Source organism: Eschscholzia californica, unplaced genomic scaffold (genome assembly GCF_041429995.1).
Source record: "Eschscholzia californica isolate CP2 unplaced genomic scaffold, dmEscCali1.0.p SCAF_6, whole genome shotgun sequence".
In the NCBI taxonomy this organism is placed as follows: domain Eukaryota; kingdom Viridiplantae; phylum Streptophyta; class Magnoliopsida; order Ranunculales; family Papaveraceae; genus Eschscholzia; species Eschscholzia californica.
Window position 1 is genome coordinate 14,032,723 of NW_028238483.1, and position 144,179 is coordinate 14,176,901.

General features: G+C 37.4%; 8 protein-coding genes across 21 annotated transcripts; 5 read left to right on the forward strand and 3 right to left on the reverse strand.

Annotated features, from left to right (window-relative positions):
• Positions 1–16,000: 16,000 nt before the first annotated feature.
• On the forward strand, positions 16,001–17,254 carry LOC147531871 (uncharacterized). Its single transcript, XM_086649850.1, has 3 exons — positions 16,001–16,055; positions 16,161–16,283; positions 16,488–17,254. Exons 1-3 carry the CDS (start codon positions 16,001–16,003, stop codon positions 17,252–17,254), a joined length of 945 nt encoding a protein of 314 aa, XP_086505976.1.
• Positions 17,255–24,107: 6,853 nt separating this feature from the next.
• Positions 24,108–104,384, reverse strand: LOC147531872 (uncharacterized). The gene is made up of 4 exons (XM_086645521.1): positions 102,394–104,384; positions 98,306–98,526; positions 24,698–25,066; positions 24,108–24,653 (listed from the first exon to the last, which is right to left on the reverse strand). Exons 1-2 carry the CDS (start codon positions 103,864–103,866, stop codon positions 98,458–98,460), a joined length of 1,542 nt encoding a protein of 513 aa, XP_086501647.1. The 5' UTR covers positions 103,867–104,384; the 3' UTR covers positions 24,108–24,653; positions 24,698–25,066; positions 98,306–98,457.
• LOC147531873 (phosphoinositide phosphatase SAC2-like) lies at positions 35,492–44,602 on the forward strand. Of its 2 annotated transcripts, none has more exons than XM_086645108.1 (16): positions 35,492–36,018; positions 36,635–36,839; positions 36,930–37,089; positions 37,623–37,845; positions 38,283–38,359; positions 39,027–39,214; positions 39,289–39,386; positions 39,526–39,659; positions 39,763–39,885; positions 40,078–40,438; positions 41,474–41,595; positions 41,991–42,083; positions 42,851–43,006; positions 43,246–43,398; positions 43,581–43,656; positions 44,023–44,602. In XM_086645108.1, exons 1-16 carry the CDS (start codon positions 35,923–35,925, stop codon positions 44,152–44,154), a joined length of 2,397 nt encoding a protein of 798 aa, XP_086501234.1. In that variant the 5' UTR covers positions 35,492–35,922; the 3' UTR covers positions 44,155–44,602. The 2 variants fall into 2 exon arrangements, with proteins under 2 accessions (XP_086501234.1, XP_086501235.1); XM_086645109.1 differs by having other exon boundaries at positions 35,493–36,018; positions 39,529–39,659.
• Positions 46,474–50,330, reverse strand: EIF3K (eukaryotic translation initiation factor 3K). Its single transcript, XM_086645111.1, has 8 exons — positions 49,246–50,330; positions 48,183–48,239; positions 47,977–48,027; positions 47,816–47,878; positions 47,492–47,542; positions 47,316–47,382; positions 47,084–47,166; positions 46,474–46,908 (listed from the first exon to the last, which is right to left on the reverse strand). The coding sequence occupies exons 1-8, from the start codon at positions 49,354–49,356 to the stop codon at positions 46,705–46,707; spliced, it is 687 nt and encodes a 228-aa protein (XP_086501237.1). The 5' UTR covers positions 49,357–50,330; the 3' UTR covers positions 46,474–46,704.
• On the reverse strand, positions 50,972–57,421 carry LOC147531875 (kinesin-like protein NACK2). Of its 2 annotated transcripts, none has more exons than XM_086645107.1 (15): positions 57,086–57,421; positions 56,284–56,532; positions 55,757–55,846; positions 55,558–55,658; positions 54,912–55,025; positions 54,733–54,814; positions 54,584–54,651; positions 54,403–54,462; positions 54,200–54,324; positions 53,848–54,046; positions 53,524–53,661; positions 53,283–53,372; positions 52,304–53,200; positions 51,916–52,220; positions 50,972–51,375 (listed from the first exon to the last, which is right to left on the reverse strand). In XM_086645107.1, exons 2-15 carry the CDS (start codon positions 56,513–56,515, stop codon positions 51,045–51,047), a joined length of 2,832 nt encoding a protein of 943 aa, XP_086501233.1. In that variant the 5' UTR covers positions 56,516–56,532; positions 57,086–57,421; the 3' UTR covers positions 50,972–51,044. The 2 variants fall into 2 exon arrangements, with proteins under 2 accessions (XP_086501233.1, XP_086501232.1); XM_086645106.1 differs by having other exon boundaries at positions 52,304–53,206; positions 57,086–57,410.
• LOC147531876 (sucrose synthase-like) lies at positions 65,119–70,869 on the forward strand. 12 transcript variants are annotated; one of them, XM_086645515.1, is made up of 14 exons: positions 65,119–65,596; positions 66,457–66,598; positions 66,780–66,906; positions 66,998–67,149; positions 67,232–67,424; positions 67,652–67,987; positions 68,079–68,174; positions 68,264–68,437; positions 68,815–68,931; positions 69,024–69,190; positions 69,307–69,531; positions 69,617–70,180; positions 70,287–70,425; positions 70,595–70,869. In XM_086645515.1, exons 2-14 carry the CDS (start codon positions 66,501–66,503, stop codon positions 70,625–70,627), a joined length of 2,421 nt encoding a protein of 806 aa, XP_086501641.1. In that variant the 5' UTR covers positions 65,119–65,596; positions 66,457–66,500; the 3' UTR covers positions 70,628–70,869. The 12 variants fall into 12 exon arrangements, with proteins under 12 accessions (XP_086501641.1, XP_086501635.1, XP_086501642.1 ...); XM_086645509.1 differs by having other exon boundaries at positions 65,229–65,596; positions 67,229–67,424; XM_086645516.1 differs by having other exon boundaries at positions 65,243–66,332.
• A 35,338-nt stretch (positions 104,385–139,722) lies between the features above and the next one.
• LOC147531877 (uncharacterized) lies at positions 139,723–140,457 on the forward strand. The gene has a single exon (XM_086649851.1). The coding sequence runs from the start codon at positions 139,723–139,725 to the stop codon at positions 140,455–140,457; it is 735 nt and encodes a 244-aa protein (XP_086505977.1).
• Positions 140,458–141,889: 1,432 nt separating this feature from the next.
• Positions 141,890–142,950, forward strand: LOC147531878 (uncharacterized). Its single transcript, XM_086649852.1, has 2 exons — positions 141,890–142,349; positions 142,469–142,950. Exons 1-2 carry the CDS (start codon positions 141,890–141,892, stop codon positions 142,948–142,950), a joined length of 942 nt encoding a protein of 313 aa, XP_086505978.1.
• The last annotated feature ends 1,229 nt before the right edge of the window (positions 142,951–144,179 follow it).

Sequence of the window (144,179 nt, forward strand, 5' to 3'; positions counted from 1 at the left end):
CAAATGTGCGTAGATGGAGTAGTATTTTTGTGCTTATTTTTCAAAGGATTTGTAGGTTAGATTTCGGATTTTTCTGTTCAGTGTACAATTTATCACCCAAAAACAAACAATAAGGTTGTGTTTGATTGTCATATTTCGGAGAAAAAAGTTCAAAAAATTAAACTCCAATGTGTTCGGTTGGTAATTTAGAGAAAATAACTATTTCCTTGATTTTTTCCAATTTTCACTAAAAACATAGAAAATTGTGATCCCCCTTCCACTTGAGATTCTACTTTTCTAAATCAAATCTGTGCATTTTGTGATTATTGTATTTGTCGTCGTAAATATGTACTAAAACTAAACTAAAGTATGGGTATAAGGAAATGAGATTTGTATTGATATCAAGGTAGAGTATATTTCAAAATACACTTTTCTCGTACATAAGGAATGAATGGTGGAGGGGTATTTATAACCCTTTCCATGCATTCACACTGCCAACAAAGGGACTAATGTGGAGGGAAAATGGGATGCTAATAGGCACCTCATGCTTGCATGAATGAGGTGGATGATAGAGTTTCTATGCTGCAGGCACCTCACATTTGAAATAAGCTTTCCATGGACGACTAATGCCCCATAACAAGTTTTCTGTGGGCAGCCACTTAATGCTCCATAACACTCCCCCTTGGATGACCATCATTCTCTTTGTAATAATTGTCTCTTCAAAAGCTTGTCAGCAAAAATCCAGTGGGACAAAAATATGACAAAGAAAAGAGCACAATGCTGAAAACTATGAGAAGTATGAGTTACGCTATAGCTGCCTCGTTAAAACCTTGCCAAAAAATCCAATGGGACAAAAACTGGACGAAGGAAAAAGAGTAGAAAGCGTAGAGTACTAGTGATTTGGAAATCTTCACGTGATAATATTTTCCCCTTGATGAATATCATATCGTGGATCGATGTAGTCTTACATCATCAAGTTATTCAAACTTCGCATTCCGATGCCTTGTACTAGTTTTCTAAACGTTGTAGTTGGTAAAGACTTGGTAAACAAGTCACCATAATTCTCACATGATTGTATCTTCTATACATCAATTACATCATTCTGTTGTAAATGGTGCGAGAAAAATAACTTTGGTGAAATGTGTTTCGTTCGGTCACCTTTAATATATCCTTCCTTGATTTGAGCAATGCAAGCCGCATTATCTTCATAAATAATGGTAGGTGACTTTGTAATTCCAGGAAGACCACATGAAAGTCTAATATGACTGATGATAGACCTTAGCCATACACATTCTCTGGTAGCCTCATGAAGAGAAATAATCTCTGAGTGATTAGAAGATGTAGCGGACATACTTTGCTTACTTGATCGCCATGAAAAAGTTGTGCCGCCACTAGTAAAAACATAACCTGTTTGTGAAACTCCTTTATGTGGGTCAGAGAGATATCCTGCGTCAGTGTATCCTATTACTTGTGAACCATCGGATGAATTCTTTGAATAAAATAACCCCATGTCAGTAGTTCCTCGAAGATATCAAAACATATGATTTACTCCCATCCAATGTCGCTTTATTGGTGCCGAACTGACCTGGCTAATAAGATTACTGTAAAAGAAATATCAGGTCTAGTACATTGAGCCAAATATAATAAAGCACCTATAATATGGTACTTCAGGACCAAGTAGTGCTTCATTGTCTTCTTTAGGACGATAAGGATCTTTTTCAGTATCCAAAGATCTGACAACCATTGGAGTATTAAGATGGTATGCAGTGTCCATGCGAAATCTTTTCAAAACTTTTTCAGTATATAAATTTTGATGGACAAGTATGTCATTTGTACTTCTCTCAATTTGTAAGTCAATGCAGAATTTTGTTTTTCCAAGATCTTTCATCTCAAATTCTTTCTTCAAATATTCTGCAGCTTTTGAGACATCTTCAATTGTTCCTATAAGATTTATATCATCCATGTATATTGCAATAATAGCGAATCCAGTATATGATTTCTTAACACACATGGACAAATAGGATCATTTAAATATCTTTCCTTAGTCAAGTATTCACTGAGGCGATTGTACCACATTCGCCCTGATTTCTTTACACCATATAAAGCTCTATTAAGTTTTAGTGAATACATGACATGTGGTTTTCCCTCTGCTAGTTTGAATCCTTTAGGGACTTTCATATAAATATCAGTATCCAGATTGTCATATAGATATGCAGTAACGACATCTAGTAAATGCATATCAAGCTCTTTTTGAGCTGTCAGACTGATTAAATATCTAAATGTAATTGCATCCATAACAGGAGAATATGTTTCTTCATAATCTATCCCTGGTTTTTGTAGGAATCCATGTGTCACAAGTCGCGCTTTATAGCGAACGATTTCATTGTTTTCATTACGTTTCCTCACAAACACCCATTTGAACCCAACAGGGTTTACATCCTTAGGTGTGAGGACCACTGGTCCAAAAACACTACGCTTATTGAGTGAGCCTAGTTATGCCTGAATTGCATCTTTCCATTCCAACCAATCAGGCCTTTGTCGACGTTCCTTAATAGAGTGTGGTTCATAATCATCATTCTCGTTCAGAATTGAGGTTGCTACGACAAAAGAGAATATCTCGTCGACAATTATTTCATTTCGGTCCCACACTTCTTTCGAACATTCATAATTTATAGAGATTTCCTCATTGTTTGGTATCTCTGCCTCATCAAGGGTTTTACCCTCTTCAAGGGGTATTTGTTCAGAAAGTGTGGGTGTATCACTAATAGTCTCTTCTAAAGAACTATTATTTTGTGATTGATTTTTCCTCTTTCTAGGGTCAGTATCTTTTGAACCAATTGGTCGTCCACGTTTCTGACGTATTTTAGATGACTCATTTGCTACAACAGTTTCTCCTGGTCCTTCTGGAATATTAATTCGTGTACGAGCATTAGCAGCAGGGATATATGATTCTGTTACCCTTGCTGCATCATTAAATGCATCTGATAGTTTATTTGCAATGCCTTGCAAATGTATTATTCTTTCTACTTCTAATTCAGATTGATTTGTATAAGGATCAAGATGAGATAAACTTTGTGTACTCCAACACAATTCAATTTGTTTGTTATTCATTGTAGACGAATTTTCTCCCTCTAATGGCGGGAAAATTGTCTCGTCAAAATGACAATCTGCAAATCTTGCAGTGAAAGTATTATCTGTCGTAGGTTTCTAGATACCTGATAATAGATGGTGAATCAAAACCAACATATATCCCCAGACGCCGCTGAGGTCCGAATTTTGTCCGTTTAGGAGGTGTAATTGGCACGTGCACTGCACATCCAAAAATACGCAAATGCGCTATGTTTGGTTGATGGCCCACAACAAGTTGCAAAGGAGAATATTGACCATCCGCAGTAGGTCGTAGGCGGATCAAAGCAGCAGCATGTAATACTGCAGATCCCCATGCAGAAACCGGCAACTTGGTTTTCATCAACATTGGACGTGCAATTAGTTGTATATGTTTTATGAATGATTCTGCTAGACCATTCTGTGTATGAACATAAGCTATAGGATGTTCAACATCAATACCAACTGATATACAGTACGCATCAAAAGCCTTTGATGTAAATTCGCATGCTCCATCAAGGCGTATGGACTTAATCGAGAAATCGAGAAAATGAGCTCGTAATCTAATAATTTGGGCAAGCAACCTTGCAAATGCATTATTACGAGGAGACAGGAGATTAACATGAGACCATCTCGCAGAAGCATCTATCAGTATCATAAAATATCGAAACGGTCCACATGGTGGGTGAATAGGACCACATATATCTCCTTAGATCCTTTCCAGAAATTTAGGAGATTCGATATGAACTTTTGTGTGAGACGGTGTTACAATTAATTTCCCCAATGAGCTAGGTGTACAAGCAAAATCCTTGCTTATTATAATCTTTTAATTCTGTAGTGGGTGTCCCTTAGAATTTTGAATTATTCTACTCATCATGGTAGATCCTGGGTGTCCCAAATGGTCATGTCAAAGTGTCGTCACACTTGGATCATAAAACTTCTGGTTTATGACAACATAAGATCCAACCGTTTTTATTCTTGTAATATATAATCCTGAAGAGAGAGTTGCCAATTTCTCGAGATCATGCTTCTGGCCCGAAGCAGTTGAAGTAATATACAAATATTTTTCATTATTTTCATCTCTAGTCTCAAGGTGATAACCATTTCGACGTATGTCAAACTTAAAAAATTCTTCAAAGATCTGTTCGAATACAATGCATCGTCAATGGTTAACTTCGTACCACTTGGTAATATTATAATTGCTCTGCTAGAGCCGCCAATGAGACTAGATGGACCAGCAATAGTTATCGAATTAGCCTTTAATATTTTCAAAGTCAAGAAATATTTTTTACTTAGAAAAATGAAATTCGTAGTTCTACTGTCTGCCAGACAAATATCTTCATCATCTCTCAAAAATGTAATTCTAAAATTCATACCTTAATTAACATGAATAAAATAAACATAAGATATCGATAGAAAACATATAAATTTTATATATTACATTGCAATAGTAAAACATTAATATAATACAAAATTTACAACAACTGGAAATATTATAAAAACATTACTAAGGAGGGTTACGAATTCGATCAATCATTTCGTCAAACTCATCATCGAGTAATTGATCAAACTCATTACTAGTAAGATTTTCATATCCACTACCATTATCCTTTTCTTCGATGGGGTATTGCAACAATGATGTGGCTCTATTCAGATTAATCCCATAATCTGTGACTTTTGACTCGGTCCTGACTTCCGTAAGATATATTTCAACATCGTCAGTTAAATAGTTAGATACATCCAATCTTGTGTTATATGAAAAAATCATTGATTTTCATATGATTTGTTTCTACGGTAGTACGTTTCTTCAAGGATGCTTGATAAAGATCTATTAGATATTTAGCAGTCCTACATGTTCTTTCCCAATGCCCTGTCATACTACATTTAAAACAGGGTTGATTCTTCATTTCAAAAGGTTAATTTACCACCTTTTTCCTTTTATTTTGCCGATTATACGGCTTGTAACTGTTACCCGAGTTATTTGCCCATCGGCCTCGGCCGTTGCCACGACTGCGCCCCCCAGAATGGTAACCACCACTTCTGGTATCTTTATTTTGATCTTCACCACGACCATGTTCCTCCAAATTTTTATTGTGGTAGTTGTCACGACCACGACCCTTATGGTTTTGTTCCCGTCTTTCAGTAGAGACGGATGTAGAATAAGTTTCTGAAAAGTTAGTATATCCTGTTGGACGGGTTTCTTGATTTTTCATAATTACTTCCTATTTTGCTCTGCTACAAGAAGACATGAAATTAACTCCTAATGACATTTAAAATTCATATTTCTATACTGCTCTTGCAGATTCATATTGGATATATGAAACGTGGAAAACGTTTTTTTTAGCATTTGTTCTTCAGAAACTGGATAACCACAGTGACCCAATTTTGTAGTTATTTTAACTAAGACGGATATATGAGTCGACATATTGAACTTGTAAATTTACGAATTACTTGTAAAGTTTTGATAGTCCCTTTGGGTTGACTGAAATCTTTTCTACGACTAGAGCGTCGTGATGATAAAGTTTTGTGATTATTATTTTCGTCGTCGTAAATATGTACTAAAACTAGACCAAAGTATAGGTATAAGGAAATGAGATTTGTAACCAAAGTATAGGTATCCCTTTAACAAAAAAAAAAAAAACCAAAGTATAGGTATAAGGAAATGAGATTTGTATTGATATCAAGGTAGAGTATATTTCAAAATACACTTTTCTCATACACAAGGAATGAACGGTGGAGGGGTATTTATAACCCTTTCCATGCATTCACAATGCCAACACGTAAGGGACTAATGTGGAGGGAAAATGGGATGCTAATAGGCACCTCATGCTTGCATGAATGAGGTGGATGATAGAGTTTCTATGCTTCAGGCACCTCACATTCGAGATAAGCTTTCCATGGGCAGCCAACTAATGCCCCATAACAAGTTTTCTATGGGCAGCCACTTAATGCTCCATAACAGTGCATAATTATGTCTTTTTTCTTAAAATAAAATACATTGTTTCTTCAGTCTTTTTTTCTCGTTATCTATTAATTTGGTCATTTAGCTATTCCTTTAGGCCAGTTCATCTTGTCGTCTTCATATGTCTCTCTCCACCACATCTAATAGAAAAAAATTCGTAGGTTTATGTGATAAGTTGAATATGACATGTTTTATTTTATTTTTTATATTTGGACTTCGTTAGATTAAGGATTTCAACGAACAGGTCGTCTAAAAAATTGAAGTTTCATTTGCAAAAGCATACAAAAAAGAGACGAACATACTTTAAATACTGCAGTTATGATGTAATATTATCTAGAAAATGATTAACAATGAAACCTGAAAAATGGAAATTTTGATAAAACTAACAATTTTTTCATCGCAAACCAAACAACAGAAATATGAAAAATATTTCTAGAGAGTCATTTTCTCTAAAGAAGTATTTCAGTAAGAAACTTTTAGCCCATTATTTTTCTTTTTCCCCCACCCCCCATGTAATAACACACTCTAATCTTCATCTCACGTGAGAAAATTTTGGTGAAAACTTGTAAATCATAAGATTCTCGAATGAAAATAATCAATTATGTTGTTATGTTAAGAAAAATTCTCCAATTCCTAGAAAAGATTTAAAAAGAAACTCCAATCAAACTTGTTGCTTGACGCATGAAATTTAGTGTCAAAACACGTAGAGAGAAAGATTTGGAATTTAAGTTCAACAAATAATTAAGTCACATTCGAGTAAGACAAAGAAAAAGACAATACGACTTTTCTTTACAGTTAGGGGATTTTAAACTAACTCTTCCAAAATTATAAGGTTTGAATTCAACTAATATGAAAGGTCCTTAAAATAATAAAATATAAGCAACATCTTTCCTTCGTGAAAGTATATGTTTGTCCAATCACAAGACTTTTCTAACAGAATAATCAGGAATGCTACAGTGACAAAGACTTTGACAAAATGCTTGACTAAATAACTCACTCTCACTAAATGATATAGTTTGTCAAATTTTGAATACAATCTGGACTATTCTTTCACTCGAGTGACTCATCAAGTCAAAGATTTTGTCAAAATCCTTTATACACTTAGCATTTACAGTTCTCCCATACCAACGACCAAAACATTTTGGCCCCTTGTTATAGGTTGACCAATGCGGGTGTGCCAACTAGCACTAGCGTACATCCCGCACCCTCACTACACGAGTTTGGGTTTCAGAAACATGAGACAATTAAAGATCTAAGCCAGATCATATATTTGCACTAAGCTGCAAAGACTCTAGTTTTTTTTGTTGAAAAGAGAAAACTATTAACGTAAAAGTGTCTTATTACAATAAAATGAGAAACATAACATGGAATATTAGATCAACTCCGGGTGCTTTGATTTCTCCTTGCCCAATTTGCTAGTTTGTTTGCTAGAGCCTTTCGAGATCTGCTGATGTGGGGGAAGGTGATGCCGATAAGTTGGGGAATTTTTTTTCTAGTCTTCTCAATATGTGTGATAGAATGCTAATGAATTTCCTTTCTGCTATCATTTAAGTGTTATATAAACTTTTAATTGTCGCTCTCGATGCTAATGTAATTGTAACTATTGTCTGCTGCCCAGCGAACCCTAATATGGATCGCTTTGGCTTTGTTTTCTTCACTTGGTCGTGCTCTAGACGCTGAGGCCCGGGGCTTTAGCTGAGCTGCAAACTTTCTAAGTTCCATAAAATCATATCTTCTTTTGAATTTAAATTTGAGATCTTTTGAAGAGAAATATTTATCTGCTCAACCATTTAGTATTAAAAAACTTATATGATCTTCAAGAACCAAATGCTTTGCATGTAAAAATTTCTCATCTTCAAGACCCACAAATAGGTTAGTTCACCATCTCCACAAGCAAATATGTTTGTGAAGACCCACAAACAAGTCTGTTCGTCTTCTGGACAAGCAGATATGTTTGTGAAGACATTGTTCGAAGGATTGTTCATCGTAAAACGTTGTTCTCCACGAAAACATAATGTGTTGTTCATTATCGCCCTCGTCCTAACTTGGCCTTTTGGACAAAGGCAGGGGCGTGTTTGAGGGGGTGCGACCGGTGCGGTCGCACCGGGCCCCCTCAAACTACAATGTTTTTTCTTTATCCGAGGGGCCCCTAAATTTCGAACCAAGTCCAATAGTTAGACAATGTAAAATGTTTCAAAGAAAGTTGTGTAGCTTAGTTGGTAAATAGCTTAGAAAATGAACATGAGGTCACAAGTTCAAAACTCCACTTTGTCTTATTTTTTCTCAATTCTTTGTTATCTGGAAGTATGAAACTATTAGGAGTAACAACACATATTAATAGTAGATAATCAATTAGATTTAGGTTTGTTTTGTTTTCTTCAAGTAGATTTAGGTTAGTTTGTATAGTTAGGTGTAATACTTGTTGTTTCATTCATGGAATAAGTTTACTTCGACGCGTGTGGTTTTTGTTTAAATAAAAATAAATTTTTCGGAACAGAAGATACACAACTTAGATTCATGTGAGGAAAGAAAAAAAATTTATAACTTAGTCCGTTTTGGTTTTACATTTGAAATAGAAATGTACGCTTTAACGTTATCGGAGAAAGGGCCCCCAAATTTTTTTCGCACCGGGCCCCCGATTTCTCAGCCACGCCACTGGACAAAGGTAATTGTTTGGGAGAGAGAAAGTGAGGAAGTAGATGAATATGAAGATCATGAAAGTGGAGGGTAATGGAGGTAGGGGAGAAGATTAGAAAAAGAAAAAAAAAGTATGGAGAAAATTTCGAGAGATTTTTTTGAAGATAATGATAAAGGTGATGAAGATGGGACAACATGCTGAGATACGTGATACATGAGACGGATCGAGAAGGTGAAGATTCGACGATCAAGACTAATCCAGGATATTAGAAGATATAGAAGATATATTTTCTTTATTAATAATCACCACATACAATTGTGGGGTTGATCGATTACATTGGTCAGATATAACCGCCAGTTATCTCATAAACCCTTCACCAAGTTGGCTATATAGGGTGTTAATGGCAGGAAATTGGGGCGTCTATACAAATCCCCAAGAGAAAAAGAATCCCCTCTTCATTCTTTGTTTGCTTTTTCTTTAAAATTGTGACTTTCACCAAGGATGTAGGTCGTGAATATCCGACTGAACCTCGTCAAATATGGTGTCCTTACTTTATGTTCATCTAACCGATTATGATATAATCGTGAATTTAACATAACAAAAGAAAAGATTAAAAAAATTAGATGAAAATATATTCAGATAGCCAAATCCGACTTAACAGACTTCTAGACTTCTACCTGGAAAATTGATCAAAAGAATGTCATCTCAGCATTTCGTAACTATTATGGAGCTAGATAAAACTAGTTGTGAACTAGAGAACCATAAAAGAAATAACCCAAATAGAAAAGGACTAGTTTTGAAATGAAAGGTTTAATAGAAACCTCGACAGAAATGGAAGATGGAGAAAAGTCTGGCTAGTCGTTTTCTCGCTTTCTGGTAAGAGGTTCCACGTTGTCAATGATTGATCTCAAACTCTATCCCTTCTTTATATTATAAAGTTAGACTTACTAATTTATTTGTTTTGGAGCTGGATAAATTATATTATAAAGTTTGACTTACTATCTTATTCCAAAGTCACATCGAAAAAAACTTATTCCGAAGTAATAAAATGTTAGTAGTAGATCCAAAAATAAAGTGAGAGGAAATCAAGAATTAATATTGGCAGTGTAATTTTGCGTTAAGTTACGAACATATTGCAAATTGGATATTACATTATAGGTAAAACATACTTCATGGCTTCGCCCTATTTGGTGAGGTGTAATTTATTTCTATAGATTTCTTAAAGTATTTGTCAATTATTTTACATATCATTAATCTGATTATTAATATGACGACATTCTTGAAACAACTCATAATTTTAAATAATGTTAGGAGGTGTTGATTGGTTTTACACTTTTGTCGTTGTTGTGTTTGATGACATGTTATAAATGAAATATGTCTAATTTGAGAAAATATTTAGTTGTCAATAATAAATGAGATCTCCTTTGTCAGCTGGATTTTTCAAAAAGCCAAACAAACAAAATGAGAAAGGAGTATTACAATTTCATATAAATTACCATCGGTATGCATATTACCATTTCTTTATAAGAAAATGCAATTTATATACTAAATTTTGCAATCTATAGTGTACATTGTACCTTGTACATCTAACGCTATGCATTTGACGCGAACACAAAAATCAGGTTTGATGGCCAGATATTTTATGTGTTCTTTTGGACTTATGATACACCATTTGTTCTTCTTATGATTTCTTTGGAAAAGTTGTTAATTTCTTTCTGGACCTCAAATGTGATTTTTTTTTTTTTTGTTGACCTCTTATAATATCTAGCCAGCTATTTTTGGCCACTAGTAAAAAATTCAACTTCTATTCTCCAAACTTTCTCAAAACACTTTTTATTTTCTATCACTTTTGTTCATTTATCTCGTCTTTTCTTCCCTTGTTCTTCTTAGAAATTCGGGCGACTCTGTTTTGACGACGAAGAAGTCACCTTCACAAGAATCTAGGTGCAAAACCAGAATGCGGAGTCAAATTGCGCTAGCTTAAAGTTAATACAATATTTTCGTTCACTTAAAACATATAATTACTTGCAAATTATAATTTAGAAACATTTTTTTAGTGAATAAGTAACTCTAAATGTATTTATTGCGTGTGTAGAAGTAAAAGTTGTTGATAATTTAGGAACATAGAAGCCACGCTAAGGATCAAAAGAAAGAGAGTAATTTTAATTTTCACAAACATGAGAGGGCCAACAAAAAAGTGTCAAATTAGAACATAACATGATTGAGGTTTTTTGAGGAGAGAGAAGCTCTCGGGTGACGTCAGCCCTTTCTCTCCTTTTCACCTTCTTCCAGCCGCAACCTCATTCACTCCTAACCCTCATTCCAAGTGAATCAGCTCATAAAGTCCTTAATTCAACTATAGTTCCTCCCGATTACACCAAAATCTCCTCAACTTCCTTCGGTAATCATCGCAGCCCACCTTCGAACATTGCTCCTAACACAACTCGAATACTCCATACTGGTATTAACTCAGCCACCAATCCAGATCAGCACCACTCCCAGAGAGATCATCCCGCATGCACGCGAAAGATCCAACCATCAGAAGGGCAGCTCATTTATTGGTGGACGCATCAGATCGAGGCTTATTCAAGGGTGAAGAGCAGTTCTCCCGAGGTTAGACTAACCAATAGTAGAGAACCATCAACTATAAGTCCCCTCTCTAAAGATTACTTATCGTATTAACTCTTTTTTTCTCTCTCTCGCCTCTGTTTTTTCTCTTCTTTTAGTTTCCGGTTTTGCTTCTTCTCTCTCTCTGGTTTTCGGTCTTATTTTCTCTCTCTAGCATGTCAATCGTCTGGTCCGACGAGTAGACAAGTCGGGTGGTCGGCTGCACCCAATCCCTGGGCTTGCATGTCGATTATGGCTTGGTGGTTCATCTTCTGGACTCTTCTCATCTACTACTATATATTTTATGGGTCTTCTCTGTTCCTCTTCAACCACTCGAGTCCTCTTACTTCGCCTCCTTTTCCCTCCACTTACCTCTCATCCTTGCAACATCTCCTCCCCTTTCGTATGGCAACTCATTTCGTTGTTTCTCCTAGAGGTCACCTATCCCTTCGTTACCAGAAACCTTCCACTAACCTTGAACTCCAATCCATCTCTCAAGGTTTCGTAGCTCGGTGGTGTTGTCCTGAGGAAGCTTCACTGGCTCAAATCAAACGCATGTTGTACCCTCTTACTGTTTTCTTTCGTGATTGTTACTACTCGCCAGTGGATGGTCCTGTGAACACTTTCCTGATCAGACCTAAAAGTTTGTTTATCCTCAACGCCCTGAACTTCGGCCGACTCTGGATCATGAGGGGGATGTTACTGGTTTTGAAGCAAGTCGATTTCCCTCTCACAGAAGAGGTCAATGATCTTTTTTATGAACCTATGTGGTGCACTCTCTACAAACTTCCTTTCGCGATCCAAAATAAAGAGGTCCTGGATACAATTTTTGAGAGAATGGGAAAAATCATTGAAGTTATACCTAGGAGTTTGGGTTTCGTGAATAACAAAGTAATTCGAGTTCATTTCCTATATGATGTGAGAACTCCATTATTGGTTGTGGTGAACCTCTCCTTTGTGGACAGAGACTGCACCATCAAAATCAGCTACCAGAAGTTTTCGGGAGCAATCTGTCACACTTGCAGGATTGTAGAGCACCCTCGGGGCCTTTGTCCTTCTCAGAACCCCATTGAGTCGTCCGAGAATGAAGATAACTCCAGTTATGAACCAATGGAAGACATTGATGAGATCCCACCCACTCAGATGCTTGAAGAACCGCATCTCATTGCTCCTCCACCATCTCTTGTCCATCACCCAAACCCTCCTTCCCTCCGATTCAACTACTCCGGTAAGCGAGTTCGATCCAGTCCCTTTCATCAATCTATTAGCTCCTCTGACGACTCTAGGGACTCTCAGGCCTACCGTTCTATGTTGGTTGATAACCATGCTGCTCAGAGACTTTTGGAAGAGTCCAACATCTTGTCTAGAAGCTTGGACGTTCTTGTTTCTCAGGGGGAGAGTGGAGCCAAGATACCACCTGCTTAGTCTACTTCTGGTTGTATTTGGTTTGCAGTTTTTTTTCTGTTTTGCTTAGTCTCTTGCTGGTCGGTGTTTAGTTTCTTTCTGGTTTTGCTTTGGTTGTTGCAGGTTGTTAGTGGTGTCTTTGTCCTCTGGTACAGTCGCAAGAGGCCATCCACTTGGGTGTGGAGTTGTGATTCCCAGTCTGACTCATTCCTTGAGTCAGACTGAGTTTCCATCTTTTGTGTCCTCTTGCCAAGTGTACCAGAGGTGCCTCGAGTGGTTTTTGTTGGTTTTGTTTTGGTTGGCCTGGCTTTGGCCTCTGGGTTGCACTCGAGGTGCCCTTAGTCTGTTTATATCTTGTTGTTATTTCGTTTGGATTGTAATGGTTAGCTATTTTTAGTTATTTTCTAGTATTCTGTCTTCCTGGTGTGCCCTTCTTGTTTCTGGTGGGCTTTGTGTTTGCAGACTCGATAGTCTTTACAGGCACCCCCACTTTGGGTCTGTGTGGATAGACTGGACCTTTCTGCTCTGACTATTGACACCCCTCGGGGTGCGCTTAACTCTCTCTTGATGGACCGTCCTGCCGTGACTATAAGCACCCCCTTTGGACAATTTAGCTGTTCTGGCTTGGAATGTTAGGGGTTGTGGTAATTACCTCAACCGGAAGCACCTCTGGTCTCTGATCAAAGCCCACCAACCTGACATCATTTTTCTATCAGAGACCAAGTGCATGAACACCAACATTGATAGACTCCTGAATCTCCATACTAGTTTTAAAATTTTTACGATCGAACCTATAAATAAAGGGGGTTGTCTGGCCCTTTTTTGGACTCATTCGGTTGATATTGAGATAAAGTATTCTGACCAGAACATGATACACGCTAAGCTCACTCTGGCCAACTCAACTGAAGCTGTGTTTCTCACCTGTTTTTACGGTTGTCCCTACAATAAAAATAGAACCAAACCTTGGGAGACTCTTGGTCATTTACTCCCCGAGGCTCATCTGCCTTGGCTTCTCATAGGCGACCTAAACACTATTATGCACCCGTTGGAGAAGAGTGGTGATCCCAAACCCCTTCCTAGCTATGCCAAAAGCATCCTTTCCATCACCCACAATTTTGGTCTTCAGGATTTAGGATTTAGTGGTCCTTCATTCACCTGGTCCAATCGTCAATTCCGAGGCAAGTTGGTTCAAGAACGTCTCGATAGAGCCTTAGCTAATCTCTCTTGGCTGTCTTCTTACCCGGATTCCAAGGTTAAACACCTTCAAGGTGTGGGCTCGGACCACCTTCCTATTCTCCTTACCACTGAACCTACTTTGTCCAAGGACAGAAAACCTTTCAAATTTCTTCGGACGTGGATGTCCCATCCTGATTGCCGCAACTTCATTCAGGCTAACTGGCCTTCCCCGACTTATCTTATTCAAAACAAGCTCAACTCCCTAGCTATAAAACTATCCCAATGGAATAAACACACTTTTGGTCACATTGAGCAAAAAATCAAAACACTCACCTCATCCATCCAAATCACCCAAAACCCGGATACTTTACTCAACCTCAATAACCAGTTGGCCGAAGCTTATCATCTTCAAGAAAGCATTTGGAAAGAGAAATCCCGTGTGTTTAATATCCAACTTGGTGACTGTAATACTAAATTTTTCCACGCCAAGGCAGTGACTCGCAACCGTAAAAACTAAATCAATTCTATCAAGCGAGACGATAATTCCTGGTGCTCTGAACCGACTGAGATTGCTCAAATCTTCTCCAACAATCTTCGTAATATCTCCACTTCCTCTTTGCCTCCCAGCCAGGGATTCATCCAGGACCTTTTCCATGCTCAGATCAATAACACCCAAAACCTTCTTCTCACTACTATTCCTTCGGAAGAAGAAATCAAGCGCGCTACCTTCTCCTTAAAAGCTGATGCAGCACCCGACCCTGATGGCTTTCCCCCTTTTTTCTATCAAACCAATTGGGATACTGTGAAAAATGACATTAACCATTTGGTGGTTCACTTTTTCCAAACCTCTCACCTTCCTCCAGCCACTAACCACACCCACATCTGCTTCATTCCGAAAACCAAATCCCCTCAAACCACAGCGGATTTTAGGCCGATTAGCCTGCTAAACACCACCTACAAAATTATTACCAAAATCATGGTCAATCGTCTGAAAACCACTCTCTCGGACGTCATATCTCCGTTCCAAGCTGCGTACGTCCCTGGTCGTCAAATTACATATAATATCATCATCAGTCAAGAACTATCCCACTCTTTCAAAATGAAACATGGTTCAAAAAGCTTCTTTGGCCTGAAACTGGACTTGTCTAAAGCTTTCGATCGCGTGGAATGGTCTTATCTTGAGAAGATTATGCTTAATTTGGGTTACGATAACCACTGGATTCGTCTTATTTACACCTGCATATCCACCTCTTCGATGGCGGTCTTAATCAATGGTCGTCCAGGTCCTTCTTTTAACGTTTCCAAAGGCATTAGACAAGGTGACCCGCTCTCCCCTTTTCTTTTCGCTCTGGCGATGGAAGGTCTGAGCAGGTTGTTGGAAGCACCGATCAGCCCCCACAAGTTCATTGGTTTTTCCATTCCTCGATCGAATATTACCATTAATCATCTTCTTTTCGCGGATGACTGTATTATTTTTGGGCGAAACTCCCTTGATAATATTACCCATTTGTTGAATATTCTCAAAATCTTCGGCGATGAATCCGGCCATATCATTATTATAACAAGTCCACCATCTTCTTCTCTAAAAACACCCATCCTAAGTTCAAACGCATGATCATTAAATCTCTCAAAGTTCAACAATCTTCGTCCATTGAGAAGTACCTAGGCACCAAACTGTTCATTGGTCCCAATAAGAAACAAGCTTTCTCCACTCTGGTTGATCAGATTCAGCATAAACTCTCCAAATGGCAAACTCATCTTCTTTCCCAAGCTGGACACTCAGCGGTCATTTCGACTATTGCAGCTGTCGTTCCCCGATACCAGATGCAATGCTTTGCCATTCCCAAAGGCATTAGTCAGCGCATTGAGACCATTCAACGGTCTTTTTGGTGGGAAAACATAACTCTATCCACACCATTAACTGGGCGGCGATTTGTCGGCCACGTAATTATGGAGGCCTAGGCATTCGTGATCCGTTTAATGATAATATTGCTTTCTTCAGCAAACTCATCTGGCACCTTCTCAAATTTCCGCAGTCCCCTTGGGCTCAACTCCTTAAAGCGAAATACTTCCCTAAAACCTCCAAACCTACTCAACCTAAACAGTCCCATTCCTGGGTGTGGAAGTCGATGGCTGCTCATCTTGGCACAGTCAATAGTCTCCTGTTCTGGGGAGTAAACAAAGGTACTAATATTAACATTTGGGAGGACTTTTGGATTCCAAATCACCCACCTCCGATACAAAATAAATATAATTGCCCCTTTAATCAAGTGGCTCAAATGATCACAGGAAACAACTGGAATATTAGCCTGATGCGTTCTTACTTTGACAATGATATCGGTAATGCTATTCTTAGCATCAATATTCAACCAGATGTGGATGACTCCTTGATATGGACTCTAACTAAGTCCGGTAAACTCACGATTAAATCCATGTATCTTCGTCTGATCTCTGAGCGGTCCAACCACGAAGTTCCGGACTGGAACTTCATTTGGAAAATCCCAACCATCCCTCTTATCAAACTATTTCTTTGGAAGTGTTGTACTAATAGTCTCCCGGTCAGGGACAAAATTGGTAAATATATAGGGAACTATTACAACTGTGGGTTCTGTACAGCCAGGGAAACCCTGACGCATGTTCTTCTTCATTGCCACTTTGCTAGAGCTATTTGGTTTGCTTTTGATACTCGGACAGAGAACTTCTCAACTATTCAGGAATGGATTAAATACTGGCAGACATGGGACGAAGATCAAATGGTGCTTATGGCCAAGGTGATGTGGTTTATTTGGAAAGCTAGATGCAGTAAATGTTTTGGTAAGCAAGATCAATCCCCTTTGCAAGTTATACAATTGATCCAGGGATATTCGACGAACATCAGCGAGATTAAGTCTTCCCAACCTAAACCAGCTACATCAACATGGAAACCCCCGGAGACAACTTTTCTGAAAATTAACGTTGATGCTTCATTCTTGGAGTTATCCGAACCGGCGAGGATTGGATGTATCATACATGATGAGAATGGAGATTTCATTATTGCTCTGGCTGATTCCATCAGAGGTCAAACAGCGGAAGAATGTGAATGCATTGCAATCCTTCGGGCGGTTCAGTGGGCCATCGATCTTAAGATTCCACATCTCCAGATAGAAAGCGACAACCTTAACCTGATTAATCACGTGAACGGCAGACGGCACGAGCTTAACTGGCAATCTTTGCAGCATATGGAAAGTATATTATCTCTCCAAGGGAAGTTTGGTAAGATTCAATTCACCTACGGTCCGCGAGCTACCAATACTACGGCAGATAAATTAGCCAAATGGGGACAAACTAAAGAGATCAAGCAGATATGGCACTCGAAGGAAGCAATGAACATGGATATAAGATAGTTTCCTGTTGTTTTTTCCTTTTCGTTGTTTTTACTTTTGCGTTCTGTCAACAAAAAAAAAACAAAAAAGTGTCAAAGATAATTAGGGGTCACACATGAAATTTTATAGAAATAGAGGCAAAAAGGATGATTTCAAAACACGTGGTAGGTAGGGATTGACCCATAACTAGATTGGTGTTTGTGGGTTAGATCGTTGGACTTTGTTGGATTAATTCTAGTTTTGATCAACACAAAAATTTTGATTCATATTTTTCTAACATTTCAACCCTCACATTTGTCCAACGTTTTATTTGTGTCACAAGTTCATATTTTTAGTAGTCAAAGTTAACAATAAAAAAATACCTTTCTTTTTTTACTCATTTTTCAAGAGTCTTTCCCTCTCCATCGTTTTCTCTTTCTTATTTGTCGGAAGAGCCGACCGAAAAAACCAACAAACAGACCAAACTATGCGTATCTTGCAGTCCAAATTGTAATAATTGTAAGAGAGAAGAAGATAAAGAAGATAAGAAAGACGAAGAAAAGAAGCTTAACTGAATTAGTTCACACCCTGTTTACACTCTGTCGCATGTGCCAATAGTCTGTGTGTGTATAATTAGTTGGTTAGGTTAGTTAACTGTTAGTTAATGGTAGTTAAGATGTAATTTGTCTTAACAAACTTATAACCGACTCTCTCCCTCTAGATTGATGAACTATATAACTCAATCTTTGTAATTGTTTTGGTTTAATGAAAGTGAATGATAATCTTGCTTTCTTTCATGGTATCAGAGCCCTAAGAGTTAAAGATCAAAATTGATTCAAGAAACCCTAAAATTGGGACGAGACCAAAATCGATCAAAAGGAGCTGAAACTTCCGTCATCAAAGAATCGGAGTATTCTGTCTTTCTAATTCGCAACTAAGAGATCATCTTCTGTATCATAGAATCAGAGAATTGATCTCATTTCATGGAACAACCAGAAATCATCAACAATCCTCAAATTATGAATCCTAATCCAGGTCAAATTTCTTACAATGCTAACATAACCAGTCTGATTTCAACAAAGTTAGATGGTTCTAACTTCTTAATTTGGAAAGATCAAATCGAAAATGCATTAATTGGTAATGATCTTATGTGCTATATCGATGGATCTTATGAAGAACCTCCACAATTGACTGTGGTTGAAGGAAGAGATATTGTGAATCCTACTTATCTTCAATGGAGGAAGAATGACAGTTTCGTAAAAATTTTCATCAAAGCCACAATCAATCAATCTATAGCATCAGATATTCTGGGTTTGAAAACAGCAAGAGACATTTGGAGATATCTAGAACAGATTTATCTTCAAGAATTTGAAGCCAAGAAGTCATCATTGAGGCATAAACTACAAACCATCAAGAAAGGTACATCTTCCATCTCTGAATACTTGAGTATGATTAAAACCCTAGCTGATTCCCTTGTAGCAGTAAATGATAGGGTTAGTGATGTTGAATTAACAAGAATAGCCTTACAAGGATTAGGTAAAGAATATTCACAGTTTGTCATTACAATTCAAAATAGAGAAGGAGTATTGAGTTTTGGAGAACTCAGAAGTAGATTAACTCAATATGAAGTCTGGTTAAAAGAACAAGACATGAATGATGAAAATGAGTCCTATTTTGTGAAAAAGTACCAACCAAGAAACCCAACAAAACCCTCTTACAGATACCCAAATCAAACCCAAAATTCAGATGGGTTTCAACAGAGAAATCAATTCAGACAGAGTCAAAAACAAATATCACCTTCATCTCAACCAAGAAATGTGTTTTTTGATTATACTACTATACCTTGTGGCATTTGCTACAAATGGGGTTACACAACAAGGCAATGTAGAATGAGGTTTAAGGATTTCTCTGAGCCATCATCCTCAAACAAGTTACCTCAAAGAAATTTTGTAAATCTTCATTTGCAAGAAATAGAAGAGGAGGATGAGGATGAAGATGGGTTTTTAACACAACAATATGAAGAAGAAGAAGAGCAAGCTCATCTTGTCTATTGTGATGAAAATCAAGAGGTAGCCTATGCAGCAAACACATCTTGTCAAAATAAGAATGATAGCAAATGGATTGCTGACACAGGAGCTAGTAGTCATATGACTTATAGCAAAGGGAACCTCAATGTCAGTGAGCCTTACAAGGGTACAAATGGGGTCATGATAGGAGATGGGAAATCATTATCTATATCCAGCACAGGAGAGGCAAATGTGAGTTCTGGTTCAGCCTTTTTTAATCTCAAAAAGGTACTCCATGTACCAACCATTCAAAGAAATTTGCTTTCCATTTCAAAATTCACAAAAGGGAATTTCTGCAGTGTTGAGTTCTTTCCATGGGGTTTTCTAGTTAGAGACTTATGGTCTAAAGAGGTCCTTGCTGATGGACCTATGGTAAACAACCTTTATAGTATTGATCTCACACTAAACCCTTATGAAAAACCTCAAGATACCATTGAGGAAGCCTATTCTGTGACAGCATCTGCTCAAACCTGGCACAATAGGCTAGGACATCCTTCAAAGGATATCATCTTGAGCTTGGAAAAAGAAAAAAGAATAAAACTGAGTTCAAGAGACTTCATGTCCTTATGTAACTCTTGCCAACTAAGTAAGAGTCATAAGCTACCATTTTATACCTCACACAGTACCTCCTCTGGTCCACTACAACTAATCTATTGTGATATTTGGGGGCCATCACCTGTAACAACAAAGTCTGGGATAAGGTATTATATCTTATTCATGGATGACTTTAGCAAGTTCTTTTGGATATATCCTCTTAAGCTCAGGTCTGAGAGTTTGAGTTGCTTTCAATCCTTTCAAAGACACTATGAAAGGCTATTCTCCACATCCATCAAGATATTCCAAAGTGATGGTGCTCCTGAACTATCAAAAGGAGATTTCAAAGCTCACTTGACCAAGTGTGGTATGCTCCTCAGAAGTTCCTGTCCCTACACACCTGAGCAGAATGGAGCTGCTGAGAAGAAGAACAGACAGATTACATCAGTTGGGAATTCCTTGCTTTTTCAAGCTTCAATGCCCAAAAGTTTCTGGTTTCATGCATATGACACAGCAAGCTATATTATAAACAGAACCCCAACTAAGGTACTTTCCTATTCCACACCTTATGAAGTTTTGTTCAATAAAAGTCCAGATTACTCAATGCTTAAGGTATTTGGCTCCTTGTGTTATCCATATTTGGGAAATGTGAAGCATGATAAACTATCTCCTAGGTCTGTTAAATGTGTGTTTATAGGTTATAGTACAACTCATAAGGGGTACAAATGCTTGGATATGTCATCTCATAAGGAATATGTATCTAGACATGTTATATTTGATGAGTCTTCCTTCCCCTTTGCTGACATTACTGCACATACTCCTTCACAAACCCAAGATAACACTACTTCCTATCAAATTTTTCAGCTACATATGCTTAATCAAAGTTCAAATACCTCTATACCTTCTTATCACAGTAGCTTCCCATGATCCACAAGAACCCAAGATAACATTATATCCTCTGTTATATCTTCATCACCTAGTTCATCTCATGATCCACAAGAACCTTCCCATGATTCATTAGAACCTTCTCTTTCAGAGGTTGCTCCTCCTACTCTCACTAATCAGCATCCTATGCAAACTAGACTAAAAAGTGGGATAGTTAAGCCTAAGGGAATTCCTGATCATGTCTCACATTTTACCACTCCTCATGCATTCCATGCTTCTTATATTGCTGCCATCTCTTCTATTCCTGAACCCAAGACCTATAAGGTTGCTTCTCAGGATAAGAATTGGGTTCAGGCTATGCAATCTGAATATGAGGCTCTAGTTCAAAATAAAATATGGTCCTTGACACCTAGGCTACCCTCTATGAATGTCCTAGGATGTAAATGGGTTTTTAAGGTCAAGTACAATTCAGATGGGTCTCTTGAAAGATATAAAGCAAGGTTGGTTGCTCAGGGATATAACCAACAAGAAGGTATAGACTATCAAGAAACTTTTAGCCCTGTAGTGAAAATTCAAACTGTGAGAGTTACCCTTACATTAGCTATGACTCATAAGTGGTATATACAACAACTTGATGTGTCAAATGCTTTCCTCCATGGTGATTTGAGTGAAGTGGTTTATATGAAACAACCTGCTGGTTTTGAGGATCCCCAATTTCCTACTCATGTCTGTCAGCTCCACAAGTCCCTCTATGGCCTTAAGCAAGCTCCTAGAGCTTGGTTTACAAGAATAGCATCCTATCTGCACCAATGGGGTTTCAAGAGAAGTTCATCAGACACATCTATGTTTGTGTTTTATCTCAATGGACAGATTCTCATATTTCTCCTCTATGTTGATGACATTATTCTCACTGGCTCAAGTGGGTTCTTAATGAAAAAGCTAGTGACTGATTTGGGACATGAGTTTTCTATGAAACAGTTGGGTGCACTTCATTACTTTTTGGGTATAGAAGTTCAGTCTCATGGTTCCTTTCTTGAATTGACTCAGACTAAATATATCTCTGAGCTCCTTCATAAGTCTGAGTTGCAAGATAGTAAGCCAAGTTTAATCCCAGTGTCTCATGGGAAGAGAGCTTCTAAGTTTGATGGGGAATCAATTGAAAATCCACTCTTCTATAGGAGTATGGTTGGAGGGCTTCAGTATGCAACCATGACAAGGCCAGATATTGCTTTTGCTGTGAACTATCTTGCTCAATTTATGCAGGAACCTAGAACCACTCATCTCATCTTGCTCAAGAAGGTCTTAAGATATTTAAAGGGAACAATTGGTGCTGGTATAAGAGTTGTTCTTGGCAATATTTCTTCCTTATCTGGATATTCTGATTCAGATTGGGGCAGTTGTCCAGATTCTAGGAGATCAGCAAGTGGTTATTGTGTTTTTCTGGGTTCTACTCTCATTTGCTGGTCCTCTAAGAAGCAGCTGGTGGTTTCAAGGTCTTCTACAGAAGCAGAGTATAGAGCCCTTTCCTTGGCTATCTCTGAGATGTTATGGGTTTCTTACTTGCTAAATGAACTTCATGTAGAAGTACAAATGCCAATGACAATCTTTTGTGATAATATGGGTGCAAAATACCTAGCATCTAATCCTGTTCTTCATGCCAGAACCAAACATGTGGATATAGATTTCCACTTTATTAGAGATTTGGTGTTTCAAAAGAAGCTTGAGGTTAAGTTTGTGGCATCTGGAGATAATTTTGCTGATATTCTTACAAATGGAGTTCTTTTCTCCACTCTCAAGTCAATCAGAGACAAACTCATGTTTGTTCCTCTTTCGAAACATGAGTTTGAGGGGGGGGGGTGTAAGAGAGAAGAAGATAAAGAAGATAAGAAAGAAGAAGAGAAGAAGCTTAACTGAATTAGTTCACACCCTGTTTACAATCTGTCGCATGTGCCAATAGTCTGTGTGTGTATAATTAGTTGGTTAGGTTAGTTAACTGTTAGTTAATGGTAGTTAAGATGTAATTAGTCTTAACAAACTTATAACCGACTCTCTCTCTCTAGATTGATGAACTATATAACTCAATCTTTGTAATTGTTTTGGTTTAATGAAAGTGAATGATAATCTTGCTTTCTTTCAATAATTAATATCGAGATCAAATTGAAATGTTAGACAAATATAGAGACATGTTTTTGTTGTTACAAATTAGAGGTCGGATTCTAATTAACCTTTTCTTGATTGACTTTGCGTCCTGACTATGTCTTTAAAAATTTTGTTGTTACGAGTATTTTTTTTTTTGTTGAAAATTGTCGCTATGAATGCTGACAGGCAACAACAAATATTTGCTGCTATTATTTTAAAATGCATGACATAGTAGCTAGTAAAGTAGTAAATTATTGTATAAAGTCCACCAAGTCTTCTTTTATTTTATTTTTTTGTTGAAAATGTCCACCAAATCCCAGCCAAAAACTATGAACTGTAAATACGTTTGTTATTAAAACATTGTTATATCTAAAATAGTTGGAACATAAAGAGATCAATGAAGATATTTTTTCTAAAATAACATGAATACATTTCATTTGTGGCTTTGATACAACAAATGGTGGAATATGCTTATAATTGACATAACGATTCTAATGAGACTCGTAAGGGCCATATCACTATTCGGTATTATTCATACCTCTATAACTCAAGTTCAATGAACCATGATCTAGTTCCGCTGAGAATCGAATGTGAGACCTCCAGAATTTTGGAGTACATGCAACTGTAATGCCCATGAGAACTGTTGGGTTGCCTTTAGCAAACCCAACATGAAGGGAATCACTCCCACCGTGAGTAGCTACTGCCTTCTTATAATTTTGATTTTTTCCCATTTTCCAAAATTACCGCAACTCTGTATAAACTTTTTCACGCTAAACTTTTTCACTTTGCGAGGCAACCCGACTACTCGGTTATCTTGACGTTTAAGGTAGATTTCTATCTTCTTATGGTCTGAATATCCTCATAGAGAATGCAACAATTAGAAGATACTATAAAATCCTAGATTTAATATAATTTTACTAGAAATTAGGGTTCATGAAATCAATACATGTTAGATTGTAAATTGATCACTTTTATGAAACTAAAATTTTCTGTCACTTTGTATAACATCTATATACTAATTATTGAAGCAAGTTTGCCTTAATGATGTATATAATGACACTTATAATTTTTAATTCATTCTCAAACTATATTCATGTATAGGAATTTAATTTAGTACCATGATAAGAAAATTCAGCAAGTACATTAATTATGACTTAATACCCTATCATTATCATGATTAACTTGTATACTTTTGAAAATTAGATATTTCTGTTGTGAAAAATAAAAGAGGGAAGAAGAAAGATAATTGAAATATATTAACCAAGAGATTAAAGACAAGAAGAACTAGATTTACACATTAGGTACATTGATACATTTGGTACATTGATTTTGTGCATTGGTATATTGAGTACTATGATACATTGGTTTGATCCATCTTCTTCATCAAGTAACCTCTTTATATAGGAATTTAGCTAGATGAGTTACACATCCAATAGGCACACAATAATGGAGCTTGAATACAAAGTAATGGTGGAAAACCTATGGTGGTGGGAGTCACAATTGGTGGTGGTCATCCACCATAAATCTAATATTTATAACACTCCCCCTGGATGTCCACCACATCAGAAATTGTCTCATTAAAACCTTACTAGGAAAACCCAATGGGACAAAACCATAGTGAAGGAAAAAGAGTACAAATTCTTTGTTCATGTACATCTTTTATGTACACATAATCTGCCTCATTAAAACCTTGTTAAGAAAAACCCCGTGGGAAAAAAATCTTAACGAAGGAAAAAGAGTACAGTGTGAAAATATAGTATGCAGTGTTTTCATAAACTTGTTCCCCCTCATGAAGGTTGAGGGTGTTGTTCAACCTTCTATTGCCAGCTTCTCCTCATGAAGTTTGAGGACATTGTTCAACTTGTTATGGTCAACTTCCTTTTTGTATATAAACACATAATTATAATAAGTAGCATTTGACATTTCAAGTTGCATTCATATAATGCTTTAAAGTTTATGCATACTTTAGATTGAAGCTTGTTAAATCCTTTTAGGACTTCAGTTGAACTCACTTTCTAGTGATTCATATTTGTCATATAAATCGATAAGATAATTATAATATTTTGTGAAATCAATGTACTAATCACATTTCAATGTGCATTATAAATTTCATGCACAATCCACCTCACACACATAATAGGTGTTAAACTCATCATTCAATAACTAGTTGTCTCGCCAAAACCTTGTCAGGAAAAATCCAACGGGACAAAACCTGAACGAAGGAAAAAGACTACAACTTTTAAACAAGTTATAACAATTTTCAATATGCATAGTTGCCTCATTAAAACCTTGACAAGGAAAACCCAATGGGACAAAACCTTGACGAAGGAAAAAAGAGTACAACGCAATTGACATTTTATATATGAATGATGGTTTTTTTCTACAACCACATTACAACACACATAATGTATTGTCTATACTATATTAGGTACTTCAGACCTAAATTTCCATGACATATGATAAGTTAAGACAATATGAGTTGCTATGAACCTTATAGCCTTTTAGTATTTCAGAATATGTTCATTTTCAAGATTTTCTTTACTCGAATAATCTTTTTCAATACTCTACTGTCAAACTTTGATAAACTCTTCAGGAGTCACAATAGGATTTATGAAATTCATAATATAATTCGGGGATTGGTAATTCATATTGAAATTTTATAAGTGGACGTCAAATCCTTTATAGACTAAAGGACATTTCTTACACATGTCTACTTTATTACCTTCGGGGTAATTCTTAATTGGTGTTTCGATTTCATGTCTGAAGACTTAATTATTTTGTAAGAAAATCCACAAGTAATGAAGTATTTCGTCTAAAGTTGACCAATATTACTTAGAGTAATTCCGAGTCAATATGCTCCCAGTAGCTACTATATTCAGAAATACATCGTCTGAAATAATTTATTTGATTTTTCAAATTTTCACAGCATACATAGTTCAATGATCTCATATATGTGCCTTTGTAAAAGGTCCGTGTCTCTTTTTACACATATCCTCTTCAGGGGATTTTATTAGGAATATGAATCACATTCATTTCTAATTTGATAGCCTCTTTAGGAGGAAAAATTATTCCTTCAGTGTCAAGGAGTATATGTCACTTTGATAAACTCTGGTAATTTTTCCATTACCTTTATCTGGATATAAGCATATTAAGCTCTGAAAAATATTAATATCTCGAGGTAGCAAGTTTTCTGTATAATGATTCCAAATGAGAAAAACTCGATCATTTTCAAGTATTTTACGACATTGAATATAGGACTTCCTCCCCCTAATGTCGATAGATTTTCGTCTTATTTATGAGCACATACTTCAAGGATGTGACAAAGACGAAGAAAAAATCAATTGCTTTAGGCAAATTTGATTTTTTTTTTTCATATCATATTTTTCGTTGGACAAACGTTTCTATCTGATCATAGCTTCAGGTGTGAGCAATTTGTTATAATATCACAACTTCAGGTGTGATTAATTACATGTGAGATATATCATCTTCATGTGATTTTATTTATTAAATCCATCATCACTTTCTTTTAGGGTATACAACTTCAGGTGTAATTTGAAAGCAAATATCATCACCGTCCAAAGATGCGAAAAAATATCATCACCACTTGCAATGCAAGTGCAACCAAAACTTTGATATCACATTCTCCTTAAAACAATTTCGTAAAATTTGGTTGTCTTCCACCATGAAGAACTTTGTCAAATTTAATCAAACTATATGTTCGCATAGTAAAATGAGATTTTCAATTTTGTCACTCTATTTTCAATATGAACTCGGTGTAGGATTTACTTATCACCGTTTAATTATAATCCTTTAATAACCAACGAAAAATAATTTCAGTACTGAAAAATTAGCATTTGTCATTCTTCAGGAATGCGCAAATAAATTTCTTTTCTCAAGGGTTTACCCTTTTGGGTGACAATTTACCAACTCATAAGGGATAGCTCTTCAATTAGTCTTTGTTCCCTCTCAATTTCAACTTGCAGATATCTTCACAAAGGGCCTTGCTTCTCCGGCATTTCTCTCTCTGAAAGGCAAACTAATGTCTTAATCTCGACATTCGTTTGAGGGGGGTATATTGAAGACAAGCACTTAGAGGCAACTAAATCTTAGAAAATGAGGAAGAAGATGAATTGCATCCTTAAACATTTACTGCTAAGTGTAACATGAGTGTCAATACTTTAAGTGTTTTAAGTCTAAATGTGTAAATTCATAACAGAAAGATAACTTCACTTTTACAGCTGTTATCTTTCTGTTATCCCTTTCTCTTTTTACCTTTTAGCTGCTCCATTGTAGAAATACATATAAAAGGCATATAACCTTGATCCAATGTGTATTGGAAAAACCCTAACATATGTTTTCATCCTTTGAGATTTTTTTTACTCTAGTAATTATTTTAGAATTTTCTAGATTTGAAGAAGTATATACGCCAAACTTCAGGTTTGGCAATTTTATATACAAATAGACGTTCCAATTTGATCTTAGCCAAAATTTAATGGTTAAATTTCTTCTTTGGAAAAATCTTCATTCACAGATCAAAATATACTCTATGATACATTCATACAAAATCAAATATTAGCTATGAGAGTAATACCAATTTATTTTGGATGCATAATTTACCTTGACCTTACCATTGAATAGATTGCATTGATATTCATATTAGTTTGCAATACCAACATTTTCACCATTATCATCTACTTAATTCTAATATTCTTTTGATATGATTCACTATGCCTCAACAATCACAACATCAATGGTTAGAGATAAATAAGAATAATAAGAAAGTTCGAATAACAACAAAGAAAAATCCAAATACCTTGTAACTTACCAATTACAATTGAACAAACTTATCAATCTTTTGTTTGATTATATTTTGATCAAAGAGATGGATAACTTCTTCTTCCCTTCAATCATAAAGCAATTCCTGCTGATAACGTGTTGTGAAAAATAAAGGAGGGAAGAAGAAAAACAATAGAAATATAGACAAAAGATATAGAGACAAGTATAACTAAAGTTGTATTCATATGTTTGTAGAGAATTCTCTACTTTGGTATATTGATATTTGGATACATTGGTTTGATCCATCTTCTTCATCAAGTAACCTCTTTATATAGGCATTTAGCTAGATGAGTTACACATCCAATAGGCACACAATAATGGAGCTTGAATACAAAGTAATGGTGGAAAACCTATGGTGGTGGGAGTCACAATTGGTGGTGGTCATCCACCATAAATCTAATATTTATAACAATTTCCTAATAATAGACAAAACCCTTTATGTAGATCAGTAGATGCACGAGTATGTATTAGAATTCAACATGATATGAGAATTATAAGTAGTTATTTCTTTTCTTTGTTCTTGTCCGCCCTACTTCAAGTTCGATGATATTTGTTTCTTTTGATAAGTACATCGATTATGTTTATTATTATGAGGAAAAATACTTTAGATTTAGATTTTCATGGCGGCCGACGTGAAAATCTGAATTTGGGGCGTCACAACTACCGATTAGAGACGAAACTACGACTAGGCCAACAGGGGCCATGGCTCCCCTCGACCTAGCCGCACTGACTACCATTGTAACCCTAATTCACAAGGATTACAATATTACTTCAAAGAAGACCGTGAATGTAACAACGAAGACCCGCAGAGTTCTTGATAGGACCCTGTACTAACGACTTGAGGGACCTGGGTTCGATCTCCTATGACTACATAACTTTTTCAATGTAGAGTTTTTAAGACTTTTCTAGGGGTGTTTGGAAATGCTATATAAACCATCTAATTTCTTTTGTAAATTTAGAGTGCTTGGATGCTATATAAACCCATCTGATTTCTCTTATATTGTCGACAAATTTAAAAAACATACAACTTATTTTTGTTGAAAAGCTCATACACATTGTCGATAATTTTTTTAGAGTTTGAGAAAGAGACGCACCATTCACATAGATTGGACAATAAAAACAAATTGTGAGGCAATTAGCAAAAGTTTAATCTCAAAAATCTCTATTTAGAAGACGGTTTCAAGTGATGAAAGTGAAATGAGTTTAAACAAAGTTATAATTTTAACCGATGATACTATTCTTATTTCGAATTATATATATATAACTGATGATACTACTCTTGGTGTTTAATCCTGGTTCGTCCCTGCTACCGATTGAATTATTAATTTTTTGTTGCAAGATTTTTTTTTTTTTTGTACTCTATATAACTGCCAAAGTAGCAATAACTAGCACAAAGAAAAGAACTTTTTAGTGTAGATTGTTTTCAAACTGAATTATTATGACTTATAAGCATAGTCTAACACTATCAATTTGTAGCAATCTGTGGCCCTATTAGGTTTAGGGGGAGAGTATTGTACCATTTTAAAATCTTAGTCAATTGCCCAAGTGGAGAGAAGATCGGTGTACCAACTTAACATTTTCTTTCAAATAGGATATGAGTTGTCCATAATATAAGTTCTCATAATGTTAGGTGATAGGTGGATCTAGTTATGCAGTCCGAGTTCTAATTTAAATTATGTTTCACACTTGAAGAATGTGGCAGAACGTGAGTTCCATTCTTCAAATATAATATCAACAAGTATTGATGCAATATATTATCTAGTTTCATTGATGGTATATTTAGAACGAAAAGTAGGAGATAAAGTTTCAACAAAAAAAAAAAAAAAAAAAAGTAGGAGATAAAATACAATCTATGTTTGGACAAAAATAAAGATACTCCTTTATTCAATATATTTTTTTTGAAACGGTACGTTGAGAGAGGAGTGAGACCCAAAAAATGGAGAAAAAATAGACAAATAAAAATTTAACTTCTTAGTATTAATGTATGTTCATTAGCTGTGACGGAAACTCCGATAAAGAAATCTCTAACAAAGATAGATATGTCTGCGAACTAGCTAGATAATCGGTTGTCCTATTTGTCTCTCTATAAGTATGCTCGATATTAAAGTATTCATAAGACTCCTTGAATTGAGAAATGCTTCTCCATATTCTCCAACTCAGTGCCATGAACGGTGAGCATTAGTAGAGTTGAAGTAACAAACTATCGTCTTTGAGTCCGATATCACCTGAATTCGTCGTTCATTCATCGAGCATGCTAGTCTCAACCCTGCTCCAATGCCTTGCAGCTCATGCAACGTGATCGTTGCTGGAGTTATCACCCTTGCAATTGCACCTCCAACACTACCCTGATAGTCTCTGATCAAAGCTCCAAAACCTGCCTTATCCATTCATAAGGAGTCATCTGTGTTAATTATCATAAATTCCGGTATTGGCGGCTCCCATTTGCATATAGTGCTAGTAGACTGAGTATACGAGGTCGAGATGCCGACGTTGTAAAAAACCTCTTATTTTCTATGGTGTCTTCTACAACCAAATTCATGCAACCTGTTTTCATTCTCACTTCATTTTCTATATTACATATAAGTACTTCAATTAGTTCAACAAAAAAAAAAAAAAGTACTTCAACAATTTAAGTTTTACCTCGGAATATTCTTGATAGAATTCATCTTAGATTGAACTCAATTTGAGATGTTCCAAAACTGGCACCTATGTTAATTGGACTCAGTTACTACTTAATTACTTCTAACTTTATCTCTCCATTTGTCTTGTGTTTCAAAATAATTATTTATTCTCACCTCTTATTAAATTTTACTGATTTATTCTTATGTTTTAGATAGGTAGTTAAAGATGATTGAGACAGAAGGAGAACGCCGAACAAACCGCATGAGGAGTTGTCTCTCCAAACCCTAACAAACCAACATGTGCAAATTTCCATCCTAAAGTTTCAATCTAACCCAGACGTCAACCATAGGATTAGGAAATGGAAAGGATGGATCACTTAGGACCCACTGGCGTACTTATCCGTTCTAGGGACCAAACAATGGATAAGACAATATGTGAAGCCAAATTGGATAAAAGAAAAAGTGGGAGCCCTTGGAAAATTAATCCATGAATTATAACTTTACTATTGCCGTAATGAATAAGAAATTGAAGTAATAAATTTTTGATAAGGGGAAATTTAGCATGAGCTACTCACAACTAATGTATTTTTTTTTATTTGGAAACTAGTGATACCCTCTTTTTGTTAAGAATACAAAAAATTTTATTTTATTTTATTTTTTTATTTTTCTTATATTCTTATCGCCAACATAACACTCTAACTTCGATCTCTTCGTGAATTTCTATTTAATTTATAAGTTCAATTAATAATTTCTCTTCTAACATTTTGATTGTTTGTTCAGTTCATCGTTTCAATTTTTATTTGTATTATTTGAATGTACACAATTTATAATTAATAAAAAGAACAACAAATATCAAAAGATATTCTTCGAAATTTTTTACACTTGAAAACATCAATTTTAATTAAAAACGAAGAACGACTGAGAAGTTAAATTTTTTGTTCAGAATTTTATAATTCTTATTTGTCAAATTGTTGTAGTTTATTAATTTTAAATGTTAAATGTTGCTGGTAAAGTAGAAAAAATTGAATACGAGATAAAAAAGACAAATATGAGAGAGAAAAAAATTGATATAAGAAATGAAGATTCGTTGATAAAACATCGACGATGGTAGCATTAGAACGAAGAGATATATAAAAAGAAAACAATAAAGGTGAGGTTATTTTTGTACTTTTACATGCGAAAAAGAAGTATCACTAATTTTCAAATAAAAAAAGAAGTATCCGTAATTAGACATCAGTGGTGAGGGGTAATGTTAAATTCCCCTTTTGATAACTAGACCTCCTCACTCAATTTTCTTCATTTTAGTTTACTTATGTATTTTAGTTTCTCAATTAAATTGGAGACATTGGTTTACCAATTCAGAGTAGAAAAAAAAAAAAGGTGCGTGGACAACAGGCCAAAATGTATACGTATATAAATAGGTTAGAGATCCAAACTCAATCAAAAAAATTGTTCTAAACTCCTTATAAATTTTTTGTTTTGGTGATAAAGGATGTCTCAAATCTTTTTTGTCTTCAATTCCCTAGGTCCTTGCATAATTTGCAACATCTTAGAAGAGATTAACAAAAGGTTACAACAACTTGCAAGAGTGTTGCTACATCTTGCATAACATACAGAGCTTTTATCCAAACAAAATACAAATGTTGGGGTTTTAACAAAGGTGGACAATATATGGACAACCAAAAATATTATGTGGACAACTATTTTTGGGTTGGACTTAATTGATTTTGACTTACTACGGGAACAACTCTCTTTCTCTCATCATCTTTTTTTTCTTAACCCCAACGAATCTAGAAAAAATCCTACCATGATTTGAGTCAATTGAAAATGATTTACCCTAATCATAACGAGCAATACTCAGTAAATCCACAAGAAATAAGGTTTCTCTAATTCAAATTTTTGAATGATGTAAGTTGTGGAAGAAGATGATAATCTATTAGCCACAATTCGACCACCACCCCTAGAAGATCATAATCTATTAGCCACAATTTTTGAACATGGAAACTGTAAGATTTAGAAAATGATAATCTATTACGCCCAATTCTTAAATGATGAAAGCTGTATTGAGGAGGGATCTGATAAAGTAGTTGATTCAAATATTCATGAAAGTTCTTGCAATGGAGATGAAAGATATTGTGTTGATGGACTGCAAGGTTTGAAGATTCATGGGAATGAAGATGATGAAGAGAGACAAAGTGGTAACTTTATCTTAGTTGAAGCTTTGACCTAAATTATCCTATGTCCTTTGTATCAATTAGTGTAATTCAACATTTTAGGTTTCAAAATTTGGATTTTCAATCTTAGGGTTTTTATTAATCTCAATGTATGTAACTTTCTGTGAGAAAATTGATCTTAACAACACTCAAATCTTTTGGAAAATCGAGTTGATGATTCGTTATTGGAAAACCAAGCCCTTGACGATTCTAAAACTTCATTGGATCTTCAAGCTGATGAGAAGGTAAAGAATTTGTGGTTAAAAAGAGATAGATGATGAGAGAGATAGTTGTCCCCCTATTAAATTAAGTCCAACACAATTGACTTGTATTGGGCTCGGAAAATAATTGTCCACATAATATATTTGGTTGTCCGTATATTTGCTACCTTAACAAAACATAACTTGTCTTTTTAACATAAAAGGAATTCAAAATTGGCTCTTAGGCTCAATTTTGTTATAAAAAATAGGTACTTCATGTTCTTGAATACCTGATTTTTTTCTCACATAAATACACAAATGCATTACTAATGTTTAGTGAAGGTGTAAATATGGGTAAGAACAGATTTATTTTTTACGCAACACAACTAAGTTGCAAGAAATTAAACAGTAAAAACACGTAAGATTACTTAGTTGTTTATTGCAGTAAGATAAAAAAATTCATGCAAAAACAGATTGTTTTGTAAATCTTCAAAACATGGTATCATTCAAAAAGATTGATTTGTGAATTTCAAAATTGGTTGAATTTTGAAGATTTTGTGTTAAGCTTGAACTTATGATGCTATTAAGTTCCATATTTTGGACCTTATGTCAAAAATTTTTAGGAAAAATGGTGGTTTGGGCCAAAATCATTTGGTTTAATGGAAAAAGAAGCCACATGGACATCAATGTGGCAAAAAAAAAAAAAAAAATATAATCTAATGACAATTTAGACCACTAAATGTCAGTTCCCGCCATGACTTCTGTTCACCTGCGATGCTGACATTCAAAATTTTCTAATAATGACAAACTACTCTTTTGTACATACAGTTGTTTGCTTTCTACAAACTGTTGTGTTTTCTGGAAAATCACATTTAATTTGTTATGAGTTATGATAAAGTTTTTATATATGTTTTAAATTTTGATGAAGCTTTAGCATTTTATGCTTGTTTTGATTTATGAATTTATCAGATTTATTTTTGAAACACTTGTTTGCACCACAAACGGTTGTTTGCTTGATACAAATGATTGTTTGCTCGATACAAATAGTTGTTGTTTAATAGAAACAAAGTTCTGCTCCATACAAACCGTTGTTTGTTTGATACACAGTTGTATGGTTGATACAAAATATTGGGCCAATTTGTAGTGGTGGCCAATGGGTCGTGCCGTGGCGGCACGGCCCGTTTGACAGTCGTGGCGTGTTAGACACGCCACAACCACGCCAGACGCGGCTTTGAGCCGTGTCGTGCCTAGACTACAAGGTATTGGCACAGAAACGCCCCATGACAACGATCTAGTTGTTGACGTGTCGTTTCTGTGGTGGTCCCAGCCGTTTTCGTGTTGGGTCGTGGCTAATGGCCAGCTCTTGCCAAACGTAACAAAAAAAACACTAAATAATTTTTAAGTCAAAAGTTGTGATCTTTGTTTAAACTTTAGAATCTATGTTTATTTTATAACTTAATAATTTTATTAACTATTAATTTTTTCCATCAACAATTTCAACAAAATAACAGTAATGTTTTGTAAATTAAGTACCCGATCTAACGGGTTAGCGTGCCATCGCGGGTTAGGAACGCCATGAACCGTGGCGTGTCGTGTTTCCATTCCTAACGTGTCGTGGTTGACGAGTCTGGGAGCTTAAAGTCTCTGACCCGCCATGGCTCGCTTGACCCGTGACAGGTCGGCACGACACGGCACGCGACGTTCCGCGCCGTGTCGTGTTGTCTTATAAACGGGTTGTGCCGGTCCGTTTCTGTGCCGATACGACCCGTTGGTCACCAGTTATCACATAATCGTAAATATACTCAAATAGTCTTTTCTTTTTTTCGTTTTTTATTTTTTAATTTGAATGTGTGTGTTGTTTATGTATAATTTATTTCTATTGTTTGAGTTCTTTTATACATTGCCTTCCTAATGAACCAAAACTTAAAACAGATATTTTTCTCACATTGAGGCTTAATTTTTTAGCTTATACCGAATGCACTCGATGTAAGTAAAACTTGAAAAAGAAGCATAAACTTGATAGTTTTCGTAAGTATTTTTAATTAGTTATCATAGGGTGATAGGGGTCAAATTGGTTAATTGGTCCAAATATGTTAGCTGAATGGGGTAAGTGGTCAATCATTGGGGTCAAAATGGAGAGATTTTTTTTTTTTGTTGAGATAATCAAAATGGAGAGATTAGCACATTAAATTTATATGTTGAATCTGTCGGTAATGACGAACATAAATGGGTCCAATCTGAAGCCAGTGACGCATGGTGATGAAAACTTCCAAAGATTTTTGTACGGGAAGTAAACTATGTTTTATTTATTTTTTCTTACTCGTGATATTTAAAGAGCTTTCAGAAGCTATTTATAGAGCTCCCTACTTAGAGATGTACATGGCTTAATTATATTTTATCAAATGATGATCAACTGTGTTTTTTTCTTTTTTATATTTACTTTTGATTTTTTGGTTAAACATCTTCATTTGTAAGTAATTTTGTTTGTGGTAATAAAAATAAATTTCTGAATTTAAGTAAATTTTATTGGAAAGTCCGGACCGAAACCGTCCGGTGTCCTACTGGCTGGTAAAATAAACGGTCATAGACGGTCAATGGACAAAAAATTCTTGAGAGTGACCGCCCAAGTCCGCCCGAGTAAATAGGTGGTCACCAACAGTTTATGTCCGAGTCGACCGGTTCGATGAAGTTAGAGTCCGGTACCGACCGGTTCGGACCGATTCCCACCCCTACTCGGTTGATCTCCAAGTAATAAATTGTTATTTAAAGAGATACTTCAAAAAGTACATTTTTTCGACGTCAAGTAGCTCTGTAAATACCAGCTGCCATTTCTATCTCACTTCATCAATTTCCCGGGTTAACCTCTCCCCCCTTTGAAAAACTAGAGAGAGAAACTCATTTCCCTCTCTAGTTTCTTACTGGATTTGATAAGAGAAATTTAGGTTCTTGACTAGATTTTAGAAGAGATAACAGAATCTATTAGGTTTTCAATTCTCTCTCTCTCTCGTCTGCGTGTGTGAGTTTGTATTTCAAAAAATACTTGTTCAAATTTCTCTTTCTCTCTCTTAAGTTTTTCATTAGGGATTCAGGTAGTTGAAGATGGAAAAGGAATTGTATAGCTAATAACGATTCAGAGTAAAATGCTGTTCTTAAAACAACCAATTGCATAACAAAACCGGTGAGCTTCACATAATCCAATTTGGATTTCCCCCTAAAATGACGTTTGAATTCCAGAGAACCATCTCTTCCTTCGGCGATGATCAGTCTGACGATACCATTTTGCGGAGATTTCGACTTTACGAGACAAAATCGGTAATTTTTTATTCAAATTTCCATTCTTTGTTTTTTTTTGTTGGGGGGGTTTTTATGCTTCAATGTTCATCTAGATATATTAGTCTTTGTTTTCTTAGGTTTGATTATGGATTATTCAGTTAATCAGTTGGAGAACTTTTGTGGGGAGTTTCCATATTTGGGTTATTAGTTTTTTTTTTCCCAAAAAAAACAATATGAATTTGCTTTCATTCATTTTCAATTACTAGTAGTAGACTCTCTAGTTTAGAATTGAAATAGGAAGAAGAAGGTATTATTGTAGTGCTAAGTGATAGTTTGACTTCATTCCATGAAACCTACAAGTGATTTCTACCTCTGGAATCACACTTTTAGTTTCTCTTACATCTGGATCTTATTGATGATCAAGTCTTCCCCATATTATTTCGTCTCTCTCGAAAGTCAACCCCAAAGTTACATGATAATTCATTCATATATTCATTGGTTAAATCTTTGTTGGTTGTGGAAGTCTGAACATGATTGACATACATCTTTTTGAGATTGAATGGTGCATTATACTTCTTAATTGACTTTCAGTTCTCCTCGAAATTTTGATCTTATAAATAACCCACCATTTACTTGCAACTCTTTTATGCCACAGAAATTTTATGTGGTAGGAAGAAATAACAGCAGACGCTCGTGGAGAGTATTGACGATTGACAGAGAAAAGATCACTGAGATAAACCTATTTGAAGATCCTAATGTGTACACGGAGTTTGAATGTTATGAGCAGTTGAAGAGGATAGACGAAGAGCAGAAGCCACTTGATCGTCTTAAATTTGTCACCTATTGCTATGGAATTATTGGTATATTTCATTATATTGTGTCGGAATATATTCATTAAGAGAGTTCTGTTGCCATTGTTATAATACTCATTTCGCTTTTCATTTTCTCAGGATTTGTTAAATTTTTGGGACCATATTATATGCTGCTTATCACAAAAAGAAGGCAAATTGGTACAATTGATGGGCACATAATATATGCAATTAACGAAAGCAAGATGATACCCTTTTCAAATTCTGCTGTGCAACCTGAAATGGCTTATGCTGAGAAAAGGTTTTGTGTCCATTCTGCCTGTACTCTCTTAAAAGGGGGGGAACCCAAAATTAAGTTTCATAGTTATTTGTCTCCTGCTGTTACCTAGTGAGTAATGTGTTGAATAATTGTTTCATCACGGGTTTTATTGGAACAAATGATTTGATCTTTGAGCATCTTCTTCTTAAGTACCGGATATGGAACGTGTACTGGTGGAGACAGATGTTCATACTCTAATATTAGCCTTCACCATCAATGAGTGATATTGACTCTTTGCTTTGATTTCTGATATATATTGACCTCTCTTTAATGTTTGAAATAATTTGCAGCTGTAAAATATACAGTATCATAATTGTCTTGTTTGCCCATTTAGTTATTACACTTTAATGTGGTTTTATCCGGATCTGAGAGAGTCGGGTTATGTTCCTTTTGTTGTTCTTGATTTATTACATGAGAAGGTGTTTCCTGCTCTTTCATTTGTCTCCTATTTCTTAAACTTTTTTGAAATGTTATTCACGGTATTGGTGGTTATTGTTTTCTTCTTCATGTCATAGATACAAGAAGCTTCTATGCTCAATAGACCTCACGAAGGACTTCTTTTTTAGCTACTCATACCATGTTATGCGTAGTCTTCAAAAGAATGTGTGCAATGAGGATACCGAGGAAGTCAACTATAATGTAATGTTTGTCTGGAACGAGTTCTTGACACGTGGAATCCGTAATCTCTTGAAGAACTCTCTCTGGACTGTCGCATTAGTTCATGGCTTCTTTAAACAGGTATAGCGTGAACGGAATTATTTGAGAAAGGGTCATCGGACACTTAAGATAAAACGAAAGAAATGTGACTTTTACTGATTTCCCTATTTCAGTGTAACATCGCGGTTTTACTGCTTCTCTAATCATGTTATCATACTAGAGATAGTTAAACACTTGACCCAGTTGGGCCCTGAAAGAGAATATCTCTTATTTATTCACTCATGTTGTTGTAGTGAGTTCCAAACTCTACCAAGTAGTTAATCCAATAGTACTTACAAGTAATGGGCTAATCGGAGTCTAACATGGTCAGAGTAGTGTTGACACTTGACAGTGCCTATAAAACTTCTATCATCATTTTTGGATATTACCAGTGAAATTGTAAATATGTTCCTTCACTATTTATCTAGACCATAAGGGTTTAAACTCTAAGTGTCCGCTTTGTGTTTCTTCCATTTCAGGCTAAACTTACAGTTTCTGAGAAGACTTTCAACTTGACTCTCATTGCCAGGCGCTCACGTTTATTTGCTGGAACAAGGTTTGGTTAAATTAAAATCACATATATATATATATATATATAAATTCTGGGTTTCCTATATTTGTTTTAGCAAAGCTTGGTATATTCATTAAATACTAGTTATGCCATTTTAAATACACTGTGTTGTCCACCAAGGTGTTTCAACACTTCTAACCCCACCTCGGCAGCGTTAAACTCTTTTTTACTGATTCAAAATCTTATGATAGTTACCTGCCTCTGGGACCCAGTATCTTTTGGCCTCAATGAGGTGAAGAGGAGACCTCCATTTCGAATGTAAGAAATGTAAACAAACAACTCAGAAATGATTGAAGAGAGAAAACACTCCAGGATTGGCCTGTTTATAACTTCAAAAGTATCCCCATAGATCTTCATTCTGGATGCTTAGGGCTCCATGACGGGTCGTTTTAGAAGTTTAAAGTACCACTACCATCAGATCCTCATTCATGGAGGCCCAAGACTTACTGTGACCAATCGGGACATAAACCTGAGACGAGTCTATGTATTGCTTCAAGATAATCGCCAAGCACCTCAAGATGCAATTAATAGACACTGCACGCCACATATATTCCTAAGGATTTCTAGGGTTGGTCTTAGGCTCTTACCTACATTCACTTTTTTCAGTTGAGGTGCTACTTTTTTTCCTTATTTTTCCCTTCCCATGGTGTAGATTCCTGAAACGTGGTGTAAACGAGATAGGCAGAGTAGCTAATGATGTCGAGACTGAACAGATTGTGTTTGAAGATCTTCCTGAAGGATGTCCAGTGCAGATAAGCTCCATTGTACAGCACCGGGGCTCTATACCTCTCTACTGGTCGCAGGAACCTTCGCCCCTAAATTTTAAACCTGATATCATATGTAAGTCTTGGGACCTCAATGTACATCAATTTTTTGGCACCTCATATTCTTACCAATGTTTCTATGTGGCTCAGTGTCAAATAAGGACGATACTTACAAAGCTACCAGGTTCCATTTTGATAATCTTGTCAAGAGATACGGACACCCGATAATCATTTTAAATTTGGTTAAGGTAAGCTGTTTCTTTGTGACATCAAAATTTTGAACGTATATGTTCATTGCTTAGATATACCTCAGTATTCATACATAATAACAACTTCATACTATTATTGCTTCTTGTTGTACCTTTTCTATTATCGCCGGATTTATAGAAGCGTGAAAAGAAGCCTCGCGAGTCTAAAATTCGTGAAGAATTTGCTCATGCAATTGAAACTATTAACAATGATTTGCGCGGAGAGAATCGTCTAAAGTTCATTCACTTGGATTTTCACGATTTTTCTAGAAGGTTTTTGACTTTTACAACTACTCTTGCTTCCGGTTATTTGTGTTAATGGTATCATTTTTCCAGGTACATATCTAACTTGACGAAGAGCCTTCATATTTTTCAGGAAGGGCAGCAAAAGAGCGTTGGAGCATCTCTACGAGACGGCTGAAAAAATATTGAATCTGACAGGCTTCTTCCATGCTCAACTTAAACATGAGATCAAATCTGAAGACTGGTCTGATATCAAGTAAGAAACTCGAAAACATTAACAGCTTTTGCATGGCTTAGCTGCTCCGCTCTTTTTATTGATGCCTCGCTAAAAATTAACAAAAATATGTTTTGACTGGGTGTACATATTAGCCTCCTTTTTGTTATTTCTTTTTTTTTGCCAGTAACACTTACTGGTTTTTCAAATTCATAAAGATACAATTTACTCCAGGATACATGCAGGTCTTTCACCTCCACAGAATTATCTAGATAACCACATACAGGAGGTGGATAGTTTGGAATTGAGTCCTGGTAAACTTAATCACGATGCTGATGGGAGAGATTCAGCCCAACTATTCATGCTACAGAAAGGGGTCCTCAGGACCAATTGCATAGACTGCTTGGATCGAACCAACGTTGCACAATATGCCTATGGCTTGGTTGCTCTTGGACATCAGCTTCATGCCCTGAATATCATAGACAACCCCCGAGTCAGTCTCAATGACCCTTTGGCTGAGGATTTAACAATGATTTACGGGGCAATGGGTGACAAACTTGCACTCCAGTATGGTGGATCTCCCGCACATAACAAGGTTATTGTCCTCCTCTGTACACTTTGAGATGTTCATAGTTCTAATTAATTAGATCCTACTATTTGTTTTTAGCTGTAGCAGGAAATCACTCTAATGTTAATAATTTGGACTGGACCCTTTCCACTAAATGAAAGTAGTCGATGGTGGAATCTTTCACTACAAGTTCTTCTGACTTTATTATTGATCTCTACCATCTTAGCTCTGATAATTCTAAATGCAGAGAGTATAACGGCCATGGTACTAAATGATGACATTCTATGACCGTAAAATTTGTGAACAATATGTTTCAATTATTGGGAATAAAAAAAAATAAAGGAAGAAATTATTTGATATTTTGGGAAAATTTCATTGTCAACCGAAATAAAAGAATCAGTTTCACTATAATCTAACAACCAAATCACGGCAGACAGAAACGGAGAATACTCGAAATCTCTAAATTGTATATAGAGAGAGGCAAAGACATGGTTTCTAAGAATTCTGACCTTTCAATCTCATCCGTATCTTCAAACTCTATGAGTCAACTGAACAAATAAAATTACAGTTGTATAATATCCTTATTCATTAGGCTTTAGGGAAAAAATGCCACCTAGGACAAGGATTTGCCCCTTCAGTTATTTATGCTAAACTTTAACAAAAAAAAAAGTTATTTATGCTATACCTTTATTAACTATGACTAATACATCAAGATTTGTTTTATGTTTTCTGAGTTACCAATTCGTTTTACTGATATCACCTTCTAATTGAAGTCTTGAAAGTACAATAGCAGGTATTGTTTTTCGCATACTGCAAAGAACTCCCTATATGCCTTCCTAATGAAATTGTTGTATTTAACATTTAGAATTTAGACCCTTCGTCTTGTCCACTTTTATACGGACCCTTCATCTTGTCTCTTTTCTATCTCTCTTTCATTCATTTGTTTTGTTAATAGTAGTTGGTATCTCTAGTTCAGGAGAGAGACAAATGAGACTTTCTCTTCTCTGATATAAAGAGGGAGAGAGGCTGAAAGCATTGTGTTGTATCTGTAATGCTGAATAGATATTCTCTGAGAGAAGAGGCTGGCGGAAAGCAGCTGCCGGAGCTGAAAATTTCCTCATATCATTTCAACGTTACTTCTGCAATACCTACTTGGATCGTGAAAAGCAAGATGCAATAAATTTGTAAGTTATATTTTGTGTCTTGATTATTTTTAGAAGGAAAATTTAGGATTAAACCAGTGAAACATAACTACCATAAAAGGTTACTAGTTGAAGCATGTAATCTTATACTGCCAAAATGTTTCTATCTTGTCTTTACCATCTCTTTCCATGAATACTTCTTGTTTTGCTTCATAATTTTATTGAATCTCTGAACCCTGAGTTTGGTGTTTCCTATTTGAAATCCATTACTGGGAGAAGCGTATGTTCTGATCGAAATTTGTCTTTATTATATTCTCATTAAAGTAAAACGCTCCAAGTAACTAAAAGAATCTTCTAATCACTCTAGAGATAATTTGGGGCTCATGAAGTACATCGTTTTGTATTAAATCATTCTATTTTATTTTGTGAACACACAGGTTTCTGGGATACTACCAACCCCAAAAGGATAAGCGTGCACTTTGGGAACTAGATTCAGACCAGCATTTCAATCTTGGAAGTGAAAAATCAAGGTGCATGTGCAGCCTTTTTCCTTGATTTGAGTAGCAATCTCTGCAGTGTAACTCGGCCGAGTTACTTAAGAATCGCTCGTGTTCGGGCTTCGGGGTACCCCAGCCGATCCTGAGCCTGCCTACTTGGGTAGCAATGGGAAATTTCTATCCATCCACAGTTTTCTGCTTTCAGTTTTCCGAAAGGCAGACAACAAATCAAAACTATATTTATGTACCCCATGCTCCATTTCTTCGTACTCTAAACATCCAAAAGAGAACTACAATGCAGATGACCTAGAGAGGTTTTCATTCGTACAATTTATAACTTGCATTCCATCTTTAGGCAGTGGGGGTATATCTTAGTAAGATGTCATAACTACGGATTAGAATAGTTCCACGCACTTCATGGTAAACGATTTACGTGTTAATGCCGTACCTAGGGTGTGCTGTTGTCCCCGCTAAATAGAAACACAAGCAGTTATATGCAGCATGGTGGACTGTCAGTGTGTTGGCCATCGATCCTTCCTTGCTTTGTACAACATGGATATTGGTATGTGTCTATATCCATGTTACAAAGAGGGTTTTGCTTATATTCTTAATCTTATTTTGGGTCAGTGATGGTTATAGTTAAAGGTAACGCAACGAAGTACAAGTGGAGAGTCAATGTAGCTTTAATGAATTTAGATATTGTTGTCACTTTGATGATTGCAGAAGCCCCACAAGAATCAATGGTTTCCTCCTCGTAATTAGCAGTATTCAATCTTTAATACTAGTTTTTTCTTCCGCAGGCTACCATTTCAGAGATCCTTATCACTTGGTAACATTGGTGACGTTGATCCTTCTCTAACTGCTGCAATTGTTGGGCAAAGAACTGAAGCAAATTCCACTTCTCTTTCTGAACCCACTCAGGAATATTCAATTTTTGAAATTGGGTCAGCTTCAAGGTTTGCTTACTTCTCTTGCCCTCTATTTGGGTCCCTTCCTTGCTTGTGTTATCTTGAGCATATTTGATCTCCGTAAATGAACAAGTGCAAAAGAAATAAATTATTACCTTGTTGGGTTTTTGAGATCTTTCCAAGTCTCTGACACCAATACTTTTTTATATGTATTGTATCTGATGATAATGATCATTTTCAAATAAAATCATCGATATTTTCCTTTAAAAATATGCTTATTCTTTTAGGCCCGCTTCCATAATATCTTGCCGACAGCCTCTAGATGACACTCCAGACAATCCAATTCGCATCCAGGAAGGTCCAAACCGGTACTCGAATTTTGTTGATGGCTGGTTTTCTTCAGCGGAGAACTCAGATTTGGAGGAAGAATCAGTTAAGAGGTAGTTCTGTGATTTTCTTTTTCAGATTTATAACAATGTAACTAATATTAGCAAACCTTCACGAAATGTCGAGTTGAAGTTGTGCAGATTGGTAGGACATTGATAGCTAACTATTGATCTAATATCAACGCTTGAAAGTAAAGATGTAACTGAGAGCTAATATGCGTTCTTACTGACTGCAGCTGTGATTACGTGAACTACCCGATTCTGGGCGCATTACCATTCGGAGACACTAGTGACTACGAATCCAACTACCAGGTCGAGTAGTCTCATTCTAATTTTCATCTCTGAGAAAGTATCAGGTCCACGATTGATTTTTTGCTAATATCACATCCCTAATGCCTTAACTGTGTCCATTTGAGAACAATCAAATGAACCACTTGGTGATTAGCTTAGATGAATTTGGCAAAATAGTACTATGTACCTTCAAACATGCACCAATTTTTGCCACAGTTGTATAAACAAACCAAGCTATTAAATTTTCTGAAATTTCAACTGAAATTACTGAAATTTCGTTTCCGATTCAACCAAAACTTATCTGAATGGTGAAGTCTGTCTTCTCCATTATTATCTTGAGAAAGAAGTGGGTTTCAGGCACTGAAGGATTCTTTTCTACCTATGCAGGGAGATACACCTAGAGGTAGTGAGGCTTCGTACTTTTCTGGCCAGAGTTCCAATATTCAAGAATACAACTATTCAAGCAGCTTTCAGCGGTGGGTAAACACTGGAGGAACACTATTTCACTATGACCGTTGAAGCTTGTTCGAGTACTTGTATCTTCATTTCCCTCTGAATAATTCGTTCCAACGATGCCGGCCGGTCTCAGAAAGACAATGTACAAAGAGAAAGACAATGCAAGAACAACTCGGCATTCTTTGTAAGATATCATCCTTAAAATAAATGATTTTTTAGCACAGGATTTGACTTGAGAATCATATACTGCCGGAGAAAAGTAATGATTCATATACTGAAATATTACGAAACGAAGGAACAAATGCAGGTATTATTTTGCCGATCTTAATTACTTTCATTCTATTCTCTTGTTTGATGTGTTTATGGAGTTCTTATTGTGTATTTGCTTATTCTTCTCGTAGAGTCTCTACTTATACAATAAAAGGCATTGTTAGTTTGGTTTTTAATACATTGTAAATATTTATTCGTGGTTGAGAAATAATTGTTTCGATTCTGCTTCTTTCAAGAAAAACTTCTTTCAGATATAAAATTTCCCCATCTGAGCAAGATGGACCACTAAGAATTTTTTTTTTTTTTTTGAATTGGTAAGCGTGTGCCTCGAACCCTTGACCTTTAAGTTGGAAGACTTACCTCTTACCACTTGAGCCAAGGGTTGTTGGCGAGCACTAAGAATTTCATCCAAGCAGAACAATCATTTGGGATATGTTTCTGCTCTGTTTAAAGCTCTCTTTTAATCTATAATAGGGTTGAAGAATAAAAGTATTTTCAATATGGTTGGAGTAAATACTCTAGAGCACATGAATTTTTCGAGCCAAACTATGGAGGACAGGAGTTTGTCATGATGGTGGTGCCATCATTCTTATGAAACTCATGTTGCAGTTCTCCTTGTGGCATTTCCACTTCAGACCATGAACAGCAATCTTTGCTGATGTTTGGTTCTTATAAAGAGCTAGGTCAGAATTTTATCATTAAGCACTTTAGCTGTATAATTTGAGGTGTCATATGCATTTACTTTTCTAGTTAAATCAAATCTATAATAAATATTATTCTCAATTCCAAACTCTTTTAGTTGAAGACACGACATTGAGTGCAAATACTTATTTTAAGATCTAAGGTTCGAATGACTGTGGTCAACCATTTAGACCACCCTTTCTCTATTAGCGCCCACGTTAGGTACTGTTGAACCGATCTTGTGAACCCGACCCCTCACCATTTGTGTTAGTAGCACCCCCATCCCTTTGATTGTGGTCAATAGTTTAGACTTTAGACCACCTTTTCTCTATTAGAGCCCCCCCTTTGGTACTGTTGAACCGATCTTGTGAACTGAAAGTCTCGCCGACTTCAAGCGTCTTTAAAAGGGAAGTGGGGTTCAACAGATTTTGTGAACTCTAAATCCACCAATTTCCTCAAGAAAATTGGTTTGATTTTATGGTCATTGATAAACTTGTTGATCTTCCCCAATGGCATCCTAAAACTAATTTGCTCGCCTCACACTATCTCTCATGCTTTTCATTTCTCCAATTTACTATCTACCATTTTCAAAACCCATCTCTTCATTCCCACTTAAACTTCTTAAAAAGACCAAGATCATCCTCATTTAATATATTCGTTCAAATTTTCAAAAAAAAAGAGACTAAGATCATCCTCAAGGCTTCTTCTCCGTCGACTCCCTCTCCATATCCCCAAAAACCAAACAAAAGTTCCCATTTTGAAGCATTCAAAAAACTCCTGTTCTCAAAACTACTACATGTATTGTTGTCATTGCTACATCTCTCTTGAGCGATCTACCAAACCTATCATTGCTTCTCCAATCCACCAAGGGACCGTTGGATCCATGTAAGATATCAACCAAGCAAACTCCAATGAAGAAAGAAGAAAACTAAAGAAAAGGATTTTGTTTCTTACCTAAGATGTTAGAAGTCTCAAAACCCTAATGGAGTAAACATAAGAAGACCAGTAAAAATAATGTAGAAATCTCAATATCGAACAAAGTAATCAAACCACTAGCTATTTTAATGTTTCATGCCGCTCCCAACAAATCGATAGGGTTGAGCCAATGTGTGGACCTAATTCGACTGAAACCACTGAGTTTGGATCAAACAAAGGCGCGTTTGACAAATCCGCCCAACCAACTTTTCTGCTTTGAAGTTTGCTCAAACTGCCAGAACTTTGATTTGATTTAGTGAGCTCCAATTCACACAACTTAGTTTTAGGCTTTTAGCTCTATCTGATACATGATATGTTAGAACGTAAACCCTAAACCCCAAATACAGAGTATTTTCTCTCCACTAGCCCAGAATTCCTCCACTGGTCAGAGTGGTGAAAATTGATATTCAAATGGCACAAGTAAATATCAAGATGTTAGATAAAAAAAAAGAAACATGGTTAAAAGAGGGGGTATTCTCATTCTTAGCACTTACAAGATCTTTGCTTCCCTGGCTTTTACCAAAACCCATCAAATACTTCCAAATTTAAAGTAAAATACTACAGGAACTACATACTAATGAAGTATGTATGCAATCTATCCAGCTGAAATAGTATTAATCATCTTAAAGATCTGCTGCCATGGCAAAAATTGCAAAAACTCATTACAAGCACCTACTTGTAGAAGGATTAGCCGAGAATAGGGAAGATCCGAGTGACGTGATCCAATGGGATGCTTTCCGTAGTGTTTTTCTTGAGGTCTGGTTGGTTAAACTCGGTGCGAGGAAGAGCAATAAGCTGACCCTTGCCTTGGCCCTTCTCAATCACCCAACCGGAGTTGGCGACTTGGTGCTCTACAAACTTGTCAAGTGAAGGCCCTTCGATGTTGATGGCCTGTTAAAAAAACATCAGATTTTGTTCATAAAGGTTTTCAAGTGAAATTATATCACAAAGGCCATGACCTAAACAAATTTGATGTATGTCACACTTGTATGAACACAGAAGATTACTGCTGTGAAAAGGTATTAATCTTAAGAATGAGAACAAATGGCAGTGAAAATGAAAATACCTCTGCTAGAACCGTCTTGGGAACCTTCTGATATGTCAGGGAAAGAACGTGAATTGCATAATTCTGGATTGCTTGCTCAAAACCTGCAGATTGTGAATACAGTAATCCGTTAGTACAGCCAAACCATGTTTTGTTTTCTTTTCAACATCTTCGGAGACTGGGAACTACCAAAATGTATAATATGAAATGAGAGATACTGAGGCATTCATATTCTAGCAAATTTGTTCCTTACCTGGCACAACGTCAACTATGCCACGGTTCTTGGCTGCCTCTTCCCAAAACTGCCGGAATCTTGCTGTCTACAGAGAAAAAAAGAACATGTAGAATAATGAACCTTTGAGCATATATATGACTATATGAGGCTACCACTGTGTACCAGATAGCTACCACAATACCAAAAATACATACCTCGAGGTAGTGAGATAGAACAATTAGAGTCTTGAATTGTTCTTCCATTTGCTGGTGTCACAAAGAAAACATATAGAAACACCCATGAAGATAAAAACATATTCAATTTTAAGAAAAACAAGTTAAAGCAAGGAAATGATGTCACGTCACTAATGAGTAGGCTTATCATCTAAACCAAACTCTTAACCAGACTCCCAATACGATCAATTCCCGTCATCACCATTATTTTTTTCTGCTTTCGGGGAATTAAGCATTATCATGCTCAAAATACAAAAGACACGAGCATAAATGTCAAAAGTAAAGCTTAGAAGGAGAAAATGTTACCACTCGCTCCGGAATTAAAAAGAGACAAAGACCGAAATCTGGAGCTGGCATTGCCATAAGAGCCTGTGTTTAGCATTAAAAGGAAAAAAGTCCACCCGTTAGACTCAAATTGGACAATCAGAAAGGTAAAAGGTGTGTTGTTCAACTTGGATTTCGCAAACCTTGACCAAAATACGAGCAACAATCTGGGTACTCATTCTTTCTGGCTCAAACTACAAAGGAGCAACATACTGACATATCAGCGAAAAGAAACAGCTGAAAACAATGCATTTCATGAGCAATAAAAGAACTACTATCCTAGAAATAATAGAACAGCAAAATGCCTATGATCCTAAGAATGCATGAACTGCGTAGTAGGAACACTCACCTGATACAGTCTAAGAAGACATAAATTTGCATCCAAATTGTATGTTTCTGAGGAAACCTACTTGTCAAGAAAAGAACAAGGTTTTGAAGTAAGTAGATAATAATATCAAGGCAATCACCAATATTTACACAATAAGTCAAATGCAAACACAGATGTTTCTAGTAACAAGTCAATTCAAGACAAAAATAACCCAATACTGAAACAATTTAACCTACAAGCCTACAACTAGGATGATTGTGCAGGGAATGAAATAGGTTAAACACTTACAGGTAGAAATTACCACCCCAGAAAATGTAAGAGAAGGATAATCAATATTAATTAGGTAATAAACTACGAATTGTAAAAACATAGTTTCACATTCCCAATCTTTACAAGTACAACATTGTTCTGGGGAGATGCAACAAACGAGTTAAGAGGGTATGTTTCATTTGGTCTACAATTTTCCAATTTCAAGGTTAATTAGGAGGGGAACTATATCCATCCCCATCGAAAACTTGTTAAGCAAAGATGATGGATTTTAGACATTAAATATAACATAGCATCAGTAAACTATATATTCAGAAGGTGTTCGATAATCGATTTATAGGAACAAACTAGAAGCACCGCGGCCAATGTTCTTAACAAGTTACAAAAACAAATACTGTACAAATTTTCAGTTAGAAACGAATTCTCTCAACAGGCCTATGTCGTTTAGGGTATAATATAACTTCCAAAAACGTCACTTTGGAATCCATAGTACTCTAATCTCCACCAGCTCTTGAATCCCTTGTTCATCTATCATAAGTTTTCTTATTTGTGATGGAATTATTTCAGTTCTACCAACTAGAAGCTCTAAACTACAAATCTACAGGAACTACCTGCAAAATTTTCCAAAACCCAATATTCAAACAAAATTGCTAAAACAAATCAAACCCAGTATTCTTTTTATCTTAAACAAGCAAAATCTTCTTCCTTTTTTCAAAAATTCAACAAACTCAGAACTTTCGTTCTCACTCTAATGAAAGGAACCAAGAACGAATAATCCAGAAATGAATAGATGAATGGAAAATCAAACTAAAATCACCTGCTCATTAACATGATTCTCGAGATCGGGAAGGATATCTGGATTGTAAGGGTTCAGGGCGATAAGTTCCTCGACTGAATAGTTAGCCTGCTTTTGAATCTCTTTACCCATTTTATGAATTTCTCTCTCTAGACTTTTACGATGAGAAGGAGAAAATCGAAACCCTAAATTTCGTGAAACTGAACAAACTGGAGATAAAAAGGAAGAAAGTTGCAGGGGAAAGTGAGGGTTTTTAAGGGAGAAACAAGGCTTCTAATTTGTATCACTATTGAACCCTTTGTACGAAACTTGGGAAATTTTTAAAGGCGCTTCAAATTACGCTTTTTTATTGAAGGCGCGCACCACAAGAAGACAACCTTGAACTTTTTTGCCCCTCCAAGATGTTTTTAGATCTACCCCAAAGCACAAGAAGAAGATAATTGAATAACATATATAGATAGACAAATTCAAGGGGAAGAGTGATAGTAAATGTTATTGCCTAACAATAAATGTCCATTCGGGTAAAATCGAGATAGACATAAAGTGGACTAAGTCGTTTAAGACAATAACAACCACACAACAGTACCAACTTGATGGTGTTTGGCTCCCAGGATCCAACGACTTTCTTTCATGATTGTCAATTGTGATGGTACTTAACAATGCTGGAAGAAGCGAACTCTCTTAAGCAATATGAACTGGTTGATTTCTTCAGAGTAGACCTTCTTGACTCATGACTTGGTTTCTAGATAACTTTGGACTTGGTTTCAAGAGAACTCTGGAGTCTGGACTCGGTTTCAAGAGAACTCCCGACTTCGGTTTTGTCTTCCATGTACAATAGGATACTTCAGACTCCAAATCTAGATTTAATAGAATGCTTAAATCTAGATTTTAGATCAACTATAAATGCTCTAGATTCTATACAATTTGGAATGCTCCACGGCAGTTGATTTTAGACATACTAGAATGCTCTCAATTTCGTTTTCAAGATATACTATAATGTTTTCGACTCCATGTTTTTTATTCCATCTTCTGAATTGAGGCTTCTATCCCAGAGACACACATAATGTTTAATGTATTCAGAAGAGAGGAATAGACTGAATGGGTATGAGAAAATGAAGTGGTGTTGGGTCCTATTTATAGGTTGAAATGATAAATTTCAAAGGTAACATCGTTCCTTAGATCTGGTTAAATTCCCGAAGGAATCCCTTACAAGTAAATGCATTTTGGTCGTCAAATGGAGTTGTTCCAAGATATGCCGATGTGGCATACTTTGGGGTCCGACGGGATGTGATTGGAACCTTCTGGAAGGTGCCCGAAGTGTGACCAAAGGAAGACTGTGAGTCGCCCGATCCGTCGTTCAACGCATTACAATTTGGCCCTTAAACCAACTATTCCACTTTGCCAATTAGTCCCCAACTTAACAGAACTCAGTTAACTTACCATTTTTCTTTTTAACTTAGGAGCTTGAGGAGATGAACGCATTGACACGTCCTGTTTCTAAGTTTGACGAGGAACCACTCTAAAATTGGCTCTGATTCCAACAAAAGTTTTAATAGATTCTGAAAAAGGTTAGAAAGAATTGAGAGAAGAATCGGAGAAAAAAATACCTTTCACCCAAAATTCTGGTTTTGCATTTTTTTTTCTTATCTATGCTTTAATGATCGTGAAAACGAATTCATAATTCGCTCACATGAATATGCAAAATAAGATGTGAATGACTCGAAATTCTACACGAATGCTAATAAGCTTGAAGAAGAAATTGCTCAATGATTTTCATTCACAACTCATAAAAATAGAACATTTGCTTTTCCTTTTTGTTTTTACATATTTTGAAATAGGTTTGAGAATAAGTTCCAACCCATCCATGATTTTTTATCAGAAGGAAGAACAAAATTAAGCTCAAACATCTCTTTAGAGATCTGTTCACGAGACTCACAAAAACCGACTAACTTCGCGACGATTTCAGCACTCTCTCTAACATGTTCCATGTTGTGTGGATCGGTCCATAACTTGTTCACCAACTGCAGTCTCCTCTGCTTACCACCGGCCGGAACTTCCCACTTTGTATACAGCATTTCGAGTTCTTGTCCTGTTAGTCTTGATGTTATTCTCTTGGCTAGTTGTTCTCTTTCTTGTTTAAGAGATTTGATGCTGCATTTTTTGACATAAACAAATCATGAGCTAAATTTCAATTAAAGGAAACACATGAGTAACATTATAGGATATGCATGGATTCATTTCACAGAGTCAAATATCCGTCTAACATCGTCTAGGTTTCAGATATCGAGTATGATTTTCAGAGACCCAAATTGACTCAAGTCTAGTTTTTTACTTTTTGTCTGACTCGTCTAATGCCTGTCTCAGATTGATTTTTGGTCCACTTGAGTCAGACGTAAAATAAGTCTGAATCAAGAGATTGCTGTCTGAAATAACCTAAAATGGCTACTGTGCCCCTGACGAAAACAAGTAAACTCAGAACACTCACATTTAGACAATTCTGACTCAGCCGAGTTAGATAAAGACAATAAAATAACACATAGTCTTCACCAATGTTACCGAGTAGAGAAAAAATTCATCTACTTCAGCTGAAACTTCTAACTGATTGACGATAAACTCAGTGAAGAATTTGGGTGAGACCAAGATCAGACCAAGTTTTGGATAATAGTTTAAACAAAAAGAGAGTATATATACCTGGACGAAACAGAGCCAGCTGGTTCATTGCCCAAAAGAGCCGGGCTTGCGTTTCCAACCTCTGCCAATTTTTGCTCCAACCATGTCAACCTTCGAAGCTCAACTTCCATATACATCTGATCATCTGGATCCCCCCTGAATAATAAGTAGAATTGCGAACGATGTACTATTGAAACATGGCATAAATGCCATAACATTATAATTTGCTTTCTTTGGTCCTCAAAGACAAGGGACCACGTTATCGGAGACTGATCAGACAATCCTGTTTCAGAGGCTGAAGCTTCATTTTCTTCCATCTCCAATACCTAAATAACAGTATAATTAAGTACAAGAGAAAGTAAAAAAAAAAGAAAGAACAAGAATTCAGCAACTAAGATCAAATCTTTACCTGGCAAACAAGAAGTTGCTTTTGATATTGTAGCTTTGCGACCCTTTCTTTCAATTCGGTAACATAAGATCTTATGCTCCTTATGTTCTCTTCAGCTGCATTTTTGAACATTTCTTGCATCCTTTTCACGTTAACCGAATTTGGACGTCCCGAGCCTGGTTTACCATCTTCTCTCCTCGGTGTACTTTCACATGGTTTCAGCTCTGAGGTATTATCAGCTCGAACTTCAACGTTCTCGTTCCTTGGGGACTGATTTTCTTGCTCAGACTCCCTTATACTCCGAGAGGAGGACAGAAGTGAGGATTGTGAGCGAATTATAACTGGCATGTTTGTGCTATTTCTCAAGGGAGTAAGCGTTTTTTCCTTGTTCATGGTTTCGAGAGGAGACTCAGGAGTCTCAGTGTTCTTGGGAAGAGACAACAAGAGCTTGTCTATAGATTTCTGAGCATTTTCAAGCTGCTTTTCCAGAGTAGCAATGGTGATTCCCTCAGAGTTCAACCGAGAAATTTCGTCTTTCAGATTAGGGTTTTCTCTCACTTCGATATCTTCGACTATTGAACTAACAACATTCATCTCCTTAATATCTGAAAGTAATTTTGCGATGGTTTCTGTAGCTTCCTGGCTTCCCAATCTGTGTGAAGAAACCTCCTTTTGGAGAACTTCAAGTGCTCGATTTGCTTCTTCGCCTAGCTGCTTTTGTCGTTGCTCAAGCTTCCGAATTTCATGAACAAGCATGAACGGATCTGCAGATGAAGTTGAACGTCTCGACATCGCATTTCTTTTTACTGTTCTCTTTTTCACCCCACTTGATGAAGGTGTACACAGAAGTGGCTCGTTTTCGGTTGAAAATGAAAGACATTTGACTACTGAACGGGAAGAGTTCGATAAATTTGACCCCTGAAACTTACATAAAAAAAGTTACGAAAAGCAATGGATATACAAACTAAATACAAGTTTGGTGTCCCTTGTGGATTTATACCTTCTGCTTCTTGTGCATTTTCCTTTCCAATTCAAGCTCTGATTGTGCAAGGTCTCGCTCACGCTTTAGTTCTTCCATTTCCAACATCATCTGTACATCAGATTGATTAGTTCGCAATTTTACGCATATACAAAAAAATGTGATGTCAGTAAGAAGATTGACATTTGCCTTGGTTTAACCCCAAAAAAGCAATAATTGAAACGAAATTCATCTAGTACTTTTCAAAAGCTGAGTGCTGTACCTTCTGGATTTTCGAATCCTTTTCTTCCAGTAGGGATTTTAAGCAAGAAGATGAAGAAGGTTCTGGTGATTGAAGTACTGCTTCAAGTCTAGCAACTTCCTTCCGCAAATGCTGCACTAACTGCCTCTCGGCAACAACCTGAAAGAGATCACAGTCACAATATGGATACGTTTGAATAAGAAAGTAGAAGTCATATCTTGAATCACTCTGTGGAGGTAGGTATAAGTGAAAGGTCGATTTGGTAGCATAAAGGAGTTAAGAAAAAAGGAGCTTTCAACAAAGATTCTTTTTCCAAATGATCCCATTCAGTAGCATAATACTTACCATATTTACTTGAGCACTATTTGTTACTTCCTTTGCACGAGTTGCAAATGAGAGTGTATTTCGAGATTGTTCCATGTGACCTAAAGCAGGACTCATAGTACAAATGATTGCAGTTCGAGAGTTTCCCCCAAGTGAAGACTGCAAAATTCGGGTAAGTTTCGAATCTCTATATGGTATATGCCCGCTTCTTCTTCCACCACTGTAAGCATAAAAACTTAAGATCAAAACGCAAGAACGAAAACTATAACCAATAAAAGAACATATTGTACTTAACATTTGATCAGATAGTTTACGGTTACATGTATTTTGCTTTGCTCAAATAGTACGAGTCCGTAGTTCGACTTTTTTTTACCTTAGTTTTCTAATCACAGTCATTAGTGTTAACAGGCTGCGGTTAATATGAGATCCTTCTTTGAGTCTTATACCATCCACTTTTGTTTGAGAAGCCCGCTCACTTCCTGCAAGGTCCACTAAATTCTGCGAAGCCCAACATCCAATTATAATCTTTGATTAAATTTTTTCACATTTATAGAAGAGAACAGAAATAGGTTATACCAAACTTGCTACAAATGACTTCACATGTCCGGTGTTTTCACGGAGACAGCTCTCCACAGTCTGCAATCGAAGTGCAAATTTGTTAGCTAAACCCTTACTATAAATTTGATCAATACAAAAGGGCGAGAATGCTCTCTTATCAATATTTAGCTCCTCCATAAATTTGTATAACTATACTTACCAGCCTTATAATCTGATGCGATCTCGAACTTGTATCATTCAAGGCAGTTTCACCCACTTCCCTTTGAGCTGTGAATCGGAAATGTTGTGAATTAAGAGCTAAATAAAACCCTCAAACTATGCAAAAAAGTAAGAGTAGAGATTGCCTACCTTCACAAATACCAATTAAACTCCTCAAATGATTACTGTCCTTAGCTACCTCTTCAACCAGCTTTTCAACAATTGTCCCTTTCTGTATTTAGGTCGTAAAAACATTGAAATCCATAATTCAAACAGAAAATAAATAAACAAAATTGAGACTTAATCCTCAAACAATAACTAGCATATACCTCTGGATCATCTAAAAGTCGAAGAGGAGCAGACTTTCGATTCAACAGGTCCATGACTGTTTCGTTATAGATCTCCAAGGCCGAAATTTTGAGCACAAAGTCTCTCTCTGATGTCTGTGAATCACCATTATACAATCAGAGAGACCTAAATTTAAAGAACATCGCAATATAATTCTGAACTTGAGAATGGGTACACCTATAAAAGGGTTGCATTCTGATCTTTATAAAACTAAATGCTAAAGAAATGGTCGAACATGAAAAGTATGGAAGCTCGACTCGTGGAGTGGGGATATGAGAGTGGTATATAGATACTTAATTCCAAGATTCTCTAGTACAAACTAAAAGTTATGAAGATTTTTGTAAATTTTACCAAATGACTTCATGTTGAAGCACTCACTATCACCTTTTAGGCAGTACAGCATCAGTAGTTAAGATCAACTGATACACCCAATTAAACCGGGGATCGGATAGGGATCGGGGGTAGCCCGAGCCGCCCCCATGTCGAAACTTTTAGTTGTTTGAATTTAATTTGAATTATTAGTGATAACTCCGACAACTTACCCTTCCCAGACCAATCCCACCCCTGCTACCAGTAACATCAGTTAAATTTCGAGGACGATAAATGAAGTAATATACTAAAACTTACATTCCTAATGTGCTGATATATGTCCTTGACAGCATTTTCGGTAATCCCTCTCATGGTAAATGTCTTCCCACTGCTTGTTTGTCCATATGCAAATATTGTAGCTACAAGAAAAAGAGAATTAATTGATACTTTCATACTAGAAAAACGAAATCGTGGAGGAGCAATGATAAAATTCTCCGTCTTCATAAAAAATTCTTACCATTAATTCCTGTAAGGGGAGACAATGCAACATCCTTAGCCCCTTCTTCGTACACTTTCTGAGTCAGGCAGGTTGCATCAAATACTCTATCTGACATCATACAAAATTGAAATCACAATCATCACTCGAAATGTCGAAGCTCATACAAGAATGAAAGTTAAAGTTTTTAAATTTTTCTTACATTAGCTCAGCCAAGTCCGTGGTAAAACTCACACAAACTAGAATAAACTGAGCTATCTTCATAACTAGATGCTGCTGTTAACTATTAAGTTTGTTGGCATCGAACTCAAACCCCATTTCCTATGAGCCGGTTAACCCTTAATCCTGTTATATTAACTTTTCGGGCTACCCCTTGGTCCATTTAGGACTACTATCGGCACACCCACTCACATGTAGCCCACCGGAGCCTATCATGTTTGGGCTTAGCTCTAATACCAAACGGCAAAATAAGCGGAACCGAATCCAAATGAGTCCCTAAGAATTGGTTAATAATGTAACAGTAAATACTACATTATAACAGAATTTACCAAACGTATAAGGAACTATCGAGCGCTCGTGATTTAAATTCTTGGATAAAATGGTGTTTTCATTAGTGCACTCCCAAGCAATTTGATCATTTTGTGCTTGTTCTTTTCTACTCAGAGGTCTAACTCTAACTGTGACAAATATCTTCTCTTCACGAGCTTTCGCGCCTCCAGGAGTAGATGGTCCTGGAGTTCTCCTCGCTTTCGATGCCGGGGTCAGAGGTGTCCTAAACATTGTCTGTTAGAGAAACCCTGCAAGATTGAGAATTTAAGCATAAAGGGAAACTAATAATGATGTTACAGAAAAACAAACACATGCATAATAACAACACATTTTGTAGGGTAAAACCCAAAAAGTAAATTGGTATAAAATCTACTAAAAAGATATAATTTTTAGTCTTTACTAAGAGAAACATAATGCAAAGAAAACCCTAATTTGTGTCAAAAACTACCATCTTGAAAGAAAAAAACTCTGGTCCTCAACGAATTTAGGTAATAAAAAAGTTCATTGAAACATAACCAAACCCACAAAAGAAGAACCAGAATCATCATGAAACTTAACCCAGAATCAAGCTTTCTTGATATCACAAAATTTTATAAAGATCCTATACGTAGTCACCTGAATTAACAAAAGAATCACCTCGAATGTGAAAAAATGAACCAGGAAATCAGTAACGAATATAGCAAGATCAGAAGTAAAATAGAAAAACTTCCAAAAGTGTCGAGATTCTTGTTAATCAGTAAAACGAAAACAAACCCAAATTATCATTACTTATACTAGTTGAGTAAAAACAACAAAGTTCACCTGAGATGTTAAAAGTAACAAACGGGGATTCAAGAAATTGGAACTACCAAAATTTGCAGTTCTTTGAAGACCATCAGAACCAAATTGGAACAAATTTGAAAGGTTAAAAGGAAACAAGTCTAAACAAAATGTGCTGAGTCTTCTTTGTTGAAGAAGAAGCAAGAAAAATTAGGGTTTTTTGTTTGTAAAGATTAGGAGAGGAGAAGCTGTTGAAAGAGAGAAGAAAGGGGTTAGGATTTCTCAAGTTTTACAAAATTCAAAAGGGTATCAAAAAATTGCAACGGCTTCTTTATAACGTCCTTCCGTTTCATTTTTTCTATTAGGCGCTTGGCACTTGCAGATCATATCATATAAGGGAAGTTATATAGGCACCTCACAAATTACTAAAGGCGCAACCCTTAGGGCAAGAAGAGGTTTTCAGTAGCAACTCGCTTGTAGCCTTGTACAAGCCCAAATTTTCTTTTTCTCTCAAGAAAGTTTGTATCCCTCCAATCTCTTTCGATTTCAAATGTGGAGGTTGGGATTTTTTTGAATAAGGGTTAGAGCATCTCCAGTGGGACACTCAATAAAAGTTATAGACGGTGTCTAAGTTATGTGGCAAAATATAGACATTCTAAACATTTTCTTGTCTCTAATGGAAGTCTTCACACGTCACGCTTAATTTAATATGAAAAACTAGTTAAGAAGTACAGTTTGATATTGGTTTAAATTTTAAAGTTTGGTGAGTTGACACTTAGGTGTTGTTTGTGTTTTTATTTATGTCTGAATATGAATTGACTGAATCTGAATTGGTTGCATTGTTTTACCAATTAGATGTTTGTTTTCTACTGAATCTATAGTTTTGAATTAAGATTTGACCATTATATCCCTCATTTGTATATTTAATCAACAAACCCTAACTCCTGGGCGAAGAAAAGTGTTAGAAACTAGGGATTTCTCATTTCTCCTCTCAGATCCCTCTCCCTCTACTTGTCGGATCTCTCTCTCAAATGGGGAAGCTCTCGCTTCTATCTCTTTTTGACCGGTGACAGCTCTTGTCAGATCTCTCTAGCTCTCTCTAACTGATGAAAAACTCTCACCGACTCTCTCTTTCTCTCTAAGCGATGGAAAACTGTCCCGGGATCTTTCTCTTTCTCCATCTCTCTCTTAGCGAAGGTCGGGAAAACTAAACCCTTGTCAGATCCGACTACGGTTTCTGAAAACATAGGTAAATGACCCTCGCCAAATCTACGAGGGTTCGAACAAGATGAGCCCCACCATGTCAAGATGACCCTCGCCCGATCTGGCGAGGGTTCATAGATCTCCTTTGAAGATGGTGGTTTTCGTTGTCGTGGTGGTGGTCTGGCTGGTTTGTGAAATTTCTGGTCCATGGTGATGATGTGCTCTGTGGTATTGGTGTGGTCTTTGGTGGTGGTCTTGTGGTATGGCGGTGTGGCCTTTGGTGGCGGAGTTGTGATCTGGTGCTTATATGTTTTGTGGTGGTGGTGGTGATGTGTTCTATGGTGGTGGTGATGGTGGTGATGTGCTATGCGGTGGTGGTGGTGGTGGTGGTGATGTGCTTTATGGTGGTGTGGTCTGCTGCGGGTAGCTTTGGTGGGGTTAGACAAAGAATTTCTAAAATATAGGGGTAGTGACGTCATTTGATATATTTCTGAAACGAAGCCATTGTTTCAGACTTATTTTGAAGTTTGAAATATGGGCCCTTTTTCAGTCAATTCAAACATTGGCCTAATTCAGACCTTGGCCCAATGACCAATGTAGACAAATTTTCATATTTTCTTAAATTAAAAACAAACATGTAAAATCTAAATTGAATGTTTAAAAGAGTAACATGAGATAGTTTTGAACAAAAATTCAAAAAAAATCTTATGTGAGACTCTATGTTTTAGAATTTGGTATTCCAGTGGAGACGCAGGGAAAATTGGGATTTGGATTTACTAATTTTTGGAGACATGATTCATCTCCATTTAATGAGTAAGAGGGCCTTCTTATAAGAGAATCTGCGATGCAACAGTCAACTTGAAAAACTCAAATCGACACTTAAAAATAAATCTAAATCAAATGTTGAGTTCTTTGAATGTTGCATTAGAGAAGTATTTCGAATTGAATATCTCAATAGTGTCACCTAGAAAAGAGAATCTCACTTCATACTTGACACATTGGATTAGTTGAGGTTTTGTTTAATTTTGCATTGAAGATTCTCTAACCCAATAATTATTTTCAAGCCCAATACGAAATAGTGAGCCAGCTTAATTGATACTGCTTGGTTCTCTAACATATAAATAAATTTTAGAGGGGCCAAATGACCTTAACTTGCCTCAAAAGAATGATATTTTCTCTCACCCACAAAGATACAGGGTTAATTCTATTTTGGCTCTCTAAAGATGACCAACTTGCCAAATGGCAAAGATGATCAGTTTATATTTGGAATTTTTTTTCGTTACTCAATTTTAATCAACTTTGACAGTTGTCTGTTTCTTTTGGGTTTGTCATTATCTACAAATGTATTCCCTCCATACCCTCTCTTTTCCTTCTTCAATGGAAAAGGGTCGCCAACTACCAACTACCAACGACCGTTCACCATATTTTTTCTTCTACTTTTTCTTCCTTCCCTCCTCGCATTTCGTTACTCAATTTTAATCAACTTTGACAGTTGTCTGGTGAAGTGTCGCCGACAGCCGAACGGCCAGTAGCCAACTACCCCTTTTCGCTGATGAAGGAAGAGAGATTGTAAGGAGCGAATTACAGTAAAAGGGGTAAAAGTGGAAAAAAAGCTACGAACCGCTAAAGTTGAGTGAAACTGATTAAGAACAAAAACGCTAATAAGAGTCAAAATAAAAATTAGTCATCTTTAAATAGTAATTTTTATGAGTTAATCATATTTAGAGAACCAAAATAACATTAACCCAAAATGTTATACTAACAATTTGACAGCATTACAAACAAAAATATTAAAAACATTTTCAAGTCAAAAGTGATTATCCTGCTTTTGGTCACCCCCACAATTTGGCTTTATACGGTGTTGGAGAGGCAGAATATTCGCACACTAACAAGTCACCATCTACTTTTACCACGGGATATGGCAATGTTCATAAAGCTTAAATCTGATAGGAAGATGATGATCCTTGGCTCTTCAAGCTATTAGCCTTTTATTTCTAGATTTGGGGAGCTAAAAATGGTTTCTTTTCCTCTTATCCTCTATAACTAAGAAAGGGGAAAGACAGACAGACCTTGGATAAAGACATTGATTGCTATTATAAATTTATAAATAATATAATGGCTCTTATGATGTCTATTAATGTATGTGTTTTCATTTGAATTGAAACGGTTTCTGATGTCTGAGAAATGTAAATGTTTCTCAATGTTTGGGACATATCAAATGTCTACTAATATATTTGATATCGGTTTTGGACATATTAAATGTCTCCAACATTTGTTTTTTTCAATTTGAGACATTTCAAATGTCCACTATTGAAGTATATTGAAGACAAGGAAGATATCCAGGAGATATCTCTCCAAAATAGAAGCAAATACAAAATATAGCAATTGCCAATTGTAATTTATTGTTTCCTCTATGTAATTATTTCCTTATTTACTAGTTCTCTACAAATGAAGATACCTTTGACTATTATAGTTTGTGCCTCTTCAATTATGGTATTAGAGCACTGTTGATATTTTTGGGATTTTTGATTCGATAAAAATTATTACGTTTCTTCGGTTTTATCTCAAGGAGCTCTACGGATTCTTATTATCTTCATACTTCGATCGTCCCAACTCCATCTACAAATGTCAGTTAACAATTCACTTTTTCCAATTTTTTCCAAAGTTTTTCGAATTTTTTGCTATAATTTTACCTCTTTTAGGTTAGACAATAATTCAAATCCGTTTCGGTTCTATTTCGAGAACCGGAATACCCCTAATCTGGTCTATTACAATACTGGGTTACCCGCTCAAAATAAAGACAACCCTAGAGTTTTCTGCTGACTGCAACGAGTCCTTCGTTATTTGAAAGGCACCATGAATCATGGTCTCCTCCTTTCTTCATCCAGCACTCTGGCCATTTCCGGCTTCACCGATTTTGATTGGGTCAGTTGCCCTATCACCCGTCGCTCGACCACCGGCTACTTGACTATGCTTGGTTCGAGCCCATTGTCTTGGAAGTCCAAGAAACAACCGACCGTTTCCCGATCTTCGGCTGACGCAGAATGTCGAGCTCTCGTTACACTCACTGCAGAACTGCAGTGGCTGAAATATTTGTTTCAAGACCTCCATGTCCCGATATTAGAACCCTTTCACTTTCAGGTCTTCTGTGATATTGCCGCCAATCCTGTCTTCCACGAACGAACCAAACATATCGAAATCGATTGCCATTTCGTTCGTGAGAAAATTGAATATGGTCTTATTAAGACGACTCACCTTCGCTCCGTGGATCAGATAGTTGACATCTTTACGAAACCACTTGATTCTGATCCATTTCATCGGTTACTCTCCAAGTTGGTCTCGATTTAGATTCCCTTCTCCTGCTCCAACTTGCCACGAAGGAGGGGGGGTATTGAAGTATATTGAAGACAAAGAAGATATCCAGAAGATATCTCCCCAAAATAGAAGGAAATACAAAATATAACAATTGTAATTTATTGTTTCCTCTATGTAATTATCTCCTGATTTGCTAGTTCTCTACAACCCTAGAAATATGTACTCAATTCAATCAATGAAGGCACCTTTGATTATTATAAGTTTGTGTCTTCTTCAATTTATTACCCAGTTATTTGTATTATTGGTTTTGGACACAAGATCACAGATGTTTTGTCTCATTTAATTTCATTGACACTGGTGGACACTAAAATGTTTTATTAAAGTAAATTTGGAGAGATCTTAGAAAGAGAATGTCTTCCATTTATAAGTATCATGACAAAGGAAATAAAAGTAATTAATAATATGTAACTTGGGCTATAAATTCATCTCATGGTCCGAAAATGGGTTGAAAATCCTGGCTCGAAAAAAAACTAGACTGGATGTCTAAAATGGAGGCCACGTTGCAGAACCGCCAATGGAATCTTTTTGGCCATAGTCGATATGATCGTATCTCTGGATATGGCAAGCGAATATTCAACGCTATCTAGCTTTATGTGTAACGCTTTTCTCTTAAGCAGGGCATAGCACAAGGTGTCGAGCATACTTTTGCATAACTCCCGCTCTGGGCTCAAGTTGCAGAGCTGAATCAGATCCACCCTTCTACTGGCCTTTAATTCACGACCGAGTTTAAGGTGCCCAGCAAAGTCGTATCAACCTCTTATTTCAGGGCTAAGTTAATAGAGTTCTTTCGCGCTCTCTGTTGGTTTCGTCAAAGACTCACTTGTGCATTTTTAGAGTTCCGACATGTGCAACCAAAATTAATTAGTTGACTTCTTGACTGATCAAGGTTGACCAATATTTGGTTCAATATATGATAACAATGCACACATACCAAATAAGTAGTCAATTTTTACTGTTGAACACTTCTAGTGTTTGAAAAAGTGTGTAATCACTAATTGAATATCTTCAATCCATAAAATACTTTCAACTCAAATTATTTACGAAGTTTTCCATTGTTTCAATGTTATAATTATGGCTGCCAATTTGAGAGAGAGATATTGAAAAAGTGGGAGATTCCAAAAAACATAGAGCAATTAGAAATGAGATAACACTTTAGGGTTTGGAGATTTGGTTTGAGAGATAGTCAGCAAGAACAACAATACTTAAAATTATAATCATTGTTTGTGAGTAACCCCTTAATCAAATTAAATAATTCAAACATTAAAGAAAAACACTGTCAAAAGAAATTAAATCATTGTGGAGATAGTCCACAAGAACAACAATACTTAAAATTATAATCATTGTTTGTGAGTAACCCCTTAATCAAATTAAATAATTCATACATTAAAGAAAAACACTGTCAAAAGAAATTAAATCCTACTTGTTACGAGATGATGAAGATCAATCTTCTGGGCTACTAGTGATACTGTCAGTTTTGACACTAGCCTTGTTGTTTAACCTCTTAAGAGGAACACCACACTCTAGCTCACAACCTATACGAGATTGTTTACAACACACTCTCCCAAGACCATATCATGATAGAACGAAACGCGTTGATAACGTATTATGAGATGATGCGGAGCAGTATTCTAAACTGCTAGTGATACTGTTCGCTTTAGCACACACTTGAGGAGCATGATATTCAATCTCACACAGAGCGTGGAATTGTTTAGAACACTACTACCCATGCGAATTTTGAAACCAGACCAGCAAAAATGTGAGAGACAATGAACACGTGAAAACCTACAAAGTGGCACTACCAAGGACAAGTATCTAATTGAAAAAAAAATGAGCCCCCACAACCAGAGTTTAACATATGACTGTTGGCGCTCATTGGAAAACAGTCAACTAGAGATATACTTAAACAAAATTAATTTAGATAAACATCACTTAATTACATGAATTAATTAATCCACTTTTTGCCACGTACGCATTTCTTTTGGATAAAATTCACCCGACTATTTTGCCCTTAATAGTCGGTCAGCTTTGTCACATTTTGTTTGCACTCTTTGTTGGAGATCTTCTGGTTGGTTTGTTCCAGAAATCCATATAGCTGGACCCACCAAAATTAATGCCTCGGTTTCTTTTCTTGACTACCTCTCGTTTTCGTTTTCCTTTTCTTTTTGTTGAAATTCTTTTGTTCTTTTTTAAGAAATTAAAATTGAAAGCCACAAAAATAATATCGATTCTTTTCTCCACCCAAAAAAGCTTTGTTTTTTTGTTGAAAGTTGTTAGGTTAGGTATGGGCTAATGGGCATAACAAAAAGTATATCGACAAATTAGAAGAATTTAACTTCTGTCTCTTTTTAAATAGATATATAAGTGAAATAGTTTTGTGTTAGATTCACAATCAATTTTTTGTTCAGTTCTTCTTATATTTTTTGTGAAGTATCTAAGATTTATGTGCTTCGAATATTTGAAGAGTTCTTTTCAAAAGAAAAAGTGCAATTTACATCGAGAATTTCCTTATAAGACATAAATAAATTAGAAATAAATTTAAATCAACTATAAGAGTGTTCTTACACCTTCTAAGGATCTATGTGTTGTTGCTATAATGATTTATGATCCTATCATGTTGTGGTGTATGTAAGAAAACAAATTCATTTAGTATCTTTGATGTTTATTACAAGTAAACAATAAACTTAATCTGCCGATCTACTAGCAACCATGATTATCCCCTCACTCTTTCCCATAATATTTGATGGATTTCGAAGATAGTTATAATAAGAGCAATTCCAATGAAAAACTCAATAAACAACTTAAATTGTTTTATGTGTCAGGTCTCAATTGAAATTCTCATTCCTAGATGTTACTATTGAGACCCTCAATGCAAATGATATCTCTAATGCAACGTTATAAAAACTAAAAATTACCAAGGTTTGGTTTTCTAGATAGATAGTTTTGTATATAATTCCGAGTAGACAATTCAAATTTTTTTTCTAAAAGGAATTGAGCCAAAGGCCCAAGTTTTTTTGAGAATTAAGGTCGGGATCCCCTGCAAAACACAAATGAGTTGCAGGTCCACAAACCAGTTTTTTGGGAGTAAACAAATAGAAGTTACTGGCAGGAAACTGTCTCGTGGACCTGTAACTCATTTGTGTTCTGCACGAGATCTAGGTCTTAATTATTAAAAAAATTTGGGCTTTTTGCTCACACCCCTTTCTCCCATGTATGTCTGATTAGGGAGTCAATTTTTGAGCCTAAACCCAATTTTCATTTTCTAAAATCTAAATCAAAAGCAGAGAATCCAAAAGTAGGTGATTTGAAGAAATAAGAAAATTTTTCAAGGAATAAAATATCAAAGGGTGGAAAACTAAAAATGCTTCCCCAAACACACCCTCCTTTAATACTATAGTCGTCGACCGACGAAACTCGCCGGAGTTTCTCTTCTCTCTCTCCCTCTCTCTATCTCAGACGAAGGGGAGGAATAAAAAAACAGAGAACAAAAAAAGTGAGATAGGAATAAGTGTACGAAGATGATGAAAGTGTTGCCGAAATTTGTGGTGGAGGTCGCCAAAGTAGAAGAAGAAGCTGAAAAATATAAGAAAATCGAAATAGTTTTTCGGGTGGAAAATTTTAAAAGGAAGATGTGAAAGTTTGGAGACGTAATTAGTTTATATTGAGTAAAATTTCTTTTACTACTCCCACTCACCCACCAATCAAAATCATGACCTCTCATATCATGGATGATATCCATATCCAAGTATATAACGTATAAACTACGCAGTGGAGTACAAAATATTGTTGAAATCTGCAACATTATAGAGAGAGAGAACATTTTTATACTATTTCTTGGTTATAAACAAGAGAGAAGGTAGATAAAGAGTTTTTAATGGTGCAGCGGTTCTGTAACAGTGAACCTGGTAATTGATAGTGGAAAGCTGTTTTACGAAAGAAGTACCAAAACCACAGGATAGAGAGAGATAGAGAGAGAAAGTAAAGCATCTTTTATCCCTAATTCTAATATTATATAAAGCCTTTAATCTCATTTCTTCTTTTCCATCTCAAATTTGTATTTCAAATCACTCTTCTCATATTAGTATCCAGAGGTATATTCATTTCTTCTTTTCTTTCATCAGTTCTTCATCTATCAAAAATTGCACTTCTCTCTCTCTCTCTCTCTATAACATCTTTCTCTCTCTAGATTAGTTAGTTGAAGATGATGATACTTGACGCTAAATGACCTTATCTTGGTTTCTTGTTCAACAAGAAAATTTCAAATTAGACTTAAGTATATCTTTTCAACATTCTAAATCGGCTAAATTAGGTCATTTTCTAGTAGGAATTTTTGACGTGTTTTGCTAATTACTTGGAATCTCTCTCTCTTATCTCCACGTATTTCCTGAAGTCTTTGTCAGCTATAATCAATGACCTTCTTCTTCTTTGAAGATCATGAAAATTGATATATTCCTGTTTTTTTGGTATACTTAATTGAAAACTTACGGGTCAAACTGAAGGTTGACTTTCTGATCTTTCCTCTTATGAATATGATCTGATCAAAGTCTTATGTTTGTTAAATTTGAACTTCATTTCAAGCTTTGTTGAAGCTTCTGGATGTTCATACTCTGTTCAAATTCTTCTGTTTGTTACATTTGAACTTCAACTTCTGAAATGATCTCTCTCTCTATAGATATATAAAGTTGAATAAATTTGGTAGAGTGTGAGATGTTAGGTCAGATTTAATCTTTTTATAATTCTAGGTTTTGACTTTCTAGTCAGTTCTATTCATTTATTTAATGTATAAACTTACTTTGAGTTACTGATTTACTTGATCATCTTGTTTTTCTGTGTTTCAGATATTGCAATCTGTGAAATTTAAGTTGTTTAATTGAAAGAAATCATGGCTGAACGTGTACTATCTAGAGTTCATAGCGTTCGAGAACGATTCAATGAGACTCTTTCATCTTGCAAGAAGGAATTGTTAGCTCTCCTGGCAAGGTTAATGAGCTTTCTAATCAAGATTAAAAATAGATTTCTACTTTTTTGCGTTTGAGTTAAAACTTCTATGATTGGTTATTAGATTCACTCAAGAAACTTAGCACTAAGCAGAAAGGGGGTTTCTCCTTTTCTCTGGTTATTAAATATCTGCTTATCTTTGTGGGGTTGGTTAAATATGTAGACTTGAAAGTCAGGGGAAAGGAATTTTGCAACCTCATCATCTGTTAGCTGAGGTTGAGGCGATATTCGAAGGAGACAAGAAAAAGCTAACTGAAGGGGTATTCGGAGAAGTTTTAAGATCCACCCAGGTGAGACTGATCACAGATTCAATTTCATCTTTGGTAGCTGAATAGTTTTATGATTATTTGATCGAATTTGGTTTTTGTTTTTTGGTTATAGGAAGCAATAGTTTTACCTCCATGGATTGCACTTGCTGTTCGTCCGAGGCCTGGAATTTGGGAGTATATACGTCTGAATTTGGATGCACTTGTCACAGAAGAACTGACTGCTTCTGAATATTTGCAATTCAAAGAAGAACTTGTTAATGGAAGGTAAACTTGATCATGTAAGGTCATTTATATAGATGGTTCTTTCCGTTTTCTAAATCCTCGAGTTTGATTACTTGCTTAGCAGGTCCAATGATAACTTTATGCTCGAGTTGGATTTTGAGCCATTCAATGCTTCGTTCCCAAAACCGACATTATCAAAATCTATAGGCAATGGTGTACAGTTTCTCAACAGGCACCTTTCTTCCAAAATGTTTCATGACAAAGATAGCATGGCCCCGTTGCTCGATTTTCTCCGAGTGCACCACTACAAGGGAAAGGTAGAAGATTTACCAAAGACTATTACTTTTCTAACTTCCTTTAAATTCTATGGATTTTACGGATGAGCTTTTATTATTCTTATAAACTAGTTAATACTCAAAAGATAACTGCGACTTCCCGTTTTTTTGGAGTATGAGAGGATTGGTTGATCGGTACAGAGAATTTTGACGAGATATTGTCGATCTTTGTGTTCATAAATCTGAATTATTCACAAATTGTTTTGCAGACTATGATGCTGAATGATCGAGTACAAGACCTCAATGCCCTTCAGTCAGTTTTAAGGAAAGCTTCTGAATATCTGTCAGCACTTGCTCCAGATACTCCATATTCAGAATTTGATCACAAGTTTCAAGAGATTGGGTTGGAAAGGGGTTGGGGTGATATTGCAAAGCGTGTACAAGAGATGATTCATCTACTACTAGATCTTCTCGAGGCACCCGATCCATGTACACTTGAGAGCTTTCTTGGGAGAGTTCCAATGGTTTTCAATGTTGTAATTCTCTCTCCTCATGGTTACTTTGCCCAAAACAATGTCTTGGGCTTTCCTGACACTGGTGGCCAGGTATTTGTGGCTACTGAGAAAACTTATTATCTTAAAACTAAAAGAACTACTCTTTTGTATATAGTTATTGTCTAAACAAATTTAACTGCAGATTGTATATATTTTGGATCAAGTTAAAGCTTTGGAGAGCGAAATGCTTCAACGTATTAAGCGCCAAGGACTTGATATTATACCCCGAATTCTCATTGTAAGTTTTTGTTCAAACTTCAATTGTTTGTCGTTTTTCTCAAGTACCATTTGATCTTTATTTGATGCTAAGTTTTCTGCCAAAACTAGGTGACCAGACTGCTACCTGATGCAGTAGGTACTACTTGTGGTCAGCGTCTTGAGAAAGTCTTCGGAACAGAGCATTCTCACATTCTCCGAGTTCCCTTCAAAAATGAAAACGGGATTGTTCGAAAATGGATCTCGAGGTTTGAAGTATGGCCTTACTTGGAGAGATTCACAGAGGTAATCATCTTTTTCCTACTGAAGTAGTGATTGTGTTTTTATTGTGTGAATCACGATCACCTGGGTCTGACTTGTTTAAGTCTAAGTGATCGAGTCTGAGTCTTGTCTTGATTAGGGGCAAATAATCATTTTAGGTTATTTCAGATAGAGCTTGAATTCAAACTTATTTTCTGTCTTCTAACATAGACCCAAAATCAGCCTGAGTCAGTCTGACACGAAACCAACAGTCTGAAATCCGACTCGAGTCGATTGAGACCTCGAGTCAGATTTTAGATCTGAACTGAGAATAAAAACACCACCTAAATTTCTATTGGCAGTCATTGGCATTCAACTCATCAACTTAAAATATCTGATGGATCTTTCTAATTTGTCATCAGGATGTTGCAAATGAAATTGCCGGAGAGTTGCAGGGAAAGCCAGACCTGATCATCGGTAATTACAGTGATGGAAATCTTGTTGCTTCTTTGCTTGCACACAAATTAGGAGTTACTCAGGTCTGTCATTTCTGGTGAAATATGATCTTTGAAGCTTCTTTACGGTTTTATTAGGATCAGGAACTGATACTTCATTTTTTTTGCTTTTATAGTGCACCATTGCGCATGCCTTGGAGAAAACAAAGTACCCAGATTCTGATATATACTGGAAAAAGTTTGATGAGAAGTACCACTTCTCATGTCAATTCACAGCTGATCTGATTGCCATGAATCATACAGATTTCATCATCACTAGTACCTTCCAAGAGATTGCAGGAAGGTATATTCACTGATTTTTTTCTTTATAACAGTTTTTCTGGCTCATTGAAAAGCGTTTTTCTTGTCCATAAAATTCCATTTTTTTCCCTCAATCTTTTCTACATTTTACACTTTCAGCAAGGACACAGTTGGACAATATGAAAGCCACACAGCTTTTACTCTTCCCGGACTATACCGAGTTGTTCATGGAATTGATGTGTTCGATCCCAAGTTCAACATCGTTTCACCTGGAGCTGACATGGATGTTTACTTCCCTTATACGGAGAAAGAAAAACGACTCACTGCTTTTCACTCAGAAATCGAAGAGCTTCTTTATAGTACAACTCAAAACGATGAACACATGTAAGTTCTACTTACTCCTAACCCTTTGTTTCATTTGTACAGAAATGATTGGAATAACATTTTGATTGTGGTTTTGATGTTGCAGAGGTGTGCTAAAAGACCGTTCAAAGCCGATAATATTTTCAATGGCAAGACTAGACCGTGTGAAGAACATGACAGGATTGGTTGAATGGTTCGGGAAGAACTCACGACTAAGAGAGTTGGTTAACCTTGTGGTGGTTGCTGGCGATCGAAGGAAGGAATCAAAGGATTTAGAAGAGAAAGAAGAGATGAAGAAAATGTATGAACTCATTGAGACTTATAAGTTAGACGGAGATTTCCGTTGGATTTCCTCTCAGATGAATCGTATACGAAATGGTGAACTCTATCGTTGTATAGCAGACACGAAGGGTGCTTTTGTACAACCTGCATTATATGAAGCTTTTGGACTCACAGTTGTTGAATCCATGACTTGTGGTTTGCCTACATTTGCAACTCTTCATGGAGGTCCAGCAGAAATTATAGTTCACGGGAAATCCGGATTTCACATTGATCCCTACCAAGGCGAGAAGACGTCTGAGATACTTGTCAAATTCTTCGAAAAGTGTAACAGTAATCCGTCACACTGGGACGAAATTTCAGAAGCAGGTTTGAAGCGCATTTATGAAAAGTAAGAAAAATCTTTATTATGTGAAATTCTCTACTCGATCGATTTTTAAAGAAATGGTTTGTTAACTTTATTCTCTTCTTGCGTTCTTTGTTTCCAATATTTGTAGGTATACATGGCAAATTTACTCAGAGAGCTTGATGACATTGTCTGGGGTTTATGGCTTTTGGAAATACGTCTCCAACCTTGAACGTCGTGAGACTCGACGATATCTTGAGATGTTTTATGCTCTCAAGTATCGTAAGTTGGTAAGTATCCCAAACTTCCTTTTTCCTGTAACAAGAAATTCCCCAAACTTTCGTTCCATATGAACTTAAAAAAAAGCGAATATTCACAAGTGTTTTATTTTGAAATTATCGAACACCCCTCAATTTTCATTTGCTTATTTTTCTCTATGAATGGGTGATTAATTTTCAGGCGATGGCAGTTCCTCTGGCCACTGATGATTAGTAGTAAATTGAAGTGTGGAATTGCTTGTGTTCGATCGAAGACTCGAAGCAGAGAAAGATCTGTTACATATATAATAACTTTCATTGTTTGAGATTCTCAACTTTCAATTGATTAGTTTAGTGAAGTTGTCATATTTGTTTGGGGTTTACTTAATCCCTTGTTTCCAAATGAATGAACTGGTGCTTATATTTTCCACTATTGACCTCCAATTCATAGTAATATAGTAGTTCAATATCTATTCAGTCCCACAGTTCTATTCTCTTTCTCTTTTGCACAACTTGTCTTTTTTTTTTTTCTTTAATTATTTTTTGGCAGATGAAATAGAACTGAGGTCATCACTGAATGTAGTGGTGTCAACTCGGCCGGACTACCTGCGTCTAGCTTGGGAAGGACCCAGATCGGTTAGCCTAGGCCAGTACCGATACTGATCTAGAATAAAGAAATAAATAGTAAATATTTGATTCATTTGTTGTCCTAAAGCATTAGGAAGAAACTCTATATATAGAGTTAACCTACACAAAATAAAGGAAAACCTATCTATGTGGGAACTATATATCACTCTCACTCCTCACAAGCTCCCACAAATCAATAAATTTAATAGGGTTATTTCCTAAGTGACCCCCTAAAGTATAACTCGCTTCCCGCGTGGTTCTCTAAGTTAAGAAAATACTGAGATGGTCTTCTTTTAAATTCTTCGTCCATTTGTGTACGAGAAAATACTGAGATGATCTTCTTTTGAAATATTTGTTCATTTGTCTATTATCTCATTGTTGATATTTTTCTTTCTTTTTAACGTTTTTTCTTTCTATCTCTTACCCTCCAACAATTTCTCGCTCCTTCGTTATCTTTATCTCCTTTGTCTTCTGCAACTCAAAAGTATTCAAAAATTTGGATTTTTTTTATGCTCTTCTTCTACACCAAAGGAGCTTAAATCCACTCGGTTTCCAAAATCATAGGACAAGTAACAAGAGGATTAAGGGACAAACCATCACCATAGGTCACCAATCACACCCTCGTGTAACCCTAGATTTTGTTTGCATTATGTTAGAAACCTTACCACCATCTTTATTCAAAACAAAAATTTGGGCAAATCTCCCTCAGAAAATTCTTTTAGTAAAAGGGATTTATTAATGTTTTCTAGTCTTCAAATCTTTATGGTATAAATTAAGGATTTTTGAGCTAACAGTCCAAAAACTGGGGGGGTAAACCCAAAAAAAATCCACTCTTGCCAAAAATTTCGCTGCAGGTCCTAATGTCAGGGAAAATATTTTTTTCCCTTTTTTTTTTCTTCCTTTCTTGCCCCTCGACTTGACCCAGCTCCTTCTCTCTCCCACGATTTCCTCCGATCATTAAATGCCCAGTCATTCCGTTGCAGACAATCACATCCTTCCCTCCCATTTCGCGCCAAATCCCTTCTTCCTTCTTTCCTTTTCTTTCTCTCTCTAAATTTCGAAAGCTTATCTCCTCCTTTTTTACCAGGGTTTCCCGCCCATTTTGGCCAAATTTTTGGCGAAAATTTGGGATCCCGCTCTTTCTGTATTCAGTTTCAAAAACTTTCAAAAAGTTTAAAATTCCATCTTCCAACCTATTTATACCACCGACTGTCTTAATATCTTCCAACCAGAATCTGCTCTTATCTTCCAACTTTTTAAGGTAATGCCTCTTAAATGAACAAATTCCATTTGTCTTCAATGATAGAATTTAAGGAAGCTGAATATTTCATTTGTCCTTTTAAGGAAGATGATAATTCCATTTGTAAATGAACAACTACTCATCTAAATCTATGTTGAAAATTGGACATTCCAAAATGTCAGACTAAGTGAAAGGATTTTTTTTTTGTTTTCTGTACATTATTGTTTCATACCTACTTTATTTTTCTTTTCTGGACAGTATACAATGGATATTGAAGAAATGCTTTCTAGGGACATTGTTGCACGACGTCCTCTCTGGTGAAACAAACTTCAACTTAGTTGTAACAGTAAACATATGTTTTTCTGGTTTACTCGATTATTTATTTTCTCTCTCTATCCAGGTTGGAGCGTGATTTTTTCGGCTATACATCATCTACTTCTGCTGCAACATCATCTGAAATGGTGAACCACAATCAAATATCTAATAAGTAAGTTTGGAACTAATTTGAACTTTACTATTTCAGTATTGTTTTACTTAAAATTATAATTTGGTGAGTACACATTTTAGTTTACCGCAAACCAAACTCTGGTGAGTACATATTTTTCTTTACCAAGAACAAAACTGTTTCCTTACCTAAATATAATTTACCCGTGCCAATGATATGAACAAGTAACAAATATCTAATAAGTAAGTGTGGAATTCATTACATATTGTTGTTTGTTGTGTACTGATAACCATCCTTTATTTTACGGTAAAGAAATAAGTTTACTAGTTCAGTATACATAAATACTTAAAATTATGATGAGTACATATTTCTATTTACCGTGAACAAAAATATGGTGAGTAAATATTTCAGTTTACCGAGAACAAAACTGTTTTCTTACCTAAATATAATTTACCCGTGTCAATGATATGAACACGTAACAAATGTCTAATAAGTAAGTGTGGAATTCATTACATATTGTTGTTTGTTGTGTACTGAAAACCATCCTTTATTTTACGGTAAATAAATAAGTTTACTGGTTCAGTATACATAAATACTCAAAATTATGATGAGTACATATTTCTGTTTACCGTAAACAAAAATATGGTGAGTAAATATTTTTGTTTACCGAGAACAAAACTGTTTCCTTACCTAAATTAAATTTACCCGTGCCAATGATATGTTTTTCTTGTAGTGATATTTAGTTTATTGTTCTGATTTATCATTTAAAATGAAACCATTTTGTTTTGTGCAGTGTCCAACGGGATTTTTTCTCAAATTCCTCTCTCACGGTTGAGGATGCATCTACTGCCATTGTCAGGGCTGAACCTCTAAGGTCTGCTAGCTGGCCTAAGGTGTTTACACATTTGGGGCAGGAATTCCTTGGAGGCGCCAATGCCTTTCGAAATGCACTTGGACGATATTCCATAAAGCACGGGTACAATTTTAATTATTTGAAGAATGATCTTGATCGTATTACTTGCGTATGCAAATCCCCAAAATGTTCTTGGACCATTCACGTTGTGGCTCCTCTGAAGTCATGGTCAATCTTTGTTCTAAAAGCTTACAACCCTGTGCCCACTTGTCAAGACTTTATAATGTCAGAGAATATGCCAAGATTATCAACCGAAACTGTTAGCTTATTAATAGTCGATGACATTAGGGAGAATCCGACCAAAAGTACTAAAGACATTGTCACATCTTTCAAGAAAGACTATGGAATTAAACATAGCTACTACTATTCATATAAGGCTCGAAATAAGAGTATTTCTTTGGCCTATGGGGAGGAAGCTGATTCTTATGCCAAACTCAACTGGTATGTTGATGCCCTATCACGTTCTAACCCTAATAGTGTACTTGATCTTCAAGTTGATAAAGATTCCCACCGTTTTGTTCGAATATTTATTGCTCTTGGGGCATGCATCCAAGGTTTCAAGCACTGCCGCCCATTGATATTTGTTGATGGTACTTTTGCGAAAACGAAATACAAAGGATGCATTCTTGCAGCTGTAGCGAAGAATGGCAATGATGGTAAGTATTTTACCAAGTTTTTCTGTCTGGTACACATTTTTATTTACTGGATTTTTTGTTTTTTCTTAACCTAAATATTTAGGCTGAAATATGAAATAATGTCCTGTTCTTCCTACTGCAAATTAATTCGAATAACATGTACTTTGCAGGTTTTTTTGTTCTCGCCTATGCTGTCGTTGATGTAGAAAATGATCAAAACTGGACCTGGTTTTTTTGTAATTTGGCAAAAATGGTTGATATTAGTGAGTCTTTGACTTTTATGTCGGACAGGCACAATGGTATGATAAACGCAGTTGCGAACATTTTTCCAACCGCGCACCATTCATTCTGCGTTTGGCATTTACGAAACAATTTGAATGTACGTGTAAAGAATGGTGCTAAGAAGTCGGACTATTTCCAATCCCTCATGTTTAAGGCGGCTAGAGCCCTTACTATATCGGATTTTCAGAAGTACACTTCTGAACTCGTAGTCATGGGTGGCAATGGCGGGATGCATTTTTGCACTCTGTAAATCCGAAACATTGGACTGATGTTTTCTTTCCAGGAAAAAGGTACGGTTTTAATTCGTGGATAAGGGATGAGAGAGTTCTTCCAATAACCGTAATGCTAGATATGTTGAGGATTAAAATTATGAACATGATGAATGCAAGAAGAACTGAGTTGGCAACTTGGGACTCTTTCTTGTGCCCTAAGGCCAACGAAAAAATGCAGTCTAGATTCAACGTTGCCTGTAGCTGGAAGTGCATACAATCAGGTAAATTTGTATATGAAGTAATGTCCATGCCGAGTCACTCCTTGGACCTTGGGGATCTTACATGCACATGTCGTAAGTGGCAAGTCCAAGGCATCCCTTGTGAGCATGCCATATTGTGTATTAAAGTGCATGAAGGTGATTCATCATTCTTTTTTGATCCCGCTGTTACAACGGATGCATACTGTAAGACTTATAGTCATTCCATAAACCCTGTCCCAACTTTCGATCAACAAAAAACGTTTGAGGAAGCCAGCAAGATACTTCCTCCTTTAACCAAGAAACGTCCAGGCAGACCACGTTCTGTAAGAATTGAAAGTTCTGGAAACTTTAAAAAGAGACAGCGGATATGCGGTAGGTGTAAAAATCTCTCTTATCACAACCGTGCTTCGTGCAACGAAGCGATTTAGGGATTGAAACTGTTTTTATATCAGCATCAAAAACTAGGGGCACTCTACAACTTTGAAAAACATTTACAGTGTTGGAGCTTTTCAAATTTTTGAAGAGAGTCATATTTTAGCCTTGTGCTGCTTTGATTTTTTTGTATCTTTTGTCGAACTTAATGTATTTGTGTTTGAACGTAATGTATTACATTATATTTTGTTAATGTGTGTTGTGCTCGAACTTAATGCATTACATGAAACTTTAAGTTTTGTCCATTACATTATTTTATTTTTCGGAAATTATAAGTTTTCCTTGATTTAGAATCTTTATTTCTAAGTTTTGTCCAGTACATTATTTTATTTACCAGAAAATTTAAGTTTCCCTAGATTTAGAATCTTTATTTCTAAGTTTTGTCCAGTACATTATTTTATTTACCGAAAAGTTTAAGTTTTCCCATGATTTAGAATATTTTTTTCTAAGTTTTGTCCAGTACATTATACCAATTTTTTCTAAGTTTTGTCCAGTACATTATTTTATTTTCCGGAAATTATAAGTTTTCCTTGATTTAGAATCTTTATTTCTAAATTTTGTCCAGTACATTATTATATTTTCTAGAAAATTTAAGTTTCCCTGGATTTAGAATCTTTATTTCTAAATTTTGTCCAGTACATTATTTTATTTACCGGAAAGTTTAAGTTTTCCCGTGTTTTAAAGTATTTTTTTCTAAGTTATATCCAGTACATATTTTTATTTACCGAAAAGTTTAATTTTTCCCGAATTTTAGAATACTTTTTTCTAAGTTTTGTCCAGTAAATTATTTTATTTACCGGAAATTATTTGTTTTCCCGTGAATTAGAATATTTTTTTCTAAGTTATGTCCAGTACATATTTTATTTTCCAGAAATTATAAGTTTTCCTTGATTTAGAATCTTTATTTCTAAATTTTGTCCAGTACATTATTATATTTTCCAGAAAATTTAAGTTTCCCTGGATTTAGAATCTTTATTTCTAAGTTTTGTCCAGTACATTATTTTATTTACCGGAAAGTTTAAGTTTTCCCGTGTTTTAGAATATTTTTTTCTAAGTTATATCCAGTACATATTTTTATTTACCGGAAGTTCAATTTTTCCCGGATTTTAGAATACTTTTTTCTAAGTTTTGTCCAGTAAATTATTTTATTTACCGGAAATTATTTGTTTTCCCGTGATTTAGTATATTTTTTTCTAAGTTATGTCCAGTACATATTTTTATTTACCGGAAGTTTAAGTTTCACCGGGTTTAGAATATTATTTTCTAAGTTTTGTCCAGTAAATTATTTTATTTACCGGAAATTCTTTGTTTCCCGGTATTTTTTAAGGAAAATTTCCAAGTTTTTTCCAGTGCGAACATATTTTTGACTAACAAAATGTTTCAAACCAACAACCATAAGTTTAACATAAACAACAAGTACTTAACAAAACTTAAAAACCAGTACTTAGTAAAACTTAAAAAACACAACCATAAGTTTCACATAAACAACTATTTAGGACGCTTCCGCTATCATCCTTCTCCATACCCTCCTTTGATTCATCCAAAATTTTGAATGTTACTTCTACCCTCTTTCTTCTTGCTTTGTCTGCATAAGTTTCCAGCTGCGAGCAGCACCCCGGCAAATTGGACTGGTTGCTTATGTTGAAGATATCCTCCAACTGGAGCATTACCTAGAGGCCACAGTCTGGACTGTTTAATTAAAAAAAGATGCAGTTAGTTTAAAGAAACTTATAAACTACTAAAGTAAGGAAGCAAATATTAGACTCACCTATCCCCTTGCTGAGGGCAATCAACCTCCTTTACATAGGTTATCTTTTTCGTCATCCTTTCTTTAGCGTAAGGCCCACTTCGTTTGCGTGTGCACTTCATCTTTATCAATGTTTCTGCCAGCTGCGATGCAAATTTCTTTGCATTATTGCTGCATTGGTTAGCCAGGTTAGTGTCACGCTGCAAAGAGTTGTAGTGCTTCCATTCATTCTCTTCGAATTCATAGACAAACAGAGTCCAGTGATGACCCTCGAATGAGTCATCTGTGTAAGGAGTATTCAGTGGCGCGCACAACGTTGTAGTATGATCTTTGATTTATTGCGCTTCCAGACGCTAATTTAAATTGACCTCAATACTTGTCTGACTCCGCTCTTGTTTGATCAAGGTCTGCAAATTGTTATATAATTTAGACTACTACTTACTCAACACCATCTAAAAATGAATTATATGTTTGACAAGGAATCTTACAAAAAGCAATGAAGATAGGAAAATAACTTCTTTGTTCATGTCTCTGGCGTCCTGGGCTAGGTGGTCCTCAAACCAGTCTATGATTTGCGAGTCACATCCCCGATTCATCATAAGTTCATCTAAATCTTTCGCTTTCAGGCAATGTTCTTTGTCCTTATTCCACACTTCGAGGTTGTACAAAGTAACATACATTTCACCAGCCACACAATTATTTTCCAGAAAGATATACATTTATACACAAATAATTGTTTACCAGACATTTTTTTGTTTACCAGACATTTAATTATTTACCAGACACTGAGTTATTTACCTTGTCCACCCGTATGTCATGAATTCTAGCAGTAGTGCTTTCTCTTTCTCTTGCACGTAGGGCCATAACCCTCCATTTTTCCAGTTACTTATTTTTTCTTTCACTTCTTTCTTCATTGTTATCGACTCTATATCAATCACAGGGAATGTAATGGCAGCTGCTTTGGATGTTTGTTTTCGATTTCTGGGATTATCCTTTACCCTTTTGATAAGAGATGTTGGCTTAGTCATTGACCCTTTGTGTTTCTTCGATACTACTCGTTTTGGGGGGCTGACGTGCGGTGATTTAATTTTTGTACCAACACGATCCAAGTTTTTGGATACTTGTTCCACCGATGCTCTCCCCATTTCTGCAATATCGGAGAAATTTTGTTCAGCTGTTTTACAAACCTCATCTTCCTTCTTCTCCATGTCCGGCTGTGGTGGTTGAGTCCATACAATAATTTGCATCCCAAAGTTAAAGATCAAAACTTGGGAAATCATTGGTATCATCATTCATACTCGATCTCTGTCAAATAATGTATATTCAGAAAAATAATGTTTTAACAAACTCGGAAACTTTAATTATTTCACTACATAATTTGCCAACATTATCTCTCTTGTAAGGCATCTCTTTTTCAATAGCATCATCCACCCACCCTGGCTCCTCACTTGACAAATTAATTCCAACATCATCCTCATCATCCATCTCAGCATAGCCTTCATCATTCAGCTTGCCTTTCTTTGCTTCCTCTCCTTCATTGCCTTCATCATTCAGCTTGTCTAATTATCATTGATTGTAAACAAAAAATAATTTCATTTACCATAATTATTAGATACCATACTTATTAGACTTTCTCAGAATAAAAAATTAAACTAAAAAAAAATAATATTTCCTGAGAATATAAAATAAAAAAGAAAACTATTTCATTTACCATCCTCTTTGCCATTGCTATCTTTCTCACTTCCATCCTCGCTTCCATCTTTCTCCTCTTTCTATTTCTCCTCTTTGCCACTTCCATCCTTGCTTCCATCTTTCTCCTTATCATCTTCGTCACTGTCATCATCTTGTTCCTCATTATCATCTTCCTTCTCTTTCTCTTGTTCCTCATCATCGTCACTGTCATCTTCTTCTCCCTCATCATCATGTTTTTCTATACCCTCTTCCTCACTGTCTTTTTCCTCATCCTTATTAGTCTGATCATCCTCCTTTTTCTCCCCCTCATCTTTCTCCTCTTTCTCTTCCTCCCCATCTTTTGGATCTTCATTCTTACTCTTTCCCTTATGCTTCGGTGCGTTTAGCTCCTCCACGTTATCCGCAACCTTGATCAGGCCATCTTCTCCTCTAACCTGTTCTTCTACAGGAACTAACAAGTTTTGAAGGAGTGCTGAATACGCTTTGTAAGAATCATCCCTATCCTCGCACGCTTCCAACAGTTTTGCTTGAAGTTCGGCATTTTCTAGGTATGCCATTGTCAAGGAGTGCTGAATACGCTTTGTAAGAATCACCTCTCTTGACAATGGCTACTTCAGGTTTCACTTGCATTTCTTTCCCTGCCAATGTAAACCTTTCTGTCGAACTAGAATAAAGGCAGAGAATTTCAAAGATTGCCTTGTTGGGTTTGTTTATGTTATCCCAATCTATTTTGTCTTCAACAAAAGCCATCACCAATTTTTTGAATGGAGTAGCTCCTAGCAACTCTTTTTGTCTAGTCGACATCTTTGGATAAGTGGTCTTCAATTGTCTCCATGTATTACGAAGGGCATACTTATAAGCCTTCGGCAACATTGCTGCAAGGTTGGTTGGTCGATTTTTCCGTTCACTTGAGCTTCCAACTTCACTTTTTGATTTCTTTACCTTCTTTTTTTTTACTGCTTTCTTCTCTTTCTGCTGGAGCTTTTCTCTTGCCTTTTGCATGCTCTTTTACTTGAATGGTCTCAGCAGGTTCGACCTGTAAAAAATTTACCAACCAGGAATTTAGTTGTGTCACACATTACAACAAACACTTGAAGTGCATGGTCATCTTTACCAGGAACAAAAATTCAGGAAAAATTTATATTTACTAGGAACAAAACATTTTACAGTAAACAAAATTTTTTACCAGGAACAAAATAATTTACTGTACAAAATATTAACACTAGACAAATCCTTATCACTTGGAACAAAATAATTTCAGTACAATAAAATATTTTCAAGGAACAAAACATTTTACAGTAAACAAAATTATTTACCAGGAACAAAACAATTTACTGTACAAAATATTATTTTCCATTAACACTAGACAAATCCAAATCACTTGGGACAAAATAATTTCAGTACAATAAAATATTTTCAAGAAAAAAAAACCTTTACCAGAAATTTATTTATTTACCAGGAACAAAACAAATTTTTTTTTTTCAGTTACATACCTTCTTCTTTCTTGGACTTGTTCTTCTAGCCAGAATTTCTTGTATAGGTTTCTTTTCCTTTTCTGTTATTGCTCTCGTGGATGTTGGTTCTTTGATTGTGACAATCTTTTTTAGTTCAGTTACATACCTCTTCTGAACTAAAAAACCCTAGCCTCCATTCTTTTTTTTTACTACCCATTCCACCATAATTTCTTTCCAATCTCTCTCTTCTTTTCTAATTTCTTCATCTCTTCTCTACTTTTCTTTCTACTTCTAATTTCTTCATCTAAACTTCTAATTTCTCCATAACTTCTTTTCTAAAATCTTGTATCCTCTTATTTCTTTTCTAAATCTCATCTTATCTCTTCTTCTTTATCTTCAAAAAAGCTATTATTTGGAGTTTTGGGTAATATTCTTGGAAATATTTGGAGCTAATATTGGACATCAACATGGAGGCACAAGGAGCTATGGATCTAAATCTCATTTGGTGATTTCTTTTCATTATCTTTTGTAATTCCATTTACTTTAAAATTTCAATGAATATTACTTTAGATTTCATGAGTAGCTAATCTTGTATCTAGAGTTTTAGAGGAAACCCATACTTGGGCTTATTTTGAAATATGTTATTGATTAATGAATCCTTGTATTGAGCTTCAATGTCTATTAATTGTTATTTCATATAGATTTTATAATCTTGTCTTTGTTCATGCTTCATAGTGAGATATTTCATGCTTTTGTTAAGTTATTAGATGGGATATGCTTATTAGATGATGAATGATTATTAAGGAATATAACTTTTATGTGATAATCAATTAAAATGTAAATGATTTTGAAATGTGTTATTAAAGAATATCTTCCGGAATCTAAATAGTTTATTATGTTAGATTTTGAGTTATATATGAAAAAGGAATTTGTTGGTTAATGCCTGTTTTAAGTAGTCCATTTATGTGGTGAATCGAAAACCCTAGATTCTTCTTCTCACCTTGATTTCATTCTTATTAGTCTATTTGTATTGCTTTCTTTTTTAAAGTAGTTTCCAAATCAAATCAAAATTTTTAAAGGGGTTTTAATTCGAGATTTAGGTAAAATAGCTTGTCCTTTGGAACGATACTCGATCTTATTAGAAATACTATAACTTGACCCCTACATTTGGGGAATAGACCTATTTTTAGGCCTATCAAATCCACAATAAATGCAGAATCTGGGGAGTTTTTCAACCCTAATTTATATAGAAACAAGTTTGTTATTTGAGAGTTTTAGATTAACTCTCGGTTGAAAGGCTTGAGTGATACACAATTTCACCCTAACGCGATAAAAAAGACTCCATTTGATCGCATCTTCTTTGGTAGTCGGATTAATAGTACCCAAAGTACTTGCCAAACGGTTGACAATGGTGCTATTCAGATGACTAGGAGGAATTCCATGAAGTTGGACCCAGAACCAAACATGATCAACGATTTGTTCTTCCGGTGGAACATCTGCATTACATTCTTGAAGAACTATCAATTCGTCTTGCATAACCCAGGGTGAACTCTCCAATGCAATTTCCATCTCAGTAGCCGTAACGAATTTGATCAAAAATAAATTATCCTTAATCTCCGAAATGGTGAATTTATTAGGTCCATGTATAACTCGAGTGAGATGATACATGGCTTGTCCTATGTCAATTTTTTTCGAACACTGGAACCACACTATTCCTTGTTTTATTAATTCTGATTCCCAGTGATCCACATCGCCGCCATCCACCGTCAGAGTATGCCTTTCTTCAGTAGATAACGCCTCAAATTGACGAATGAATTGACTGTTAGTAGATTCCATAGAATAATGGAGGATAGACAAACAGATAACGAATAGAAGGGAGACTAAATCTCTACAATAAAAGCCCTTAGAGAGCGACAAAATGAGAAGATTTCAGACTACGAATAATATACTACTATACACTATTTTATTAATTTAGACTATATTTTTCTCTGATTAGTACTGATGTACTATCTTTTTTTTTTTTTGAAATACTGATGTACTACGTTCAACAAAAAAAAAAATACTGATGTACTATCATACGCAACCTTACTAATTATACTTTACTATATTTCTCTAAATATTCATACAATTTATACAACTCGACACTCTGATTTTCTATTGTTGTTGAGTGTTTACTTAGGGGCGTGAGAATAAGTAAGCCGAAGAATATTGACCCCGATCGTAAATATGGAGTTCAAGTTCAAGGAACGACTGTTAATGGTAAATCTTTGTCTTATTTTAAATGCAAGTTTTATGCCAAGACGATAACATGAGTGACAAGATTGAAGAATCATCTTGCCGCTAACCATCAAGATACTAGACCAGGTGATGAGCGTGGCTAAAGGGGTTAAACAAAAGTATGCCCAAGAAGAGAACTTTGACTCTATAGCGATGGAGCTTATTACAAAGGAGCGGGTAAGATCAAGGTCTAAATCCTACTCCTACTACTTGTAGTGAACCTGGAGTATCCATTCATGGGGTTGGATGTCCGATTGATCAGTATGTGGTTTCAGTTGGTGACAACGTGAAAGATCGGGGATGAACCATGGGTAACTCCACGGTCAAATATCAAGGAAAAAATGAAGTAAGTGTGAATGAATATTGGTCAGATCTTCTTTGAGAATTGAGTACTTTTTATGTAGCAAAAAACTCCTCTTTTGCTAATATGCTAAAGTCAGTTGGTGATTTGGGTAGGGGTTTCAAAGACCGCCAATAATGAGTTGAGTACTCGGATACTTGAAGAATAAATTAAAACTACGACTAATATTGTTGCCGAGATGACATGGCCGGCTACGAATGTTACCATAATATTTGATGGTTGGACAGACATTAAGCGCATGCAAAACTAAATGAAAGCTACTAAACCTTTAGTTGGTGTTCTCAGACTTGTTGCTTCAGAAGAAATGGCCAGCTACAGATGTTAGCATAATCTCTTATTATTAATATCTTAATTTTATCACTGTTCCAGTAATTGACCATTTGTCGAGCTTAGGGAGGAATATCGAATATTTCCTTGTACAAATAAAAAGAAGAGACCAATTAGAATATATATCATGTAAGTTTAGATAGAAGGTATTCATATATATACTTTGGTTTAGGTTATTGCATTATCTATGACATCCCTATGCAACTTGACCATTTCCTTCCAAATATATATAGTAAGTGGAAACCTATTTCTATCATTCGCTAAATATACGATATGCCTTGATATGTACTAGGTTTCCTCCCCGTCCTACGGACTGGGAAGATCCCTCTTGGCTAACGCCTTTGAGGAGGAGAAAAATAAATTTAAATTACAACATAAATTACATTAGCTTCCCTTAATTTGTAAATCATATTCCAAAATCAATAGAGGAGCGATAACCGTGTGTTTAAAGAGGAGAGAGGGAAAACTGTATTTATGAAAGAAATATCACTAACAGAAAAGATTTGATAAAAAAAATTGGGAGATTTAATTTCAATTTTAAGTGAAATAGTTAGGGGGGTTGCGAGAGAAATTAGGAAGATATGGGAGAGTGGGTTAGTTATTTAGATCTCTCCACGATTTTCTACTGTAATCCGTGGGAGAAAAAAAATAGGGAGAGAAATATATGAGTAGTTATTCTAACCAATTTTGACTGATTTACATAGATACCCTTCTTTTTTTAGTGTATTTACATAAAAAGATTTTATGTTATCTGTCAAATGTGTTCCCAATCAAATCTCTAAAATAAAATGGACGACCAGACTTATCCCCTGGATAACTGACTGAGCTGTTTTATTATAATAGATGTTGCATTGACCCCTAAAGGTTGCAAACGATCATCAAGTTCTACTTTGAATTTTTCCTCAACTGATAGTTGATCTGTCCACGTAAGCTTAGATGATCCCATTTCTACGTACTTGGTTATCCTCATCTATTGCCTTGCAATTTAGGAATAAGTGATGAATGCAAAAAGTGATCTGATCTACTATTATGGGACTAAAATCAGAGAGAGAAAGCTTTGAAGGATAGTAACAAGTATGAATAGATGGTTGCTAACATAGAAAAAATTACATAAGAAGGAAGATACAGAACAACAAACACGCGACAACCACATCAATAATAATAAGTCAACATAAGAAACAATACAAAATAAAATGTTCAAAACATAAAGGACATTGCAAAATATGGTATTTTAAAGGACCTAAACACTTAAATTATAACATATGTACCTGATAATGAAGTAGCTTTCTGCAAACAAACTTTGAAGTGATGAGCGAATACCCAAAATTCACAGTATCCAGGGTTTTTGAGGAGAGAGAAGGAGCCGTGTGACGTCAGCAAGGCGATTCCCCCTTTCTCCTTTCCCCCAAATTGAAATCCTAATTTCATACTAATGTCATCAATTTTGAGCGATCTCAAGATTCAAGCAGCCACAAATCTTAATCATAACAGGCTACAACCAATAATAGACTAGGTATAATTGCATGAATCCACTGGGCAAAAGATCAGAATAACTTTATGCCTTCTCTTGTTATCACGAGGTAATCACAACAAGTGTTCATCAAAGGGAAGAGGAAGAGTCGATTCACCTAGGGAACTAGCACAAAGAAGGACGAAGATCAATCAAAGCAGATACACAAAACAAGGTTTGTCTTTACAGAATTTAATTAGCTTTTAATTTCTGTTAACATGTGTGAAAAATAAACTGCGAGAATTGGACTGTTTATCTTCCCCACTCCTTTGCATGCACCGAACCGTAGGCCTTTAAGACTCCTGGCTGCCTCTCACCGGTCATTCTTCTCGAGCCTCCGAGTGCTATGCTCTCTCTCTTATTTCCGAGAAGCACGAGTGTAATGATACCTTTTTGAGTCTTAATCTCAACTTGGTTATGTTTCCAATATCTTCTTTTGGCTGTTATCTCAAAAATCATCCATATATTCTCTTGGTTCATTCACCCACTCTTAATCTCCCATTTAATTCTCACCGGTCTAAGTTTAAGCTTCTCTTCTTCACCCTCGCCATTTTAATGTCGTCCCGTTCATCTGAGATCAACATTGACAACCTTACGAGTAACATGGCCTTACAACTCAATCTCTCGGATTATGGTAATCTTACTATAACTTACCCCAAGGCATCTGAAAATAAGGAGCTTCAGGAGATATCAGTGGGTTTTGTGGCTAGATTATGCTGTCACTACAACTATGGGATAGGATTTATTAGGAGGCATCTCTCTTATCAGTCTAAGTTTTTCAGAGAATGCAAGATTGACCCTCTCAACATGAGTCATAATTACTTCACTATCCAACCTAGGAACAACATAGTTATGAACGAGATTAACCAAGGCCTCCCATGGATCATTCGAGGCCTCCTAGTGGTGATGCAGGAAATGGACTTTCCCCTCTCGGGAGAACTGCCCGAGCTCATGCAAGAACCGATGTGGTGCAGCTTCACATGTCTTCCTTCCTCTATTCAGAATCAGCATGATCTAGAGATCATTTTTTCGTGTATGGGCCACATCATGCAGGTTCAGCCAAAGAATTTCAGTATGGTGACGAATTCATACATAAGAATCCAATTTATGTATGATGTTCGCACCCCCTCCTAGCCACTCTGAACTCTATTTTCACAGATGGAGGTAAGCCTGTGAACTTCAGCTATGCCAGATTTTCGAAGGCTATCTGCCATGTTTGTCGCATCATTGAACACCCTCTCACCCCTTGTATTAGAGCTAATCCCCACCATGTGTTCTCTCCTATGGATACTACTCAACCCCAACCTCTCCCTACTGCCAATTGGGCTCTCTCGGTTGCAAACACTCCTGTCAATTCTAATTCCCCTATCCCTCCTCATGAGTTATACCAGTTTAGAGGTAAAAGGAAGGAACAAGCTTTAATTGAAGTGAAAATTGAAGGAGAATACAGAGACTATGCAAAGAAAAAGCAGAGAGAAATGTTAAAGGGTGGTAGTTCTTCTGGCGCTTTCAGTCGCTCCAACTGGACATCTAGTAGTTCTTCTGACTCACTCAGTCTCTCTCCTATCATCCCTGCCAGTTGGTACTGTCCTCCTCCAGAGTCTGTGGACAGCCAGGAGGAGAGAAGTAGACACATTTTCGCAGACTCTCTTCTAGAGTCTCCTGGCCATAATCCAGAAGCAAGGGAAGAAGGAGGAGAAGATCAGTCCAATTCTCAGTCTTAAACCGATAGTCTTAAGTGTCAGTAGCAGTTGATAGTTTTAGATTTTATCTTTCTGTTCATGATGTGTGTTAGGTCATGTTAGTTTCTTACTGTTTGCTTAGTCTCTTTTGATGCTAGCAGGTATTTGCCTCGACTAATATAAGATAGTTGAGAGAATTTAGGTTTGTATTTCTCTACCATATTTTGGTAGTTTTTTTATCTTTTTGGCAAATAGCTGTTAGTTGGTCTTCCTGGTGATTATGGTTGCATCTACTTAGAGAAGAATTCTTAGTATTTGTATTTGGATTTCTTGCTGTTATTATGGTTGTAGCTATTCTAATTCCTTAGTACTATCTTAGGTTTTTGTTTATAATTTGTTTAGTTGCTGCTTCCCTTTTAGATTATCTTGCATCAGACTGTCGTTAATCTCCCTCTCTCTAGTTATTTATGCTTCTTGCTATAATTTGTTTTATCTTTTGCCTATTTGATTAGACCACCCTTGCTATCTTCTTCATCTTTCCTGTTGATCTGTTTAGTGAGAGTTCCTGTTTTAGGAGTGCCCTCAGAGTGCTACTCTCTAGGAGTCTCCGAGGGTGCCTTTAGTTTCTTTTCTCTCCTTTATGGATAACCCTACCATTTTAAGTTGGAACGTTAGAGGTGCTTCCTCTTTCCGCACCAAGAAGCACTTACTTAACCTTATTTAGAAACACCAGCCCGACATCATTTTCTTGTTTGAAACGAAGAACAAATCTATTAACATGAACAAGAACATCCCTATCAACAAAAACTACGCTAGTCATTTTGTTGAGCCCATTAACAAAACGGGTGGACTTGCCTTTTACTGGAAGCACCACTTGGACGTTAAGATTACGCACTCGGATAACAACATCATTCAGGTGGTGATGCAGACTAATAATAATCATAACCCCATCAATATCACCGGTTTTTATGGGTCCCCTTACAACAAAAACAAGCTCAAACCTTGGAAGACTGTTAGACATATTAACCAAGACAAAGACACCCCATGGATTATGATAGGTGACCTAAACTGCATTCTAGACCCCACAGAGAAGAATGGTGGTAACAACGGATCCAACTCCCTCACTACCAGAATTATAGAGATTATCAGCGAGCTTGGTCTTTTGGACCTAGGATATCATGGCAATCCATTCACCTGGAGTAACAAACAGTTCGGAGAAAATCTTATCCAAGAGAGTCTAGATAGAGCCCTTGCAAATCTTACTTGGCTTCACCACTTCCAATCTTACGGAGTCACCCACCTGGAAGCAGTGGGGTCAGACCACCTGTCAATCCTTCTAGATAACAAAGATGGTAGTCTGAGCAGTCCCAAACCCTTTAAATTTATCAGAACGTGGATGACTCACCTGGATTGCTTCAACTTCATAGTAGCCAATTGGAAGGGCATAAAGATCAACCAAGACCATAATAACATCCAAACTAAACTTAAGAAGCTGAGTAAAAAACTGACAATCTGGAACAAGAAGGTGTTTGGCAACATAGAGAATAATATTAATCAGATCACCAAGAAGCTACAAAACACCAAGACTAAGGAGGATTACAACAAACTTAATATAGAATTAGAAGAGCTCTACAATCAGCAAGAGGTCTCTGGAAGGAATAATCGAGAAATAACTTCCTTACATTGGGAGATAAAAACACCAAATTTTTCACTCCCAAGCCATTCAACGCAACAGAAATAACAAGATCAACGCAATCAAGAACAATGATGGAGAATGGAAAGAAGATATTAAAGATATTCAAGATACTTTCACCTCTCATCTTCTCAGTATTAGTACCTCTATCAACCCTAGAGAGGACCCTAACACCCATAACCTGTTCACTCATTCTATCTCCTCAGACCAAAATCATGAACTTTTAGCCATTCCTAGTATAGAAGAAATAGATTGGGCTATCCAAAGCCTAGAAAAGGAAGCGGCACCGGGGCCCGATGGTTACCCTCCTTTTTTCTTCCAGTCTAACTGGGATACGATTAGATCAGATATTTATGACCTGGTCAAGAACTTCTTTCAAACGGCATACCTTCCCCCAGGCATAAACCACACTCATATTTGCCTCATTCCCAAAACGTCCACACCCCAAACCCCAGCGGACTACCGCCCAATTAGCCTATTAAACACCACCTATAAGATCATCACAAAGCTGCTGGCTGAGAAACTTAAAACAACGTTAAACCCCATCATCTCTCCCTACCAAGCTGCTTATGTCCCGGGGAGACAGATCGCAGACAATATCATTATGGGTCAGGAAATCATCCACTCTTTCAAGAAGATGAAAGGTGCTACTGGATACTTTGGCCTCAAGTTAGACATGTCTAAAGCTTTTGACAGAATGGAATGGAAATATCTTTCGGGTATTATGAGAAGCTTAGGGTATGACGACCATTGGATTCAGATGATTCATACTTGTATCTCAACCTCCTCCATGTCAGTCCTCATCAATGGTCGACCATGGCCGACTTTCTATCCCACTAGGGGTATCAGACAAGGAGACCGTTATCGCCATTCCTATTCACGATTGCTATGGAAGGCCTCAACCGGAAGTTAATGTCGAATAATGGCCACAATAGGTTCCTGGGGTTCCCGACGACCCATTCTGATCTAGAGATATCACACCTCCTATTTGCAGACGACTGTATCATCTTCGGCAAGAACACTATTGAAAACATTCACAATCTGAAGGACATACTTCAAGATTTCTTTGAGATATCGGGTCAAATTATTAACTACGCCAAGTCTAATATTTTCTACTCGAAGAATTCGCACCCAAAGTTTAAACGTATCATTATGCGTGCTCTTAAAGTCAGACATGCATCCACTTCAGAGAAATACCTGGGAGCTCAGTTATTTATAGGGGCACAAAAGAGAAAGGTTTTCAAAGATATTCTAGAGAAAATTAAGAATAAACTGAACAAATCGAATCATACATTTCTTTCCCAAGCAAGTCGCACTGTGGTCATCTCGGCCATCGCTGCAGCTGTACCCCGATATCAGATGCAATGCTTTGCTATTCTTAAAGGAATTAGTAAAAGCATTAAGTCCGTCCAACGAAACTTCTGGTGGGGTAAGTCTAAAGGTATATGCACCAAAGGATGGTCATATATTTGCCTCCCTAAATGCAACGGTGGCCTAGGTATTCACTTGCCAGAGTTAGATAACACAACTTTAATTTCCAAGATGGCTTGGAGACTCAAAACAGAACCAGAAGCGATTTGGGCCAAACTTCTCAAAGCTAAATACTTCCCCAACTCCGATACTCCTGGGTCAGCGAAAAACCACCACTCGTGGAACTGGAAAACAATAAGAAAACACTACAATCTCATAGACGACCTTTCCACGTGGGAGGTGAACTCCGAAAACGACATCAACATTTGGTCCGACAATTGGATCCCAGATATAAACGGTACTGTTCACAATAACTACAACTCCAATCTTACTAAAGTAGCACAATTGATCACTAACAACAAATGGAATGAAGAAGTCCTCAGGGAAAATTTCGATTCTAACACACAAGAACTTATCAAAGCTATCCCGGTAAATAGTGAAGGAAAAGACCAACTAAAATGGAAGCTTACCAAGACGGGCAAATTCACGATCACCTCTATGTACCAACACTTAATCACCAACACCATCAATCAAAATCCAAGCACCCATAACTGGAAATTCATATGGACTCTTCGGATCATTCCCAGAATCAAGAATTTTATCTGGAAAATCTGCACCAAAGCTCTACCGGTTAAAGAGAGAATCGGTAAATACATTGACAACAACACTACTTGCCCGAACTGCAATATCATCGAATCTATCGAACACGCGTTGTTACACTGCGCGCTAGCTAAAAACATCTGGTTCATTTTTAACATCATCTCTGAGAATATTTCGTCCATATCGGATTGGATTTTCTCTTGGGAAGAAAATGATCACCTTTGCTATACCAAGGAGAATATTCACTTTTCGAGTATTCTATGGATTTTATGGAAAGTTAGATGTGACCACTGTTTTCAGCATGAAATCAATGATCTTCATATGATCATCAATATGATTGTAAACTACCCGAGAATCATCAAAAAACCAGGAAAAAACCTTCCAGGAAAAAGCCTTCTTAGAAAGGATGAGAAATGGCAACCCCCGCCAAATAATTTTATTAAGATCAATGTAGATGCATCTTTTATGAACATAATATCCAATATGGGAATAAGCTTAATTGCTCATAATGAAGAATCTAAACTTATCGGCGCTCAGGTAAAATCTTCTAGAGCAAGAAACAGTGAAGAATATGGCAATCTTATTCGGTATTGAATGGGCAATAAAAACGAATCACACTTCCATCATCATAGAAAGCGACAACATCAACCTTATCAAACACCTTCACAATAAACAACATGCAGTACAATGGCAATCTCTCATCCACATAAAGAAAATCCGGGAATGCAGGAAAGAATTCCAGATGATCAAATTCAATTACACCAGGAGAGAACTTAACATGAAAGCAGACAAACTGGCAAGATGGGCGAGGAAAAAGAATCTTAGCAAAGTGTGGAAGAATGTACCTTGTATTTTAACTGACAAATATTGTAATAACGTTTTACCTAATTAATGAATAGCTTGTTCAAAAAAAAAAAAAAACTTTGAATGATCCAAAACTACAAATGCCTCCTGTAATTACATGAGCAAAATGATGAAGAAGAAAATTGTAGGTTAATATAAGATTTTCAATTGAGAAGAAATAAAAAAACAAAAAAGTCAGATAAAGTAGTACACCTCCAGAAAGAGGCATCTCTAACTAAACATTATCCCTGAGGACGTATAACTAAATTACCAAATACCAAGTCAATTAAACAGTTTAGTTGGGCATAAAATCCAACTTGAACACCAGATTACATTACATGATTGGTATGGATAATCTATATCTTGTATAATACTGGAAAAGCTTCTAACTTAGAAAAGAAAAAAAAAAAATATGAAAACCAACCATTGCAAGTCTAATCAAGGGAAATATCAAGTAAACCAACTATAAACAGTGCTACACGAACCCAATCTAAACCAACTATAAAAAGTTAACACAGTCACGTACAAATTTACTTTTTTTCTGAATAATTTCAAGTGTACTTTTTTTTTGATGAAAAAACTAGCATTAAAACAAAAGCGAACCATACAAAGTATCTAATTTAAAGCGGAAATAAAAGAGGGTACTATATTCCAAATTCTTTTCTGACAATTGGTTCTACCCCATTTAGCAAGAGTATCGGCTTTGGCGTTGCATTCCCTTAGTGCATATGAGAAGACTATATTTGTGAACTGATCCTTGAGAGCAAGAGATTGTGCTATGACTTGTTTGGATTGCCAGTGTAAACCATCACTTTTGCCATTCATGTACTGGATTAAGTTTAGATTGTCGTTCTCTATGTGCACATGTTGGATGCGCAGTTGAATGACCTATAAAATGCTAAAGTGAATTGCCATACTTTCACATTCTTCCGCATTTTGACCTGAACTGTGTCTGCTGCTACCATAATGAAATTTGCTTCTTCATCATGAATATTACATCCAATGCCCGCTGGTTCTGAGAGTTTCGTGAAGGAAGCGTCTACATTGAATTTGAAGAATGGTGTCGATGGAGGTCTCCATTTTTGTTGCTTTGGTTTTTCCCTGCATTTGGTAGTAGTAATAGATTCAATTTTGAGGGGTGTGGTTGAGGTGTTTTTTATACGAGCGATCATTTGTCGTGGGGTTTGTTTATTGGCTGTAAAGCAGTTTTCGCACCTGGCTTTCAAATGGATGTAAAGACAACTTTCTTAAATGGATAACTGGAAGAAGAGATCTACATGACTCAACCAGAAGGGTTTGTGGTACCTGATTGACCTAGAAGGTCACCCTAAAAGGTCACCACCCGCAAGTATACGGGCGTCAAGTAATAATTCTGGTAAAACCGGGTCTATCCGCAGGGATTAAGTGAAACCTATTCTCAAATTTGGAAGTAACACGTTTTCTTTGTAAATTGGTTTTTGGTGATAAAATAATAAACAACTTAAAGAAAACAAGTGCTATGATACAAGGGACTTAATGGAGGAGATAACCTAGGATTTTAGAATCTGTTTTAACACATACTAATGACACGTAATCATGCATATCTCTCGTATTACTCAAGTATTGGTAACCTATCATATCAATTCTCGGAAAATAATCAAATTAAAGCGGAATCACTAAAGTCTAAACTCAAAGCTTTGAAATGTCAAAGTCGCAACGATTAACTATCAATTTGTAAGTATGAACCATTAAAGATGTATTCTAAACATGCATGAATCATCAAACTATAAAGCATAGCTAATGAAGAGATCTTCGTATATCGACACCTAGAGTTGAGTATTACTCCGTTAAAACATTTCAAGATATTAAAGCATGGCCGACTCTCTCTAGATAAAATATCCAGCTAATTCTTCTCTGAAATGAGAACCGAATCCCTCTTCTTTCCTTTTTCATGAAAATCTCTAGCTAAGTTTATCTTTAATCTCCGTTAGCCCTGCCTCCTCTTTCCATTTTCGAAAATATCCATCTCTCCTTCTATCTCTGTTAATTTGTTTCCAACTTTCTCTCTCTATGTATAGCAGAAATCTATTTTCTTCCTTTCTCTAATTTCCTTTTGATTTGAAGAATAAGAGAAACAGAGGCGTTAGGTAATCGAACCCATCTCTGATCTTCCAACCGATCTCCAGCAATCTCTCTTTCCTTTTGCAATTAAAATTTTCTAACTGTTTCTCTCTCAACTGGTTTTAAAATCCTTTCTTTCCAAAAGAGTGGGAGAGGATAAGAGAGAAACATGATCACCGACCTGGCCACGCGTGATTGCTGGTTGAGTTAATTTGGAGTTGATTCAGTAGGACAAGGACTACTGGAGTGATCGTGCATCGAAGAACAAACAGCCACCAGATCCACACGTTTGTTATTACGTCCGTCCGATCTGCTATCCATGCTCAGGTCCACGATGACATCAAGCAAACGGTTTTACTGAGTTATTGACCCCCTCGACACTCAGTGGTACCAATGTATGTGACAGAAGATATCCCGAACCCATATGAGCCGTCAGATCCGTTCCTTCTTGCGTCACGTGTCAGTTAAAGATTTGTGTTGACCTTTTGTTGACTGATTTTGACTATAACTTTGACTTGGACTAATTTGCTCTCCCGAACTCCGATTTGACTTCCGCTTTTGCCGTTAAGTTCGTCTTCGACTCTAGTTTTCAACCAAGTACTAAAAAAATTCCATAACATCCTAATCACCGAATGACCGAAATGCCACTAATGTGTCTTTCACCCATTTTTAGTCGCTTTTCACACCGAACTCCGTAAAAGACACCTGAGAAAGAAAAACAAACAAATCATCAGAGTAACCGCTTGAACTGGACTAACTAACCCGAGTTAAGAGATTCAGATGGGACATTTTCATGTCTTATCAAACATCCCCAAACTTAGATTTTGCTAGTCCTCGAGCAAAAGACAAAAATAAAACCAAACCCAGTTTCACCACTTTCGTAGGGAATCACGATTGCACTTAACACGTGCAACAAGCCGTTAAACCTCTAGGTTGCCCTAAAGGACGAGTTTTGTCTCGTGAGGGTTTGCCGTGAATATACCCACAAAATTCAAAAATCTCAAAAATGCAAAAGGGTCTAAATATGATATGGACAAAAAAATGTTTATCTGGTAGATTCTCAAAAGTTAATAGAAATGAAATCCGAGTTGACCAAATCATACAAATGCTAAAAATCCCTCCACTAGTAATCTAGACCCGAAGTGCACGTGACCAACCAATATGAATGTCATTTCGGTTCTCAAAAGACAAAACCTTGATTACCTTCTCAATACATTTCGCCTCGACTACTACCTCACGGTCATACACTCAAAAATCAAGTCACTTAAAATGGTTCGCTCAATATGCGAGTATGAGTATGAAGGGACACTCAACACATTACAAAAGACATACTAACTTTTTCGTAAACGACTGATCTCATAGAAAGGAAACAACCACTAATATGGAATGGGGAAGCTAACCAACTCTTCTCACCTGATCAACTCTCTAACAATGTTTTCTAGAGGTCAATAGATGCTAAGGATGAACTAGAACTCCTGAGAACTCGACGTCTTCAAATCTTCAAGAATTTCTTCAAAGGATAAACACTTAAACTACACAAACATTTTTTTTTTCTATTTTTTTTCGATACACTTTTGGTAATAAAACTCAAAATACACAAAGTTCTTTCTTAACACTTTCTTTGGGTGTAATTCTCTCCACTTTGCTTCATGCCTTATTCTCAGGGTTCTAAATGGTGAATGCAGTTCCTATCTTCCTCTAGTTGACACTGCTTTCAAGTTTCTTAGGCTACAAGAGAAGGTTTGCATTCCCGATGACATCCCTAGTGGTTGTGAAATTTGAACTTAAGAGATCGAATGAGCTCTTTTAGCATTACGAGGTTGAGTAACTCTTCACTCTACTCAGAGTTAGCGCAGAAGAGATCACTCAAAGCACAAGAAAGGCTCAAAATCTCACATGGGTTAAGTCTCCACTAATGATTAATCAAGTTCTCTCAGAAAAGCCTACTCTTCACCTATCTAACACTCACATGGCTAGTGCACAGACAACTTAATTCAATACTTGAAATTCGTGGAAAAACCTTTAGCAAAAGCATAGCACGACCAACTAGACTCTATGACCATCAACAAGCAAAAACAACTAGACTCATTCTTTTCAATCCAAAATTTTTTTAAACCCTTTTGAATTTTGAAATAAGGACTTTAGCAAAAATTTCAATCCCCTATCCCCAAACTTAAACAGAACATTGTCCTCAATGTTCTGAAGACTATGCAAAAAATAACAGGGTAAAGGGAGAGATATTACCCGATTCAGCGTCCTCTGCATGTGTTGCCTCCCAGAAAGCGCTAAGTTTTACGTCTTCAGCCAGACGAAACAGATGACTTGAAAAATAGAAAAAATTATACCTACTAGATTACAAATATGTGATTAACTATAAACCAATAACCGATATATCTGTGGGTCCACCCAAAACACAAAATTTTCAGTGAACGATAGTCTCACATTTTTGTGAATTGCAGAGAGTGCATGTGAGGCTATCAAAGAAGAGGGGCAATCTCCAAACTTAGTGGACGTCCACTAAGTAACTATAAATACTAGGTCCAACGTCTAGAAAGTTATCAAAAGGATCGACATAATAATGAAGGGCCAATATATCAGTCGAAGACAAAAAGTCATCTGCAAGCTCAGTGGATAGAATATCCAATATCTCCAAAGACGTTCTTGAGGAGACTTCTGAATTGTCCCAAAAGGGATCAACAACCGAGTTTGACACCATGTGAAAGGTCAAACTAGACTCTAAGGGTAAGGCAATAGGCTCGGGGACCAAGTCAAGGTCCATGGTTTTCTTAGGTAAACAGTCTGACAAACTATCTAACATGTCTCTAACGTCATTGATGTTCTCAAAGACATCTAGAGCCTCGCAGTCATTCATAATATCATGCCTTCTTAGCTTTTCATCTAAGACTGACTCCTTACAAATCTCAAATGTCAGAAAGTTCAGAATTGTGTCATCCCCAAACTTGCTCATAGAGCCAGCATCCTGGATATCAACGTCTAATGCAGTCCTCTCATGGTGAGATGACATAGGTGGAGGAAGCAAGACAACAAGGTCATCAGACCTTTCAGGCTCTAGGGTATTATCAGTAAATTCATCGACATTTAACTTAGTACTAGGGTTAGACGTATTAACCTCGTCATCGTACCTAGTACCTTCTTGAGTTTGGGGTGGTGAAACCCCTTCCTCGTCGGCCAACAACTGTGACTTAAGCATTTTTACCTGTTGAGTCAAGGACTCAATCTCCTAGTGCGTTTGAGTCCCAAATTGCGACATCATCTCCCTGAGATGATTCGCGGACTCTTCAAGAGTCTCCTCATAATAAGGCTCACTATTGTAATTAAATGAAGACTCTTGATCATAACTCCCACCCTACACATTAGGATCATACCTGTCTCTAAAGTCATTGGTCTCAGAATAGTGTGGACTATAGGGTCTCTCATATATATTTGGTGTCGGACCATATCCATCACTAATCGGACCATCTTTACACATTTGTTGATAATCTCCAAATGTGATACCAGGTCGGTTAGGCTCGTTTCTACACATTTGTTAGTATTCCTCGAAGATCATACCAGGTCGGTTAGGCTCAACTTGCCTATTCCCCTCGTTAAGTCGTTGATCATCTCTTAGAGTCATACCAGGTCGGTTAAGCCAGTCTTTACGCAAATGTTGGTATTCTCTTAAGGTTATATCAGGTCGGTTGATGACGGGTGCCTTTAGATCAAGGTCATCATCATCAACAGGGTACGTCCAACCATTAGAAAAATGTGCCATGATGGTCAGGCGCGATCACAAGATGAGATTTGACACTTACAAAAACTACACTTGATTCCTTTCTTTTGGTCCAATTTTTTTTTTTTTAGAATCGAAAACCGAGAAAGCACTACAAAGATCCTAGAAGGAAAACAACCACAATCAGGCTGACTTAACCAAGCAACCTAAACAAAATCCAGATGACAGACAGGTTGGTCAATTTCACTTAAAAATCTAGATAGCTCCTACTTCGTAACAAAGCTTGAACTATGATTGTTATGAGGGTTACTCCGTCAAAGTACTATGGTCAAATAATTCTCCATGTGACAGCCAACTATGAAAAATTGCAACCGTCCAACCTGAGGCAACGTTTCCTCTTCTCGAGGCGGCCTTTTTTAAAGAATTGTATGACACTTTCCCTTTTGGAATGCCCAAATAAAAATCGAGTTCCTGGATTGTTTTAAAGATCCTATGAGCTCGGTACCCTAAGGCCAATTTCTAAACCAGATTTTAATTTTAAGTGAGATTTGGGATACGCAACGTTGTTTCCTAAATGGGCAAGAGATCGGTGATGAAATCCGACTCCTATCTTGTTGTGGGGTTTGTGCCCTTACTAAAGACGGTTAAACTAAGAAGTTCGCCAAATCAATGAGGTACAAAAAACACACAAGTAACCACTTACAGGGGATTCGTGGGTGATCAAGAAAAGTTACCTCCCGTTTGAGACGGGCGACGACCTTTGCAGACGACCCGGGCCACTCTTCCCTCAAGTGTTCGAACCCGAGGCTTCGTTTTGGTTTTCGGTTACAATTAAGCCCTTTAAGTTTAGGGTCAAAACTTAAAACAAAAGAAAGTACTAAAAAGTTTAAGTCTCTCTCTCACCAAAATAAATACAAAAAATAAAAACTGTAAATTTTTTCTTTTCGACTCCTCCTCCTAGTTGCGTCTTTACCTTTGCTCCTTAGAGTTCTACACACCAAAAGCGGAAAAGCAAGTCAAAGTATTCAAAAATTCAAAACTTACCAAAAATAAAAACTTTCCAAGATTAGAACAAATCTAAAACATAGTCCTCGGTAGCGGCGCCAAAAACTTGATTCACCTAGAAGGACACCCTAAAAGGTCACCCCCCGCAAGTATACGGGCGTCAAATAATAAGTACTATTACTGCATCCATATACAAGATCTTACCAAGTACGGGATTACCTTGTGAAATACAGGATCTTGGAGAAGCGAGCACCTACTTTCTCTTTCCTAACGACCAGTTTATCAAAGGCCTTCCTACTTTGTCAAAGGTTTGCTTATTTCAAGAGCTCGCCTACTTTAAGAGGTCAGGATCTTCCTATATCACCCACGTGATTACCTATAATGCTTGATGCACCCGAAAAGGTTGCACACCCAAGCAGAGGTATCAAGTAGTAATCCGGCAAAGCCGGGATCGATCCAAGGATAGGAAGGTAGTTTGGATATCGAAGGGTCTTATCCCTCGGTCTAGATATTAAAAGCTAACTTAGACTAAAAAGGAGAGAAACAAGGATAAATAGGGGGGTTATGATTGAATAAGCAATAAAGAAAACAAATAAACTAATTAAACGATAAAAGTAAACAGGCGAGAGAGATTCGAGAGAAGAGTTCGGAGGAACAAGAGTCGGGAGACGGTAAGACTCGATTCGGGCAACAAATAAGCGAGAGAGGTGTCGAAGTCCGGGAATCCATAATGATAAACCTATGACTACGTATGATCCAATCTAATGTGTCGAAGTACAATCGATATTCGACTCCTAAAGTAGATGTCTCTAAGTACTACGTATATCCGGAGATCATACTTAGTCAAACAAACGTCTAAATCGGTTAATCCCGAGTCATCGAAAGTGTCGTCTAGTCGCCTAACTATGTGAAGTGCATGACAAGACACATGAAAATACGATCAAAACGATAATCGAAATAAATGAACATCAATTTATAATCAAAACATCAAATCACATTAAACATAATCACGAATTCATCACATTTCATCTCATATAATCGACACACTAAAGTTAGCTAAACATGGTGATTAAATAGAAAATGAAAAGAAGATGATGAGAGAATCCCCCTTTTTCGATGTGGTTCGAGGCTAAGATCGTCGGAAAATATGAGTCTTTAAAGTGCAGCCGATCTCTCCTTAGCAAATTCTGGGTTCCCCATAGCGACCACCATCATCTTCTCCATTTAGAACACAACCTCCATTAAAGCTAACCCTAGCTTTCTCTCTCTAGAAATTTGTAGTCCAAAATCAAATCAAATCACATGGGTAGCTAGATCAAGACAAGGGGAGTGAAAGCCCTAAGATTTCCGGCCAAGAAAGTGGCCGGAACCCTAGAAATCCGTCAAAACAACTTCCGGCAAGAAAGAAGAAATCCGGCCAGGAGCTCCCATGGAAGTGTGCACGTCCCTAGTACCGTCCGAGCTGCAGCCGTGCACGTCCCTAGTACCGTCCAAGCTGCAGCCGTGCACGTCCGAGCAGCCGAGAAAGCGTCCCGTTGACGCGTCCTTGCTGCTGCTGCTCGCGCCGGCGAGAGCTTCCCGTGGACGCGTCCGTGAAAGCCTCCAACAGCCCGTGAAAGCTTCCCGTGCCGGCCAGCTGCTGTTGCAGCTCTCCCGAGCAGCTGCTGCTCTTGCTGTTCTGGTAGCAGCAGCAGCCCGACCTTTGTGTGCCGGCCTTGCTTGGCCGGCCTAGCTTGGCCGGCCAAGCTAAGGCCGGCTACTCCTTCTTCTCTATTTTTCCCTCTCTCAAGCTCCTTAATTCTCTAAACCCTTGAACTTCCAAACTTCAAACCCTAAAGTTCCTAGCCTCCTTCTCTCTCCTACTTCTTGGTTGTTTTCTTGATGGAGAAGATGATGAATAGTGTATTTGTCTCAAACCCTAGACTTAGTCAACCTTGACTTTGACTCAAACTTGGGTCCATTGGGTGCCTCCAAAATCTCTTCCTTCTTTCATCTTCTTTGGGCTTGGGTTTTATTCCTTCATATCTTGGCTCTTGGGTTTTAGACTTAGGCTTTAATCTACACTTGGAAATCAAGGGGGGTGCCTTCATAGAATCTTTGTTTTAAGACCGAACCTCGACTTCTTTCTTTCACAACTTCCCCGTCCGAACTCGGAATGGACTTCCGTTTTCACCGTTGGACTCGTCTTTGACTCCTCTTCTCATTTGATTTGTTTGAAGTCTTTTTCTCTCGTTTTGGGTACATGAAATGATAATGATAATTCGCTCCCTTTATTCCGAATTAAGTTCTTTATTCCAAATATGGTACCTAAACAAGAAAAACACATAAAATGTTATTGATAACACTCGAAAAGGACTAATTAGTCTATGTTAGGCTCCTTAAATGTGACATTTTCGTGTCACATCAACATCCCCAAACTTAAACCTTGATCGTCCTCGAGCAAACAAAATAAAATAAAAGCCTAACTCACTTTCGGAGGCATCCCGGTTGCATTTAGCGTATGCAACAAGCCTTTAAACCTCTAGGTTACCCCTAGAGGACGAGTTTTGTCTCGTGAGGGTTTCCATTGATGACACCCACAAACATCATGGTTTTAAATACACAAGGGTCCAAAATCAAAATCATAGATAAACATGATTCATATAGCAAAGGGTTTAAGCATGTCAACACATAATGAATCAAGTAAATAAGTTCTTGTAAAAGCTAAAGGCCCCTTCACTAATGATCTTACCCTAAGGTGCTAGTGTCATACCATAATGAGCAACATCTATGTTCCGAAGTCACAACACCTTGATTCCTAGTTTAGTACATTTCGCCTCGACTTCGGCCTCACGGAAATACACTCCAAATATGAAATCACTCAAGAATGGTTCGCTCGTATGTGTGAGTGTGATCACTAACATGGACTCAACACATAAAAAGGGGTGAGGACAACATTTTGGAACGAATGATCTTCGAAAAGGAATTAGCCACTATATAGAGTGGGGAAGCTCACTCGCCCTTCTCACCCATTCTACCCTCTAAAGATGCCTTCTAAAGGTTAGCGGATACTAGAAATGGATGATGATGGTGGATTCCCGAGAATGTCGACTACTTCATTATAGAACTTCTCAAGCACTTCCACATTTGTTTCTTGCTTCGAATACTTATTCATGAACATGAACACAAACACATATATACAATCACATTACTCACACAAAAGAGCTAACATGCTCTAACATAACATAACAACTTTATTTCATTCATTTTTTTTTTTTTTTTTTTTTTTTGTCTTTTTTTTTTTTTTTTTCATAACACAACATCACATAAAACAAACATAACTCACACAATACTATATTCTTGCAATCAACTTTTTCCATTTCATACTTGCTTTGACATTCTTCTTTCTTTTTTCTTATGTCTTCATTCTCGGGATATAAGATGATGATGGTAATGAAGTATTTGCCTCCCTCTAGTTGACACTCTTATTGGGTTTCATGGACTACAAGGGCAAGGTTAATTCGCTATCCTAATGTCACTCCTAGTGGCTAAGAAAGTTGAGCACACGAGATCAAATGAGCTCTTTCAATAGTTACGAGGTTGAGTAGCTCTTCATTCTACTCGGAGTTAGCGCGGAAGAGTACACTCGAAGGACAATTTAGGCTTTGAGCTCTCACATGGGTTAAGTCTCCACTAATGACTACTCTAGGTTTCTTAGAGATGTTTCTTCTTCACTAAGATGTTACTCCCATAGTATAACACAAACACTCAAAGACTCGACTTTCATGCAAAGACCATTAGCAATCACAAAACCCATCAACTCGATACATATGCATCAACATTCTTAAAACTATCACTACAATCACATGCAAATCTACTCAAAATGTTAAAATTTTTTCAAATTTTGGCTAATTTGAACCCTTTTGTCTTTGAAACCCATGGTCATGCATTGGTTATGGTCATATCCCGCATCCCCAAACTTAAAACTAACATTGTCCTCAATGTTCTAAGCATATACTCACCAAATGATTAAGAGGCACATTAATTTAAAGAGAAGAGTGGAGAGATATTACCATAACCGAAGGAGATAAACGATGATAATACCAAGACTCGTGTATAAAGAGGTTCCAAGTTGATGCCAAGCTCGCGCCATCCCCAAACTTGGAACAAACCACGCCTTAGAAGTAAAACTTATAAGAAGTGCTCCTAAAATATCCAAAAATATAATGAGAATGAAGCACATAGAAACATGACCATATAAAATGACCACTCACGCGGGATCACTCGATTGCATTGAGCTATGCAATTAGCCTTTGATTCTCTTGTTTTCACACAAGAGCACGAGTTATGTCTCGCGGAGGGTTTCCAGAGATGCTACCCACAAACATCAAAGGCCACCTTAATCGGCTAACGATCATATAGTAAAAGCCGAAAGATTTGGGGGTCAACCCAAAGAAATCTATATACAAATGGTAAAAGTCCCACAAAAATATTAAACCAACGAAGTGCACGTGAGATGATAACCGAAAAGAGACCATCCCCAAACTTAGTGGATGCACGGTCCACTAAGTAAGCATGACTGCTAGGGACGACGACTAAGAAGTCGTCAAAAGGATCGACATAATTGTGAAGTGAGTGGAGGTCAGTCGAAGGCAAGAAGTCAAACTCAAGCTTAGTGGATAAAACATCCACTAAGTCCCTAGACATGCTAGGGAAGACGTCCGAAGTGTCCCAGAAGGAGTCAACAACCGAGTCTGAGATCATGTGGAAGGTCGAACTAGACTCTAAGGGTAAGACAATAGGCTCGGGGACCAAGTCAAGGTCCATAATTTCCTTAGGTAAATAATCCAACAAGCTATCCGCTATCTCTTCAACTACTATGTTATCGACATCCTTAAAGGCATCGGGAGCCTCAAAGTTAGGCATAACACCTTCCATTCTACATAACCCATCCAAATAATCACAAGTGCTAAAGATTGGAAAGTTCAATGTTGTGTGATTCCCAAGTTTGCTCGTAGAGCTATCATCCTCAACATCAAAATCTAATGTAGTCGAATCATGGTGAGATAACAATGGTCGAGGGAATGAGCAATAAGGGTTATCGGTCAATTCATGTTCAAAGGGTCTATCAGGAGCTTCTTCGACATTTAACTTAAGGCTAGAGTTAGGTGTATTACCCTCACCATCATTCATAGTCTCTTCTTGAGTTTGGGGTGCGCAAACCCCTTCCTCGTCGACGATAAGCTCCGACTCAAGTCTATCAACAATTTTGAGAAGCCGTTCCGTGATCTCCGTTATATCTCGATTAAATCTAGTTTGGTACTCTAAAATTGCTTGAAGAGTGTCTTCGGACATCTCCTCGTAATACGGCACATGAGTATAACTAGACGAAGACTCTCGCGGAACACGAATCATGAGACAATACTCAGTCAAATGGTCTAAGCTCGCACAAATAGCACAAACCGGCCTAATGGTCTCCATAGTCTTTTCTTCACTACCTTCATGTAGATACCTAGACTCGACTCTTTGAGTGGAATCATCGAGTCGGGAATTGTCATCACTAAGTGAACCGTTCATATATGCTTGTCGATAGTCACGAAGACTTCGACGTGGTCGATCAATACTAATAGAACTACGGTCCTCATCAAATGACAAATTCATACATGAAGGTGTGGTCATCCAAAATTCTTGTCGATAGTCTCGAAGACTCTTACGGGGTTGATTACCCTCATGCTCATAATCCCTAAAACCATGTTCATGACGAGTCTGACCGACTCCATACATCCGTCGATATTCACCCATGGTCATCCTAGGTCGGTCAGACTCAACTCGCCTATTCCTATCACTAGTCGTAACATTCCTATATAAATTTGAGTAGTCCTGATGACTTGTAGATGGTCGACTAGTGTTGGAAAGAGTTCGCATAAGGTCATTCTCATCAAATGACCAACTTGCCATGATCTCACAATATTCAGGGATACTAACACGCAATCGCAAAAATGGGAACAAACACTTATAGAACTAAACAATCACACACAAGTAAAAAGGATGAGATAGAATGCGATACTATCGAGTGCTCCTCTTGTTTCGTTCGTCTTTCTTCTTAAGCTTCTCGAATCCTTCCTTTTCCTTCGCCTTTATGTCACTGTTGGCTCTTTTCTTGTAATGATACCTAAAAGAAAATAAAATTATACAAAATAAAATAAAGACGTCTAAGAAGCAAATAACACTAAACTAATGAACAAAACAACAAACTATATCCAAACTACTAGACCTATCCCCGGCAGCGGCGCCAAAAACTTGATGCACCCGAAAAGGTTGCACACCCAAGCGGAGGTATCAAGTAGTAATCCGGCAAAGCCGGGATCGATCCAAGGATAGGAAGGTAGTTTGGATATCGAAGGGTCTTATCCCTCGGTCTAGATATTAAAAGCTAACTTAGACTAAAAAGGAGAGAAACAAGGATAAATTAGGGGGGTTATGATTGAATAAGCAATAAAGAAAACAAATAAACTAATTAAACGATAAAAGTAAACAGGCGAGAGAGATTCGAGAGAAGAGTTCGGAGGAACAAGAGTCGGGAGACGGTAACACTCGATTCGGGCAACAAATAAGCGAGAGAGGTGTCGAAGTCCGGGAATCCATAATGATAAACCTATGACTACGTATGATCCAATCTAATGTGTCGAAGTACAATCGATATTCGACTCCTAAAGTAGATGTCTCTAAGTACTACGTATATCCGGAGATCATACTTAGTCAAACAAACGTCTAAATCGGTTAATCCCGAGTCATCGAAAGTGTCGTCTAGTCGCCTAACTATGTGAAGTGCATGACAACACACATGAAAATACGATCAAAACGATAATCGAAATAAATGAACATCAATTTATAATCAAAACATCAAATCACATTAAACATAATCACGAATCCATCACATTTCATCTCATATAATCGACACACTAAAGTTAGCTAAACATGGTGATTAAATAGAAAATGAAAAGAAGATGATGAGAGAATCCCCCTTTTTCGATGTGGTTCGAGGCTAAGATCGTCGGAAAATATGAGTCTTTAAAGTGCAGCCGATCTCCCCTTAGCAAATTCTGGGTTCCCCATAGCGACCACCATCATCTTCTCCATTTAGAACACAACCTCCATTAAAGCTAACCCTAGCTTTCTCTCTCTAGAAATTTGTAGTCCAAAATCAAATCAAATCACATGGGTAGCTAGATCAAGACATGGGGAGTGAAAGCCCTAAGATTTCCGGCCAAGAAAGTGGCCGGAACCCGAGAAATCCGTCAAAACAACTTCCGGCAAGAAAGAAGAAATCCGGCCAGGAGCTCCCATGGAAGTGTGCACGTCCCTAGTACCGTCCGAGCTGCAGCCGTGCACGTCCCTAGTACCGTCCGAGCTGCAGCCGTGCACGTCCGAGCAGCCGTGAAAGCGTCCCGTTGACGCGTCCTTGCTGCTACTGCTCGCGCCGGCGAGAGCTTCCCGTGGACGGGTCCGTGAAAGCCTCCAACAGCCCGTGAAAGCTTCCCGTGCCGGCCAGCTGCTGTTGCAGCTCTCCCGAGCAGCTGCTGCTCTTGCTGTTCTGGTAGCAGCAGCAGCCCGACCTTTGTGTGCCGGCCTTGCTTGGCCGGCCTAGCTTGGCCGGTTACTCCTTCTTCTCTCTTTTTCCCTCTCTCAAGCTCCTTAACTCTCTAAACCCTTGAACTTCCAAACTTCAAACCCTAAAGTTCCTAGCCTCCTTCTCTCTCCTACTTCTTGGTTGTTTTCTTGGATGGAGAAGATGATGAATAGTGTATTTGTCTCAAACCCTAGACTTAGTCAACCTTGACTTTGACTCAAACTTGGGTCCATTGGGTGCCTCCAAAATCTCTTCCTTATTTCATCTTCTTTGGGCTTGGGTTTTATTCCTTCATATCTAGGCTCTTGGGTTTTAGACTTAGGCTTTAATCTACACTTGGAAATCAAGGGGGTGCCTTCATAGAATCTTTGTTTTAAGACCGAACCTCGACTTCTTTCTTTCACAACTTCCCCGTCCGAACTCGGAATGGACTTCCGTTTTCACTGTTGGACTCGTCTTTGACTCCTCTTCTCATTTGATTTGTTTGAAGTCTTTTTCTCTCGTTTTGGGTACATGAAATGATAGTGATAATTCGCTCCCTTTATTCCGAATTAAGTTCTTTATTCCAAATATGGTACCTAAACAAGAAAAACACATAAAATGTTATTGATAACACTCGTAAAGGACTAATTAGTCTATGTTAGGCTCCTTAAATGTGACATTTTCGTGTCACATCAACTCCGCTCACTTTATCTCTCCAGAGGTCAGGTTTTCTTTTCCGTATCCCACGTGATCGTTTATAAGGCTAGACCCTTCAAGCCTTCCATTTATTTACGGTACACCCCCCGAACAACGCAAACCTCACCAGAGTTGCCTGAGTAAGGACAGACCCCATAAGTTGTCTTAATCTCTCTCCAACCAAGTTAGTGAATCCGTAGACTCCGACCATTATCCAACCAACGGTAACATTCCATGGATATCACTTACACATCTTTCATTTCTCTTGCAAACTTACTGACTTGACCGTCGGAGCCCCCTTAGGCCGGCACCATCCCGGTGTCCCCAGAGACTTACGGTCACGTGTTTCCATGTCTCTATTGTCACAGGTTATGCCCGAAAGACGTCATCGGTGCCCGCAAAAATATTAACAGGTGGAGGTTCGACATCCGGTCAATGGCCCGGTCCAGCTGACTTCTTGACCCGTGATTTCTTACCCAGTGTTCCATGAGAAATGGGTAGAATCTCTCACTAAGAGTATTTCTAGTTAGAACGAGTCTTATCATCTGTTAATCTATAAGTGTATAGATTTCAGTGCCTATTAAGTTTTATTTACCCTCGTCTGATGTCCTATTGAGCTAGTTCCTTAACTTTTCTCAATTCTAGTATGTCTCACATACAGGATGTAAAATTGTCTTGTTTTACTCCCACTTACCCTCTTGTCTTATAAAGAGTCTAACTATTCTTATCAGAAAAACAACCCTTGAGTTTCTTTACGAATGTTAGATACCAATTCTTACTGTTGTTCCTTTTTGGCTCTTAGCCAATTTTCAAAATCCGGTTCTGCTATAGTTTTTGTGGGTCTACTTGAGGCTCACTGGGGTTTTGAACAATATCGTAGAACCTTCTTAACTCTTTTAAGAAGTTACTTGGCGAGTTTTTCGTACTCCCATTCGGTGTTCTTTTGTTGCCCGGTTCGAATCTGATTCGAATATTTCTCTCACTTGTCTTCTTGAATCATTCCTTTCAAGGAAGACACCCTCGAGAGCAACCATCTAATTTTGTTTCGATGTTCTGTGGGAAAACCCCATATTTCTTCTCTTGGAGAAGAAACTACGTCTGAAGTTTTAGATTTAAATAAGACTTTTTAGAACTTCTTCTAAAAAATCCATACAGGTATGGAATTCTTTTATTTTCTATAACAGTTTAAGGTTTAGTAGGTATGCAGCTTGTATTAGACACTTATTGTTTTGGAAGACTTGTTATGACCAAGACCATTGATCTCATCAAGATCTTCAGTAATTTTGATTCATTACTTGATTTAGGTCAAGTTTCTAAAACTTCTTCTAAATTCGAGTACTTAGTTGATTCTAGTCACATTAACCATAATCTTATGTCTGACATAAGTATTAGTGATTAATTGACCTCTGTTTTGTCATAAGAGATCTTGTCATACCAGATAGTTTGAACCATGTTTATTCTTTCGAATCTCATGTTCATCCTAGTTGTCGGACTAGATTAGAATAACTAATTGAATCGATAAGTATTAATGTTTGTAACTTAATATAGGCACCTTTCTGAGAACATCATAAAATATTAAAACTAAATACTTTATTTCTCAAAAATCCAGTTCTAGAGAAGAACTTTAAAGAAAAGAAAAATACTAAAATCTAATAAAAGTAATGCCAATAGGAGATTAAAATCCTTCTTGAGCCTTTTCAGCAACTATTGCTTCTTCTGCTCTTTGACAGTTCGTCTCCAATCAGTTAAATACTCAGCTCCCACTTGCTCCAGACATTCATAATGAAATGAGCATTAGGTATCCAATACCTTTTAAGGAAAATGTATTTAATTGAATCAACTTTTAACATTTTTACCTTTTGCGGAAACTACCGTTCCATTTTTCTTGTCTTCCAGGAATTTGGGGCAGTTTCTCTTCCAATGGCCTATGCCATCACAGTAGAAACACTTGGAGTCAGAAGAGAAGATTTTGGTTTTGCAACTTGTTTGCCCTTTGCTTTTCCCTTTGCTTTGCCAAATTTCCTTTTGTTCTTCTGTTTCCCTTCCCTTTTAAATCCTTTGTCTTTCTGAACTATTAGAACTTCTTTCTTTGGTTCAATTACTACGATATTCTCCTCGATTGTCTGGAGCATTGCGTGTAGTTCCTAGAAGGATTTATCCCACTCATTCACATTGTAGTGCATTCTGAATTGATTGAACCCATTATGAAGTGAATGCGGATGATATCAGTTGCAAAATCCCGACCATGATCGACTACAAGTCGTGCTAGTTTCTCAAAAAGACTGATCATTTGAAAACATGTGGCCCTACAGGCTTACCCTTTTCAAGGCGACAATCTTGTATTGCCTTTGACGTCTCGTACTTCTCCATTCTGGACTTATTTTGGAACAATTCCCTAAGTTGTCCTATCATGGTGTAAGCATCCATGTGTATGAACTTATCCTGAAGATCGGGTTCCATGGTTGCTAACATTAAGCACGTTATAGGCTCCGATTTCCTCCGAAGTCTATTTTCTTGCTTCTTTTCCTCATTAGTAGATTCTTCCGTGATTATCAAAATAGGAGTGTCTAAAACAGCTGGATTGCTTTCCGATCTGAGGACGAGCCCCAAATTCCGTTCCCATACTTTAAAGTTATCCCCATTCAGCTTTTCTTTCTCAATAAGCCAACGGATGTTGAAAGTTTCTTTATTTGTCATAATTAAACTACATGTAAAGAATGCAAAATGATTTAAACTTGTTATCTTAGCAAAATCCTAATTTTGCCATATTATTCAAGAATCTTTTTTCCTTATTTGAATAATACGATTCCAATATCCCAATTTTTCAAAGTTAAGCGTACTAGGGCACTGCCCTTAACTCCATCGTCCTGGGTGAGTAACATTTTTTATGATCATACTCCTCTGACTCTTGGTTAATTAGTTTCAAACTTGAGTGTCAAACTAATCCTTTGCCTCGAAATCCAAGAACCTTTTGCTGACTCATTGAGTACAACCAGTTCAGACGCGTAGACCTCTTCATAGATCTACCCGTATTGTCCCGAGGTAAAAGATGGCACCCTGCAGTAGCAGATCCACCATCGATGAACGAGGGCTCAACAAGTGCCTTATTCTGGGTAGGCTTATACTCAAAATTCTTTTTAGGGATTAATACGTATTTTATCAAGTTTGCGTTACTGTGAACTCTATCATAACCATTCGTGACTTATACGTAAGCTTTTATGTGAATTCTCGTAAGGTTTTATCTAAAACCCTAGTACAGCCTCCTAAAAGATCTTATCTTTAGTTTAATTCTTGTTCGCCTAATAGTTCGTTTAGATTTTCATCCTTGAACCACAATTGATTACTCCCACTCGAATCATGATCTCATCATTCGATTCATCAATAGCTTCTATAGACCCTATACTTTAAGTATTATTCGGGCACATACTCGTTTGTGCTTAGAAACAAAAATCGATTGCTTATCTAAAGGCAATACTACTACGCATTCACATATACATACAAAATATATGACATTCATAAAATAAAGTATGTATCCTAGATTCATTTCTAGGTTTCGCTATGTTCTGTATAGCTAATCGTGGGATATGTGACATTCCTATGTCTAATTGCCTTTCTAAGTCTATTTTCGTAAAGTTCGGAGTAATGGCCCATTTAGTTTCTTGCATAATGATTTCTAAAATCAATTTTTGGGAAAACTGTGTTTTGCGCTCGCGGATGGCCCGGGTCAATGTCAGAATAATTATGTTTTGGAATCGGAAGAAAAGGTAAGAAAATCTCCCACTCGAGTCAAAGCCCAATGGGCCCAAGTCAAACTCGAAAAGACTCAAGTCAAACTTGGTCAAAAGTCCTTCAACTAGTCTCGATCAAAGCTAGTCAATGGTCCGGACTTATAGGGACGGATGCCAAGACTGTCTCGGTTAGGACGTGCTGGACTCGTCCTAGAAGCGTCCTAGCATAGCACTTGGCCGTCTTAGAATCCAAGTACGAGACTCCATGGGCGCGTCCTAGACGAGTCCAGTGCTGTGGACGGTAGGCCGTCTCGGACTCCAAGTCCGAGACGTGCTTGGACGTACCAGACGCGTCTAAACGTTCCAGTCGCACTCTAGGTGCGTCTGGAAGCTTCCAAACGCATCCTAGATGCATCTGGTCGCTTCAGACGCATCTAGATGCGTCTGAACGTGCCTCCCTGGTCTCGGTCCTCGACCGAGACGAACTGGGAATCCCAGACGCATCCAAGACGCGTACGTCTCGGACCTTCCTAGTCCGTCTCGGACCGTCCTAGTCCGTCTCGAACTGGGACTCCCAGACGCATCTTGGATGTCCGAGATTTGATAATCTCGGACTCCCAGTCCTGTTGGGACTAAGAATCCCGGTCCTTCTCGGACCGGGACTTCCAGTCCCATTTTTCTCGGTCTCGGGACGTTGTCCTGAGACCAACTTGCCGGTCCGGTCATTAAGTTTTTTGATTTTTCAAAAAACTTTCCAACCGACTGACTTCTTCCTTCTTCTTCCTACTGTTTTTCACCAAAACTTCATGATTTTGAAACCCGTTTTTCAAAATTTATAATCCGTTAGATCCGTTTTCGAAAACTCTTTTTCAAAACATCAAAATCTAATGGTTCTATGCATTGAAACTCTTTCAAATACATGTTTGATTATGTTTAAATCTAATTGAAAATAATAAAAGTTCTGTCCGAATCTCTATTCAAACAATTCTATCTATCAATGTCAAGTTTGAATCTAGTTCGTTTTAGCCAAAGATAGTTTCATGCAAACGGCTCGTGATGCCACTGTTGGGAATTACATGTATCTAATACATATCCTAATCATGTTACTAGTGTTGTAAGCGGAATCTCAATCATCATATGATCAACACTAAGTTGTCCAGGATCATTTACATGAACTAATCAATGAACTAGAAGAAAGAAGAATACCTGGATTCGCTTTCCCACGAACTAAATCCCGTTCAGTATTCGAAAGATATAGAGCTTCAATTGTAGCTCCTCTACTTGAGACACCGAATGTATAACTTGAACTCCTTCCTTTCAGTCAGCTAGGACCTTCTTGAAGGGGATTTTCTTCTGAGAATGGGAACCTTTTCTCTAAAATCTTCTCTCTCTAATAGTTGTTTGAAGAGAGGGATTTTCTTCTGAGAAACGTCCACACCTTTTCTGAACTCTAAACTGGTCCTTATATAGACATTACCTTAGTATAGTCCTCCTCAAATAAGGAATCTTAAAACTCCCTCAGAAAAGATAAGCACAAAAGAGGTTTATTTATCTGGGACTCCCTAATTAGGGTTTCCCCTTTAGTGTGGCCGGCCACAATAGCCCCTTATGGGCTTGTTTTGGCCGGCCCACTTCTATTATATGGCCAGCTAGGGGAATCCCTATAAGGGATCCCCCCCCCCCCCCCCCGACTCAAAAAATGGGCTTTTGCCTTTTTGGTCTTCTCTTTCGAGCCCGATTTTTTTCTATCTTTTAAGTATTATCTGACTGGATTATATCCATCGATATACTAGTTCCCATCAGTCTATTCTCACTATTCAAGTTACCCTTCTTATGTGTAACCCTTTGTAGGATGCGGTCTATGTTAGCCGCGGATAACCGAAGTGATCCGACAATCGTAAGCGGCTTCTAGTTAAGCATTATGACTCCTAATTGAACCGGATTTATTGATCGTCCAAATAAGGGCATCATTATCCTATAAGCCAAATCGTACTCATTGCCATCTTTGTCGAAGGACACTCCTTCGGAAGGTTATACCTTCAGACCTTTAGGATGTATTTCTATCAGGAAGGTCATACCTTCAGACTTAGAATATATCTCCTTCACGGCCCTGCCTCGCAAAGAACTTTTATTCGTTGGGACCCATGCTACAAAAATAAAGCGTTCACAAGAGGTAAGAAGAATTTCAATGTACTTTTAGCCCCGTTTCAATAGGGAAAAGAAATGGAGTTGAAGAGAAGTATCCCATGATACATAAAGAAACGACTTATCTTCATTCATATCAAATCCAATTTCATGTAATGTAAACCTACCTGTTTTTAGTTGTATTGATGCACAAGACACTACGAAAATTAACTATTATTAAGATATATACCTTGGCTAGTTCCTCTGAGTTGTATTTATATTCCCTAAGTTGAGGGAAGTTAAAAATTGGTTTCTACAAACAATAGAACATCAACAATGATTAGCTATAACTGCAGGAAACATCAAAATCCATTTCAAGCAATAAACTTCAAAATTACGTAAACGGGTCATTTTCTAGTTGTGCAAACTTATTTTTTTGAATAATTTGATTGAATTAGAAAAGAGAGAAAGGGATATACAAAGAGCCCCAAGGGGCAAAAAAACAACAAAAACATCAAGAAATTACATAGCAAACATAGAAGCCTCCCAATTTTCGACTATGTTGACAAAAGAGCTAAGGTTCACCCCTGGGATGGTTCTGCTCCAATGGAATATGGGACATTTAGAAAATGAAACAATGTGTTCTGCTATTCTAACTTTGTCTAGAAAGACTACTTCGTTTCTTGCCTTCCACGTGGTCTAGATAATGGCTTTCGGAATAAAATTGATAAGTTGCTTCTTTCCTTTAATGCTTGACCAAGGCAGGATCTGATCTGATATAAGAGCTGGAACAGTCCATACAACCTTCAAACTAGACAGGAAAAAATGCCACACCATATAGACTATCTCGCAATGTAAGAATAGCAGTTGATTCCTCGTCATTTTTAGAGGACATATGTTGGGGAAAGTGAAGCCTCTTTTCCTAAAAAAATCCAAGGTTGGAACTCTAATCCAAACATACAGCCCAAAGGAAGAAACTGACTCTATGAGGGGTACCCTTCTTCCAGATGTCCCTAAACAGAGAAGAATATGGATACGTGTTGGAAGACAACAAAAAATAACAAGATTGAACTGAGAAGGATGTCCCTAAACAGAGAACGATGCCCAACATGATGTTGAACTCATCCATTTCCCAATCATTGAGGTTTCGTCTAAGGGGGAGGTTCCAACCAAATAATCTTCTTATCAAAAAATTCAGCCACTGAATCATTTTTGTTCGAGCAAATATCAAAGATAGCAGGAATTTGACCCGAAGGGACTGATTGGTAATCCAAATATCCAACCAGAAATTAGTATGATTCCCATTGCCAACTACCAATTTAGTTAGCAACTTGAATTTTACCCGTTTATTGTAAATCCCTCTCCAAACTGGGAACCCATAGGCACCTTTTGGTTGCTGTGTTATCCACCCAAACTCAGCTTCACCGTATTTTTCAGAAATCATCTTTCGCCACAACTTATCTTTCTCTACCCCGAACCTCCAAATCCATTTAGTAATCAAAGCGTCATTCATAAGTTTGAAACTCTTGACACCCAAGCCCCCTTGAAGAATAGGCTTACATACTAACTCCCAAGCCACTCAGTGAATTCTCTTTGTTTCCTCGTTCGTATCCCAAAGAATATCTCTTTATTGTTTCTCAATAAGGTTGACCATCGAGGCGGGCATAGAAAATAAAGAAAGGAAGTAAATTGGCAGAGCAGAAAGGACAACCTTAATGAGAATCAAGAGAGTAATTTCGCCTTCAAAGCAAATAATCCAATTGAGATCTCTCTGAAACTGGATCCCAATGTTTATAAGCTTTGTGTCCTTGCCTAAGAGGAAGGCCTAGGTAAGAAATTAGCAGGGAGCCTCTACTACACCCAAACAAGTTTGCAAGAATCTCTAGGTTCTCAACTTTTCCAACTTCAATAACCTAGCTTTTGGAGAAGTTAATCTTTTAGACCTTCAGCCATTCCCTCTTCCAACCTAGGAAGATCAATGTCGTCAACCCCGGGTCTCCGTTGAGCAGGTACTTCGAAAAGAGCAGCAGAATGAGTATTAACCTTTAGCTTGATCTCTTCTAAGTCCGAAATAATTGAGCAGTCAACAGACAAAGCAGCAATTCTGTTATGGTGTGTTTGGATGACGAAATCATGAGTCTGTGGATTCATAATTCCACGGATTCATGAGTCCAAGTAATTTTTTTGTCTGTTTGGTAACTAATGAGAATCCTAGGACTTATTATTGTTTGAGTTTTTTAAATGTTTTTTAGAAATTGTTCGTTTTTCTCGAAAATTATTTTTAAAAAAATCGTTTTTCCTCCAAATTCGATTTTTCCCGAAAACCGTGTTTCACTCAACAGTCTAATAAAATACTAATAAAAAGTGGTTGACTTTGACTAGATTAGATATTCAGTCTTACCAACCAATTTATGAAGAAGGTTGACCCATTTAACCCAACCATCTAAAATGTGAGAGTCAAAAAGGGAATGATTAGTAAGAAAATGAGTAGCGACTCTTAAAAGGGGTAGTGGATTGGGACTTTCCGAGACATTTATAGATAACATGTCCCGTAGATATTTCAAGACATTTTGGGTGATTTTTTGTAGACAAAATATCTTTATAGACATTTTCAAGACATTGAGTTTGTAAACAAAATGCCTTAAAGACATCTCATGACATTTAATCCATAGACAAGATGTCGTGGGGACATTTCAAAATCTTGAATCCATTCACAAAATGTGTAATGCATATTATATTTGTACTAATCGAAAATATTTTTTTCGACTTTCGTAGACATCTGTGAATATCTGCAGACATTGAAGGACATTTGGTGGACATTTATTATTTTAATATTACTATTATTGTTTAATCACATGAAATAATATATTTGTACTAACATTTTAAAAATATGTTTTTCGACTTTTGTAGACATCTGTGAATATCTGTGGACATTGTTGGACATTTGGGGGACATTTATTATTTTAATATTATTATTATTGTTTAATCACATGAAATAATATATTTATACGTACATTTCAAAAATATATTTTTCGACTTTCGTAGACATCTGTTAATATCTGCGGACATTGTTGGACATTTGGGGGACATTTGTCATTTTAATATTATTACTATTGTTTAATCACATGAAATAATATATTTGTACTAACATTTCAAAAATATATTTTTCGACTTTCTTAGACATCTGTGAATATCTGCGGACATTGCGGACATTTGGTGGATACTTATTATTTTAATATTGTTATTGTTTAATCATGTGAAATGATATATTTGTACTAACATTTCAAAAATATATTTTTCGACTTCAATTTTTTTCTAGCCTCCAACTCTCTTGGTATTTTAGTAATTTGTTGTAAAATAATTGCAGGTAGTGTGTAAAAGAGTTGCAAAACGTATTTGCATTGGTTATATTACATTTGGAGTTTTAACAAAACAAATTTAAATATTTAAATTTACAGATGTGTGAGTTTCTTAATAAACAAACCATAACATGTGTTTTGAACTTACAAAAACTCGGCCCAATTTCTTGTATCACATAAGCATGCCACCATGCACGATCAATAGCATTTATGCATCAAACATGTATAAAACATCAAACAATCAAAAAAATATACGTGCAAATCCAAGTTGTATCGATTGCCTTCCAAAAATATACATCTATAAATCCAACTTCGTGACTCAAGTAATAGAACCAAAAACTTTCAAGCAAGCTAGTTCTGATCCTCTATGGTTTCAGGCTATGAAGGAAGAATTTTGTGCTCTTCAAAAGAACAATACATGGACTTTTGTTCCTTATGAACCTCACATGAATGTATTTGGGTGTAAATGGGTGTTTAAACTTAAGCAAAAGTCAGATGACTCTATCGACAGATATAAGGCCAGACTAGTGGCAAAAGGTTTTTACCAACAGGAGGGTATAGATTTTAACGAGACTTTTAGTCCAGTGGTGAAAATGGCTACTGTGAGAACTGTGTTGACTATAGCAGTCACTTATAACTGGCACATTAGACAATTAGATGTGTCTAATGCTTTCCTTAATGGTAATTTGAAAGAATAAGTATACATGGTACAACCTCCCGGTTTTGTGGATCAAACACAACCCTCAGCTGTTTGTTTACTTCAGAAATCACTCTATGGGCTCAAGCAAGCTCCTAGAGCTTGGTTTGAGAAATTCAGCTCATATCTACTACAAGTTGGGTTTCAAAAGAGTTTAGCTGATAATTCAATGTTTGTTCTTCAATCATCTAGAGGATCTCTTGTACTTCTTTTATATGTAGATGACATTATCTTAGCTGGGCCATCTGAAAATTTAGTTTCTTCCTTGATTGATGATTTAAAGCTTCACTTTGCTATGAAAGACTTAGGTCCTCTACGCTATTTTCTGGGTATTGAAAATAAGCAAATGGGAAAGGATGATTCTTTATTTCTGACCCAATCCAAATATACTGTTGATCTTCTTCAAAAATCAAATATGCTCGATCGTACACCTATTGATACTCCTGTTTCATCAGCACCTAGATTATCTCAACATGATGGTACACACTTATCTAATCCTCAAGAATACAGAAGTAATGTTGGTGTTCTTCAGTATCTTACAAATACTTGACCTGATCTTACTTATGCAGTCAATTATGTCTGTCAATTCATGCAAAAACCCTCTGATCTTCATTGGAAGGCAGTCAAGAGAATACTTAGATACTTAAGGGGGTCTTTGGGTTATGGGATTACAATTAAACCAGCTACATTATCTCAATTATCTACCTTAGTTGCTTTTTCAGATGCTAATTGGGGGGGTTGTCCTGATACAAGGAGGTCAACTACTGGCTTTTGTACTTTCCTTGGTCCTAATCTTCTTTCATGGCAATCGAAAAAACAATCTACTATGGCAAGAAGTTCAGCTGAGGCTGAGTATAGGGCTATGGCAGTGGCAGTCTCTGAACTATTATGGCTTTCATATCTAATGAAGCAACTTGGTTTCTCTGTTTCACATCTTCACTTGATGGCCGATAATTTGAGTGCTCACTCCTTAGCTCATAATCCTGTCTATCACGCCAGAACTAAGAATATTGCTCTGGACTATCACTTTATTAGGGAGCTGGTTGCTGCTGACAAGCTCTATCTCTTCTTTGTTTCCTCCAAGAATCAGTTAGCAGATATCTTTACCAAGGGACTTGGCACTTCTCCTTTTTTGACTCTTAAAAGCAAGCTTATGCTTCAAGATCTCACATAACCTTGAGGGGGACTCATAGAGTATGAGAATGGTTTCTGTTATAAGTTAATCATAAAGTTGTTAAGTTGTTAAAAGGTAGTTATGGTTAGTTACGAAGTTAGGTAGTGGTTATAAGTTTGTTACATTTCTGTTTCATCTTTTATCTTTTTTTCTTCTTATAATCTGTAATCTATAAATACCGAGATGGATTATCAATAATATAACTTTCATTTCTCTCATTCTATACTCTTATAGAGTTGCAATGAAGAGATAAGAAGCAACTGAACCGTAGGAGAGAGATAGAAGGATAACATTCAAGAAAAATATACTACCTTCTTATTTCTTTCTGACATTTTTTCAAACAACTGAGAGATGACATCTACTTCCAAAGCAAAAGAACACAAAAAAAAATAAATTAAAGGCAGAAGATTTACCACCACAGAAAAATTAGTTCTTCACACACTTCTTTAAGATCAGGTTGAGATTGAAATTGTACCTCCATTATTATGGTCAAAGGATTATGAGATTGAAATTTACCAATAGATTAGAGAAGAACAGATGAGAAAATGAATTTGGATTTCTTCCTCACTTTTTAACATACAATGAATTCAACTGTACCAAACTGAATGTGGAAGAAGAAGGAGAAAATAGTGAAGCAACAATTAAATAATGGTACTTTTCATCAACGACCAGGATTAGTGTCGGAAGAAAGGGGCGTAGATGAACGCTCTAAGATTTATAGAGACAGTAATGGTGAACTCCATTTGTAAACGTAAAGTTCGATGTTTTAGGGAAAGATGGGAGATGAAGAACTGAATTTGGGGAAGATCAAACGAGAAGATATGTCTGGTGAAAGTGAGAAGATATGCCCATTCGTTGCTACAGGCGCCCAGGTGCCAACCTAGTTGATTTTATTGAATCCAACGGTTGGGATTAGCGCTGATGTGGGAAGGAGGGTTGGATTTATCCGGAGGTTTGTCCCGGTCAGCACCCATCCACCTGTTTTATTATATAGATATCATATATGATATATGATATAACTTTTGAGACCAATACTCCGTAAAGATAAGTGTAGCGTTCCAGAGATATAAGATTTAATTTAAGTTATTAATGATTTTTTAAACAAGTTATTCCAAAAAAAAAAATCTAATTTTATTTTATAGATAGCGCAATGCAATGTTACTCTTTTTGATACATATGTGTTACTATAAATGTTTACAGATTATGACATAGTTTTTAAATGTAAGGAGTTCCAAGTCTAGTGGAATGGAGTTCCAAATGTTAAAGAAGAAAAATCAATTCAAACTCAAATTGGGTGTTATAGGTATAAGTATTGACTGTTTTGAATTTACAGAGACCTAACGCCTTATTATTTACCAAGACATATTTGAGATTTTGAGAAGGCGTGACAAATAATACATGAGCAAAAGGTTTATTCCTTTCAACAAAAAAAACTAAGGGCTTTTTCCTAAACGGAAATACTTTGAAAGAGAAAAAAAAGATTAAATACTTTGAGAAGCTTTAGTGATAGAAAGAGAAGGAAAAAGATTAAATACTTTGAAACAGAAAAAAAAGACCTTTCACTGGATAGTCCTAAACTACCAGAAGAGCTCTATCAGAGGTTTAAATTAGCTTAAATATAATTTATTAGGTAATTAAGTATTGGAGTAATTCAGTTATAACAGAGTTATTGTGAGAGTATTGGTATCCAAATGGTGGTCCTATTCATTATCTAGGACCTAAGTAGTTGTCCTTGGGCATAAGGAGATCGACATTTATTTCTTCTAGTCATATTGATGCTTAGAGTCACTAAGGCATAACGCGTGCCTCTGGCACAATGAGATCTAAATATGAAAAAATTCTTACGAACGGAAATTTATATTAGTTCGAAAGAGTATCTAAAAGTTGTATAATAAACTAACAATTATGAAAATAAAAAAGTCAAAGAAGAAAAAGAAAAATTAAAGAGATTTATAAGTCTACGGAAACCCCCACTGAATATACTTATGTAGATGCTTACCAATTGATTCTAGATTCTTTTGATAGACTTGTGCTAAATCGACATATATGCTTAGCTGAATGTAAAACATATTCCAGGAAACTCAGACCGACTTCAAGCCAATGTAATAAGACAACAATCTAATTCCGTCAAAGTAAGATCTGAACAAAATTGATCCATGCTAGTTTTTTTTCTTCTAACAAGCCACTCAGCTATGTTGCTCTTACAATAAATGTAATTGATAAGAAATTCAAATGAATAATAAAGAATATTTTCATTGTTATGAAGATAGAAAATTGTAGATTCGAGAATTTAAGAACCACATTGAACTATTCGAAGCATCTCAATAAAAAAAGACGCATGTGGTCTGGATCTGATGACTTCCGCGAAGTTACCAAATCAAGTCAGTATACATTCAACTATGTAATATAAGAAGTAAGTTGGCCAAAACTTTCTAAGATGCTACTTCGAGATGAGTTCCAACTAATTTCGAGAAAACACTCTGCAAACATAAATTCATCGAGTTATACTAATTAAGAAAAAAATGTGGAATGAATTAAGGAATGATTTTTAAATTTTTATTATGAACACCAACTTACCTCTCTTTTAGCTCATACTCTTACCTGGTCTCTTTCTTTTTAGCTTCAACCAGCTCTGAGTCCTCAATGTTTAAAGTCGAGACTCAAATCAATACTCATATCCATCAATTACCAGTAATAAAATCATCATACAAAATTATAACACGACCTATCAATCTAGCTAACAAACAAGCAAAATAAAATGAAAACAGTAGCACAAATTAGCAGAACCTTCCAAAGAAAGTACCTGTGATTAATGGAGCAAAGTAAAGGAGACCCCAACCTATTTTTCCAAGTGTGTTACTAAAACCTTCTAAGCTAGAGTTAGTGGGAGATAGATATAATTGCCGAAACAAATAAAAAAAATGATTTCACCTAGCATCATAATAATAAATCAAATAACCAACAGGAATAATACTCAAGAAGTGAATCTTTGAATATTCACTCGATCACTTTCATAGGATGTCTTTTCTAACAGGAAGCCACACCGCAGAGCAAGGTTGAAGAACCTCTGAGCCTCTTTTGTCTCCAACTTTGAAGCATAAATTCTTGTTGCCTGGTATATTGCATTCGTAGACCATTTTCTCAATTTAGTCAAATTAAGCTCATATCCTATAGTTGCACTGACGATATGTGTTTTAACTTCACTTGAAAACAACAATACTATGATAAAGAAGTAGCTCAATTACAATTCTATAACTCTATAATGTCAATATCCAATTTGGGTTCTAGTGTAGCTTCCACAAGGATGACCATTCAGTAAGAGATGTTTTCGAAAATTTTCCAAAAACAAAAATGGGTATCCAACAAAATATTAGCAAAACCAGCAACTAAAAAGCAATATTTTTTTTGTTGAACAGTCGTAGACCTTAAAAAACAGCAGATGCTTACCTATAGAGATTTTTTATCTTTTTCTCTTACATAATTGATTATTTCATATTGGCAATATGTGTCTCAACAAAAAAATATTGGCAATATTTGAGGACCAACATCCTTTGACATGAAACCTTCCAATATTCTTGATTCTTGTTCATCCACTTTTTCCTTCAATTTTTAAAAAGGTAAACTTAAGTCCTAATTTAAGAAAACACAGAACTATAACTAATGAGATCAAGAAAAAAGGAAACCAAGTTGCATTTAAATTACCATGAACAAATTATTGTTATACAATAGATTTAGCAGTGAAATCACCATAATTGCAAACCTAAACAATATCTTTAACTAAAAGGATTCAAATGAAACTGAAATAGATAAAGGGGTATATATACATAGAGAGACAGAGAGAGTGAGAGATAATAGTTTAAGATATTTGTAGCAAAAATTAGATGCTAACTATATACCAAATTCATCTGACGAAATAATAGGCCAAAAAGAGTTGTATTCCCAATTCATCAAACAAAACAACTATTCAAACTTCACAAAAAAAATGCATAAAAGAAGAAGGGGTATTAAAAAAAAATTAAGGTATATAAAAATGGGTTATTTTCCTAATAGCCCCCAACTTTGTGACCGGTTTACTGCCTAGCCCCCTACTTTATCAAAAATACCCAGATGACCCCCTTTTTTAGATTCCGTTATAACACCGTTACCTAGTCATCATTTCTCTCTCTTCCATCTCTTTACCTCTCTCTGCCACCTCACCTTATCGCCACCTCAACATCTTCACCGGCGAAAGTCGCCGGCCGGCGACCTTCATTAATTTTTTTTTCTCCTCTCCTCTCTCTCTCTCTAAAACAAATATTTTTTTTTCTCTCTAGATCTGGTTCTTATGAACCAGATCTAGAGAGAAAAAAACGAAAAAAAAAAAATTTGTAGAGAGAGAGAGGAGAGAAGAAAAAAAAGAATTTTTTTTTTTAATGAAGGTCGCCGGTCGGCGACCTATGCCGGTGAAGAGGATGAGGTAGCGATAAGGTGAGGTGGCAGAGAGAGGTAATGAGATGGAAGAGAGAAATGACGGTGTTATAAAGAAATCTAAAAAAGGGGGCCATCTGGGTATTTTTGATAAAGTAGGGGGCTAGGCAGGAAACCGGTCACAAAGTTGGGGGCTATTAGGGAAATAACCCTATAAAAATACTCAGAAATGCTCAATATATGTCTTCTTCATTTCAACATTTCAATATCTTTATACTTACAGTAGGAAAAATGGTGTTGATGATTATGGTGCATTTCATCATGTCTACTGTAATAACCTCAATTATGATAATTATTAGAAGTTATAGGATATTGATCACTTCTATTTGGAAGTATAATATTATAAATTTAGTTTTCTCAACCATTTGAATCTGGTGGAAGTTATGGATCGGTAAGAAAACTTATAGGAAAAATTCATTTGTGAACAAAATAATTTTTTTTGAAATATAATAAAGGATTACCAAATTATTTGAATCATCTTTTGTTTCGTGGAGCATTTTTTTATCTTATTAAATGAATCAACTTTTTCCTAAAAATTAAGATACTTAGCCAAAGTTTTTGTATCTCTATTAATTTACCTTGAATCTGTTAAAATCAATAACAATAATCAAAGAGAAGAAGGAAGAGGAGAAACATTGTGGAGGCTATGAATCTCATTCAATTTTAAATTAGGTTTACAACTTAACAAATATATACTAATCATAAAAGACTAAAAGGCCCTTAAAGGACAAATTACTAAACAATCCCTAACTATTATATGTATTATTCTAACAGAATCAACTATCTGAATTGAGATGAAGCTTTGGAAGACTTCCATGAGTCTTTCACCGCAGTTGAATAAACAAAAATTCTGATAAAAGTTGAATAAAAAATAAGTTATGGAAATCGGAGAAGCTTAATTTTGAATTTTTCTGCGACAAACTTAAACCTCAAACGAGTAGTAGTAAAACATAGAGATAGATTGTATGTTTTTATTATTATTTTGTTGAGGATTCCTGATTAGAATTTGAAAATTAAGTAGAAAAGTACATCAAGAGCAAAACATAGAGACCTGTATGATATGAGTTGTTGAAAGAAAAAAATATGATATGAGCTAATTTAGTGGTTAAATTCCATTCAACCCAAATTAAGAACATCAAAGTAGAAAAATAAATCAGGAGCTGAGTTAGGATTTTTACTACAAAAATCAAGAGTTGAGTTAGGGTTTCGGAGAACCTCTTCCACCATTACCATCTTTTCTACTACAAATTTTTTAGAGAGGTGGAGAGAAATAAATCAAGAGTTGAGTTAGGGTTTCGGACAACCTTTTTCATTAGACAATCACCCACCATAATTTTCACTACAAACATTTACTCTACATTGAATTTAGCTGGAAAAGTGGGTTTTGGGATTCTAAGGGTCATGAGATTTAATCATGATATGAGCTAATGTGATGGCTAAATTCCATTCAACCCAAATTAAGAACATCAAAGTAGAAAAATAAATCAGGAGTTGAGTTAGGATTTTTACTACAAAAAGCAAGAGCTGGGTTATCGGACACCTCTTCCACCGTCACCATCTTTTCTACTACAAATTTTTTAGATAGGTGGAGAGAAATAATTCAAGAGTTGAGTTAGGATTTCGGACAACCTCTTCCACCATTACCATCTTTTCTACTACAAATTTTTTAGAGACGTGGAGAGAAATAAATCAAGAGTTGAGTTAGGGTTTCGGACAACCTCTTCCATTAGACAATCACCAACCATAATTTTCACTACAAACATTTACTCTACATGAATTTAGGTGGAAAAGTGGGTTTTGGGATTCTAAGGGTCATGAGATTTAATTGTACTGTTTGTCCTAGTCACATTTAGATGTCTATGTGGTTGTCCTAGTCATCTTACATAAACATTAATTATGTCCTAGTCACATTGATGTGATTTTTATAATAGATATCATATATCATATATCGTATATCATATATCATATACCACATATACAACGGTATATAAACATGAATGATATAATGAAGCAAGTCCTTTTGGGATAAAGTAAATAAATATATGTGTATCAATAAATATTATTAATACATGTTATAATAATGTAGTGAACAGGATGAAATTTTAAGCTTCTAATTTTTCTATCTACATGATCAAATACTTTTCTCATACCCATATCATTTCGTATCTTCTACACTCTCTTTCCTCTTATTACTCTCCAACTTCTTCCAACTTTCAGTATTTTCCTTACCCTCTTCACAAATGGCAAGTCAACGCACATCCTTCACTACCATGTTCAAAATACTCATTCTTATTTTTGTGGTGTTCATGGTCATGGCGGCAATGGGCCATGAAAATTCCATCGGTCTTCGAGGTCTTTACGTGTTGAAATGTTGTCGTTATGATCCCAATTGTTGCCCTGTTGTGAATCCTTAGAGTCAGAGAGCGTAATTCTCAAATAATATCCACCCAATCTATTGAGTACTCCGTCAAGCAGTTTATGTGTTATGTGTGTTTGATGTTATGTTTGTATGCTTAGTTTGCCTGGGGAAGTATGGTATGTTATGCCTAATAGTTAGGACAAATTGCAAATTATTTTAATTTACTTGCCAAGGAGTATCAATTTGGTATGGAAGAACAATCGGAGGTGACTGAACCTTTCACTTATTAATGAAAGGGGTTGACATTAATGAATGAACCTACCAAATTCATCAGACTTATGTAATAATTTGATGTATAAAATAAACTTTTGTTTACAATTTTTTTTTAATAAATTAATAATCTTTGGAAATAAAATGTAAATAATACTTTTATATAATGAAATAAATAGTATTACATCAGAAAATATTTTAAATAAAATAAATTTTATAATTAGCATTTTAAATTAACTAATATAAAATTTATTTAATGTTTTGAATTTACCAAAATTAATCATACTCATTCGGTTAATGTTGACCGGGTTGACTAAATAAGAGATTAAGCTAAAAATACAATGAAATCATACTTAATTTAATAAATAATATTAATATAGTTAATATTTTTAATATATCATCATATATATTACATATAACTTATAACATATAACATATAACATATCACATATCACATATCACATATCAAGTGGGTGCGTCTATAGGCGCCTCCTAAAATTGTTGTAGGGGCCTCTCGGCAAAATTAACTATAGTCAATTCCATGGTCAACCCGATACTTACAGGCACCTTCCCTTGAGATATATATTTGGAGGTGCCTACAGAAATTTAAAGAGGCGCCTCTCCCTCCTAAAGAAAAACCTAGAGATCCCAAAACCTATAGTTTCTTATATGCAAAAAAACCTAGAAATCCCAAAACCCAGTGATTCGTCGGCCACCGCCGAAGTATTCCGGCACCAATGTGTTTCGTAGACCTTCACCGACCACCAGCTTTATAATCCTACATTGTGTGAATCATCCTGTAAGTTGAAAAAAACCATGGAGGAAGAAGGAAACTCCAAAAATTTGGGGGCATAAATAGTATGACTTCTTCACCTATTTCTAATCATGGATTCATCGAAAAAGAGGTATACAAGCTTTTGAATTGCCACTTAATGAATTTCCAATATGTTTTGTACATCCAATTACTTTTTTAGAAAAAGCTCGGTCTGGTCGAACCAAACCAGACCGTTTTGCCTGTGAACAAGACAGTTCGAACCCACCGAATGGGTTCGGTCACAACAATCCGTCTAGGCTTTTATCCGGTTGGATCATCCGGTCCGAATCAGTAGTGTTTCTCATTTTTTCCAAATTTTTTCCATGTCTTTGATTTAAATAAAAGTTTATGTCTTTTACTACTTTCTTTAGACCCTTGGGATTTCAGAGTTTCAGAGGTCCCCGTAATAGGGAGGATGAGTGGCATGCCGAAGTAGAGGGTACAATCCCGTACTTTTTGAACGAAGGCTCATCTTGCTGGATGGAAGAGAACAACCGCAACCCGAATGATTCAAGTGACAATGTACACTCAAATGACAATGTCGATTCAAAAGAGGGGCAAAACATTAGTATTGATATTGGTGAGCATTTTGTGACCGAAAATATGTTTGAAACTCGAGACAAGCTAGTTGAATGAGCTAAGGAAATTGAAAGAAAGTATAAGTTCGTGATTTTGATAGGTAAGTCACGAAATAGAATTGGTGGCAAGAAACCAAAATTACATCTAAAATGTGAAAGAAGCGGTGAGTACAGATTACATATGAAGAAAGATTTGGTTCCAAAAACAAATCCACCCCCGAAAAAAAAGGAAAACTTGCACAAAAAAGTGCAACTGCCCATTCTATCTCAAAGGGACACTGGGTAACGGTGATACAAGGAAGGTGGAAGTTGTGTCTGGAATTCATAACCACGAATTAGGAAAAGGCTTCTTGGTCATGCATATGCTAATAGGTTGAGTTGTGACGAAAAAGATGTAGTTGAAAAGTTATTGAAAACTGGTACAAAACCGCGTAAAATTCTTTCATAAGTGCGTTCCCAATTAGTGATAATACTTCTACAATGAAAACCATGCATATACAATTTAAAGGCGAAGATACGTAGTTTGAATCAAGAAGGAAGAAGTCTAATGCAAATTTTGATCAAGTTGTTAGTGCAAAACAACTATGTTTACCATTTCTCGAAAAATGAAAAGACGGATAAAGTCACAAACTTATTTTGGGCACACCCCGACTCAATTAAACTATTGAAATGCTTTCATAATGTGTTAATGCTTCATTGTAGCTATAAAACAAACCGTTTTAAGAAGCCATTACTTGAGATGGTTAGGATTACGGCTACTATGAAATCTTTCACAGCGGCACTTGTTTTTATGGATGGATAGATGACAAACCAATACACGTGTACTCTTAATCGTCTGAGAACATTGTTTCCTCCTGACTCAATGCCAAAAGTGTTTATAACCGACCGTGAACTTGATCTCATTAATGGCATTGGTGAAGTATTTCACATGCTAACTAATTGATGTGTACTTGGCATATTCACAAGTGTGTGGTAGCAAATGTAAAAGGTAACTTCAAACATAAAGAGTTCAAAAATTTCATGCCAATATTTCAGATAATTATGTATGTAGAGACAATATCTGACTATACTGAAGGAGATGTCCTTCAACCAAAGATGCAATGCGAGAAATTTGTCGGATAGGACAATTGATGAAGAAGATCATCAAATCCGGTTGACTTAAGGGTCGTAGTGTTTAGCTAGAAACCAATTACGATCGTCGAATTACGAAGTAATTCGTGGCTAACTTCGACCGGATCCTACAACGGGTTACACATAAGAATGGCTATTTAATCGGATGATATGACTAGTGAGAGTGAGATATATAATCATGGGAGAGCCCCATAAATATGTCTCATAGGCCTAAAACAAGTTTAGGCAAAGATGGCACAAAAGACCCAAAAGAGGGGTTTTGGGCGCCTAGAGCCAAAAAGGAAAGTTTTGGGCTCGGAATGGGTTGAAAATTGGAGGGTCGGTTCCCCTATTAGGGAAGGTTAGATCTTCCAGTTTTGGTCTAGTTTGGACGTCCCCTCGTCAAGGAATTGAGAAAATAACAACTAGTTTCTATTTCATTAATCTTATTCAAAAGGGTTTTTTAGGAAACTAAATCTGAGTGGGACTCTTATTAGGGCTCTATATAATGACCCTTACGGTAGTGAATAAGGTGTGGAGTTTCTTTAAGAGCTTTCTTACAATACAACATCAAGTAGAGAAGAGAAAGTGAGCTAATTCCTAAAAGCTATCAACTAGTCAAATTAAGAAGTAGTTCTTCTTATTATCAAACCACCATGGGAGTTCAAGCTAGCTTACAAGGTGGGAGATTAAGTAGATCATTCGGTGTCTCAAGTAGAGGATCTACAATTGGAGCTCTTGGTCTTCTCAAAGCGATTGGAAAGGTTCGAGGGAATTAGTGATGTCTAGTAATCTCTAACTCTTAGTTGATTATTAGTTTATGTCTGTGATCCTGGGATACTAATGTTAGACATGTGATGTTTGAGATTCTGCTATCGACATTACTAGACATCACTAATTCCCAACAGAGGCGGCAGAGCCTCTTGCAAATAACTAATTTTGCTAAGTTTCGGACTAATCCATGATTATTAGCTTGATAGTCTTGTCTAAAAGTGTCTTAGACATTCAATTTGAATGTGATTTAAAAAATTTCAAATTGGTTTTCAAGATTGATGATTAAAAAGTGTTTTCAAAGGATTCGATTTTGATTGATTTCGGTATTGAAAAGTGTTTTCCAAACTTTGATTTTCATTGATTTTGATTAATTGAGTGATAATAAAAAATTTGGGATTTTAGTGGTTTCTAAAAGAAGGGAACAATAGCTTTGGAAGCTAAAAGAAAAAAAAAGGAGGAAGCTTGAAGTTTTAGAAGTTTCTAAAACTTCATGGTTGCTGTCTCGGTGCGACCAGGACGCGTATGGAACGCAACCGGGACGCGACCAGGAAGCTTCTAGGTTGCGACCAGAGACGCAACCAGGAAGCTTGTAGGTTGGGACCAGGAAGCTTCCAAGTCACGACTAGCCCTCATGGGCCAGAACGATTCTGGCCCAGGTCAAGGAACACTTGGCTCGGGCCAGAGCATGCTGGCCCATGGCCGATATGGTCTCAGGCCTTCGCCAAGGCTTAATCCGGGCCATTCCGAGATAGGTCTCGAGCTAAGGGCTAAGATTCTCGGGCCTTGACTCGAGTGAGAGTTTTTCGACGAAAAGTCTGATTTTTCTCCCGTTTCCACCCAAATTTTACGGAAATTGTGTGGGGCCACCCGAAGGCCCGAAACGGGTTTTTATTAAAATTGATTTGGAAATCATTAAGAATCGAACCAATTTTTTCCGAAATTGACCCGAGCTTTCAAAAACCCAAAACGGAGTTTTTCTTAAAATTGATTTCAATAATCATAAAAGATAGAACCGGAACGCACCATTAGTCGAGTTCTTTGAATTTAGACTTAAGGTCCGTAATGTGACATGGGATGTCAACAAAAGTATCTCCCTGATTATCATGCATATATAATTATTAGCCTTTAAATATTATATGAATGCATGTGATGTGAATGCGGGAAACTAGTATGGCCATAGAAATTGTTTCTTTTATTCTTGTTTTAAGCACAGATGGGTGCAAATTTGTAATTAATTTTAATTTCAAGTTTATACGATCGACGTATCGGTGGAGTCTTGTAATTAGAGAGTAGGGTCTATGAGTCCATTGAAGAAGGTCGAGGATGAGATTCAAAGGCGAGTGGGAGAAATGAATGGAGGTTCAAAGACGACGATCTAAGGCGAACCAAAGATGAAACAAGAAGAAACCAAAGGAGATTAGATCTTCCAGGTCAGGGACCATACTAGGATCCATGTCTGCTTGATTTACTTTTTCGCGCACATTTACTTACTTATTTACGCTTTATGTCGTGGATGTTAGTTAGGCTAAATAGTTCACTATAACACATGTCAGACTAGCATAAAAGTCCCTAAAATTAATTTTGAGTGAAGTGCCTATCCAGATTAAGACACTAGTTGCGGCCTTGTTCGCGATGGTGGGTCGGCCTTCACAGAGTACCATCTCTACCTCGGGACAATGAGGGTAGGCCTATGGCAGAGGCTTACATGTCTAAATGGTTCCACTCAACGAGATCAGCGAAAGAGTTTTGGATACTCGGGGTAAAAGGATAGATTAGTCATTCATCAATGAAATCTATCAACCGAGAGTCATAAGGGTATGATCAGCGAAGTAGTTCGGTCACCTAGAACGACAGAGTCGACGGTAGGGCCCTAATCCGCTTTACTCTGAAGAACTGAGATCTTGGAATCAGGTTATTCAATCGGGGCGGTTTTATATTGAATAATGTGGGAAAACTTAATTTTTCCAAAAACGAAGGAGTTCAAAACTTTGCAATTCTTTTATGTAGTTTTAAGATGACACAAGGAAACGAGTTCAACATTGAATCACACCTAAGGGAGGTGTTGATCAACTTCCTAAAATGGAAGAAGGAATCCAAGAATGGTTCTTAGATTCAAAAGGAAAGCAAACTAGAATACCCAATCCCAATGTTGACTCATATCGGAGAAGGTCAAAAGCCTTTCACAAGCAATCGTATAACATTCTCTTTGGAAGAGTAATGGATGCTAGGACGACCATTAAGACAAACTGAGGAAGAAGTTCCTACAGAAATCATGAATGGAGAGGTACGAGACCTCCAACGCAATTTGAAAGTCATCATAATGGAAGAGAACAGAATTCATCTATCACCCAATTCAATGTCAATTAAACAAAGATAGATAATACCTTAGATGAGTCACTCAGATTGTTAAAAACAACTGAGCAGAACACACGGGAACATCAAATCCAAGAAAGGTTCTTGAGATTTCGTATAAGGAATCTAAGAAAGAGTTCTTGAGATTCAAAAGGAGCAAAGGGTCAGTCAAGTGAGAAAAACATTTGATCAAAGAAAAGGCAAGTAGTTGCCGAGTTCATGATCGAGAATGTTCCTCATTACTGTGAATGTTTCCAAACAATGGCTAGACCATTTAAGGGAAACTACCCTTATCACCGGGAAGACAAAAGGAACGGAATTATGAATTCCGATTCCAGTATCCATGTTGACAAAGTTAAGGAAGTATCATGGAATCCTTTCATCAGGTATTTAAGACCAAATATGCGGCTCAATGGGAGCTCAAAGGAACTACATACTTGACTAAAAGGAGTAAATATCCAGGAGGGAGTAGATGCAGTATTGCTAAGGATGCTGAAAGGGATCGAAGTCTTGTTTTAGACACTGATCTAGCTTGGAACTTAATAGTAATTATTTTGTTCTTCAAGAAACATATGATGTTTTAAACCAGTGGTAAATTAACTGAAGGTTAAACATTGATAATGGCTGAAATTAAGAGATTCTAACTCGTTAGCTTCAGCATTGTCGCTTAGGTCTTAAGGACGAATTGACAAAGTCACCCTTTTCAGAAAGGCATGGAGACTAGTAATCTATTAGGACTCATACTTGGTTATGCAGACCTATAAGCTTACTTGTAAGAAGCTAACGAGAGCTACTTCAATACGCACCCTGACAAACTTAATGAAGTACGGTAACGTACAAGGCATCAAGTGTAAGTCGGAATGTTTGAAAGGTTCAAACAAAGTACAAACCGAAGTAAAGAATCACTTTGGCAAGAGAGTTTAAGCCATCCAATTAGATTTGGAGTGGTGAAAACTTGAGTCAAACACTTGATAACCATCAATGGAGTTCAGAAACGTTTTCCCAACTCGCTCCATGGAACACATCTGGGGGATGGTGGATTCAGTGGGAGTAATCGAACACTGCTATACATAATTCGATCAATGATGGGTTTAAGCCAATCTTCTGAATATTTTGGGATATATTCTAGAAACGATTGTTTTCGCACTTAACCTACTCCGTCTAAAGCTAAGCCCGTGTAAAAGTGTTTTACAAGAATACAAAAATTAGCTAAAAGACTGACGTAATTTCTTTAGGAATTTGGGCTTTTTTCACAACCGTTCAGAGAACAAAGTATTTGGTGCTCATGATGGTATTCTTGTAGTACTTAGCATAACGAGGTACTAATTATTACAAGAATAAGTACGAGAAAAGTACAAGTCGATTTAAATCGACCATGAGAAAAGTCATGAGAAGTCATGAGGAACAATCATGCAAATTGTACAGGTCGACTAAGTTTGACCAAGAGCAACAAGACTGTTAAAAGACAGTAAATCGCGGTTCCTCACGAAAGGAAATAAAAGGTAAAGATGGAATCTAAATACCAACCGCACATTGCGAATGTGATTCGCAGGAGAACTCTCAAGTAGTTGAAAGTAGCTCAAAACGATAATATCTCAAGTAGTTGAGAGTAATCCAAATTGTTGCTCAAAAGCCCTTAAGGTTAAAAGTTCATCTAAAAAACTCAGAAGATAGAGTTCTTTCTGAGAGATAAAAGACCTGCGTAGAGATGGAAACCGACTCTAGCCTTTTGGCCAGAAGCCGAAAAATATGGAATCCATATCTCATCAAGCCATGAAGCTTGATAATTTAGTCAACGGAAGACTTAAATTAGTTTTTCATGATAAGAAAACTGAGAAGGATGGAAACCTTAGAGTTTCCCAAAACTAGACAAGACGAATAAGATTCTTCTAAGTCCAGTTATGTCCATACACATGCTTCAGGAATCCATCAACAGATTGAAGCACGCAAGAGTTGGAATCTTAGATTCATAGAAGTAATCAACGGAAGCACATCCAGCTCTGGATAAAGGGGTCCGCCCTCAAATCATCAACGGACCTCTTGCCGTATATCCGTTGGAGAGACGTTACAGTCATTCAAGATGACAACATCCCATATATATCCGTTGGGGGGTTACAGAATCCAGATTAATGGGGACGACTCATTCGTTACCACCACTAAAGATGACAACTCATCACCGAGTAGCAGTTGATCGAAGACTCTATACAAGGACCAAGAAGAAGATGATACAAGGGGCGGATTCAGGAAAAACACATGGAGTTCAGACTCGTACTAACATCCAATACCTGACGAATACACTCGATCATCTGGGAATCACCGAACACCACCCACTATTTTCTCTCTCATACCGAGCGACCATATAATCATCAACAAGCATACTGAGTGACCACTTCATTACTTTCTCTCTGTTGGGCGACTAGCCAACCAAATGAGGTCGACCATTACTTTCTCTCTCCTGGTCGACTTGACAAGCAAGGGAGGTCGGCCATTACTTTCTCTCTCCTGGGCGACCTGACAACCAAGGAAGGTCGACCATTATTTCCTCTCTCTTGGACAATCAGACGATCAGACGACCAGACGACTGTACTACCGAGGAAATGCGACTCATCATTATCTCTCCTAACGATCAACTTAGGCAAGCTACTTTATCTCTCCTGGGATTCAGGCCATCCACATTTCACCCACGTAAATATTTACAAGGTCATACCTTAAAGCTTCTCAATTATTTACGATACATACCCCTCCAGGGCTGCCTTACTCAAGGACATACCTCATAGGCTGTCATATTCTCTCTCTAATCAAGTCAGTCATCCGTAAATAGAGAGCTCCGGCCACTCTACGAGCCGTGCCTAAGCTCCGACCATTATCCAGCCAACGATATTATTTCCAAGGATATCAATCACTTACATATTACTTCTCTTGCAGGCTTACTGACTTGACCGTCGGAGCCCCCTTAGGCCGGCACCATCCCGGTGTCCCCTAAGACCTCACGGTCACGTGTGTTGTTGTCTTTTTTGTCACAGGTTAAGCCCAAATACGTCGTCGGTGCTCGCAAAATTATTAACAGCTGGAGGTTCGACATCCGGTCAACGGCCCGGTCTAGCTGACTTCTTGACCCGCGATTTCCTACCCTCACAGTTTGGCGCTAGAAGGATGGGGCCGACAGCTAGTTACTGAGCTTACCCCAATGGCACAAGAGATGGACAACACTTCACTCGACGTAGCATCTCAACATGCAATGCTAACAGCTCAAATGCAAGAGAACACGCAACGGTACAGAGCCTTGGAAGAGGAGAACATCCTGGTCAGAGCTGAGAATCAATTACTAAAGGAAAAGATCACGGAGCTGTCTGTAGCCGTACAACCTCGAAGGCCAATTGCCCCTAGACAAACAGAGCTGAATCTCGAAGAACGGGCTGAAAGAACTACTGAAGCAGGGGGCATAGCGAACCAACCAATCCTTCGCTCGACAACTCTAGAGTAGTCAACCAAGACGGAAGTAGGCGGTACCTCAAGCCGACCAGTCACTCAACCAGACCTGGATGACCACCAACATCCAACAACGCAGACCACGGCTGCGCCTCACTCGTCTACTCCTCCTCCTTTATATATTGTACCTACTGATGTCGAAAATTGACTCCCGGTTAAATTAGCATGAAAAGGGAGTTGATGCATAACAACCTCCATTATGATGGTATATTCTGTTTGGAGAGGAGAGATTCCTCTGTTCAGTTCTGCTTCTCTGCTCCATTCTGCTCCTCTACTCTGCTCATGTGCTCTGGCTCTCTGCTTTGGCTCTGTTTCTCCGCTCCTCGCTCCTTGCTCCAGCTCCTGACTCCTTGCTCCAGCTCCTGACACCTTGCTCCAGCTCTTGGATCCTTGCTCCTATTCGTCTGTTTCCGAGGGGGGAAAACCTACAGAGGGTTCGAAAACCGCTCCGACGCTCAAGACAGTCAGGGTGCTCTTTGTAGTAAAAGAATGAATATTGATTGATCCTTTTGGGGGCGAGTTATGAGAACTCTGTTTTTGGAGGGTGATCCTTCTTGGTATGAAGAGATCGTATTTTTGGGAGAGAGAGAGTGTGTTTTTCCTCCAGATATCCTCCTCTGTAAAGGACGATGTGGGGGGCCTTTTATAGGCGAAGTTAGGCCGACTGTGATTAGTGGCAGTTGCTGATGCGGTGGCCGTCAAATCGTAATAGAAGTTACTTCTTTTGCGTATCTAGGGTTTCTCTATAAGTCTATCCCGGATCTTTGATAAGGGAAAGTTCCTAAGTTCAAGGATACTTCGTTGATATCTTGCCGGGGTGATAGACTCTAAAGGAGAAGTTTCCTCCTTTAGATACGTGTAGTCCAATCGGGCTTAAACACTTCAAGATGTGTAACCGACTGAGATCTTTCCGGAAAGTCCGGGATTAAGTCATTAGGTCACGCAACGCTGATATCTTCCCATTTCTGGGCGTAAGATATGGGCCAAACTTGTGGAGACCCTCCTTATTCCTTTAGAGATCCCAGAGCTGAGCTGTCCATGCCGAGGGCGTTTTGTGCAGAGCTTGTTTCTTCTGGCTGACCTCCCAGTTAGGGGAATGTGTGGTGGACCATCAGGGGTTTTAGCTGTCCTGCTGCCTTAAGTCGAGCTGTTCCGAGAGACTTCTGGTCTAATCTTTGACTCTTCAGACTTTAGTCAATCTCTGGACATTTTATGCATCATCATGAGTCCCGCCACTCCTTAGTTGAAAGTAGAGAGACTAAGGAGTAGAAGTAACTCGTGTGGTTTCGCCGGCTTAAGCTCGACTAGTTTTACTAGGAGTTCTCCTTAGGACCTTAGGTCGTCGCCATAGCTACCGAGGATGTCCTGTCCCTGGTCGTGGCTTTCGCTAGCAGGGTTTTTTTTTTGTCGGCTTGAGCTCGACTAGTTTTCGCCGGGACTCCTCCCGTGCCCCCGGTCGTGGCCTTAGCTACCAAGGCTGTCTTCCTCATTTGAATCATGAATAGTTTCGCAAGGACTCCTCCTTGTGAGGCCTTGGGTTGCAGCCATAGCTACCGGAGCTACCTCCTTTGCCGGCTTGAGACGATCAGTGTAACTAAGACTTCTCCCTGGGACCTTGGTGAGGGGTCGGTTTTTACTCGAGCAAAGTTCAGTTTAACTAGGACTGCTCCTTAGGGCCCTCAGTTGTTGCCGTAGCTACAGAGGCTATCCTGTCCCTGGTCGTGGTTTTCGCTAACAGGGTTGTTTTAAATTAGAGCCCTTGGTCGCTGCTCTCACCTACCAAGGCTGCCCTTAGGTCCCCTGGTTGTGGCTTTCGCTATCAGGGCTACCTGCTCGATTCAGAGCGAGATGAGTTTTAGCTAGAACTCCTCCTTTTATAGCATTTTATGCCAAAAAATATTTCTATTTTATAAGGTAAAATATGTAGCTAGTAATGCTACTTCTTTTGCCTAATGGCTTTATTCAAAAAGAAAAGATAGTAGGGGTAGTGACGACCTTAGTTTTTCAGCTCGCATATCTACCTTCGGGTCATCGTAGAACACTTTGTCTCCTCCAACGGTGGCTGGATTAGTTTCTTCTTGCTCGCAGCCCTGGGCGGAGACGAGATAACATCCCGGGCTATTTTCTGGTCTCCCCCGATGAGATTCGTTCCCGGAATTAGGAATTTCAACATGAGGTGGTGGAAACTATTGCTCCTGACTCCCTCAGGAAGTTTCTGCCCAATATGATGTTATAAGCGTACATCTTATCGACGATTGCGAAGTTTAGCATTATCGCCGTTGCTGATTCTCCTTCGCCGATCAGTATTGGTAGGGTCGCTATTCCACCTGTTTCAACCTGATTGTCTCCGAATCCTGTCAAGCAAGATTTATAAGATTTGAGATGGCGTTCACTTACCCCGAGTTTTGGAAGCACGTTCGACTCATGACCTCTGTGGAGCTCCCCGTATCAACCAGAATGCGTCTCATCCTCCAATTGGCAACTACAGTCATTATTACCAGCGGATCCACGTGTGGAGTTATTACCCCGACCAGATCGTCGTCTGTAAAGGCAATGGGTGGAGTTTCCATGACAGGCTTGATTAGAAAGACTGGCCGGTTCTTTGCTTCGTTGGCATATCTGCGCTGCTCGCCTTTGGTTGCTCCTCCGAGGGTAGGTACTCCTGCTATGGTATTGATATTCCCCATTACTCCGATGGACTCCTCCGGGCCTTTGTTTGCTTTTCTAGAAGTAGGGCCTCGCCAGTTGGTTTCATATCTCGATCCAATTCCTGCCATGTTTACCCTCTTTTTGTTTCGGTATTCATAGGGTCACTGTTCTTTATGGATATATTTATCCAGTTTTCTTTTTCTTACCATCTCCTCAATCAGATTCTTGAGGTGCCGACAGTCGTCGGTCTTGTGGCCGTAGCCTCTGTGGAAGGCACACCACGCAGTCATATCTTTGGATCCGAACTCTCCTCGGTCGTCATTGGGTTTGGGCAGTTCAACCTTTCTTTCGCTATCAATACCTGCAAGATTTCCTCCCTTCCTTTCATTAGGGGGGTGTAGGTTGTGAAATCAGCCCTGGGTCTCCTGCCTCGCTCTCGTTCCCTGGGTAGCCTGACTTCCTCCCGTTCTCTTTTTCGGGGGCGTTCACTTTCGTAAGGAATATTGGCCACCTTCTTCATCCGCAAATAATTCTCCTCTGTCCTGATAAACTGTTGCAACCTTTCTATCAGATCTGTGAGGCTGCCTGGCTTTCTCCCCGAGATATCTTTGATTACGTCAGCTTGTCTGAGACTTCTCTACAAGGCGAAAAAAGCGACATTTGATTCCAGGTCGGGAACCTGTACCATAAGGTTGTGAAATCTCTACCAGTAGCTTGCTAGAGTTTCGCTCTTTCCTTGTACCACATTGAACAGCTTGTCGGTTCCTCTCTTGATACTAGTGCTTCCTCGGAAAGCTTCGCAGAAAGCTTGAGCGAGCTGGTCAAAAGACTTTATTGACCCCGGGGCTAGCGCTTGGTACCATGCCTGAGCTGGCCCTTTTAAGATGGTGGCGAATACCACACACAATATATTTCGGTTGGTCGTACACAAATTCATCCTCGCAACATAGTTGTTGACAAACACTCCCGGGTCTTCCACGTCGTGATAGTGTTCCAGCGTGGGGCACTTGAAGTTTGCCGGTTTTTCAATTTCCAGTATTTCCCGGCAGAGAGGTGGCTGCCGAATTACCGTTCTTCCCCAAAGTTTGTCTTTCTCTTTTTCTCTTGTTAGTTCCGCTACCTGGTGTAGGAGCAACTCGCAGAGGGTGGGGTCGTCCACGCACTCCTCGCCTATCCCAGCATTCTTGGGAATATAAGGTTCGTCTGGGTTTTGCCCTCCTTGTTCCCTCACGATACTCTTCAAACGCATCTGGTCGCCTGATTGCAGAGTTAGGGTCTCAAGTGCGTAGGTGTCGCCAGGCGAGAAGAGCCTTCTCGCGAACGTCCTAAGTACTTCTTTCCTTTCATTGGGTGTTGCAACCCACCTTGCTATCTCAGCTTTGCGGAGGATTTCCCCCAATCGTTCTGCATACTCGTCCCTTCGGAGGTAATCAGTTTTGAGTTGTTCTAGTTCAATCGCGAGCTCATCTGCGCTCTGAGGCCTGAAGAGCTCGGGGGAGTAGTTAGTTCTGAAAAAGTATTTAGTAGGATTCGAGTTACCAAATGTGAGGATTTGCTGGAGAGATCCCCTTCCTCGAGCGCCAAATGCTGATGTCGAAAATTAACTCCCGGTTAAATCAGCATGAAAAATGGAGTTGATGCATGACAGCCTCCGTTATGATGGTATATTCTGTTTGGAGAGGAGAGATTCCTCTGTTCAGCTCTCTGCTTTGGCTCTGTTTCTCCGCTCCTCGTTCCTTGCTCCAGCTCCTGACTACTTACTCCAGCTCCTGGATCCTTGCTCCTGTTCGTCTGTTTCCGAGGTGGAAACCCTACAAAGGGTTCGAAAGCCGCTACGACGCTCAAGACAGTCAGGGTGCGCTTTGCAGTAAAAGAATGAATATTGATTAATCCTTTTTGGGGCGAGTTATGAGAACTCTGTTTTTGGGGGGTGATCCTTCTTGGTATGAAGAGATCGTATTTTTTGGAGAGAGAGTGTGTTTTTCCTCCAGAGATCCTCCTTTGTAAAGGACGATGTGGGGGGCTTTTATAGGCGAAGTTAGGCCGACTGTGATTACTGGCGATTGCTGAGGGGGTGGCCGTCAAACCATAATAGAAGTTACCTCTTTTGCGTATCTAGGATTTTCTCTTCGAGTCTATCCCGGATCTTTGATAAGGGAAAGTTCCTAAGTTCAAGGATACTTCGTTGATATCTTGCCGGAGTGATAGACTCTAAAGGAAAAGTTTCCTCCTTTAGATACGTGGAGTCCAATCGGGCTTTAACACTTCAAGATGTGTAACCGACTGAGATCTTTCCGGAAAGTCCGAGATTAAGTCATTAGGTCGCGCAACGCTGATATCTTCCCAGTTCTGGACGTAAGATATGGGTCGAACCTGTGGAGACCCCCCTTATTTCTTTAGAGATCCCAGGGCTGAGCTGTCTATGCTGAGGGCATTTTATGCAGAGCTTATTTCTTCTGGCTGACCTCCCAGTTAAGGGAATGTGTGGTGGACCATCAGGGGTTTTAGCTTCCCTCCTGCCTTAAGCTGAGCTGTTCCGAGAGACTTCTGGTCTGATATTTGACTCTTCAGACGTTAGTAAACGTCTGGACATTTTATGCATCATCAGTACCTATGTTACAGGCTAATGGGACTTACATCCCTACAAAGCCGTACTCCCCTAGAGATAATTCTCTAGAGCAGAACTTGGCTAAAAGGCTAACAAACCTAGAGGCTTTACTTACACGCATACCTGGGGTTCCGACTCCATTTAAAAAGAGTCTGCCCCAAAGTTATGCCGACTCACCATTGATAGATGTCATCGCTCTTGTTGAAATGCCCAGGAAGTTTAGTTTCCCGAATATGAAGATGTATGATGGTACATCTGACCCAGCTGACCACATCGTTTCTTACAAGCAACGTATGTTCACCGCTGCAATACCCAGAGGCCTGCTTGTCTAAGAGTTTTGGCTCAAGCCTCGTTGGCCCAGCCCTGCAGTGGTACACTAATCTTCCTATCAACTGTATTTCGTCTTTCGCACAACTAACCGATACCTTTGTTGAGCAGTTCGCCAGTAGCAAGAAGATAGAAAAGTTGTCTGGCGACTTATACAGAGTACAGCAGAGGAGAGGCGAACCTCTTAGAAAGTACGTGGGAAGATTCAACAGGGAAAAAGTGTCGATCTCGTACTGCAACACCGAGACAGCTGTAGATGCCTTCAGGAAGGGGCTCCTACATGACGGAGAGCTGTAGAAAGAGCTGACCAAGTTCAACTGTACGACACTTGATGACGTAATATCTAGAGCTTGGTTGGAGATCAGGTGGTAAGAAGACAAGAGCCACCGCAACAAAGGGTATCCCTATGACGACCAATATAACGATCGACGATCCAGGGGACCCGATCGCAGGCTGCAACACAGAGGCAACAAACACCCATATCCAGCAAGGCGTCCAAACCCAAGGGAGAACAGGAGACCTCTAGATCCTCCATCCAGACGACCTGACGAAAAGGTCCATACTCTTCCCAGGGCAAGACTTCTAAAGTACAACCTCAATGTTGAACCCAACGAAGTAATAGCCGTAATGAAAGGTATGGGCAACACCGTGAGATGGCCAGGTAAGATCAAAACTCCAAGCGACAAAAGGGACAACTCCAAGTGGTGTGAGTTTCATTCAGGTCATGGACACACTACTGGAGATCGTATAGCCCTGCGATTGGAGGTAGCGGAACTCTTAAAAAGAGGGCACCTTATGGACCTGCTAACAGACAAAGGGAAGAAGACGCTAGCACTTAGGGACGAACAAATGAAGCAGCCAGAGCCGCCAATCCCAACAAGGACATGCTCGATGATCACTGAAGGTTCGGAAGTAAGCGGAGTCAGCCATTCAGCCGCCAAGAGGAGCCCAAGGATAGCTCACAGCCCTCCAACACACTCAACCGATGCTCTATCACCAGCTTGTACTGATCAGATCATCAACTTCGTAGACAACGAAGTCACGGGGCTCGTCAACCCTCACCATGACCCTCTCGTCTTATCTCTTACAATTGCGAATGTTTTGGTAAAGAGAATTTTAATTGATAATGGATTATCCGCTAATGTACTATTTCTACATGCTTTACAGGGCATGGGCTTAGACGAGACAAGCATATGTCGTCGATCGACCGTACTCATTGGCTTTAGTGGTGAACAGAAGCAGACATTGGGGGAAGTATATGTACCTGTTTATGCTGGAGGACTCAACTTGCCAACCACATTCGTGGTGCTGGACTCTCCGTCGGCCTACAACATGATCCTGGCAGACCATAGATCCACGTAATGTGAGCAGTACTTCAACATTCCATCAGGTAGTACGGTTCCCTTCACCTTGGGGAGTCAGGGAGATTAAAGGAGACCAAGGGGCCTATCGTAATTGTTATAAAAATACAATGAAATCTCCCAAGATCCCTTTATAAGAATTACAGACTAGGCAGACACATAATGTTGACCCCGACAAACCAAGTATAGAGGAGCTGGATGAAGTACAAATCCATCCAGACTACCCAGACCATAAAATACAAATAGGGTCTAATTTGAGTCCCGCTCTCAGAAAAAAGTTGATAGACTTCCTCACTACACAACACGACTGCTTTGCTTGGTCACACGCCGACAAGACAGACATAGACCCGTCTATTACAACACACAGACTGCGAGTCGACCCAGACCACTCGCCTGTTCGGCAAAAGAGGCGAAGGTTCGCACCTGAACGTAACAAAGTAATAAATGAAGAAGTAGAAAAGTTACTAAACATAGGGTCTGTCAGGGAAGTCCATTACCCTGACTGGTTAGCCAATGTGGTGGTCGTAAAGAAGAAAAATGGGAAATCGAGTGTGTGCATTGACTTCACTGATCTGAACAAAGCATGCCCGAAAGACTCATTTCCCTTACCCCACATAGATATGTTAGTAGATGCGACCGTCGGCCATGAACTTCTCAGCTTCACGGATGCCTTCTCGGGGTATAATCAAATTCTTATGCACCCTGAGGATCAAGAAAAAACCTCTTTCATAACAGAGAGGGGTATTTTTTGTTATAAAGTTATGCCATTCGGACTAAAGAATGCAGGAGCTACTTATCAAAGATTGGTGAACAAGATGTTTCCCAATATGCTTGGCGACACAATGGAGGTATATATCGACGATATGCTGGTCAAATCCTTGGAAGCTGCGCAACACATCAACCACTTGCAACAGGCCTTTGAGGTCCTAAAGAGGTACAACATGAAGTTAAATCCAAATAAATGTTCATTCGGTGTATCTTCAGGGAAATTCCTAGGATATGTAGTCACATACAGAGGGATCGAGGCCAATCCGGACCAGATACAATCGGGTAATAAACATCCCTTCTCCCAAGTGTGTGAAAGACGTGTAAAAGTTAGCAGGAAGGGTAGCAGCCCTGAGCTGATTCATTTCTCGGTCGTCCGAGAAATGTCACCTCTTCTTTGCTACTCTGAAGAAACCCAAAGACTACAATTGGACACTAGCTTGAGAGGACGCACTTCAACAACTAAAGCAGTACCTTACTTCACCTCCATTGCTTTCAAAACCTAAGTTAGGTGAGCACCTTTACATTTATTTAGCAGTATCTGAAACAGCTGTCAGTGCTGTCTTGGTAAGAGAATAGGACGGTAAGAAACTCCCAGTTTACTACGTCAGCAAGTCTTTACTCGATGCCGAAACTCTGTACACTCAACTAGAAAAGCTGCATTAGCTATGGTGACAGCCGCTAGAAAGTTGAGACCGTACTTCCAATGCCATTCTATTGTTGTCGTCACTGCCTTGCCGATGAAGAATGTCCTACACAAGCCCGACATGTCTGGACGTCTGACTAAATGGGTGGTCGAGCTAAGTGAGCATGACTTCACTGCCGATTTTACTCCTAACTCTCTAGTGCAAGCCCAAAAAGAATTGCTCTGTCTCACTGAGCCAGACCCTCAGAAGTGGACTTTGTCCGTGGATGGGTCAAGTAATATGGATGGAGCTGGTTTTGCCGTCATCCTGACCTCCCCACAGGGGGACATAGTCCAGCAAGCAATCAGGTGCGAATTTAAAGCAACTAACAATGAGGCAGAATACGAAGCTTTGATTGCAGGTCTGACCTTGGCAAAAGAATTGGGGATCCGGAACCTTGATGTAAGGTCCGACTCCCAGTTGGTGGTCAACCAACTTCAAGGTACGTATCAAGCTAAAGATGCTAGGATGACCACCTACTTGGACTATGTCAAGGAAATACAAAAATATTCCACGAGATAAAGTATGAGCAAGTACCCAGAGCTGAAAATGGTTATGCAGATGCTTTAGCAAACCTTGGCTCGTCCATACAGACCAAGATAGCTCAGGACATACCCCAGGTCATGCTCCAATGGCCATCCGTCTGGAAGAATCCGCAACCAGAAGTAGCAGCTACAGACATAGCCGACACTTGGATGCCACCTGTCATGAAGTACCTGACAAAAGACGAACTTCCGTCGGACAAGAACGAAGCCAGAAAATTAAAGGCGAGAGCAGCTCGATTCTGCATAGTTGACGGTCAACTACTCAGGAGATCTTACTCAGGCCCTTACCTCAAATGCATCACTCCAGATGAAGGTAAGAATGTTTTAAAAGAATTACACGAGGGAGAATGTGGCAACCATTCTGGCAGTCATAGCTTAACCAATAGGGCTCTGACTGTCGGCTATTACTGGGCAACCATGAGGGCTGATTCAATCGATCATACCAAACGATGTGACAAATGCCAAAGGTTCGCCCAAACTTCTCACCTCCCTCCATAAAAATTAAATTCTATACTATCAACTTGCTCTTTCATGAAATGGGGCATAAACATAGTGGGGAAACTTCCCACTGCCCTAGGCCAACGTGTATACATGTTGGCCATGACCGACTATTTTTCCAAGTGGATCGAAGCCGAGGCCTTCCACCAAATAAAAGATAAAGAGATCATGAGTTTTGTGTGGAAGCATATAATTTGCAGGTTTGGAGTACCTAAGGAGATAGTCACTGACAATGGATCTCAATTCATTAGCTTTGCCTTCCAAGACTGTTGCAAAGACTGGGGTGTAAAGCTCAGCTTCTCAACCCCAAGGTATCCTCAAGCCAACGACCAGGCCGAATCCTCTAATAAAACTATCATGAATTCTCTAAAAAAGAAAGGGTTATTTCCCTAATGGCCCCCAACTTTGTGACCAGCTTCCCGCCTGGCCCCCTACTTTACGAAAAATACCCATATGGCCCCCTTCCGTTATAACACCGTCACTCTCTCTCCTCCATCATGTTTTCTCTCTCTGCCAAGTCACGCCACATCACCTTTTAAGCCACCTCATCATCTTCTCCGGCATGGGTCGCCGGCCGGCCAAATTTCCGGCCGGCGACCTTCAAATTTTTTTTTTCTCTCTCTAAAAAAAATAAATAAATTTTTTTTTTTTTTCTCACCTCTCACTCTCTCTCTAAACTTCGGCGAAGGGAAACCCTTCGCCGGAGTTTAGAGAGAGAGAGAGGGAGGAGAGAATAAAAAAAAAAAAAAAATTTAGAGAGAGAAAAAACTTTGAAGGTCGCCGGCCGGAAATTTGGCCGGCCGACGACCATGCCGGGGAAGATGATGAGGTGGCGTAACAGATGATGTGGCGTGACTTGGCAGAGAGAGAAAACATGATGGAGTAGAGAGAGTGACGGTGTTATAACGGAAGGGGGCCATATGGGTATTTTTCGTAAAGTAGGGGGCCAGGCGGGAAGCTGGTCACAAAGTAGGGGGCCATTAGGGAAATAACCCAAAAAGAAACTAGAAAAAGCTAAAGGAGCATGGGCATATCAACTACTGGCAGTATTGTGGGCTTATCGAACAACTGTGCGGACGCCGACAGGTGAAACCCCTTTCTCATTAGCTTATGGTTCTGAAGCTGTGATTCCAGCTGAAACAGGAGTCCCTACCGCACGGTACCAGTGGACCGAAGAAGAAAGCAATTGGGTCGAGCTTAACCACAACCTCGACATGATTTCTAACTAT

Coding starts and splice junctions, on each gene's coding strand:
- LOC147531872 (XM_086645521.1), bottom strand. CDS start 103,866: ATGGCAAGTTGGTCATTTGATGAGAATGACCTTATGCGAACTCTTTCC. Junction 98,527..102,393: donor TTCGTTGGTTTAATATTTTT/GTGGGACTTTTA, acceptor TCGTTTAATTAG/TTTATTTGTTTTCTTTATTG.
- LOC147531877 (XM_086649851.1), top strand. CDS start 139,723: ATGAAAGGTATGGGCAACACCGTGAGATGGCCAGGTAAGATCAAAACT.
- LOC147531876 (XM_086645509.1), top strand. CDS start 66,501: ATGGCTGAACGTGTACTATCTAGAGTTCATAGCGTTCGAGAACGATTC. Junction 66,907..66,997: donor AAGTTTTAAGATCCACCCAG/GTGAGACTGATC, acceptor TTTTGGTTATAG/GAAGCAATAGTTTTACCTCC. Junction 69,532..69,616: donor ACTCAAAACGATGAACACAT/GTAAGTTCTACT, acceptor TTGATGTTGCAG/AGGTGTGCTAAAAGACCGTT.
- LOC147531875 (XM_086645106.1), bottom strand. CDS start 56,515: ATGTTTAGGACACCTCTGACCCCGGCATCGAAAGCGAGGAGAACTCCA. Junction 54,652..54,732: donor TTTAATTGGTATTTGTGAAG/GTAGGCAATCTC, acceptor TCCGATTCACAG/CTCAAAGGGAAGTGGGTGAA. Junction 54,047..54,199: donor ACTGTGATTAGAAAACTAAG/GTAAAAAAAAGT, acceptor TTATGCTTACAG/TGGTGGAAGAAGAAGCGGGC.
- LOC147531873 (XM_086645108.1), top strand. CDS start 35,923: ATGACGTTTGAATTCCAGAGAACCATCTCTTCCTTCGGCGATGATCAG. Junction 36,019..36,634: donor GACTTTACGAGACAAAATCG/GTAATTTTTTAT, acceptor TTTATGCCACAG/AAATTTTATGTGGTAGGAAG. Junction 43,399..43,580: donor GAGGAAGAATCAGTTAAGAG/GTAGTTCTGTGA, acceptor TACTGACTGCAG/CTGTGATTACGTGAACTACC.
- EIF3K (XM_086645111.1), bottom strand. CDS start 49,356: ATGGGTAAAGAGATTCAAAAGCAGGCTAACTATTCAGTCGAGGAACTT. Junction 47,383..47,491: donor TTCTATCTCACTACCTCGAG/GTATGTATTTTT, acceptor TTTTCTCTGTAG/ACAGCAAGATTCCGGCAGTT. Junction 46,909..47,083: donor CCAAGACGGTTCTAGCAGAG/GTATTTTCATTT, acceptor TTTTTTTAACAG/GCCATCAACATCGAAGGGCC.
- LOC147531871 (XM_086649850.1), top strand. CDS start 16,001: ATGGCTGCTCATCTTGGCACAGTCAATAGTCTCCTGTTCTGGGGAGTA. Junction 16,056..16,160: donor GTTCTGGGGAGTAAACAAAG/GTACTAATATTA, acceptor AAATGATCACAG/GAAACAACTGGAATATTAGC. Junction 16,284..16,487: donor ATGGACTCTAACTAAGTCCG/GTAAACTCACGA, acceptor GGTTCTGTACAG/CCAGGGAAACCCTGACGCAT.
- LOC147531878 (XM_086649852.1), top strand. CDS start 141,890: ATGGTGACAGCCGCTAGAAAGTTGAGACCGTACTTCCAATGCCATTCT. Junction 142,350..142,468: donor GGTGGTCAACCAACTTCAAG/GTACGTATCAAG, acceptor ATGGTTATGCAG/ATGCTTTAGCAAACCTTGGC.